General features: G+C 46.0%; 2 protein-coding genes across 4 annotated transcripts; both read right to left on the minus strand.

Moving 5' to 3' along the window:
- Positions 1-23538: 23538 nt before the first annotated feature.
- On the minus strand, positions 23539-78491 carry CHMP4B (charged multivesicular body protein 4B). Its single transcript, XM_045444857.1, has 5 exons — positions 78148-78491; positions 29130-29307; positions 26816-26930; positions 25609-25735; positions 23539-24406 (listed from the first exon to the last, which is right to left on the minus strand). Exons 1-5 carry the CDS (start codon positions 78335-78337, stop codon positions 24342-24344), a joined length of 675 nt encoding a protein of 224 aa, XP_045300813.1. The 5' UTR covers positions 78338-78491; the 3' UTR covers positions 23539-24341.
- Positions 78492-88874: 10383 nt separating this feature from the next.
- On the minus strand, positions 88875-135291 carry ZNF341 (zinc finger protein 341). Of its 3 annotated transcripts, XM_045444858.1 has the most exons (15): positions 135187-135291; positions 129392-129502; positions 127341-127537; positions 124067-124216; positions 120356-120607; positions 116373-116568; positions 114919-115009; positions 112784-112977; positions 112357-112547; positions 107540-107748; positions 100102-100198; positions 97190-97322; positions 94119-94230; positions 93792-93862; positions 88875-91440 (listed from the first exon to the last, which is right to left on the minus strand). In XM_045444858.1, exons 1-15 carry the CDS (start codon positions 135215-135217, stop codon positions 90911-90913), a joined length of 2565 nt encoding a protein of 854 aa, XP_045300814.1. In that variant the 5' UTR covers positions 135218-135291; the 3' UTR covers positions 88875-90910. The 3 variants fall into 3 exon arrangements, with proteins under 3 accessions (XP_045300814.1, XP_045300816.1, XP_045300815.1); XM_045444860.1 differs by lacking the exon at positions 127341-127537; XM_045444859.1 differs by lacking the exon at positions 120356-120607.
- Positions 135292-135927: the final 636 nt, after the last annotated feature.

The following is a 135927-nucleotide window of genomic DNA, read 5'->3' on the forward strand; positions in this document are numbered from 1 at the left end:
AGGTTTTAAACATAAGATGGAACTAAAATCCTAAACAATAACAAAGGGGTCAGTAAAAGGGCATTCAGAAGGAAAGCAATGCATTCTGAGATTTTTTCTTTTTCTTTCTTTCTTTCTTTCTTTCTTTCTTTCTTTCTTTCTTTCTTTCATGTTTATTTATTTTTGAGAGAGAGAGAGAGAGACAGAGAGTGAACAGGGGAGGAGCAGAGAGATAGGGAGACACAGAATCCGAAGCAGGCTCCAGGCTCCAAGCTATCAATACAGAGCCCGATGCAGGGCTCAAACCCACAAACTGCAAGATCATGGCTAGAGCTGAAGTTGGACACTCAACCAACTGAGGCACCCAGGCGCCCCTCTTTTTTTTTTAATGTTTACTTATTTTTGAGAGAGAGAGTGTGAGCAGGGGAGGGGCAGAAAGAGCGGGAAACAGAATCCAAACCAGGTTCCGCATTATCAGTGCAGAGCCCAGCACGGGGCTCAAACTCACGAACCATAAGATTGTGACCTGAGCCAAAGTTGAATGCTTCACCAACTGAGCCGTCCAGGCGCCCTGAGATTTTTTTCTTAACAACTTTAGATATTGTTAGAAATCTATACAGTTAAATATAAGTAGGAAATTCAAGTATAGCTTCTGTGATGTTTAAATTGATTGAAATTAAAGATGGCCACAAATCCTTTTGTCACTCATTCCAAAGTGGTGTCCCACACCACTTTGATCTGGGCTGGCCTCATGATCTGTTTTGTCCAAAAGAATGGAGTGATGCTGTGTATCTTCCAAGTCTGGCCTTAAGATACCTACAGCTTATGACTTCAGCTATTGGAACGTTCCTTCTTGAAATCCAGCCACCACACTGTGAGGAAGTTCAAGCAGCCATGTGGAAAGGCTGAAGAGGAGAACCAAGGCACCCCACAAACAGCCCCAACTAAACTACCCCAGCTAGCAGCCAGCACAAATTGCCAGTGGTGTTAGGGAGCCTTTTTTTAGACCCTTTAGCTCTCTCAATGCCACAATCACATGAAGCAGAACAAATAATAAATAAAGTTTGTTTTAAGCCATTCAGGTGGGACAGTTGGTCATGTTGCAGAAGATACCTGAAACAGAATAAACATAATATTTGTAACTTCCAAACAAATAGATGAAATTAGTTAAAGAAAATGTGATCAATCCAATGGTGCCTGGCTGGTTCAGTCAGAAGAGCATGCGACTCTTGATCTTGGGGTTGTGAATTTGAACCCACATTGGGTGTAGACATTATTGAAAAATAAATAAATAAACAAAAGCTAAGAAAGAAAGAAAGAAAGAAAGAAAGAAAGAAAGAAAGAGAAAGAAAGAAAGAGGAAAAGGAAAAGGAAAAGGAAAACTTGATCAACCCAAAAGGAAGCTCCAAAGAAGAAAAAATTAAGAAGCAAAGAAGAGGCGTAACCTGCGTGGCTCAGTCAGTTAACCGTCTGACTCTTGATTTCAGTTCAGGTCATGATCTCATGATTTGTGAGTTCAAGCCCCACATCAGGCTCTGTGCTGACAGTGCAGAGCCTGCTTGGGATTCTCTGTCCCTCTCTCTGCCCCTCCCGTCTGTGCTCTCTTTCTCTCTCTCTCTCAAAATAAATAAAAACTTCAAAAAATAAAATAAAAGAAGCAAAGAGAAACTTCTCACAGTCCCATGTGACCTCTCACAAATGGTCTTTCTGGAAAAGCAATGAAGTTCTGGGTCTTTCTCTGATTTGAGCTGGACCTTGACACTCCTGGTTTTCAGAGAGGCAAGGCCTGGCTGTGGAGATGGCATGTGAGGAGTGAGCAAGTATGTGTCCTTTGTCTGTGCTTCCTGGGCTCCCAGCTGCTGGCCACAGTTCTGACTGAGCCACTGAAACCCTCTGGTCTAATTAAAAAATAAAACCAGGGGAGCCTGGGTGGCTCAGTCGGTTAAGCGTCCGACTTCAGCTCAGGTCACGATCTCGCGGTCCGTGAGTTCGAGCCCTGCGTCGGGCTCTGGGCTGATGGCTCAGAGCCTGGAGCCTGCTTCCGATTCTGTGTCTCCCTCTCTCTCTGCCCCTCCCCGTTCATGCTCTGTCTCTCTCTGTCTCAAAAATAAATAAAAACGTTAAAAAAATTAAAATAAATAAATAAATAAATAAATAAATAAAACCAAAGAAAGAAAAGAAACTTTTTATCACACTTTTCTAATGGCGGAAAATAGTTTCAGGCATAAAAAAGCATTCAGCTGGCTACGTCCCAGGCGTCAAAAATTAACAGCCACTACATTTTATTCTGAGGAATTAATGGAAAATTTTACATGGTGGTGTAAAATGTAGGGGACAAGATGAAGGACACAATTCTTCACTGAAGCGCTCGCTCACTCCCTCACTGCAGCAAAGACACTGCTTTGGCCACCTGCTCTGAGCGGGAGCTGTAGGCTCACAGGAGACCAAGTGGGTTATGTGGGGGCCTGAAGGGGCAGATGGGGGGAGACGAGGATCAGGCACTTACTTATTAGCTTCTTGGCCTTAGCCAAATCACTTCTCACAGCCTCTGTCTCCACCTCTGCAAAATGGGGGGAAAAGCTCACCCATCCCAGGGTGATTGTGTAATCTAGACATCAGTTTATCCCATCTTCTCTGGCTCTAGGGGCCCCCCAGGTGCACTCCCAGAGACACGGGCCCAAGCTCTTCTTGTTTCCACAAGAGTTCTTCCTAGATCACAGCAGTGAGCTAACCTTCTGCTGGGGGGGCGGGGGGGGCAGGCAGGGGAGCACAGGGTCTGTATCACTCATTCTACAGCAAACAACTGAAAATTCCCTTTTCAGACTGGAGCAAGCACCAGTCACTGTTGGGAATTGGGATGGAGGTGGCAGGGGGGATACAGGGAGGCGAGTTTTTTAATTTGTAATTTAAACATACTTGGGAAAAGCAGCCCATAATTGACTGCTATATAGTGTCTGTCCTTGTTTCTTATTTGAAATTTGTCTGAATCCAAATGTGTTGCCTCCCGAATATTTCCCCCCAATGTCCCACCTCCCACTCAGGGGGCCCAACGTTGGCCACAGCTGCTCCCCACCCCCTATCCCCAAGTCCCAGCTGTGCCAGCCAGGGTCCTGGGCGTAAGTCTAGCCTCTCCTCCGACTCCAATGTCTGACACCACTGATCCTACCTCTGGAATCTCATTCAAGTCTGTCCCCTGTTCTCCATGTCTGCTGCCCCGACCCGAGTAGAGGGGCCTGTCATCACTCACCTCCCCTCTGGTCCTTGCTCTGTTGCCAGAGTGAGTTTTTTGTTGTTTTGTTTTGAGAGAGTGAGTGGGGGAGGGGCAGGAGAGGGAGAGAGAGAACCTTTGTTTTTTAAATTTTTTTTTTTAAGTTTGTTTATTTATTTATTTTGAGAGAGACAGAGACAGGGACAGTGTGAGTGGAGGAGGGGGAGAGAGAGAGGAAGACAGAGAATCCCAAGCAGGCTCTGCACGGGGCTCGAACCCACGAAACCGTGAGATCATGACCTGGGCTGAAACCAAGAGTCAGATGCTTAACCGACTGAGCCACCCAGGCGCCCCAGCTGGGGTGAGCTTCCTAAACACAACATCCAAACCCATCCCTCCCGCTGCTCCAACCCTTCAGTAGCTCCAACAGCTTCAGGACAACATTCGTACTCCTCACCTGGCATTAACACCCCCCCAGGACCTGGGCCACCTGGGTCTTTCCAATCTCATCACCCATCACTCACCCCTGGGAGCCAAGAGCTGCACAAGAGCCCTGTGTGTCCCAGCTAGTTCCTGCCACCGTGCCTTTGCCTAGGCTGTACCCTCTCCCTGGTATGCCCTTCCCTCTCTCCACTTCTCTACCTTGTGTCTTCATTCCCAGCACCCACACCTACCGCATCTCTAGATCCTTCACACATCAGCTCTGTCACAGCTTCCAGCCTGGCCTGACCAATCAGCAATTCTATTCAAAAACACGGAATGAGCACCTGGTGTATGCTGGTGACGCGGCACTCACTGAGTCAGACTGCGAGAAAGCAGAGCACTGGAAAAGGCCGGGGGGGGGGGGGGGGGGGGAGTGGGGGGGGGGCGCCCTTTCCAACCACGGCCCAGCCCAGCCTCCTGAAGTCTCCTCCCAGTGGCTCCTAGGCTGGGAGCGTTTCCAGTTCTTCGGAGCACTGCCCGGAGGAAAGCTCTCCACGAAGCCGAAGATTTATTTATTTAGTTGTAAAGTGAAAGCCAGGCTGGGGTAGGGCATAAAGAGGACAGAAAAACTAATAAAGACGCAGGCAGAGAATGGGACCTTCTGGCCCCAGGGTCCCTGAGCCAGCAGTGACCCTCAACTCCAACAAAGGTGCTTCCCACAAACACACAGTGAGTGCCTGCTGTTTACTGGCATTGTGCCAGAGGCTGAGATACAGCCGCAAAGATGATAAAGGCCTTGCTGTCAGCCAGAGAAACACGCGTCCTAGGCAGGGAGGCCAGAGGGGCTGGTGCTGAGGTAGTAGGAACCCTGGGGGCCAGGAGAGCCCAGTGGAAGGCCGTGACCCAGCCTGCTTGGTGTGGGGCGTGGTGAAAGAGGGCCGGCAGAGATGGCTTCCGGGGAAAGAGGGCCTGGAAGAGGGAAGTGTGTGAAGATGCTCCCCAGCCATGCCTTGTGCCCCTGGGTGGGCACAGGTCTGCGGTCCTCAGGGGCCCCAGCACGGGACAACCTCTGTGGCTCTGCCCCTTCCGTCCCTCGGCTCCCACCCCTGGCAGCCTACCTCAGACCTCCTGCTGCCCCTTGAGTCTTTGTCCCAGCAAACAGCTCTGGCCAGCCTCCTCCTCTGGAATCCACCTGACCTGCCCACCCATATCTGGTCCAGGGCAGACAGGCCAGGGTGACTGTGCAAGCAGAGCCCACAACGTGGCAGAGACTCCCATCTGCCCTTTCGGTGGGCCCCGTCTCTGCAAATGCTCCCTTCGGAGGTCCCTCTCCTCCCTCACAAGGAGGAGACAATAACCCCCCTCCCCCAACCGCACCCCCAGGGTGGACAACTTCCAGTCCAGCACTCTCTGTGTCTCATGGTTCTCTGCTTCTGGAGACAGGGCAAGGGGATAGGGGCTGGGGGTTACAGTTGGGAATAACAGAAATTGCTGGACTATCTTTTATAAGCCCTAAAGGGTGCGTCTGGCCCCAGTTTTAACAGAGCTCTTTAGAATATGGGGTACTTGGGGCTCCTGGCTGGCTCAGTCAGTAGAGCATGTGACTCTTGATCTCGGGGTTGTGAGTTCAAGCCCACATCGTGCACAGAGCTTACTTTAAAAAAATGTGGGATACTTGGGGCGCCTGGGTGGCGCAGTCGGTTAAGCGTCCGACTTCAGCCAGGTCACGATCTCCCGGTCCGGGAGTTCGAGCCCCGCGTCGGGCTCTGGGCTGATGGCTCAGAGCCTGGAGCCTGTTTCCGATTCTGTGTCTCCCTCTCTCTCTGCCCCTCCCCCGTTCATGCTCTGTCTCTCTCTGTCCCAAAAATAAATAAACGTTGAAAAAAAAAAAAATTTTAAAAAATGTGGGATACTTGATGTTTTTGCCGATAGTTTTGGCCTTGGTCATCATTACTGGGGCAACAAGAAACTGTTCCATTCCACCTTCTTGTATGTGTGTAAAATGTTCACGGCCCCCTTATCTGCAGTTGTGAAGAACTGGAAACAAGCTCAGCGCTCAACAGCAAGTCAGGATTACAAACCCCAAAAGAGCAGGGACATCTGCCTTATTCACTGTTATACCCCCAGTGCCTAATGGGGTGCCTGACATAGTAGGTGTTCAGGAAACAGTTGTGGGGAAAAAAGAAAGGGGCAAAAGGAGGAAAGAAAGGATGGAGAGAGAGAAAGAAGTAACTTTGAAAGAGTCTTCTAGAATTCCAGAAAGCAAACCCTCTCTCTTTCAGCCAGGTGCAGAAGATGCACTTTTGGGGGGCTGTTTCTGTTCATTTTTAAAACTTCCATCAAATGACTCCAAAATTCAATTCCCTCTTGAATGTTTTTCTTTTTTCATTTTCATCATCCCCCATCTTTTTCACACTCACTGTTGAGGTTCCCGTTTGGAACAGTTGATTGAATTGTGGCTCTGGGGACTCGCAACAGTCATTTTAGACACTTAGAGTTCCAATCACGCCGCCGCCACACCAGCCCCCCCTTTAGCGCCAGAGAAACCGTCTCTTATGAGAGCCGATTATATCTTTACAGCCCAGAACGCCACGCTCTAAAACGTGAGCTGTAAAAATTCTCTGTGACTAATGTATGTCCAAAGAAAATATAAAAATGCCTATTTAATGGGAGAAGGCTGATTGGAAAAATCCACGTGCTGGTGAAGTTCCGTGGCTGACATCATATAAGGCCTGAGCCTGGAAAAGGCTGTGCGCTCACCTGTGGAGGAGCCAAACTGTCCAATCCCTCAGGGTTCATGTAGGCTCCCCAGTTCTCCTGAGGCAGGGAGTGGCAGCCTGGGGAGACAGACAGAGGGATGCACATCAATTGGGCCTTTCCTGTGTGGCACCGTGCTAGGCCCAGTCTCATGGAATCCTGAGAACAACTTCATGAAGTGAGATTTATTACCACCCTTTTGCAGAAGGGGCTTCCTGTGGGATCTCAAAGAATGAAGAGGGGTTAGCTGGGGGAAGAAGGAAGCCCTGGAAAGGAATTCCATGAAGAGGGAACAGCACGTGCAAAGGCAGGAAGCAATAAACAGAATAAAAGCCGTTTGGTGTTGCTGAAGCATGAAGTGCCAGCAGGAAGAGAGAAAGGATAAGGCTGGAGGAGTGAGCAGGAGTCAAGTCACACAGTTTGGTAGACCTTGCTGAGTGGGAAAGGGACTGGGAGGCGCTAGCCGGAAGTCAGGAGATGAAGGATGGAGGGATGTGTCATGAAGACAAAGTCAGCAGGAAGGGGAGACTGATTGGATGCCCATGGAGGCTGAGGGGAGGAGAGGACCCAAAGATGAATGGTAGAGTCCAGTCTCCAGGGCTGATGGTGGGGCTGCCTCTGCCTCGGGTACCCATGGGAGACACAGGTCAGCGGAAAGATGCCACACTGCACCTTGGATGCCTGGTTTCATGGTGCTTACAGGGCGTGAGCCCAGGATGAGAGGGTCTGCCTCAGAAGTGGCAGTTGTCAGTTTCGTGATGACCCCTAAAGCCACAGAGCACAGGGGCTCACCTAGGACAGTGAGGGCAGGAGGCAAATGAGCAGCCATGGACTTCATCTGTCCTAATGTCACACATAATGAAGCCCTGCCAGTTCCAAACGACACAAGTTCAGTTTGGCCTACACAGTGTTGTAAAAAGCTTTGAGCCAATGTTTAAAAATCATGCTCACTTGGGGTGCCTGGGTGGCTCAGTTGGTTAAGCGTCTTGCTCTTGGTTTTGGCTGGGGTCGTGATCTCATGGTGCATGGGTTCGAGCTCCGCTTGAAACCTGCTTGGGATTCTCTCTCTCTCCATCTCTCTGTCCCTCCTTCACTCCCTCTCTCTTTCTCAAAACCAATAAGTAAAAACTTTAAAAAATGTTAAAAATTATGCTCACTTAAAAATACAAATCTCTGGCTTCTCTTGGAAGATCAGAAGATCTGACAACATGGATTAGAGAAGAACTATTGCTAAGAAGTAGCTAAGAAGTGGTTGCCTCTCCGACAGGCACATGCATCCATTTCCCACAGTCCCTACCGCTCCCAACTGTCTCACAAAACCAAGGCTACGTAGTTCTGTTGTCAATTATCATTGCACTTGCACTATGTCCCATGCCCCTGTCATATAAAGTGTAGTTGCCTAGAGTCAGAGTTGCTGTTTTTCAAGCAAAACAGGAAAGTGTATATCTTTGTGGATGCCAAGACAATTCCCTTGCCTTTAATATGCAAAACAAGTCTGTGTCAAATCTTACCCCAGGTCAGCCCTTTTCTCTCATTCATGAGATCCACTGGCAATCCCTGATCTAGAGGGACACATGAGACCGAGAGAGAGAGAGAGAGAGAGAGAGAGAGAAAGAGAGAGAGAGATCAGACATGGAAAGTGACATAGGATGTGCCAGAGGAGAGGCTTTTAAGTACGGAGTGATCAGCAGCATTTAAGTTGGAGGTGGGTCAGATGAGGCACGAAGTGTTTGTGACATACGTACGGCCACACACGCACCTGCAGACAAAGAATGCACACAGACGCATGCACATAGACACATGTGTTCATACACACAGGCAGGCACACGGATACATGCTCTCAGGCACAAAGACATGTGTGTCTGCACTAACACAGGCAAACGGGCACACGTGTGTTCACAGAGCTGCCCGAATCCGCGCACCCTCCCAGGGATCCATGCTCACACCTAATGAAGCCCTGCCAGTTCCAAACCAGCAACTCGTAACTAAATAAATATGATAAACAGTCCCCCTCCAGATGGCTCTGCGCGCACACCCACTCCTCTCGCTCGGAGGGATGGCACATTCTATGCCGATAAATCCTCCTGTTTGAAAACATTTGCCTTCTTAATTGGCCCGTTTACGGGTAAAATATGTTTCTGGGTAGTGTTCTGCCAGAATGGGGACGTCAAGATGCCCACTCACCCGGGGCTCAGCCTGGAGACAGGACTCAGGGCTGCTGGCTCCAGAGAGGTCCCGCTTGACCCATCCACAGAGATGAGACCCACTGGGGAAGGATCTCAGTGCTGCCAGGGCAGGCTCCCCGCTGGCTTTTTCCTCCCTGTGCCTCAATTTTTTTTCTCCAGGTACACAGTGTATGCGTCACTGTCTAAGGTCCCTGGAAGAATCCTGCTCACACTCCCTTCTCTCTGACAGCATGCCTGTGAGGTGTGATAAACCAGGATAACCCCTATAGTGACTTGAATGGTGGCCCCCTAGAAGATCTGTCCCATCCAAATCCCTGGAACATTTGAAAGTGACCTTATTTAGAAAAAGGATCTTTGCAGATGTAATTAAACTAAAAATGTTTTTTTTAATTTTTGTAATGTTTATTTTTGAGAGAGAGAGAGAGTGCGTGAGCAAGCACGGGGGAGGGGCAGAGAGAGGAAAACACAGAATCCAAAGCAGCTCCAGGCTCTGTCTGAGTTGTCAGCACAGAGTCCGACATGGGGCTCAAACTCATGGACCACGAGATCATGACTGGAGCTGAAGTCAGATGTTTAACCAACTGAGCCAGCCAGGTGCCCCTAATTTTTTTTTAATGTTCATTTATTTTTGAGACAGAGAAAGAGACAGAGCACGAGTGGGAGAGGGGCAGAGAGAGAGAGAGGGAGATACAGAATCTGAAGCAGGCTCCAGACTCTAAGTTGTCAGCACAGAGCCTGATGCGGGGCTTGAACTCAGAAACTGCAAGATCATGACCTGAGCCAAAATCGGAGGCTCAACCGAAGGAGCCACTCAGGCGCCCCAAAAACCTTAAGATGATATCATCCTGGATTACCCAGGTGGGCCCTAAATCCAGTGGCAAGTGTCCTTATAAGAGACAGGAGAAGACACACACACCGAAGACAATATGAAGGCAGACCAGAGGCTGGATTCTACACACCAAGGAATGCCAGGCTTGCTGGCAAATTCCGCAAAGATGCACTCTCCCCAGGAGGCCCTGCTGACATCTTGAGTTTGGACGTCTGGCCCGAAATGTGAGAGAATGAATTTCTATTGTTTCAAGGCACTTCATTTGTGGTAATTTGTTGCAGCAGCCTCAGGAAATTAACATACCCCCTCTTTTGTGTGAGGTATGACTGCACAGAGCTGGGACTCAAATTTTCATTTGCTCTTTACTCTGACATTTCACAGTTTCCAAAAGGAGACGCCCAGTAGACATGGGGAAACCGAGGCCCAGAAAGGCGCTGGGTGTCATGTGGTGGCAAAGCGAGGACCAGTACCCAGCACGCTCACCCTCCTCACGCTTCACCCCCAGCAGTATCCTCATCAGGAGCAGAATGGGCAGACGCACAGCAAAGGACAGCCTGAGGTGCAGCTCCCCCTCAGGATCCCATTCTGAGACCCACTGAGGAAGCACAAGAAAGAGAACCCCTTGGGGGTCCCGTTTTCTTCTCTAAGATGGGCCCAGGGCGCCTGGGTGCCTCAGTCGGTTAGGCATCTGACTTCAGCTCAGGTCATGATCTCCCAGTTCGTGAGTTCGAGTCCCACATTGGTTAAGCCCCACTTCTCTCCCCCTCTCTCTCTGCCCCTCACCCACTTGCAGCCCCCCTTAAAATAAATTAAAAATAATAAATAAAACTTAAAAAAATAAAATAAGATGGGCCCAGGATGAGAAAATCATGAAAATCCCTCATAGCCACTTTCCACTGGGCACTCAGGATGTACCAGGTGTCATGGCAACCTGTCCTCCCACGTGCGCACCCCCACCCGGGGAGATGGGTGACAACATCTCTTCTCCCGCTGCGCAGGTGGGAGAGTGAGGCCTGAGAGACAAAGCCACACACTGGGCCACACAGCTGGTCACCAGCAGAGCGAGGATTTGAATTCAGATCTGTCTGCTTCAAATGCCACTTCAAATGCTACCTCACAGGTAAGAGCAGGGCACCGTCTAGGGACAGGGGAGCAGCCAGGCCACCAGGAGCAGAGTGAGGCCCTGACTCCTCTTTCCTCTCTCACCCATAAAGAGCTGGTCTGTGACTCAGTGGCCCCAGCATGCCCAGGTCAGAGTGGGTAGACAGTGTGAATCACCCACTGTGTGACCTTGGCCACCTCACTCCCCACTCTGAGCCTCCCTTTTCTCATCTGTAAAATGACGGATATAATAACAGCCACTCCTAAGGGTTATTGTGAGAACTGATGGAAGTAAAACCCAGAAAGTCGTTGGTAACTTGCTGAGCATCCAGTAAGTGCTTAATAAATGCTGGCTGGCATTAAAGCGAGCTTAGAGGCCAGTGAGAGACAGCATATAGCCTCTGGCCATGGAAGGTCACTTTATGACCAAAGTGACGCCAGGGTGTCAGGCTGTGGCCCTGCCTGTGTGCTCACCACTAGCATTCCTCCCCAAAGGACACCCGTCCTCTGCTTGTGACTCAGCCCAACTGTTGTTCTGAGAGCTGAGAGGTGCCCGAGAGAGATGTGTGTGGCCAGGGATGGGGAGAAAGCAGAGAAGGGAATGCTAGTAGGGCAGGCTTCCCCCGGTGACACCCAGCCCACCTTTCCTGGAAGTATTCAGTAGGTGCTCAGTAGGCAGCCTCAGTGACATCCTCTGCCCTCTTTACGGGAACATCTCTGGATTTATAACCAGTGTGACTACTAAGGGTTCAGTCCGGCTGATACGAACAGAAACCAGATTAACATCAGCCAAGAGGGGATGGTTAAGGTTCAAAGTAGGAAGAAAAGGAAAAGTGGCAAGTTTGTTACCAAACTAGGTCCATTGAAGTCTCCTTATTCTGCAGAGACGTGGGGTCTGGGATCAGGGCTCTGGGCCCCTATGCAAACTAAACAACTACTCTTTTTTTTTTTTTTTTTTTTTTTTTTTTAAGATTTTATTTTTTAAGTAATCTCTATACCCAGTGTGGGGCTCGAACTCACAACCCCAAGATCAAGAGTCACATGCTCCACTGACTGAGCCAGCCGGGCACCCCCAAACAACTACTCTTTTATTATGTAATGAGCTTGCCTATAAGATCTCATTTGACTAAATGATTCTGTTACCAAAAAAAATTTGAAAAGCCCTGTCCTGATCCAACTATCCTTTTCATCAATTAATTCATTTATTCAACTAGCGAGTATTGAGTCCACTACATGCGGTCACAGGGTGGTGCTGAGCACAGCACTGCAACAGCTGCTGCTTTCCTGGAACCTAGGGTTTTGGAGGGAGAAACAGACATTGTACAAGTAATTGTAAAGTCTCTCCAGTGATAGGAGAGCTGGCTAGGCAGGACAGCGATGAGAATACATAACTGAGGAGCCTAGGGTGGGGGAAGCAAGCCAGACAGAAGGGCCTTGTGCTTGCTCTTAAAGACAACAGGCAGGCATGAAGTGACAATGTTGAGCCTGGACATTAAAAGGTCTCCCTGTCTGCTGAGTGGAAAATGGTTTGTAGGGAGTCAGGGAGACAACAGGGAAACCAATGAGGAGGTTGTGACAAGCGAGTGTAGCTGGTGGCCTGGACCAGAGACAGGGCAAGCTTCATGGGTGTGTGACCTGCATAAGGCCCTCATTCAGAAGGGTCACTTGGTTTATTTTTTATTTTTTTTTTTAAGTTTATTTATTTATTATTTTGAGAAAGATAGAGAGTGAGTGGAGGAGGGGCAGAGAGAGAGGGAGCCAGAGAATTCCAAGCAGGTTCCACACTGTTAGCCCAGAGCCTGATGGGGGCTCGAACTCACGAACCACAAGATCATGACCTGAGCTGAAACCAAGAGTCGCTTAACTGACTGAGCCGCTCAAACACTCTGGGCCACTTGGTTTAATACCCTGTTGTCACTGTCTTGAAATTCTTAATAATTTTTGAACAAGGGGCCCGTGTTTTCATTTAGCCCTGGTGCCCACAAACTATGTAGCAGGTCCCGACCAAAGCAGGGACAGGATCTTCCTTAAACACTCAAAGTCATAAACAGATCTTTTTCTACTGGTGTGCTGGAGCTGGCACGTACCAGCTCTGAGAGCCAATTGTTCAATTTTGAGGAATCGTGTTGTCCTGTTGGTATCTTGAAATCGGCCATGGTGTGAATTGGCACCATGGAAATCAGGAAACAGTACAAGTCTGGGTCTTTTTTTTCTTGAAGACATTTCCTCATCAGTGTTTCCGAGGGCCAGTCTGAGGCTCACCTTGACAGTGTGTTAAAAATACAGTTTCTGGGTCCCCCTCCCCAGGCCTACTGGGTCCTGGGGACCCACCGGCTGGGTGATTCTGGGGGCTGCCTGAGGCTGGAGAGTCAGGGCAGGAAGGCCCTACACAATGAGGGATTGGAAGAAGAAATTGGCAGAAGTGTGGGGGTGGCAGCTCACCAAGGGAGCAGAACAGCATACTGGGGCCTGTGCCCTTGGGGACCCAGCTCCAGGCCAACCACTAAAGTCCCCAGACTGGGAGGGACCCACCCTCACCCTTCCCTGTGGGGCTCAAACCCAAGTGGACAGTGTTGCCCTCCCTTGTGGAGGTCTGGAGAGGGGGGAGGGGGAAGGGCAGGGACCCCCGACAGAGAGACTTCCCAGAGGACGAGGGAAAAGCCCACACCATCAGCACCTCCCCCTCCAACAGACCCGAGCAGCGTGGGCGTGGGCGCTCAGGAAATAAGGACATTGTTACCATTGTTGTTGTCCTAATGGCCCCACCTCAAGGCTGACCTGTCCCCCTTCTCCTACCTCTCCTCTCGCCCCCCAGGCCCTGGAAAGAGCTGGAACACACCACACATCCCTCTCCCAGCAGCCTCTCGGCGGGAGGATCCCCGCTGGGCAGGTGGGGGGAAATGGTAGGGTGGGGAGGGATTCTAAGCACACATACCCTTGTCCCCGCCCAGGCTCCCGCCGGCGCTCGCCTCTCGCTCGCTCCAGGGGAGCAGACCACCCGGGAAGAGCCCGTCCTCCTCGGCGCTTCCAGAGCCTAGGGTCTCACTCCCTGGGAGATGGCGCCACCTACAGGCCCCCGAGAGCATTGCTGCGTCGGCCCCTCAAACGGGCGAGGATCTCACACCCTAGGCTGGGGCGTGCTCACTGGAGCACAGCATCACACGGCTTCCCATTGTCCCCGCACCTGGAAGGAGCCGTGGCAGCGTTTCCCAAGTTTGGAAAATGTCACCTGGAGATTTTGCATGCACATTTGCCCCCTCAGTCTGACTTAACTCTTCAGTTCCTTCAATGAACATTTATGGGAAACTTATTCTTTCTAGGCTTCAGTTTCCTCATCTGCAGAATGGGTTTGAAGGTGTTGCACTAGAAGAGATTATCTCAAAGGCTAGGTGGGATTCGCAGACTTTAATGAGAAAGAGAATCATGTGGAAGCATGTTTAAAATGCAAGTTCCGGGGCCCCACCCTGCAAGCAATTCTGATCTAGGCAGGAATCTGCATGTTGAATCAATCCTTGGGAAATTCTGATGCAGACGTTCTGTCAACCTCAGGACAAGAACAGGTCTTCAAGGAGGCTGGAAAATCAGGCAGGGACCTGCCAGATCAGGGCTTGAGAGTGGAAGCTGTGATTCTGTCCAGAGGGCAGTAGAAGTCACGGAGCTTTTATAACAGGAGTGACAGCTCTTTAGAAAGATTACTCTGGCTCCAGCTACCAGGAAGGATCCGGACCTGGGGAGGCAAGGTGAGTGGCAGAGAGATCACGGAGTTCACTGCAGAAGTTGCTTAGTTGAGATTTAGGTGTCCTGGACCAGGTGGTGGTAATGGACAGGAAGGAGAAGGGACAGATTTCAAAGGTAAATCCTTTAACTTCCTTGAAATACAGGAAGAAAACACTGACATTTCTGATTATCTGATTTATCACAGGCTTTTATTTTTTAATTATTATTTAAAAAATGTTTTTAACATTTATTCATTTTTCAGAGACAGAGCATGAGCGAGGGAAGAGCAGAGAGAGGGAGACGCAGAATCTGAAGCAGGCTTTAAGCTCTGACCTATCAGCACAGAGCCAGATGCGGGGCCCAAACCCACGAACCAGGAGATCATGACCTGAGCTGAAGTCGGACATTTAACCGACTGAGCCACCCAGGTGCCCCTAATTATTATTTTTTTAATGCTTATTTTTGAGAGAGAGAGCGTGCACACAAGCAGGGGAGAGGCAGAGAGAGAGGGGGACAGAGGATCTGAGATGGGCTCTGCACTAACAGCAGTGAACTGTCCCATGTGGGACTCGAACTTACAAACCGTGACCTGAGCCAAAGTCAGACGCTCAACCAATTGAGCCACCCAGGCACCCCTTATCTTAGCCTTTTAAAACCTTAAGGTGTTGGGGCACCTGGGTAGCTCAAATGGTTGAGCGTCCAACTCTTGCTCTCCTCTGCTCAGGTCATGATCTCACAGTTAGTGGGATGGAGCCCTGCATGGGACTCTGCGCTGACAGCACAGAACTCCTGCTTGGGATTTTCTCTCTGCCCCTCCCTCGCTCCCTTTCTCTCTATCTCTCTCAAAATAAATAAAAAATAAAATCAAACCTCAAGGGGTTCTGTATGCATTATGTATACAATATATTATTATAGAGGTACACATATATACTATATAAATATACATATTTATATTACATATAATATATCGAGAGAAGGAAAATATATGTACATATATGTATATCTATAGAGAAAGATTGATAGATAGGTAGATGATAGATGTAACATGTACTCAAAAGAATTCTCTGGATGGAGTTTGGAGACCAGATGAGTTAATTCAATTTCTGGCACATGGCCCATGTAAACACTCTCTGTTGGCTATCATGACAGATTATGTCTTCCAAAAATAGGCCCAATGATACCTCCTGTCCTCCAGGGTCTTTTAGAACTTGCCATGCTCTCATCAAGAGGTCGAGTCTATTCCCCTCCCCTTGAACCTGGGTGGGTTTGCAACTCATAACCGGTAAAATGCAGCGAAGTGCCTCTGCATGCCCTCTAAGGCAAGGCCCTAAAAGTAATGCACCTTCCCAGAAGCTGGTTGGGGCAATCCCTTTTAGAGCCCTGAGCTTGGACTACATTGAGGCTCCCATACTGTGAGGAAGCCCAAGCCACATGGAGAGGGCCTGTGCTCCTGCTGACAGTCCCAGAGGAGGTCCCCGCCAATAACCAGCATCAACCACCACATATACCAAAGAACTGAAGAGGTCTCCACATGATTCCAGCCATTGAAGTAATCGCCAGCCTTCAGGTCTTTGCAGCTGAGGCCCCAGTTATTGAGGAACAGAGACAAGTGGTTTCCACTGGGCCCTTTCCAAATTTCTGACCACAGAATCTGTGAGCATAATGAAATAGTTGCTTTTCACAACTAAGTTTCAGAGTGGTTTGTCATGTAACAACAGGTAGAACTGCCATCATTACATACCATGGTATCTTTGTCCACACCTTCTGTGAGGGAACCAAGTGTCCCCCGCATAGCCGACCAAGCTGAGGATGGAGAGGAGGAGAGAGGTAGTAATTACCGGTGAGATGCTCTGGAGGAAAATGGGTAGGGTCTCAGGGTGGGAGGGCAAGCCAGGCCCTGAGGGGTCCCACCTTCGAAAGCCTCTAGGAAGGAGCTAGGAGCCTGACTCCACTGCGTGGTTCTGACACCACCACTCCATTCCTGGTCACACTGGATGATTCTAGATCCTGTTGCCTGTGGCCCTTTTGCTCTCAGAGGAAGATTCCTGAGAGAGTTGGCCTCCTCTTTGGACCCGACCATTTGGTCACATTCAGAGTTGGCACCTTCTGAGGGAGACAGGGAGGAGATCCTGTGAACTCCCCGCTCCCATACCACTGTGGCAGGGAAGCAAGGGCTGCAGGGCCTGGGAATTGGCTCTACTGCTCCCCAGTTCTGTGGCCTTGGCCAAGTCACTTCATCCCAATGAGCTTAGGTTTTATTAGCTGTAAAATAGGGCAATATTTGGCCCTGTCCTGAAATTGTTCTTGGGTGGATAAAATAAAATGAAACAGATTAAACCCTTGTTCTTCGTAAATAACCTCCTTAATATTTGCCATTCTTTTAAGGCTGTTGTTCTTACTGAAAACCAACAAGTCCAGGCAAGTAACATCACTGAGCAAGAGAACACATTTCTGCTCTGAAAGGGGAGACCTTTCCCCTCTTCTCCAGCCCAGAGTTGCCCTGTGCAAATTTGGGCCCGGTTTAGCCAGAGGCTCATGGAAGCCTAGCCTGGGATTGGTGCAGAACCTTGGCTGTGAAACCCAAAGCTCTGGGCTTCTATCCCAGCTCTACCTGACTCCTCTGTTGTCTGAGCAAGGCCAGGACACAGCCTAGCAGGAAGGAAGGAAGCTGCTTCTCCAGGACAGGGTATCCAGGGCAGACAGGAAGAGACCTGGGTAGGGAGACAAGGGAGTTGAGTTCATGTCTTAATTCTGCAGTTTTTGCTATGGGATTTGAAGTACCTGGCACCTTTGTTTCCCCACCTATAATTCATTTCATAAATACTTAACTGAAGGTCTACTGATTTTGTTCTTGACCAGCTCAGACCCACACGGAAGACCAGGGTGGCCTCCAGGACTTTGAACATGCCTTTGAAAACTATCCTAACTCCCTGTCTTTCACACCATTTCCCTTGCTGAGTCCTCAATGCCCCTCAGTCTTGGCTAAGGCAGTGCTTCCTCTCACAAGCCCTCCTGGGGCAGGTACCCTCTTCTCAATGGGTTTCACTACATTGATTACCCAGCCTGTGGTGGCAATGATGTTGAAGAGGATGATGGCCTGATTTTCCCACCAAACCATGAACTGGCACAAAGATGCCCAAATACAGTTGTGGAATGGCTTTCACAAAACAGAAAATTAATCTGCTTCTTTCTGTCATTGATTAGCAGTGGGACCCAAAGTTTCCCTACAGCCTCAGTTTTCGCATCTAGTAAGTGGGACTGGCTCCTAATACCTGTGCTTCCCACCTCTATCTCACAGAGCTCTCTAAACCTTGCTGTGTGCTTTACAGGTCATGACCTCACAGCAGTTATGAGGCAACCTAGTGGGTTGAAGTGTCCCCTAAAATTCATGTCCACCTGGAACCTCACAATGGGACCTTATTTGTTTTGTTTTGTTTACTTTTTATTTTTTGTATTGAATTACTGCTGCTTTCAGGCCATTTGATACATTTTTCATTTCTTTTTTTAAAATATCATTTACTGTCAAATTGGCTTCCATACAACACCCAGTTCTCATCCCAACTGCCCTCCTCAATGCCCATCACCCACTTTCTCCTCTCCCCCTTCCCCCATCAACCTTCAGTTTGTTCTCTGTATTTAAGAGTCTCTCATGGTTTGCCTCCCTCCCTCTCTGTAACTATTTTTCCCCCTTCCTTTCCCCCATGGTCTTCTGTTAAGTTTCTCAAGAGCCGCATATGAGTGAAAACATATATTTGTCTTTCTCTGACTGACTTATTTCACTTAGCATAATACCTTCCAGTTCCATCTACGTTGCTGCAAATGGCAGGATTTCATTCTTTTTCATTGCCAAGTTATATTCCATTGTGTATATAAACCACATCTTCTTTATCCATTCATCAGTTGATGGACATAATTTGGCTACTGTTGAAAGCCTTGCTATAAACATTGGGGTACATGTTTGGGGTGCCTGGGTGGCTCAGTCGGTTGAGGGTCTGACTTCGGCTCAGGACATGATCTCGCGGCTCGTGAGTTCGAACCCCGCATCGGGCTCTGTGCTGACAGCTCAGAAGCTGGAGCCTGCTTCAGATTCTGTGTCTCCCCCTCTCCGCTCCAACCCATTCTCATTCTGTCTCTCTCTCAAAAATAAATAAACATTTAAAACAAATTTTTTTTAAACATTGGGGTACATGTGCCCCTATGCATCAGCAGTCCTGTATCCCTTGTGTAAATTCCTAGTAGTGCTATTGCTGGGTCGTAGGGTAGTTCTATTTTTAATTTTTTGAGGAACCTTCACACTGTTTTCCAGAGCAGCTGCACCAGTTTGCAATACCACCAACAGTCCAAGAGGGTTCCCGTTTTTCCACATCCTGCCAGCATCTATCGTTTCCTGATTTGTTCATTTTAGCCACTCTGACTGGCGTGAGGTGGTATCTGAGTGTGGTTTTGATTTGTATTTCCCTGAGGATGAGCATCGTTTCATGTGTCTGTTGGTGATCTGGATGTCTTCTTTGGAAAAGTGTCCATTCATGTCTTCTGCCCATTTCTTCACTGGATTGTTTTTTCGGGTGTGGAGTTTGGTGAGTTCTTTATAGATTTTGGATACTAGCCCTTTATCCGATATGTCATTTGCAAATATCTTTTCTGTCAGCTGCCTTTTAGTTTTGTTGATTGTTTCTTCTGCAGTGCAGGGAACTTATTTGTAAAAGACAAAAGATTTATACGATCTGAAGAGAAACCAGAGTATTACAATGGGAACTTATTTGGAAATAGGGTCTGTGCAGATGTAATTCAAGTAAGGATCAAGATGAGATCATATTGAATTAGGGGGGACCTAACAATGATGAGTGTCCCATAAGAGATAGAAAAGGATACACAGAAACATGCAGAAGAAAGCCATGGACTTCAGACCTCTTAAACTGCGAGAGAATAGATTTATATTGTTTTAAGGCAGCTGGTTTGTGGTCATTTGTTATGGCAGCACTAGAAGACCAAAACAGACAGGTGTGTTATTACCTGCACATTATAGATGAGGAAACAGGCTAAGGCAATGAAGTCACCTCCCTAGGCCCACAGAATCCTTGTGCTACAGAGGCAGGATCTGAACCTTATATGCCAGACCCCAGAGCCCTGTGCCCTTGGCATCTACGTCTTGGCCTGCTGCTGCCCACACACCAGCCCACTGTCTAGTCTGCGCTTGATAGACACAGGACTGTACCCGTGGTAACTGCTGTTTCTGAAATTGCCACATTTGGGGAGCCTGGATGACTCAGTTGGTTAAGCACCTGACTCTTGATTTTGACTCGTTCATCATAAGTGAGTTAGAGCCCCAAGTCAGGATTCTCTCTGTCCCTCCTCCACTCGTGCACACTTTCCCTCTCTCTCTCTCAAAAGTAAACAAATAAACTTTAAAATTGCCACCCTCACTTCACTGAGGGAAATGGAAGGCAGCCTAAAAAGCTTCTTCTCTACTGCTCCTCTTGTCCCGAAACTATTGCCTGAGCAACTCATTTTTTTTCTTTCTTTCCCCTCCCCTCCTTCCTATCTGCCCTCCTTCCTCCCTCCTTCCCCTGCCTCATTTCTAAGTTTATTTATTGAGAGAGAGAGAGAGAGAGAGAGAGAGAGAGAGAGAGAGAGTCTGTGTGAGCATGCACACAAGCAGGGCAGGGACAGAGAGAGAGGGAGAAAATGAGAATCCCAAGCAGTCTCCGCGCTGTCAGCACAGAGCTTGAGGCCTGAGCTAAGAGTCAGGACACTTAACCAACTGAGCCACCCAGGCGTCCCCCTGCCTGATTTTTGAGGGCTGTGTAGATCCCTCAATCTCATGCTCAAGATCTCAGTCGAGCCCCAACCTATCCCTCCAGTTCTACCGCTTCTCAAGCAAGCCCTTCCTCCAGTCAAATCCTCCTGAGGCAGCCCTCACTTCACTGCCTTCTTGTTTCCCCCCATAAGGTTCCCTTGGTCTAGAATGCCCCATCCATCAAAGGCACACATAAAAAATCCACTCCTGGGACACCTGGGTGGCTCAGTTAAGCGTCCTGATTCAGCTCAGGTCACTGAATCCCACGGTTTGCGGGATTGTGGGATCAAGCCCTGTGTTGGGCTCTGTACTGACAGCACAGAGCCCCCTTGGGAGTCTCTCTCCCCCTCTCTGCTCCTCACCCATGTGTGCAGGCACTCTCTCTTTCTTAAAGTAAATTAAAAAATTTACTCCTTCTTCAAGCCCAAGCTCAATTTCCACCTCCTCCTGGCACACCCAGTCAATAGCACATTCCCCTCTGACCATACACATGCTTTCACGCAAACATCCTTGAGGCCCGATCTGTGCCAAGCAGATCTAGGGGCCAGGAAGTGTGATGACCTCACTGTTTGGTGAGAGAGTGGGGAATCCTAACAAGAGGAGGAAGTGGGAAGCAGAGGATGAAGCAGCAAAGCCTGCGGGAATGAGGAAAGCTGTGCCCAGGAAAGGAAGGCCAAGGGACCAGAGCCCACGTAAAGGCTGGGAAGCAGACAGCACATATTCTAGGAGACAGAAAATTCTGCATAACAATATGGGGAAGTCATGGGGAGAGGTGAAAATGGGGGCCAGGTCACAGAAAGTTCATGTGAACCATTCTGATGTCTTGATCCCGTCCACCCTACATCAGAATCACCCAAGGAGTTTGTTAAAATGTAAATTCTCGGATCCCTACCCAGATCAGGGATGGGGCCCAATACACTTGAATTTTTCACAAGCTCTCTGGGTAATTCCAATACACAGAAGAGGAGAGAGTAGAGGTAAATTGAAGGGTTTGAAAGGAATACATCATGATCTGATTCGCTTTTTAGAAGAAATTGATGGTGCTAATCTCACATCTGCCTTTTGGTGTCTGCCTGTGTGGTAGATACTTGGTGCCACCTAATTCAGCAACCATCCCTCCTTCTTTCTTCCTAACAGAGAATAATGGGCTCACAGGAGGCTCCACCCCCAGCCCAACGGGAGGATCCGGATTGGACCCTTTTGTCCAGTCCCAGATTCCTTTTATACACTTTCCCAGACTCCTTTACGACAAGAAATGACCATGCAACAGTTGTGGCTCAGGAGATAGAAGGATAGTTTGTGTGGAGTCATCTGGGAAAGGTTTGCCTCCTGTTAACATGGGCAGACACAAAAGAAAATCTGGCTAGTGCTGATCCTCCTTCTAGATCCTGAGTGTGTGATGAAAGGCCATCTAATGATCAAGAGGTAGCAAGCCCGATAAGGAAAAGCTAATGTATGGAGGGTGGCAGAGCAGAAGGACACAACGATCCTGGTTCTTGAGGACGTGGTTGAGGCACTACCTCCAACCCAGACTCCCCCAGTGCCCTTCCACCCAACCCTCCACCAACCCAAGACTTCTTGTCCTGAGACTACTAGAATCCAGCTCTCTTGAGGGCAGCGACTTTGTTGCATGCACTCTCCCTGCCTTGAACAGTGCCTGGCACACAGTAGGTGCTAAGTATTTGTTGAGTAAGTTTTGAATGGTAAGTAGATGACTTTAAGGTTTACACCAGTCATCTGAGTCATCTGTTAGCTTGTAGCCAATGAATCTTGACATAGTAGGACTGAGAACCTCCTGAGAGCAGGAGAGACTAAGCATGACTGAACACTACCCCACAGGCCTGCCACAGCCCACATCTAAGAGGAATAAGCAGCTCTTTCTCAGAGGAGCTCCAAACACTGTCCTGGACCTGGGTTCAGGCCTGCCAGAGCTGGAGGGTTGGGTCTGTGAGTTCCCCTCATCCAGACCTGGGGTCAGAAGCCCCTGAGGCAACTAATGAGAAGCTTAAGAATATCCACTCTGGATTTCCCACACCAAAGGACATCCAGGAGCTACACCAACTGCAGGGTGAGAAGGTGGAAGCTGGCAGCAAGTGTTGCCACTAGATTCTTCTTGAAATGGAAAGAACGAACTTCTGAGAATAGCCAGACCCACCCTCCATACAAGTCATGAATTTTCAAGCCACTGTGGTCAAGTCTCAATCCTAAGTGTGGCAGCCAGGGAAGATGAGAAATGAGGAGGCAGGCACAGGGCATCAGCAACTTCACAAATAGGACCTCTGATGATCTAGTCCCGGCCCCTTGTTTCACAGATGGGAAAATGAGATCCAGGGAAGTGGGCAACTTGCCCCACTGTACCCAGTGAGCAATGGCAGTGTTTGTGAACTCAGGTTGATTTTAATCTTAAGAGGTTTAGGGACGGGCATTAGAGAAGGGATCCTCTCAAATTCTGCCAATTGGCATTCAGAATTAAGAACAAATATGCATAGGTCCAATTTTTTTAAAGTTTTTTTTTTTTTTTTTTAATTTTTTTTTTTTCAACGTTTATTTATTTTTGGGACAGAGAGAGACAGAGCATGAACCGGGGAGGGGCAGAGAGAGAGGGAGACACAGAATCGGAAACAGGCTCCAGGCTCTGAGCCATCAGCCCAGAGCCCGACGCGGGGCTCGAACTCACGGACCGCGAGATCGTGACCTGGCTGAAGTCGGACGCTTAACCAACTGCGCCACCCAGGCGCCCCTAAAGTTTATTTTTGAGAAAGAGAGAGAGCGAGAGGGGGAGGGGCAGAGGAAGAGGGAGAAAGAGAATCCCAAGCAGGCTCTGCACTGTCAGCATGAAGCCCAATGTGGGGTTCAAACTCATGAGCTGTGAGATCACAACCTGAGCCAAAATCAAGAGTCAGATGTTTAACCGACTAAGGCACCCAGACGCCCCAGGTCCGCTTTTCTGAAGAAGAAGGTCCACAGTGTTTGTCAGATTCTCTAGGGGGTATAAGACTAAAGAAAGGTAGAGAGAATGGAAGAGGCCAGGCCAGGGTCACATGGTGAGTCACTGCAAACCTGAGACTACCACTTGTGTCCTAGATTCTTAGTCACTGCCCTACGCTTTCTCTCCATGGGAAAGGCCATTTTCTTCAGTGCACCAATGTACCAGATTGGTTCAATAAACCAATGCACCAGGTAGGACTAGTCAGTGGGAAGACCATGGTTTCCAAAAGGTGGAGGCTCTGCTGTCCTGCTGGCATTGCTCATGGACACTAACAGAGAAGAACTAGGAAAGAACATGGAACTACACGAGAACCATTCACTCCTGAGCTGTGCCCAGACGATCCCTGAGCAAGATGAAGGCCACGGATCCATGGCATCCAGAACGTAAATGCATTTCCAGTAAGACGTACTCTGTTCTTTGGTTCTGATTGTTGATGCACGTCATGCTCAAGTCTTGTATATGCTTCCACAGGCTCCACTGGATACCGTGCTAGCCTTGAAAGAGTCAACTCCCAAAGCAAATGACAGATTGATTGAACACAACAGCAAAGTATGAAAATTAATTGAGATATTTAATAGACAGTGCAAACCATAATTTCATCTGAATATAAATGTATGCACATGTTTCCAATGAGTTATCTATCAGTTATCACAAACAGCAACAAGGACCTTAGAGCTATGTTAGAAAAATGTATATAGCTGGAATTTAACTCTACAATCTCACTTGCTCTCAAGAACACCATTCATTTCAAATCAGTGTCACAAACTCCAAAAAACCAGGGGAGTACGAGTGAGGGGTGGGCAGAGTGGTAAACACAGGGGCCAGTATACAGGTGATGGACAGAAATACAGCTCTCAAGGAACCCAAATCAGATGCATTATTACAGCTAAGGACAAGGAAAAGCCTATGGCTTTAAAAAACGACTCTTCTGCCAGTACCATACAAGTCTCACAGAGATGTGCGACGAGTCAACTGACTTAAAAGGACAGAGGCTACATTTTCAGATCATTTCAACTGCACACGGTCGACCCTTTCCATTGAGGTTCAGCAGTGGAGTTAGCGTAGTCCAGAAGCTCAATGTTGGATTTGCAAATACAGTTTATTTTACAGAAATTCAACATTATAAACAGCAGGCACCTCCCACCCACCCCCCGCCCCCCACCCCCCTCCCCATCCCGCTGGGTGCAGACCATGCTATGCAGAGAGTGAGCAGTGATGTGGCCCTACTGCTTTGGAGGGAGATTCAGGAGCGATGGAACCTGCCTGCACCATGTCCTGCCTGCCCCACACGCGCACATGCCTGCCCGCTGCACAGGCCACCAGAGTCTGTCTGGGCCCAGCCCGCATTGGACCAGTTAAATGGATCCAGCCCAGTTCTCCAATTCCTTCATGTCGTCCTCTTCTTCTTCCTTCTTCTTGGCTGTGTAAAGAGAGAAAGGGCTACTTAGAAGCTGGTTACAGTGCTCTCAACACATTCTGGCTGGGTGCCAGGGCTGTGCCACATCATGTCTACAAAACAGCCCTGCCCTCACACCCAGCCTTGTGGCCAAGCTATCAGCAGACTGTTTCTCTGTGCCTGAAAGCTGCAGCATAAAACTCCTGATAACAGGCATACCAGCTCCCAGCACCTCCCCTCCACCAGCACTGAGGCCAGGCAAAACAAGAAGGATTCTACACTGAGAGTCTGTCAGAATTCAGGTGAGGCTTCCATCCAGAGCATTCAAGGAAGAACCCCAGAGGAGATCTAATCCTTGCCAGCACTCCCCCTCCATATTAAGTGGCTGAACCACCTCTCCACACCCACTAGTGCCCCTTAAACAGTGTGTGGATGCGGACCCCCTTTGCCTGAACCCACCACAGGCTGCTGACTCAACTTGAGGGACCATTTCTTCTCTGTATGTGGGAGGTAAGAGGACAACAGCCTGGTTACACTGCTCCCTGGGTTCTCCCTCCATGACAAATCAAACTGCTATATCTTTTCTAGAAGTCTGGTGTGGAATATTTCTACCAAGGGTGAAAAATGGAGGAGGGAGGGGGAAGAAGGAGCAGGCAGAAGAAAACGAAGGTTTTATAGAACCAGGTCTCTAAAAAAAGCCAAAGAAGTTTCCTTCCCACAGTGGCTGCCTCTGAGGCCCTAAGTTTTTATAGGTGTGCACAGAACAGGCTATTAGACGGAGTAAGAGCTGTCCTGGAATTAAACTCTCACATCTTCTTCCAGTGCCTAGAGCTTTGTCTTGTTTGGTGACATAGGAAAAATCATTCTGGAATAATAGTTCTCAACTGGGGGTGACCCCCACATACTCTGCAGGAGACATATGGCAGTATGGAGACATTTCTGGTTGTCACACCTTGGAGAGGACAGAGCCCAGGGGTGCTGCATAAACATCCACAGTGCATAAAACAACCCCCTTCCCCCAACCCAAAGAATTACCTGACTGTGTTAATAGTGCCGAGGTTAAAAAACCCTGTTCTAGAGAAAAACTAGGAAAACACAGGTGACGTTGTCTCTATGGCCGTCAGAACAGATTTTATGTGGTTCTCAATCCTGGGCAAACTCAGGACCCAAACTGACACCACCACATGGCATCAGGGATATGTCATGACTGGGTAAGAAGTACTCACTGGGTTTTGATGGTAAGGTTATAGAGGGAACATTTGGTAGAGGGACTGTTTCGGGTCCACTGATTTCCAGCAAATTCTTGTCTAGCTCCTCCTGTTCTAGTTCTTCTAATTCTGCCATGAGCTCATCCTGGTAAAAGGAAACACAAGAGTGAGAGAGATGTCCCTGGGAATCCTAGCCCCTGCAGCAGTACCTCTTTCCTGATGGCTCAGGGGACACACACCCCTTCGAAGGTCAGAAGAGAGATGAACTCCAGGTCCACACTCTGTGATTCAAACCCTAAACATGGTTCTACTGGTGAAGCTAACACACCAGCAAGCAGTTATGGAGTCTATATCCAGGGTCCTGCACTAGCTGTCAGCATTTTGAGGGAAGGGATTATACACTTGATCTTAGCCAAAAGGCCGAGAAGCGATTCAGAGAAGGGATCGTGTATTTTCATTCCTATTTCTTTATCTCAGAACTGGGCACACTCCATGAATGTTCAGGAATACTTGCTGAATTGAAAATGACTTGACTAGTCCATCAAATTTTAGTCTGATAACATGAAAACCCTGGTGCTGGGAGCCACAGGTGAAAGCCAAAGGCTGTACTGTCAGCTACACCGCGGGAATCAGCATGAAGAGGTCCAGTGGAGAGGACCTCACCTTCAGTGGCCTCAAATCTAACACAGAACGAAATACCTTCAACAGGGCCTGTTATTGGATTTTAGAAAGCTAAGAGACCCAAGATCCCAATTGCTACAGCAGAAACCAGCAGGTGGCCGAGTTCCAGATGGATCCCTCAGGGGTCAGATATAAATGCTCCTTCCTTGGCTTCATCTTTACCTCAAATCAGAGTTGCCTGAGGGCAAATCCTGTACCAGGGAATGGTCACCTCAGTTGCCACAGCTCTGAGCCTAGGGTCCACCACGAAAGGTGTAAGATAATTATTTACTGAAACCAATTACTGACCTGAAGCCTGCTGAGGAGTCCCTATGAAGGTTCCTCTACTCAACCTAAACTTCTGCACCAAAGAGTGAAAGCATCTCTAAAAATCCAGAATTAGGGAGAGTTAATACCATGCCCTGTTTATGTCCAAGTCTCTGGAGGGATGAGAACTGGTGATTTCCAAACCACATACACCCTACTGGAGAGCCTTCAACAGCACATCAAAAGGTGGCTTGGGTGTCATTTGTGGAACTTGTGAGAACTGCATGAAACCACTCACCTCATCAAACTCTTCTCCAAATCCTACAGGTTTTGAAATAGCTGTTGAAATCTCCTCTGCAAGTTCTTGCTGGTCAGCAATATCTTGCATTAACTCATCAACTTTATCGATGTCCCTTCAAACGAGATGGACAGACATAATATTAGACATTCAGTCTGTGTGAAGAGGGCCTACGAGGCAGGAAGAGAAACCCCACTGCACACAATCTGCTTCCTAGCGCTACCCTCTATACCCGCTACAATTATTCCCTGTGAGGAATTACTTCTTTGTCTTTATTGTCTTCCTCCCCCTTTTAAAAGAGAGAAGCACAGAATCAAGAGGATGGAAGTATTCTTAGACATCATCTACTCCCAACACCCTAAGGAAATAAGGCTTAGCAAAGGTAGATGCCACATTCACGATCTCTCATGTAAGCTAGTAATAAACATGTCAAATGAGACTACAGGACTTTAACTCCTGGGCCAATAAGCTCTTCTTCAAGCTCAAGGGCAACTCTAACACCGCACAGGGGGAGATAAAATCACAAATCATAAAATATAGCTGTGTCACTTGACAGTTCCTCCCCATCTACTCAAATCCACTTATGAGCCTCCACCGGGCTCCAAAAGAAAGGCAAACATATAGAATTATTTTCTATATACTATCAATCTTATAAATAAACAATCAATATAATAAACACACACATATTTCAAAGTATGCATAGTGGTTCACTGGGACGTGCTCTCTGCTGGGCATCTTGGAGAACATAGAAATTTTTTTTAATGTTTTATTTATTTTTGAGAGAGAGACAGAGCATGAGTTGGGGAGGGGCAGAGAGGGAGGAAGACACAGAATCCAAAGTAGGCTCCAGGCTCTGAGCTGTCAGCACAGAGCCTGATGTGGGGCTTGAACTCACAAACCGTGAGATCATGACCTGAGCCAAAGTCAGACGCTTAACTGACTGAGCCACCCAGGTGCCCCAATACTTCACTTATTTAAAGGCTACTTTTCCTGCAACCCCACATTTCTAGAGCAGAGATCAGCAGACTTTTTCCATAAAGGACCAAAGAGCAAGTATCTCAGAATTTGTGGGCCATACAAACTCTGTCACAAACCTGCTGTATACCACAAAAGCAGCCAAATAGACAGTATGTAACTTAATGGGCACAACTGTGTTCCAATAAAACTTTATTTACTAAAATAGGTGGCAGGCCCATAGGAGGCATCTTGCCAAACCCTGTTCTAGAACATGGCTAAGTACCCCAAGGAAGTAAAAAAGGGCTTCAAGTACCCAAATATATGATCCAAGTCCAAGCACTGCAACAAATGCAGAATTTTGTTCATGGGAGAGGCTCTCATTTGGAGTCTAGTGTTACTCTGGCCTTTAATTACAACTATAACAAGGGTGGCTATCTAGTTTCTTAGGCCACTGTATGTGAGAAGTAGCCACATAAGGGAAGGATTGCTCAGGTCAAGAACATCGTTTTTACAGATATATTTTTTTAAATTTTTTTTTTTTCAACATTTATTTATTTTTGGGACAGAGAGAGACAGAGCATGAACGGGGGAGGGGCAGAGAGAGAGGGAGACACAGAATCGGAAACAGGCTCCAGGCTCTGAGCCATCAGCCCAGAGCCTGACGCGGGGGGACCGCGAGATCATGACCTGGCTGAAGTCGGACGCTTAACCGACTGCGCCACCCAGGCGCCCCCAGATATATTTTTTAAAGTAATCTCTAGACCTAACATGGGGCTCAAGCTCACAACCCAGAGATCAAGAGTTGCATGCTCAACTGAGCCCAAGAACATTGTTAATATGACAGCCAAAGACAGAGCAAGGGGGGAGCCAGAAAATTCCATCGAAGGCAGATGTAAAAACAGAGAGAACCAAAGTCCTCAGAAGCACCAATCTTTTCAGGATCCCTACAGCATCAGGAAAAAGCCCTGGACAGCGATTCTAATCCCAGTTCTATCCAAGCTCACATATAACCCGGGGCAAGTCACTTCCCCTCTCTGGGACACAGCGTCCCCCTTGATAATCAGAGGCCTGGGCAAGAGGACTTTCTAAGGACCTTTCCAGCAAGAAACTCTGCTCATCACAGTTAACTCTGAATTACTCAGAAATACAGTTTCATTCCATGTGATCTGCTTCTATAGGCAACAGGATACAGGATCCATTTTAGGAGTTCCAAAAAAGAATGCAAATTAATACAAATTCAGATGTTTGAATGGGTAAGTCAAGGGGTTGCCTAAGGCCTTGTCCTGGGATTGAGGCATTCCAGGGCCAGCACTGCCCTGCCACATGGTGCCCACCCCACCAGTGGGTGACCACGTACATGTTGTCGTGTGCAGCCTTCATGGCCTTGGCAGCATAGCCCATGTTCTTGAGCACCTCCGTGTTGGTATTGGCGTTCTCCAGGGCCTCTCGCTGAAACTCAATGGTTGATAGTGTGCCGTCGATCTGCGCCAGCTGCTTTTCGTACCTCTTCTTGCGCTTCAGTGCCTGGAGGGCAGCTGCATGGGGGGAGAAAACAGGGTTTCAGAGAGCCCAGATCAGAATATCTTCGAGTTCACTTGAGTCTTCTCCCTAATTATAGTAGATGCACCTCAGTTGCTGCTTTCACTATAACACAGGGTTAATAATCTCTTCTATGCAAAGAGCACATTCAATTTTCTAAAAAAAACTATACAAAATTCACATACTTCAAAATGCAGCAAAGCACACAAGCAAAAGTTCACACTGTGTAACCACACCCCCACAAATCAAAGAATGGAGAGGCACCCAGATGGAGGCTGCGTTTTGAGGCCATACTGCCTTAGGTTCAAACCCCAGCTCACAGACTTAGGTGAGCTACTGTGCCTCCCTGATAGGTTCACTGTGAGGAGTAAATGAGATAATATATGTAAACACCTAGCACAACATTAAACAGAACGGACACCCAGAAAACACCACTTCTAATTATTATAAAGCAGCTTTTAAAGTATCATTTTATGCTAACTAAATTATAAAAACAATAAATAATTACTATACTAAATACTGGATCAGTTGGGGTTAAAATGCTCTCTCACGCATAGCTGACAACTGTAAATTGATACACTGCTTCTGAAAAGCAACATGGCAACATATAACAATAGCCATAATGATGTTCCTGCCCTATGACCCAGTAATTTCCTTCTGGAAATGTATTCAACAAAAGCAAAAATCCTCATGCCTAAAGATGGTTACTATAGCATTCTCTATCACAGAAAACAAAACACAACTAAAATAAAAAGACCGAACTCCCTATCAGGGACAAATCTAGAGTCTGACCATTTGGTCAAGTCAATGTCATCATCTGTCTATGCCTCCTGGCATGTCTATGCTTCTGTCTACGCATCTGTCTATGCTTCCTGGATCATTGGTTCCTGGATCCAGTCAGGGTTAGCAATTTGACCAGGTGCATTTGCGGCAGAGCAAGAGCCAAAAGCACATCTCCCTACTCTCAACCCGGGTTTTGTTCCCCTTACTGTCTCCCTGCTTTCCACCAGAAAGTATCTTTAGTATACATCTTAGATGGTTATCAAAGCCAGAAAGAAGGCTCACCACAGACTTAAACATAAGAAATGGGCTGGGTCCGGGAAGCTGCCCAGCCCTACCTTGGCCTGGACAGTGCTAGCCTTAGACACATACGGACACACATATTATGCACCCACACACACACTCCCCATGTCCCTGAGTTCCAGACCACAACCATCTCTGGCGGGCTCTCAGAGACATGCAACTGCCCTCCCTACAGGGCTGTGGTTTCTCCACATGTCACATGAATAGGTTCCATGCTCCTTTCACTCATGCTCCCTGTTAGCCTAGGATTACATCCTTAAAACCATTTGCCAAGGGAAAATGCCCTTGGCCTGCACATAAGCAGTCCATACTTCCTCTAAAAGCAGCAAACAAAACCACCAGGAAAATTCCTCCAGCCAAAGCATAAAGCAGGCTAATGAAAAACGGCAAAAAATCTGAAGAACAATGAAATGTGCCTACTTAAAAGCTGACAAATGGGGCGCCTGGGTGGCTCAGTCGTTTAAACGTCTGACTTCAGCTCAGGTCATGATCTCACGGTTCATGAGTTTGAGCCCTGTGTCGGGGTCTGTGCTGACAGCTCAGAGCCTGGAGCCTGCTTTGGATTCTGTGTCTCCCTCTCTCTCTGCCCCTCCCCCCCATGTGCATGCCCTCCCTCTCAAAAATAAACATTAAAAACAAAATGCTGACAAGCCATTCAACCTATTTCCCTTGATTCCTGTGTGAATGGCCTATGACTTCAAGTCATACCCAGGTGTCCCCAAGACTCCTCTGAATGAACCCCTTCAGCTGCTAATACTAAGTCATACATGCTATAAAAGTACCTCACAAAACGGCAACTCTTTAAGGTAGAAATGACCACCCTCTGGGGCACCTGGGTGGCTCAGTGGATTGAGCGTCCAACTTCGGCTCAGGGCTCAGGTCACGATCTTGCAGTTTGTGAGTTCAAGCTCCACGTCAGGCTCTGCGCTGAGCCGTCAGCACAGAGCCTGGAGCCTGCTTCAGATTCTGTCTCCCCTTCTCTCTATCCCTCCCATACTCATGCTCTGTCTCTCTCTGTTTCTCAATAATAAATAAACGTTAAAAAAAAAAAAAGACCACCCTTTTTAGCCGACGAGGAAACTAAGGTTCAAACTCAGGTTACCTGGTAGTAAGTGACATAAGAGATTAAGGCAAGTGCGGAACTCCAAAGTCCATGCTTTGCCATTCTGTTGCACCTCGCATTTAATGAAAAAGGTAGGATCCTGCCCTGGAGGAGTCATCTAGTCCGGCAAAGAGTGTCAAGGAGACCGTGGAAACACAGAAGAGGGAGTGCAAATCCAACCACACCATTCCTTTGCTTAAAAACCCTCAACATCTACCTGTACCCAGAAGACAAAGCCTCCATGTGATTTAATGTAGCCGGTAAGATCCTGCAAGGGACTGGGGTTCTCACCACAGGTCAGGTTCTGGGAGCCCTTTGCCACTGAACATCACGACAGAGGGAAGATCTCCTGGTATGTAAGTGCTCAGGGCCCGGAGCTGTTTCCTTGTGTTTTCCTTAGTGCCATGCTGCCTTTCCACAGAAACTCGGACACATTCTAATCAACAAATGATTCTCAAACCTTCTCAGACCACAGATGCCTCTTTCCCAGGTCCACCTCAGCCATCCCCATCACCCATGGAATACCCCAGCCTATAAAAACTTGTCTGCCATGTTCATGAGTAAAGTGAACAAGGTTGTCTGACTGGCTGCTGTGTGGTAAGTAAACAAGATGGTTGTGGCAGTGCTGGCCACCTTCTTACTTAACAAAGAGATTGGAGCTGAGAAAGGTGAAGCGACTCATCCAAGTCACACTGCTATTTTGCGTGGAGGGGAGGGTTCAACCACTGGTCTGCATAAACCCCAAGGCCTCTGCTCTGCCCACACAGGCTCAGAATGATGGCAAGTGACACTGGGACAGTTCTTAAGCATGAACAATGAGATGACACATCTGCCTTGCTTTTCGGTGCTCTGAGTATAGCAGAGGCCTTGATTTTATACAGTCAGCTACATTCTGATTTTTTTGTTTTGTTTTCAGTTTAAAAACAAATTTCTTCTTCTTCTTCTTTTTTTTTAATGAACTCTTGTATTGAGGGCTGACTTTCAACAGATGGCAGCGAGGGAGCTGTTGTGCTACATACAAAACCCCAACCCAGAAAGAAGCAGGTGGTCCATGAATGGTTTAGCACCAACTTCCCCATACATTCTGATTTTTTTTTTTTAATTTTTTACGTTTATTTATTTTTGAGAGACAGAGCATGAGCAGTGGAGGAGCAGAGAGAGAGGGAGACACAGAATCCGAAGCAGGCTCCAGGCTCTGAGCTGTCAGCACAGAACCTGATGCTGGGCTCAAATCCACAAACTGTGAGATTGTGACTGAGCCGAAGTTGGACACTTAATTAACCAACTGAGCCACCCAGGCGCCCCACATTCTGATTTTTAAAATCAAATTTATTCTTTCCCTATTAACATCACAGATTTAGAACTGCTTTAACTTTTTTTCTACTATATTTTCAATTGGCATTGACTTCTTACATGCTAATCTTACATTTCTCTGATCTCCACCCTACTTCTAAACTTCTCTAAGCGATAAATGATATGGAAGCAAATACCCAAACATACCAGGGAGGTAAGCAAGGGTCCCCCCATGAATGAAATGTTTATATTTTTCATGTTTACAGACCAGCACAGTGGCTAGTACATAGTAAGTGTTTCATACATATTAAACCGAATCTCTAATTTCATCTGTATTTAAATTTTTCATGTATTTTATGCAAGGTTCTTCATGTGTGATGCACCCACATTTTATCACTTGTGTACTTCTGACTCAAAGGAGAAATGATAACGTCTCATCGAAACACTGGCTAAAATGACCATTTGGCAGGATTCTTTCCCTATATTCCTCCTGCAGGAACTTCTATAATCACATGCCCTACCCTCTCTTCTCACGGAAAAGTGTGTCCTGAGACTGGAAAAAAGGCCTGAGCAGAGCCTTGCTCTCCAGGGTTCCCATTCTGCCTGCAGGGTTCACACAGTCTCTTCCTCTCCATGTAGCAAACTCTCCAGGATGGTGTCTGGCAGGACATTTGATTTATATATCCCAATCTAATCCTGTGTGTACCTCTCAACCAGTTAAAAATTTCAAAGAGAAGGGGTACTTAATTCATTTTCTCCCTTCATACATAGTTCATGAGTAAAGTAATCTTGAAATTAGACATGGGGTCACCATTTGGGCTACAAGATATATAAACATAAATATTCACAGCACTTAAACTACTCTGTATCTTAGAAACAGTGTGGCACAGTGGTGAAGTATAACTTAGGCCAAATTAAAGGAGCAAAGTGCCACTTTTCCTGCACAGTTACACTTAAAAGTAAAATATCATCCATCCCAACCTTATTTCTGACCACAGAAACTTACTTTTTTTTTTCTCCTTTTTTCCCAAATGTTTATTTACTTGGAGAGAGAGAGAGAAAGAGAGTGTGTGCCTGCATGAGCAGGTGAGGGGCAGAGAGAGAGGGAGAGAGAGAATCCCAAACATGCTCCACAATGTCAGCACAGAGCCCAATGTGGGGCTCAATCTCACGAACAGTGAGATCATGACCTGAGCCAAAACCAGGAGTTGGAGGCTTAACCAACTGAGCCACCCAGGTGCCCCCAGAAATTTACTTCTATAAGTAGCCAAAGTTTAAAGGGCCAAACCCCATGTTTTACATAAATATATGCTGGCTCTTAATGTCTTACTTTATATGTCTCTAAATTCCTAACGGTTGGGTTAAAAAACAAAAACAAGAACAGTACTGGGTTCTCATTACAAGAAAAAACAAACAACTGTGTGAGGTGATGGATATTAAACTTATCGTGGTAACCATTTCACAATACACACATACATCAAATCATTATGTTGTATACCTAAAACTGATACAATGTTAAGTCAATTATATCTCAATAAAATGGGGGGTAAAGGGGAAAAAAAGTACTGGGTTAACAAGGAGTTTATCTAAACCAAATAAAGAGGTGTCCAAAGAAATCCCTTTTCTGCCAAAGAACCCTAGCGTCATTCATAAGTACAGCAGCTTTAACGACTAAAATCTAGGGGCACCTGACTGGCTCAGTTGGTGGAGAATGTGACTCTTGATCTCAAGATCGAGAGTTCAAGCCCCACAATGGATGTGGAGCCTACTTAAAATAAAACAAAATTTTAAGAACAACACAACAAACAACTAAAATCTAACTCAGGCCAATAGAAGTTAAAGAGGTTGCTTTTAGATGGAAAAAAATAGTCCTTGGAATCTCCATATTTAATTATGCCTTTGCCGGTTCCAAGAGAGTAATTACAGCAGCAATTACAGAATCTAATAACCAGCTTTATTGGCTCTGAAAGCTGAAGCAAAAACAACTCCAACCATGTTGAAATAAACATTGGTCTCCAGACAGTTGCTTCATTAGACACTCTAAACAGCTATTTGGAGGAAAAATACAGAAGAGATACCCTATGAAAGAGAGCAGTTGAAAATGCATTCACCCAGGACTGGAAACTCCTTCTGTAAGGCACCTGCTGGTGACAGTACAGAAACCATTTTCGGAGAACACATCAATTCAATACAACTAGATAGGATGCTCCTTTCTCTTAGGCAAAGGCAGATCTGACTTCTCTTTGAAGAGTTGCTAAGGAGGGCAAGTTTGCCTGCTCTGATCTGGGGGCATTCAATATAGGGGCCATGAGCCCAGGGCATCTCCACAGATGCTAAAAAGTCGTAACTGTATGCTTAGTGACTAATACAGAGAGATTTAGGCAATGGCTGGAAGGAGGGCCTACTAATAACCTCTCACTGAATGAATGAATGATGGTGTCTACAGTCCTTTCAAAGACCCAAGATTCCACATCTGAATTCATCAAGCAAAAGATACATGGACTAGGAGGGAAGGAGGAGAGTGCAGTTCCTTTCCCACTCTCAGCATGAACTACACAGCAAACACAAACATACTCCAGAGGACACCTACACACAGATGCAACACTAAGTGGGAATTCTGAAGAACACTCAGCAGTCTGATCATGGCAGGGCTACTGGCAGGCAGGCAGCTAAGTGAAGCTGAGGGAGCCCTGCTTTGCCTGCCTCCAGCCATCATTCAGATGCTCCCTGCTCATCATGCCCATGAGTAAAGCCTCAGTTGTTCAGGATACCCTCAGCCAAGAAAACCACATCTGGCCTTTAAGCCACTAGTCATGGCTGGGGTTACCTGTCATCTACCCTGTGTATGTGGGCAAGAAAAGACCCAAAGTCAAAACAACCCAGTTGATCACCAATGTCAAAGAAAGCCATCCTCCTGCAGGGATGGTTATCAGTAAGCATCCCGCACCCCATGGCATCAGATGTCCCACCAAACCCGACCAAATGAGTTCCAACTTTGGCATCAAAAGGGGGAAGGCTGCATGCTTGAAGAACTCACAGAAATACTTATGTCCAACCTGTCTCATTAGAGAACTGAGAAAAAATGATGCCCAGAAAAGGTGACACAGCTTGTCAGGATCATATAGGGAATTAAAGAAAGAACCAGAACCCAGGTCTGCAGCCAGGGCTCTTTCTACCACCTTGACTCTCTTATCTCCAAATCAAGTTGCTACAAGTAAACCAGCAGTTTCCCCACCATAAGGAAAACAATCTCCTAATGGTCTTCCATCCAATTTCCAAATTCTGCCCTTTGCAAACCTCATTTAAAAGCTCATGCTGGGGGCACCTGCCTGGCTCAGTCGGTAGAGCACACAACTCGATCTCAGGGTTGTGAGTGTGAACCCCATCTCGGGTGTAGAGATTAAAAATAAAATCTTGAAAAATAAATAAAGCTACCAATATTCTCTCCTAAGTCCCCAGTTAGAAGAAAAAGAAAAATTAATGGAAAAAAGGTGTAACATCTTCCTGGTTCCAGAATATTTCCCCTACATGGATGCTGTGGATCCTGTCCACAGCTGCAGAAAAAGGGGCCTGGATGGGCTCTCATTTTTCTACCCTGTATCGAAGTGGCAGGAATAGCAATAGCCTGGGTCTACAGGGGCTACAGAAAGGTCTCAGAAACCCAAATGTGCCTTTAAGCCCAAACAGAGGCTGTTTTGTGTTCATCATCATCACTCAATATCTCAGGCTCACCTGTGAAAAAGAGGGCCACATCCTGCAAAAGCCTTGGAATGTTGTATTTATTAAGCCCACACGGCTAGAGTACAGGCGAGAGGTACAGGCAGCATTTTTCAGAGCAGCCTCCTTCTCTGTGATGTATCTCCCCATTCCCCTAATTTGCTCTCCGTGGCCTGGAGCTAATGCACTCCATTTAGAGATGGTAAAATAAGTACTTGTGCATGACCAGGAAAGTGGAGTCTGAAACCCTGCTGACTTCATCAGCAAACACACAGGGAGTACAGTACTCACTGCAAGGAAAAATCCTAGAGAGACAGAAAGAAGCCCCTTATCTGCTTAACAGGACAAAGATAAAAGAAATAAGTCCCCCAATCAACAATCTAACAGAGTATCAAATTGTTCCAAATCATTTAAACAGCACATAGAAAATATGTTCTGCAAAAGTCAGATAAAGGCAGGATAAGACACCTTCAAACAAGCTTAGGAAATGCTGGGTCATGTCAAGTTAACATGGTCATTTAGAGAGTCTAGCAGTTCAGCTGTAAGTTTCAGTTCCATTATCAAGTAAACTCTGAGCAAATTACTGAATTTCACTAATCCTCAGATAATAATATTCATCTCATAGAATCACTGTGAGGATTAAAATGAGATATGTTTGTGAAGCACTTGGCACAGGGCCAGACATGCCAAGTGCTTAATAAGTGGTCATTGGTATTATTCTTAACTGCAGGAATTCTCAGAGCCTGTTTTAACAGAAAGAGAACCACCACGATCACCACCTACTCCCCCCCTCCAAAAAAAAGGATAGCTTGGGGAAAAAAAAATTTAAAACCACCTTGATTACTTAGCCAACATAAGCTTCATCATCCTTGGTCCTGGTTGATGTGTAGTGGCAAGGGGCACAAAGAAAAGACTGTGAGGCTTGGTGGCAGAATCCTGGCTCTGACGCTGGACTGCAGTAAGTAATTTCACCTCTCAAGTTATTTCACCTCTTCATCAAATGGAAAATGGATAACACTACCCCAAAGATGAATGAGAAAGATAATCTCTCTGAAAATACTCAATAAATGCGAGCATTCTCCATCTTGCTCATTTCTTTAAATTTCTGCCTCTCTCTCCTTGCCTATGCCTGACATTCTCTCGGGGGAATCTCTGTATCTTCTTTTCTCTATCCTGTTCCTCCCCTTAGCCCAGTGCGTCTCTCCAAGAAAGGGTTGCAGCTGTGGATCAGTGAGCAAAATATAATAGAGAGCAGCAGCTAACATTTATAAGTGGCTTCCTGGGTGCCAGGCACCATGACTGGTGCTTTACATGTTCACTGGATCCTCCCAAGAACCCTATAAAGTAGGTACTGTTATTGCCCCATTGACCGATATGAAAATTGAGGTTCAAAGAGTTTAACACCTGCCAAGTCATATGGTTACACAGTGAGAGGCCTGAGATCAATGCCAGGCTGCCTATCTGCAAAGTGTGTTCTTACTCCATGGAGAACATCTATCTACCCTGCACTGAGAAGGCAGGTGGCCTGCTTTTGCCTGAGCCTGGGGATCTGAGAGCCTCCTGTGCCTTCCCCACACAACAGATTCCACAAGCTAGTAGCCTGGCACCAAAGGCATCCAGAGGCAGCTCAGTCTGCCCAGAAACACTTGACTAATTGGTAATCCATGAGGGTAGGCAGTAAAAGCCTTTGGCTGAAAAGACAATTTTTTTTTTTCCTACTGGATTTTAAATTGGTTAAAGGTACATGTGCTAAAGTCCAACCATTTTATTAGCTCCTCTGCATTTAGGTTGGCAATTCTACATAAATGGGGAGATTGTAATGAGTAGTTTTTCTGTTTTAAAGAATATCTGCTTCGGGGTGCCTGGGTGGCTCAGTTGATTGAGCGTCTGACTTCGGCTTAGGCCATGATCTCACAGTTTATGAGTTTGAGCCCAACATCAGGCTCTCTTGCAACATGGAGCCTGCTTTGGATCCTCTGTCTCCCTCTATCTCTGCCCCTCCCCTATTCACATGTGCTCTCTCTCTCTCTCTCAAAAATAAATAAACATTAAAAAAAAAAAAGAATATCTTTTCCCTCATGCCTGCCCTGTGTCTTCCCTAGACCACAAGCTCCTAAAGAGTGGAACCTACACTTCTGTGCCCCTAATAGCACTGACACAAGGAAAAGAGATGGGGGTACTTCATCATGCCCAACTTTGCCCTGTCATTTCTTCTGAGGCCAGTGGGCTCTGCCCTCTGTCCTCTCACCCCATAATATCCTCTAGATCTTTTCCCCAGAACCTAAAATGACCTTCCCTCTATATTCTAGAAGACTCAGGGACCATAGCTATAAGAACTTGGTAAAGTTTCTCAAACTTCTGTCACTTGCTTATGTTTTTTTTCCTGTATTAACTCCCAGTGGAGTGCCTAGAACTTTATTTGTATTTATTTTATTTTATTTTTTAAAGTAATTTCTTTTTTTAATTTTTTAAAACGTGTATTTATATTTGAGAGACAGAGAGAAACAGAGCATGAGCAGGGGAGGGGCAGTAATTTCTATACCCAACATGGGGCTCAAACTCACAACCCCAAGGCACCCCATGATGCTTAGAACTTTAAATTTTTCTCTTTTTTTATGTTTATTTATTTTTGAGAGGCAGAGTGTGAGCGGGGGAGGGGCAGAGAGAGAGGGAGACACAGAATCCAAAGCAGGCTCCAGGCTCTGAGCTGTCAGCACAGAGCCCAACACAGGGCTCAAACCCATGAACCGTGAGATCATGACCTGAGTTGAAGTCGGCCGCTTAACCAACTGAGCCACCTAGGCGCCCCAATGCCTAGAAATTTAAAACCAGAGTCCAGGGGCCTGTTTAAGTGACAGTGAGCCTAGGACCTCCCCTTGTGACTACATCTGAGGGGAAGTAGCAGAGACTCAGAGTAAGCAATAGACTGTTCCAGACTAGGTCAGTGGGAGTAGCCTAGGCCATAAGCAAGAAGAAAAGATGGCCAAGGGAAGTCCACCCAGGGTAGCAGTGCAAAGGCCTGTGAGGCTGCTCCCTTTTGTTCCAAAAAGGGCAGCTGATGGCTTTTCAGGGTCTGCTGCAGCTGGGTTCAATTCAGGCAGGAAGAAGCCCCATTTCAGTTCCCAGACACAGCAAACATCCAGAGAGTAACTCTTGTGACTGGGTAACTCAGGGCCAGATGGGGGTACTAGGATCCCAGGAAGGAAAGTGATCTGCCTTTAGTTATTGAGGGCCACAGTCAGGCAGCCTGTGCTTTGGGATCCTAGGTCAAGGTTCTTTTCTGTATGCTGGTCAGGGCACAGAATTTTATTTAAGCAGCTGTCAGAAATGGAAACTGAGTACCAATGCAGCCCACAGATATGTCTTAGTTGTCCCATGTCTTAATACATAAATTTGAATGTTACATATTTCACACAAATATCCAGATTTTTGGCTTCCTTTCGATACTGCAATTTTTCTGGCAACAATCCAACATAACTAAGTAGCAGCTATCCTTTTAGAAAGGGCACACACTCTCTAGTTCACCTCGGTGCTCACCACTTTCCACTAACATATACATGGCCATGTTATTCATATACATGTCCTGACTACCCCATAACACTAGACATTCATCTTAGGTCTGGAAGAAACAGTTACGAGTTATCTGGAACAATCCCTTACCTTCAGGCAGTTAAGGTTATTCCTAATCTAAAGACAGGCAACCAAAGGTTCAACAACTTGTTCAAAGTCACAAAGTTAGAGGTAATGGCTAAAAAGAATCCAAGCCAGGTACCCTGTCCCCTGGGACAGTGCTCCTTCCACTACTCTTGAGAAGACTTATGTCTAGACAGAACCTGGAACATGGGTACTGTGATCATGGATCTAGCTTCTAGATCTAAATCTGCCATGATCAAATTATGTCCCTGAGCAATGCCCCTTTTAGGGCTCAGACTCTTCATCAAGGACATAAGAAGAATGGATTAAATGCTTCTTCTAAGGTGTTCCTCCAGCTCTAACAATATATGAACCTATATAGTTCTGAAATTTCTAGTAATTGATTAAAACAAATAAAAAGGTTTCTTCTGATTGACCCTGTGTGATCTTGAAACTGTAATTAACATCAATATTCTCCATTTCCTGAGTATTTTGCATAATGAAGTTTTCTCTGTCCAATAAAATTAGCAGTATTTCTTTCAACTGGTTTCACAAACTGTGCTAGAAAAATCAGAGACTCCTTCTGGCATCTGAACTCAGCTGCTCCAGCTGGGGAGAGGAAGTCAGCATTCATATTCAACAACTGGCCACAAATGTCATTCATACACATCATTCAGGAAGAAGAGGTAATTACAGTTAGAATGTAAAGCCAGAAGCCCTCACTCTCCATTTCTTTGTAAGTTCTGGCACTGCTGACATCCTTTCTCTGAAATGGCTCTCTCCTGTCAGTCTTAGAAGATACCCTAGAGGGGCACCTGGGTGACTCAGTCAGTTAAGCGTCTGACTCTTGATTTTGGCTCAGGTCATGATCCCATGGGTCATGAGTTCAAGCCCCATGTTGGGCTCTGTGATGACAGTGTGAAGCCTGCTTGAGATTCTCTCTCTCTTCCTTTTCTCTCTGCCCCTTAATCCTCTCTCTCTCTCAAAATAAATATAAATAAACTTAAAAAAAAAAAAGATACCCTAGAGGGTCTCTGGCTCCCATAATCATTTATTCTTGGGTTTTTCTGGATCCTTTCTCTCCTCTTCTCAATTCCAAATGGGTGGATGGACCTCGAACCTTGATCCTGAGTTCTTTATACACACACTTGAGCTAACACCTGTTCACAGCCTTGTATTTTACTCCTTCATTTAATCCTCACAATAAGGAATTAGTCTTAGTCCATTTATAGATAAGGAGATTTAAGCTGGAGAGATTAAGTAACTTGTTAACCTCTCAATGCTTGTGAATAACTGGCAGAGTCAGGATCCAAATCCATATTCCTTCTGCTTCCAGCCAAGATAAAATGGTAGGGACTACCTAAAACTTAACCTCCTACTTAAGAAAAATGAAACGATTTTCAAGACACAGGGTATCAGGTAAAAAAAGGTCAGTGATCCCTGAGATGGGAAATAAACTAGGTGACAACTCCCCTAGTTTATTGCTTTGAGAGTTTCCTAGGCCTCTGTGCAGGGAGAGAAACCAGACAGAGTCTGGCAGGCTTCCAGACTTGACGAGATAGAGCTAAGAGTCTAGAAAGACCAAAGTGGCTAGAGTTCACAGGAGACACAGTACCAGAGAAGACAAAGCTGGAAGGGGGAGAGAGGGGAGAAGGGAGAGAGAAAGAGAACACAAAACACAAACTCTTGGAGATCTGTAGAGAGCCCTCTCAAGTATTCAGCAAAATACTGATCAGTGATCAGGCAAAGAACCACTCAAAAGGATTAGAGAGAACAGTATCAGGTGCTCACATGGGGCTGGTTATAGTACCTGCTCCTCAGCCATACTGGAAAACCTCACAATTCATGGGGCTTTGGGTAGAGTATTCAGAAAGGTCTTGTCTTGGGGCTCCTGGGTGGCTCAGTTGGTTAAGCTTCTGACTCTTGACTTCGGCTCAGGTAATGATCTCAAGGCTCATGAGTTTGAGTCTCACGTTGGGCTCCACACTGACAGTGCATAACCTGTCTAGGATTCTCTCTCTCCCCTTCTCTCTGCCCCTCCCCCGCTCCCTCTTTTTCTCTCTCTCTCTCAAAATAAACTTTAAATTTTTTTTTTTTTTGGTCAAGGTTTATTTATTTTTGGGACAGAGAGAGACAGAGCACGAACGGGGGAGGGGCAGAGAGAGGGAGACACAGAATCGGAAACAGGCTCCAGGCTCTGAGCCATCAGCCCAGAGCCCGACGCGGGGCTCGAACTCCCGGACCGCGAGATCGTGACCTGGCTGAAGTCGGACGCTTAACCGACTGCGCCACCCAGGCGCCCCAAAATAAACTTTAAAAAAAGAAAAAAATATGGGGCGCATGGGTGGCTCAGTTGGTTAAGCATCCAACTTCAGCTCAGGTCATGATCTTGTGGTTTGTGGGTTCGAGTCCCACGTAGGGCTCTGCGCTGACAGCTCAGAGCCTAGAGCCTGCTTCAGATTCTGTGTCTTCCTCAATCTCTCTCTGCCCCTCCCCTGCTTGTGCTCTCTTTCAAAAATAAATAAACATTTAAGAAAAAAAAAAAAAGAAGAAGAAGAAGGGTCTGTCTTGTCTGAGTGGTGGGAAATAAATAGCCCTGCTTTGGTCCCACCAAATAAATTTTAAAAGCAAGACCCAAAAACACAAATTGTTACCAACAAAATGAACTATGCCCAAACAAAGCTTAAGAATATTTACAGTGTGGTGCCTGGGTGGCTCACTCAGTTGAGCATCCTACTTCGGCTCAGGTCATGATCTCATGGTTCCTGGGTTCGAGCCCCATGTCAGGCTCTGCACTGACAGTGCAGACAGAGCCTGCTTGGGATTCTCTCTCCCTCTCTTTCTCTTTGCCCTTCCTCCACGCTCTCTCAAAAATAAACAAACATTAAAAGAAAAGAGTCTCTTAAAAAGAAAGATATTTTTTTAAAAAAAGAATATTTATAGGAATACAGAAATATCCAATACCCAGTAAGGTAAAATTTCCATTTGACATCTGATAAAATTAGCCAGAAGGAAAATGATACCAGACGAAAATACAGCCCTATACAGAGGTATGAGGAGCACCAGAAAGAATAAATACATAAACATATACAGCTTTCTAATTAATTAATTTAAAAAGATTATATTGGGGCGCCTGGGTGGCGCAGTCGGTTAAGCGTCCGACTTCAGCCAGGTCACGATCTCGCGGTCCGTGAGTTCGAGCCCCGCGTCCGGCTCTGGGCTGATGGCTCAGAGCCTGGAGCCTGTTTCCGATTCTGTGTCTCCCTCTCTCTCTGCCCCTCCCCCGTTCGTGCTCTGTCTCTCTCTGTCCCAAAAAATAAATAAAGGTTGAAAAAAAAAAAATTTAAAAAGATTATATTAAGTAATCTCTACACCCAATGTGGGGCTCAAACCCACAACCCTGAGATCAGGAGTCGCACATTACACTGACTGAGCCAGCCAGGAACCCCACTTTTTAATTATTTAAATCTCTTTAAACAGAAAAACCAATAATGTAGTAAGGGGTTTATAACATATGTAAAACATATGACAGCAGTAGCACATAAGCCGGGGGAAGTGAGACTGTACCACTGTATGGTTCAGGTACTGTATGTAAGGCGATAGTATCACTTGAAAATAGAATATATAAGTCAAAGATGTATATTACAAACTCTAAAGTAAATATTAAAAATAACAAAGAATTACAGCTAATAAGCCAACAAAGGAGATAAATGGAATCAAGAGAAAAAAATGGTAGCAAAGAACAGATGAGACCAATTTTTAAAAAGAGCAAGATGGGGCGCCTGGGTGGAGCAGTCGGTTAAGCGTCCGACTTCAGCCAGGTCACGATCTCGCGGTCCGTGAGTTCGAGCCCCGCGTCGGGCTCTGGGCTGATGGCTCAGAGCCTGGAGCCTGTTTCCGATTCTGTGTCTCCCTCTCTCTCTGCCCCTCCCCCGTTCATGCTCTGTCTCTCTCTGTCCCAAAAATAAATAAACGTTGAAAAAAAAAAATTAAAAAAAAAAATAATAAAAAAAAATAAAAAGAGCAAGATGACGGATTTATATTTAGCCATATCAATAATCACATAAAATGTAACCATCTAAATACCTCAATTAACAGGCAGAAGTTGGGGCACCTGGGTGGCTCAGTCAGCTGAGCGTCTGACTCTTGATTTCAGCTCAGGTCATGATCCCAGGGTTTTGGGATTGAGCCCCATGTTGGGCTCCATGCTCAGTGTGAATTAGATTCTCTCTCTCCCTCTGCTCTTTCCCTCATTCTCTCTCTCTCTCTCTCTCTCTCTCAAATAAACAATGGGCGGTGGGGCAGTGGGCACCTGAGTGGCTCAGTCAACTGAGCATCTGACTTCAGCTCAGGTCATGATCTCATAGTTTATGAGTTGGAGCCCCACATCAGGTTCCCTGCTGTCAGCACAGAGCCCACTTCCAATCTTCTTGCCCTCCCCCACTCACACGCAAAAATAAACATTAAAAATAAATAAGTAAATTAAAAAAATTAAACAATAGGGTGCCTGGGTGGCTCAGTCAGTTAAGCATTGACTTCGGCTCAGGTCATGGTCTCGCAGTTCATGGGTTTGAGACCTACGTTGGGCTGTTTGCTGTCAGCATAGAGCCTGCTTCAGATCCTATGTCTCACTGTCTCTCTGCCCTTCCCCTGCTTGCGCACGCACACATGCACACTCTCTCTCTCAAAAATAAGCATTTAAAAAATAAACAATAAAAAGAAGTTTAATGTAAAAAAAAAAAAGCAGAAGTTACTGATTAGATTCAAATCCAACTACATGCTGCCAACAAAAAACACACTTCAAACATCAAGACAAATAAGTTAAAAGTAAAAGGATGGATCCCCAAAAAATTAAAAATAGAACTACTCTACAATCCAGCAACAGCACTACTAAGTATTTATCCAAGGGATACAGGTATGCTGTTTCAAGGGGCACATGTACCCCAATGTTTATAGCAGCACTATTGACAATAGCCAAAGTATGAAAAGAACCCAAATGTCCATCGATGGGTGAATGGATAAAGAAGATGTGGTATATATGTACAATGGAGTGTTATTTGGTAACCAAAAGGAATGAAATCTTGTCATTTGCAACAACATGGGTGGAACTAGAGGGCATTACGCTAAGTGAAATTAGTCAGAAAAAGACAAATTTCATATGACTTCACTCATATGTGGAATTTAAGATACAAAACAGATGAACATAAGGGAAGGGAAGCAAAAATAATATAAAAACACGGAGGAGAACAAAACATAATAGACTCTTAAATATAGAGAACAGAGGGTTGCTGGAGGGGTTGTGGGTGGGGGATGGGCTAAATGGGCAAGGGGCATTAAGACACTTGTTGGGATGAGCCCTGGGTGTTATATGCAGGGGATGAATCACTGGATTCTGCTCCTGAAATCATTATTGCACTACATGTTACAATGTAACCAAGGTTACACTACACAAAAGAAGGCTGGAATGGATATATTAATTAATATACCAAAGTAGATTTCAGAGCAAAGAATATTACCAGGAACAAAGAAGGTCATCTCATAATCATAAAGAGTTCAATTATCAGGAGGATATAACAATTAGAAACATTTATAGACCTAATTATAGAATTTTAAAATACATGAAGCAAAAATGGATAGAATTACAAGGAGAAACAAATCCACAATTACAGTCAGATTTCAATACCCTTCTTTGACAACTGATAGAATAGACAGGAAATCAGTGAGGATACAGAAGTCTCGAACAGCTCAAAATCAATAAACTTGACCTAACTGACATCTATAGAAAATTTCACCACCAACAGCAGAATACTCATTCTCTTCATGTGAACATGGAACATTTACCAACATGGACCTCATTCTGGGCCACAATACAAAGCTCAATAGATTTAAAAGGATTCAAGTCGGGGCGCCTGGGTGGCGCAGTCGGTTAAGCGTCCGACTTCAGCCAGGTCACGATCTCGCGGTCCGTGAGTTCGAGCCCCGCGTCGGGCTCTGGGCTGATGGCTCGGAGCCTGGAGCCTGTTTCCGATTCTGTGTCTCCCTCTCTCTCTGTCCCTCCCCCGTTCATGCTCTGTCTCTCTCTGTCCCAAAAATAAATAAACGTTGAAAAAAAAAATGTTTTTAAAAAAAAGGATTCAAGTCATAAAAAGTATGTTCTCTAACCATAATAAAATTAAATTAGAAGTCACAAACAGAAGATCTCAGGAAAATTCCCAAAATACTTGAAAACTAACATACTGCTAAATAACCCATAGGTCAAAAAAGAAATAGAATGAGAAATTAGAAAGTATTTTGAGGGGTGCCTGGGTGGCTCAGTCAGTTAAGCTTCCATCTCTTGATTTTGGCTCAGGTCATGATCTCATGGTTCTTAGGCTTGAGCCTTGTGTTGGGCTCTGGACTTACAGCACAGAACCTACTTGGGATTCTCTCTCTCTCTGCCTCTCCTTGGCTTGCACGTGCACTCTCTCTCTCAAAATAAATAAATAAAATTTTTTTAAAAAGTATTTTGAATGGAATGAAAATGAAAATATAACACATCAAGATTTGTGGGATGTCACTTAAAGCAATCCTTAGGGGAAATTTTATAGCACTAAATGCTTATATTAGAAAAGAAGAAAGACCTCAAATCAGTGACCTCAGCTTCCACCTTAGAGAAACCAGAAAAAGAATAAAGCCTAAATTATGCAGAAGAAAGGAAATGAGGATCAAAATGAAAATCAATAAACTAGAAAACAGATGTATGTTAACTAGACTTATGGTGATCATTTTGCAATATATACATATCAAATCAAATATGTTGTATACTTGAAACTAATATTATGTCAATTATACCAATAAAGCATAACAAAATAAAAAATAAAATAGAAAACAGAAACAATGAAATAAAAATAGAAATCAATGAAATAAAAATCTTGTTCTTGGGGCACCTGAATGGTTCAGTCTGTTTAGTGCCCAACTTCAGCTCAGGTCATCAACTTGCAGCTTGTGAGTTCCAGCCCCTCATTGGGCTCTGCGCTGACAGCTCAGAGCCTGGGGCCTGCTTCGGATTCTGTGTCTTCCTCCTCTCTACCCCTTCCCCACTTGTGCTCTGTCTGTCTCTCTCTCTCTCAAAAATAAATAAACCCTAAAAAAAAAATAAAAAAAAAAACAAACAAAAAAAACCCTGTCTCTTTGATCAATAAAATTGAACTTCTAGCCAGAATGATCAGGAAAAAAAAGTTGCCAATGTCAGGAATGATGTGACATCGCTACTGATTCCACAGATGCTAAAAGGGAAAGGGAATATTATGCACAACTTCATGCTAATAAATTTGAAAACTCAGATTGACAAATTCCTTGAACAACCCAAATCCATGCTCCTTCTACCATCAGGAATTATACTTTGCTTGTAATACTTTGTTACCAGAAACAAAAAAAGACACAGCCCCAAAGCTGAAGGAGTTCACAAACCAGCAAAGAGATGGACAATATGATATAATGACAGAGGTAAGCACAGGGCACTATGGTAGCCCAGGGGAGGGGAACCTAACCTTTGTAGTTATCACACACTTTAAAGGATGATAAGAAAGGGGCACCTGGCTGGCTCAGTCAGCAGAGCATCCGACTCTTGATCCCAAGGTCATGAGTTCAAGCTCCATGTTGGGTGTGAAGCCTACTTAAAAAAATAGATAAATAAAATAAAAAAAAATAAAGGATGATAAAAGATAGGCAAGAGAAACATATCCCAGGCAGGAGGAACAGAAAGGCATTGGGGGGAAGGGTAGGAGTAAGGAAAGATAAAAGCTCAAGAGAGAAACTCAAGAACAAACTTGTATGTCTTATTAAGGAGCTGCTAGACTTTATCCCAGGATTAGAGGGAAGCCATTGAAAGATTCTAAGCAGGGCAAGCATGTGATAAGATTTGCATTTCAGAAAGATCTCTCTGGCTGCTGTGAAGAGAAAGGACTGGTGACAACTGCAATAATCCAGAGAGTTTGGATTTCAAGGGCCTGAACTAAGGCCACAGTGGAGGGACTGACCAGGAGAGGATGAGAGGTATCAAGAGAGAAGACCTTGGCCTGTATCATCTGTTTGAATGTGTAGGGGAAGGAAATGAGAAAATGCACAGTCAGGAAGAACCCCCAAGTTCTGGTTGGAGCAACAAGGTGGTGGAGATGCCATTTCTCAGAGAGACTAGTAACCGACTCAGGGGAGAAAAGACGAGGTGCCCCGAGAAGGCACTTTTAAAATTACATACCAGGGCGCCTGGGTGGCTCAGTCGGTTAAGTGTCAAACTCTTGATTTCAGCTCAGGTTCGTGGGTTTGAGCCCTGTGTCAGGCTCCATGTTGGCAGTGTGGGGCCTGCTTGGGATTCTTTCTCTTCTCTCTGCCCCTCCCCTGCTCACTCTCTCTCACTCTCAAAAATAAATAAACTTAAAAGAATGTCAAAAGCTTTAAAAAATAAATAAAATAATGTATCACTTACATGACTATGTAATCAAAACAAACAAAAAAGTAACCTAAATAAAACAGCCAATTTCTGCCCCATCCCCAGACATGAAAAGACAGTTGTATCTATTTTTTTATTAAAAAAAATTTTTTTTAATTTATGTTTATTCTTGAGAGAGAGAGACAGAACACAAGCAGGGGAGGGTCAGAGAGAGAGGGAGGGAGACACAGAATCTGAAGCAGGCTCCAGGCTCTGAGCTATCAAGCACAGAGCCCGACGTGAGGCTCGAACCCACAAACCATGAGATCATGACTTCAGCCAAAGTCAGATGCTTAACCAACTGAGCCACTTAGGTACCCTAAGACAGTTGTATTTAAAACAGCAAACATGTATTAAGAACAACTTAACTATGCCTGGCACTTGAGCTGTGGCCTGGTCCCACGAGTGGAGTAAGGACACTGATCACACTCCTCCCACCCACCAGGTCTCAGGCTGTATGCTCTTAGCCTGCCTTACTGGAGGTGATCAGGTTCTTGGCTGGGACATAGGAAAAGCAGAGCCTGCCCTTGGTTTCCGTTCCCAGGCTAGGATGAAATGTTTCTTTTCCAACTGGCTTTTCTTCCCCTGCTTCCAGCTGAATTCAAGCCAACAAAAGCCCCCTCTGCCTGAACAAGCAAGAAAGCACCCTGGCAACTGAGATGACAAGAGAGGTCTGGGGGTTGAAGTCGATTGTGGGGAAGTGGGGAGGGGGAAATGCCAGCAGAAAAGCACTACGAAGTATTTGTCCAAAGCAAGAGGGAAAACCAAACTAGTGTTTTCTCTTAGAATCGGAGAGGCATGATGAAGTGGGTAGAGACAAATTACCCTCCTTGCCCAAATGGCAGCTTCCAAAGAATGGAGGGCAAGAGGAGCCACAGTAAGCTGGTGTCTTTCTGGGAAAGAAGGTTTTGCCTGGGTCCACAATAAATAGGGGCACAGAATCTCAGTGTCCTGGAACCCTAATGCATATCTCTATTTTCACACTTTAAGAATGGGAATTCGGGGTGCCTGGGTGGTTCAGTGAGTTAAGCATCTGACTCTTGATCTCGGCTCAGGTCATGATCTCACAGTTCTTGAGTTCAAGCCCCACATCGGGCTCTGCACTGATGGTGCAGAGCCTGCTTAGGATTCCGTCTCTCCCTCTCTCTGCCCCTCCTCTGCTTGTGCTCTCTCTCTCAAAATAAATAAATAAATTAAAAAAAAAAAAAAAAAAGAATGGGAACTCTGGGAGGAAGGGACTTGTCTATCTCAGTATTCTCAGTACATAGTAGGTGTTCCATGAGGGATGGTTGGCTGGAGAAACACACTTCTGGAGAATAAGTCTAACCTTGTTTGCACAGAGGAGGAAACTAAGACCCAGGGAGGTATAAGCAGAGTGTGTATTCAGTGAACCCTGGTGGAAGGTGGTCCTAGGACCAGAACACAGGTCTCCAGTTCTTTCCCACATGCCCCCACAAGCCCTGTTGGGGCTGAGAAAGAATGAATGGGCAGGAGCAATGAGCTCTACCAGGCAGGAGGAGAAAACTGCAGGGGCAATTGTTTCCAGAGGACCACCCTCCTCAAACACCAAGCCTCTACAAACAAACCTGCCTCCCTGGCCATGAAGCGGAATAGGCTTATGATCCAAGCTGGGTCACAGAACAGCTCCTCCCCTCCACTGCTGTGATTAGCCTAGTCACGAGTACTAACCCAAGCAGCCAATCAGATTCCTCTTCTGGAATTTGCTAGGAGATTCCAGAGGAGAGAAATGAGAGTGAAGGGAGTTAGTGGCACATTCCCTGCCAAGATCCAAAGCTCTAAGCCAGAGCAGTTGGCAGCCCTGGCCCAGGCTCATGAGGAAGTCAGTAAGAATGAGTCAACATGCTGAAAGAGAGACCAGCTCCACCCTGCCCTTTCCCACAGTCATATGTGTCAATAAGTCCTCCTTCCGCAGAGTAAGCCGGTATGAGTTGGCATTTTATCACCTCCAACTAAAACCAAACTGGCAATACCAGAAATGAGATAGTACAGAAAAACAGCAGAGAAGCTGGAGCAGGATTCTCAACCGGGGTCCAGGATCCCTACCACAACCTGCAAAATTTCACATGCACTGTACGTGTAGTTCTGGGAGGAAACGGCACTTACTGGATTTTGAAAAGGGTCCATGATGTCCCAAAGAATTAAAAACGAAGGAGCTTGAGAAAAGGGAGACAGACACTCCCAAAGCCAGGGCCTCCAGTTGAGGATCCATCAGGAGTTCTTGAATGGTCTACCAAATTTGGAGGTCTATACTTCCTTACTGTTTCCATCCCCTAGCTCTGCTGCCCCCAACTTCCTTCATGCCTGCTTTTACCCCTGCAGTAGCCTCTGCACAAATATTCCTGCCTCCAAGAAAGCAACTGAACTGATATTTTCTTCTTGCTACTCTCTACTTTCTGCAACTTTTGTGCTGGGTTGTTTACCCCAGTAATTAGGTAAGAACCTCCCTCTTCCTTTTTCTTCCCAGTCATAGATCCTGTCACATGGTGGAGAGACATACAGCAGAGGTTCTGAGGATCTCAGGGCCAAAAGAAGAGAGGAACAAAAGGGCATCTCTAGAGGACAGAGTCATTTCTTCTTCTACATGCACCTTGCCAGTCGACCTGGGCCAGGGCGATTAGGTGGGAGTTTGGCTAAAGTCCTGTTTACACACACATATGCACTTCCACACCTCTGGGGGAACTTACCTCTTATTTCTACATTCACCCTCCCTGAGGAGCTAGGTGATTAACAATTCTACCTCCTCTCCCATAGCCATTTACCACCCCTCCCAATTCTGGCAGACCTGGATCAAGGCTGAAACATGGAAAACAGCTTCAGCCCCTCCCTCCATAAAGGTATGAAAAGCCTCTATGCCCACAAATCTTCAGCCTAAGCCCTAAACCTTCAGCACACCAAGGGAAGGCCCCTTCCTACAACTGAAGCAATCAGGACCCAAGAGCAAGAGGACTGTGTCCAGGGCAGAACCCTGTGTTGAGTGTGTGTTTTGGGGGGCAGAGGGATTATGTTGTGTAGTTGCTCACAAGGTTGTGACTTGGGCTCTATGAGCTGGGGGAAGGCAGGGGGAAGAGAGAGTGTATGTGGATGGGGGTAGGAGGTGCCCCCTCCCCACCTGTCACCAATGGTCTTTCTTTCTTTCTTCTTCTTCTTCTTCTTTTTTTTTTTTTAACCAGTGGTCCTTCCAAACACAAACTTTAACACTCCACTCCCCTGCCTAGAAAACCCTGTACTGGCTTTCATTCTCTGCAGCCTCCTCAGGCTTCCAGTTCTCCTCAAATGCCCATCTCACTCTTCATCTGGTTTGCTCCCACCGGTCTTGCAGGGCTGTCCAGGCAGCAGCTTCTCAATCCTCCCACTCTCCCCAGGCCAAGTGAGGACACTTCTCCTGGATCCTGAATCACTCCTTGCTGAAAGCTGCCTCAAAACACCAAACTGTACTACTGTAACTGACATCCCCTTGGTGCAATGAAGCTTCTGGGGACAGTCTGGCTTAGATAAGCTGTTCGAGCCCACATGTCACTTGAATGAATGAGGAATAAGCAATGCCTATGGTCTGGTCAGTCACTTAAAAACTGCCCAAGAACCTGCCATTGTTGCTTCTACGCCTAAGAGTTCATTTGAACCAAGTCTGGCTACTAAAAAAGTTTTTAAACTATCTCAATGGACTAGTAACCCCAACAGCCTGAGATCCTCATAACACTGGGAGATAGCTCTAATGAGACTTTTATCTTTGCCAGTCCTCACTATTTATGAAATCACAAGACACCCACAGATCTACCTCCCAGGGTCAAGGAGAAAACAAATAATGAATCTGTTCCCGGCTCCAACCTCCAGGGAATTTAATAATAATGGCAGTTCTCTGTTTCTGTTCTTTGCAAAGCTTCTGAGCAGACATGCTAATAATGGCTGGGAAGACCCTCTTCCTAATCTACTCCATTTCTTTTTTTTAAATTTTCAAATGTTCTCATTTATTTTTGAGAGAGAGAGCATGAGCAAGGGAGGAGCAGAGAGAGAGGGAGACACAGAATCCAAAGTAGGCTCCAGGCTTATAGCTGTCAGCACAGAGCCAACATGGGGTTCAAACTCATGAACTGCAAGATCATGACCTGAGCTGAAGTCGGATGCTCAACTGACCAAGCCACCCAGGCACCTCTACTCCTCCTTTAATACCTTTTATTATTTTCTGATTCAGGTCAAATCTCATTGTAATTAATTTCCTGGGGATAGTCAAATTCTTATGCTGAAATGAAATCCATTTTTGTCAACAAATGCTATAAACAACTGGGCCACAGTCAGGTAATCCTGAGGTACCATGAGGTGGGAATCAGGCAGATTTGGTCCATATCCTGGCTCTGTCGTCTATAATTTGGATAATCTTGGATGAGCCTTGAGCTTTAACTTACTCATTTATAAAATGGTGATAGGGGCGCCTGCGTGGCTCAGTCGGTTAAGCATCCGACTTCGGCTCAGGTCATGATCTCACAGTCCGTGAGTTCGAGCCCCACGTCGGGCTCTGTGCTGACAGCTCAGAGCCTGGAGCCTACTTCACATTCTGTGTCTCCCTCTCTCTCTGCCCCTTCCCTGCTCATGCTCTGTCTGTCTCAAAAATAAATAAACATTAAAAAAAATTAAAAAATAAAAAATAAAATGGTGATAAGACAATAAAATAATTCTGGTATTAACTATAATGCCTATCACCTAAAAAAGGTTCAGCAAACATTAACTGAATCAGAATCTATATGAAAAAAAAAATCCCATTTCGGAAAGTACAGTAATAGTCATTCCCAAAAGGTTTTCCCAAGACTTTTAATTGGGAAGACATAGGCAAATCACTTAACCTAAGACTCAGTTTCCGTATATATAAAATAAGGATAATAACATCTGTATCTCACTGAACCACTACAAGGAAAACAAGGCAGCACATGCAAAGTAGTTGTATAGTACAATACCTAATAGTAGATGCTCAATAAATCTTCATCCCCTTCTCCTTCAATAGCAAAAGAATGGAAATAGAGGCTTAGAAAGCTAAGTAACTTCCCCCAAATTGCAGTCAGTTAAGTGATAGAGCCTAAACCAGTTTGCAAATCCAGTTTGTCTGACTTCAGAGCCCTTATTATGATTATTACTCCTATTTTACAGAAGAGGCCAAATAGTTAATCTTGATGGCAGACATCAAGTAACATATATATTACACATATACATGTAAAAACCAGATTTTACTACACACACACCCACGCGCACACACACGCACACACACCCAATCATGAATTTGCTATCTGGTCTTTCCACTAAACACTGTAGCTTATAACCATATATGTGAAAATAATAAAACTGGAGAACTAACTCCAAACTGCACAGAATTATCAGAAGTCAAAATAATGACGGGATGATAATTTCTATTCCCTTGAACAATACACAACAGTGATAGATTATAATTGGATTATTTAGAAAAGAATGTAAAGAAAGGAATGTTAGAAAGCAGGCTTCCTACCGAGGAAAGCAATACCTCAGGGGTCCCCAAGTAGTCAAATAGAAAACAAAAAGAAAAGGAGGATAAGTGCTGAAGATTCTCCAGCCAATTAAAGCACTTAATCCTGGCCACAGCAGCCTCCACATCCCCTTGCTATGAGGATCCCAGGGCACCCCCTCAGACTACTGACAGCCTCAGTCTTCCCTAGAGGAGACACTCTCACCTCTCCCTCCTCCAGCATTTTGCTTCTCCTGGTCCACTGTTGGGGGAAACCATCCAGTGCTCCTGTCACTCTATTCACCCTCCACCTCACCACTACCCCCTCCTAGCCATGCTTCTTTCGAAATCCTGCTGAGCACTCTTCCAGAACATCTTTGTACTCACTAGACGTGAGACCTGGTTCTGGTTCCAGCCCTGACCAAATCAAAGTCTTAGTTTCCTCATCCGTAAAATGGAGATGGGGAACGGACCCAAATGATCTAAGACTTACGATTCTAAGACACAGTAATTCATCAAACCTGAACAAGGTTCAGCCGAGCTAAGTCATGTGCCCTTCTTTCTTTCCTATCTACACATACACTAAGGTAAAGCTCTGCAATGTTCAGATGTCCTAGGCTACTATCTTATTAACCCTATCTTAGGCACTGGTCTTCACTGCCTTGAAAGAATCTTTCTTTAAAGAAAGGGACCACCTTGCATCTACTTAGACATGGGCTTCTTCCCTCCTACCAACCACAGAGCCATATGCCTTTATTAGCATTTAAAACAAAACAAAAACTTGTTTCTCACACATGAAAACAGATCAGAAAAGTCACTCTTGAGTCTTTCACTTAAGACACAGAAAATTCGATGTTTTAAATGATTTGAACAAAAGGGTTAGAGAAATTCAGCCTAAATTAACTCACAAAAGATTTGTCGTCTGGGGCACCTGGGTGACTCAGACAGTTAAGCGCCTGACTCTTTTTCTTTTTTAATTTTTTTAACGTTTATTTATTTTTGGCACAGAGAGAGACAAAGCATGAGCAGGGGAGGGGCAGAGAGAGAGGGAGACACAGAATCTGAAGCAGGCTCCAGGCTCTGAGCTGTCAGTGCAGAGCGGGATGCAGGGCTCAAACTCGTCAACTGCAAGATCATGACCTGAGCTGAAGTTGGACGCTCAACCCACTGAGCCACCCAGGCGCCCCAAGCGTCAGACTCTTAATTTAGGCTCAGGTCATAATCTCATGGTTGTGGGATTGAGCCCTGCATTGGGGCAGACAAAGAAGGGGAGAAGTGCCTTGTTTTTGCTCTCTTCCATATTGTCCATGTTGTCTCCAGCAGAGGTGGAAAGGCTGAGCAAACACCATAGATGCAGATTTTCAGCTAGGCTTATACCTCTCCAAAGTACCCAATATGGTCTGAAAATGCAAAGAACTGGCTGAGAAGGGAATAAAAGTCCAAAATCTGGCTCCTTTCCTATATTTATGAATAGTGAGAAGGCTGGGGAAAATTCTCTGGCTATGTAAATATATATACTCTCCTCTCCCAGCCAGAAGCAGCCTCTTTCCTTCAAGCCGCTTCTCACAGCCCTTCTCAGTCTCCATTGGATCCTAGTCATAATCCCTGATGGGCTGTGAACCTAAGACAGAGGCCAACAATTACTCATTTCTGAACCCCCAGCAACACCTAGCACAGCACTCTCCACTACTAGGTGTTTGGGAAACATGCTGAATGAGTAACAGAAGGATAATATAATGCCTCTGAGATACTTAAGGGGACTGGAGTAAACAAATAAAGTCCTTAGCTGCTATAAAAATCACCAAGACTACTGAAGTGCTAGAAATGTTCTATGTCTTGATCTGGGTGGTGATTACATGGGTATATACATCTGTTAAAAAAAAAAAACAAACATTGAGCTATACCCTTAAGACTTGTCTGCTTCACTATAAACAAATTACACATTAATAAAAAAAAAAAAAAAAAAAAAAAGAAAAAATCAAGAAGAACCAAAAATTGTCATTTGTATACCAACTTTTTCCTAGGTCTTTTTATAGACTTCCTAATCTTCCCCAGAGTCCTGTAAAAGGGGTTAAAAGTAGGAATATTCTAATCCCTTGGATAGGTTCTTAGAAGGCAGGGAAAGACAGCCTGGTTACACAAAGAGTTAGGAAGGTAGCTACAAGACCCTGACGTTTATAAGCCTCCACCCAGGCTGTGCCATCCTGCCAAACCACCAACAGCCAGTTATAACTAAAAAAAAAAAACCACCCCCTAAAATAGCAACTGTTTGCTCCTTCTCTCCCGTCAGCTGGCCTTCTGCATGGCAACTTTAATTTTATTTTCAAAGCCATTCTGGCAACAGGCCACCCCAGAGTCTGTTGAGAAGCAGTGAGGCAGCAGAACTAATCAGAAACAGCTAAGAGCCATGGGTTCTAGTCCCAGGTTTGTCTTCATGAGCTGTGTCACTTTAAAAAAAATTTTTTTTAAATGTTTAATTTTGAGACAGAGACAGAGACAGAGCAGGAGTGGACAGAGAGAGAAGGAGACAGACTCCGAAGCCAGGCTCCAGGCTCTGCACTGTGAGCACAGAGCCCGATGCAGGGTTCAAACCCATGAACTGTGAGATCATGACCTGAGCTGAGGTCGGCCACTTAACCAACTGAGCCACCCAGACACTCCTGAGCTGTGTCACTTTTTATTTATCTTTAATGTTTATTTATTTATTTTGAGGGGGGACAGAGAGAGAGAATCTCAAGCGCGCTCTGCGCTAACAGTGCAGAGCCCAATATGGGGCTCAAACTCACGAACAGTGAGATCGTGACCTGGGCCAATAGCAAGAGTTGGTCGCTTAACCAACTGAGCCACTCAGGCACCCTGAGCTACCTAACCTCTCTGGGCCTGGAATCTCCCTCTATACGGGCAAGATGAGCTCTAAACTTGTGTGATTTTTCCAGAGCTGCTTAGGACACATGAAAGTACTATGAAAGTTAATAAAAGGGAGAGAATGGTCTTTAATGGGCACTAGTAGGGCCTTGAGGTTTTAAAGGCCTTCATTTAGAACCAGGTGAGTAAATGTCTTCCATATTTTTAAAAGGCTTAGCTGTTCAGGGCAGTGCTAGGACCTCAGGTCTTTGCAGAGAAGCCCACTACTCTCCCCAAGATATACAGCATCATCTTTAGTCACCATCCTGAAAAGCAGATTTTTTTTTTAAATGTTTTTATTTATTTTTGAGACAGAGAGAGACAGCATGAACAGGGAGGGTCAGAGAGAGAGGGAGGCACAGAATCCGAAGCAGGCTCCAGGCTCTGAGCTGTCAGCACAGAGCCCGACGCAGGGCTCGAACTCATGAATCTTGAGATCATGACCTGGGCCGAAGTCGGACGCTCAACCGACTGAGCCACCCCGGCACCCCTAAAAAGCAGATTTAAATAAAATGACTCAAGTCAGGCCAGCCTTGACCAGCTGGTTCTTTTCTCCACTCCCTTCACAAAGGAGACAACTCCTTTGTATCCTGTGGCCCCAATCCTGTGGGTTGGTGAGGAGGTCAAGTCCTATTACAAGGAAGCATCCTCAGTATGTTTAACCGGTCACTGCTGGGTTTTTGTCCAGCAGGGCTTAAGCCTGCTCAGCCCCAGAAAAAATGTGTGCTTCTGAGGCTCAGACACCAGAAGAGATGCCTTCTGGCAACTGCGCTGCTCACCTGGACAGAGGCTCACGGGAGCAGCTAAAAACGATTATTCAGCTCTGGCGTCTGAACCAGGGAATCACAATTAAAAACAAAACAAAACAAAACAAAAAAAACGTCCATCACATTCTACAAAACAGTCTGTGGCTGCCCTCAACATCTACACTGAGCAGGGCTGTACCCAAGCTGCTAACAGACAAAACAAACACTAAGCTGCTCCATCTTTTTATGCAGCAAAATTGCTTAGAGCAACACCTGGTTCTCTGGAGAGTTACTGTAATACAGCACTTGTTGACTCAGACAATGTTAGAGCAGGAAGAATCTCAGCATTCATTTAATCCATCCTTTTCATTTTATTGTTCTCAACAATAGCTGATTCTCAACAAATTGTTGCTTCTCAACAAAGGCCCAGAGTAGAGAAGGCACTTGCCCAAAGATACTAGCTGACAGAAGCAGAACTAGAACTGGGGTGGTCTCTAAGTCCTAGGGCTTTGCTTGACCATCCTGGGTAATGGAGGGAGCACCTAGAAAAGAGGGGGAAAAAAACAGGAGGCTGGGAGCTCAGGAAAGAGTGAATAAAAGGGTGAGTTCTCAGATTTTTGTGACTAGGATAGCAGAGACCAGGCTGAACTTGAAATGTATGGACCTCAGAAACAGAAGTCCTTCTCATCAGCCAAGGGAGGTAAACTCTCCCCATCTCCCTCTCTCATGGATCAAAGATAAACATGAAGGGAAAATTAAATAATCTCAAAGATCACAATTAATTGAGTAAGCCGGCCAGGGAGTCGGGAGCAAAATGCACAACATGAGGTAGTTAAGGACATGATTAATAAATGAGGCTTGGTCAAACTAGTTTAAGTAGGGAAGATCTGCCTATCTTCAGCATATAACCTGAGATACTCTCAAGTGGAGAAAAGTTACTGTTCTGTCTCTACCCAGCTGCCCAGGATGTTCCAGGCTTCAGATAAAGCAGAAGGGGAATCAGGAAAAAGTAACCAAAGAAAGAGTAATGACCCCCCTTATAAGGGAACCACTCTCTACCCACCTCAATCCCTCTGGTAATAATGGGTAGAAAGCCTACCAATGGGTAACTTCAGCAGGGTGCTGCAGCAAGATGGCTGCTGGTCCCCACAAACTGTTCAACAGACAGAGTGTCTATTCAGTATGTGCCTCACTGAATTCAACCTAACAGATTCCTCAGCTTAGTATCCAGGGCCTCCTCAGGGAGGCTGCAGCCTATCTTTCCAACTGTCACTCTGTCTGAGCCACCACTACCCCCCACCCTTCCCCTATCATCTCCCCTCCCCTCCCACATACACACAGAGTACCTTGGTTCCACAATTCCTTCAGCACAGAATGGCCTTACCCCCTTCCTCTGTCCCAAATCTTCATCTGTGTCCTACTATCCCTTCACATGGAGTCTTTCACAGTGGGCACTTAAAATGTTGGCCAAATTGGGTAGAAGGTAATCTAACAACTTTTTTCCTTATCCCACCATCATCTGACATAAACAAACAACCCCATCTTGGGATGCCAACCAGAGTCCCAGTTCCTAATCCCGAGAGTAGCCGGCTCTCTTTCAGGGACCATTTGTGTGGCCTCACCTCTCTGCCTCTTACCTCTGAAATAAGAGTAATATTTCTTGTCAGAGAAGCTGAGTGCTTCGAGATGAGAGGCTTTGGAAACACATATTCTCAAGTTCAAGGCCATTATTTTAAATTCCCCTCAGACCAATGCACCATTTACCAACTAATGCTAAGAACTTAAAGCTTGTTTCCAGCCAAATGCCTCTTCTTTTATCACAAATGCCCTAGTGTATGGCTGTTGAGAGAGCTGCACTGAGGACTCTGGGTAGCCCAGTGGCTTTGTATTTCCACAGACTATGGAGATTTTTCTCTTGAGTGTAAAAATAGTTCATGGTTTCAAGAAAAGCCCCGAGTTTCAGGTCTGCTGTTCTCTCAAATCTCATGGTATAATACATTAACTGGTTCCCAACCTATGGGTTGTGAGCTCATAGGGTTCATAGTCACCACTACACTACACTGCTCTGTGAAATGTGCCTGCCCAGCACTGTCTGTGCCCTAAATGGTGAATATATCACACAATAATAAAAGCAACTGTCACTTGACCACCTACTGCCATTCATGTGACAATCCTAGGATGGAAACACAGACAGTGGGTATTCAATAAATATTGGTTGAAGGTAATTATTTATCTTCTCAATTAATGGGTACTAAAGTACAACTACACATTATCACATGACCATCCCTGATTTTTTCTGGAATTTGAAAAGCGTCCTCCAACCTGAAGACTGAAAACCTCTGGGTTGGTTAAAGAGTCCTGAGTAGGGAGACATTCTGATCTAGGTCCCAATCCAAGCCAGACTCCCAGAAAGCAGAGCCAGGAGGCTGTGTCCTATCTCTAGACCTTGGTGTCCTCAGCAGAACAACAAAAGGGTAGGATTAAAAGTACCCTTAATGGATCCTTTCAGCTCTGCTCTTTAAAACCTCTCACCCTTAGGCCACTCTCTGGAGCAGTGGTTCTCAAACCTAGGAGCTTCTGTCCCCCAGGGGACATTTAGCAGTGTTTAGAGAGTGTTTTTTTGTTGTCACAACGGGAGGAGGAATGCTATGGATATCTAGCAAGTAGAAGTCAAGGATGCTGCTAAACATCCTGCAATGCACAGGACAGCCCCCTCCGCACCAAATTCTCTGGTCCAAAATGTCAATAGTCCCAAGGTTGAGAAACACTGCTCTAGAGACCACTGAGAAACTGAGCTTGCTGTGGTAAAAGAATGGAAACCAGGCTGGGAAATGCACAATGCTAATGCTGTAACAGACTGTGAATGAATGCAGTGAGCAAAGGCTCTCAAACCATTCTAGACACATATAAACAGTCTCTTGGTTTTCTCTCTGGCACTAGTCCCACTTTGGATAACATAATCCAGTCATTCTGAGGACCCCCAACCTTGCCCTCCCCCTCCTCCTCAACCTGACCCACACCTGTTATTGACACATTGCCTTGCTAAAGCTGGCAAGAGAATCTGAAATTAAGCATTAACAGCAGGGAGCCAGGGGGCACCTGGGTGGCTCCATTGGTTAAGAATCGGCTTTCCTCAGGTCATGATCTCATGGTCCCTGAGTTACAGCCTTGCGTTGGGCTCTTATGTTCACAGCTCAGAGCCTGAAGCCTGCTTTGGATTCTGTGTCTCCCCCACCCCCGTCCCTCCCCCACTCATGCTCTTGTCTCTTTCTCTCTCAAAAATAAACAAACATTAAAAAAAAAAAAAAAAAAAAAGCAGGGAGCCAGAACAGTGCATGGTATAGTAGGAAAGCACCAGACTGGAGCTCTAGCCTTGACTCAGTCCCTACGGAAATCACTTAATTGCTTTGAGCCCTGGTTTCCTCCTCTGCAAAATGGGATTAAAATCACAACCTGTCCTATCTTATAAAGCTTCTCTTTCAAAACCAGATCATGTATGTGAAAGTACTTTGGAAGCCACAAAACCCTATACAAATGTGAAGTATTTCCCTGTAGAATAACCTACACTGTACTTACACTATGTAAAGAATAGTATAAAAATGTATTTCCAGGGGCACCTGGGTGGCTCAGTCAGTTAAGTGTCCAACTTCACCCCAGGTCATGATCTCACAGTTCGTGAGTTCGAGCCCCGCATCGGGCTCTGTGCTGACAGCTAGAGCCCGGGGCCTGCTTCAGATTCTGTGTCTCCCTTTCTCTCTGCCCCTTCCCCGCTTGTGCTATGTCTGTCTATCTGTCTGTCTGTCTCTCTCTCAAAAACAAATAAACGTTTTAAAAAATGTATGATCAAAGACAGGATTTTGTCCATTGATAAAATTATGAGCACTGAAGGCTATAGAGTCCTGGCCCTATCGGACACCAAAAATACCAAAACCCACGGTGATGCAGCCCACATTAGGATCCCCCAAGACTTCTGGATTGGACCAGTGACTCTGTACTCTGAATGTCAGCTTTCTCATCTCTAATGGGGGTGTGGGATGTAATATCACTTACATGGGTGGTTAGAAAAAAATCAAACACGATCAAGTCTGTAAAGTGTATGACATTTCCCAAAGACAGGGGAATGTCTTCATTTTCTGAAGATATTTCTAGTTCTGAAAATAATCTTTTTACTTTGAAAAAGTTTTTTAGAATGATGAAAATAACTTAAGAAAAGGTGTTTCCATACTGCTCTGTCCTTTACACCTCCAAAATTACCTCTAAAATCTAAACATGAGGGGGCACCTGCGTGGCTCAGGCTTAGTCCGTTAAGTGGCAGACTCTTGATTTTGGCTCAAGTCATAATCTCGAAGTTCATGGGTTCCAGCCCTGCATTGGGCTCTATGCTTACACTGTGGAGCCTGCTCTGGATCCTCTGTCTCCCTCTCTCTGCAACCCCCCTCAAAAATAGTAAGTAAATGTTAAAAAAATATATTTTTAAACAATAAATAAATAAAATCTAAACATGAGAAAGGCTGTCTGCCGCCACCAGCTCTGCAGCCCTGTCTGCTAAACGCAACAAGCTGGATGCCAGGCTGATACTAGCTCCCTCCTTGGACATGCCATAGAAGGCTATCAGAGCCCATTACAACTCAAAACCCACCAAATTTTCTAACTTCAAACTTGCCAAGAAATCTGCAACCATTCACTGACCTTGTACAAGATTCTAAAAGGAGAAAATGCTCTGGAGAGGTGGAAGCAACTGGTATACTTGAAGGAGAATTAAGAAACTAGCAATTATTTGAGCTTTAAAAATTTTTTTAAATTAAAAATTTTTGTTTGTTTGTTTTAGAGAGAGAGCACGCGTAGGGGAGAGGGGTAAAGGGAAAGAGAGAATCTTAAGCAGGCTCCACACTCAGCGGGGAGCCAGACAAGGGTCTCCTTCCCATAACCTTGGGATCATGACCTGAGCCAAAATCAAGACTCAGATGCTCAACAACTGAGCCACCCAGGAGCCCGCAATTATTTAAGTTTTAAATATCATCCTTGTTAGTTAACGTTTCAAAGTCTAATCAACTCTGGGGACACAGGCTGATCAAAGCCTTCACCCTAATGGGGAGTCTTTCTGATGGCCTTGTTGAATACCAACTCCTCCTCAAAACTCTGCAGAGAATAGCAGCCAGGCTACACATGTACAAGTCTAATTTTTGCTCTTACAACTATCAGGTCTTTTAAAGCTTATAAACAAGAAACTTACAGTTCCTGTTTATGCATACAGTAAATCATTCCTCAAGTTTATTCCTACTTTCTTTTGTAAGAAATAAGACAACTGTAAAGCGAATTTGCAGTAATTATTAGAATAAGCTGTACTTTAAATTTAGTATTCTAAAAGTAATTCTTTTATGACTAAGCTAAGTTAAACATATATCCACTCTTATGTCCCCTTAAAGGGGATTCCGATTCAAATAAAGTGCTTTTAAAAGCACCACATATATTTCCATGTTCCTGGGTTTTCTTTCTCAGAAACTTTTTATATTAATTCAAAGTTTCAAGCACTTACACATTTTGAGTTCTTTCCTACTGTAATATTCTATTATTCTCCAAAAACTATTTGATAAAAATATAGATTCAATCAACACACACATACACACATAGAGACTGTTTCAGTTACCGCCACTGCATATCTTGTACTCTGAATTCTGAATATGCTTCTAGAACAGATCACACTGTACCCTGATTATATCTGATTATTTGTTTGTCACTCTAGCTAGATTGTAAAGCATCACAGAAGGCAATGCCTTCACTTGCATTTACCCAATAAACTAGGACAGTATCTGGCACACAGCTCAAGTTAATATATACTTAGCAAATGGGTTTGTGAATGAAGAAAAAGTTTCTAGCTACTCTTATTTTTTAAACTGAAGTATAACCATACAATATTAGTTTCACGTGTACAACACAGCGATTTAACATTTGTATCATTATGACATTTACATATATTGCAAACTGATCACCATAATAAGTCTAGTTTCCATGTGTCGTAAGTTAAAACGGTATTACTGACTGTATTTCCTATGCTGTACATTATACCTCATGACTTATTTCATAACTAGAAATTTGTACCTCCTGATCCCCTAACCCATTTTACTGCCTGCCCAAACCCCATCCCCTCCGGCAACCACCATTCTGTTCTCTGTATCTAGGAGTCTGGGTTTTTTGTAATCCACTTTTAAGTGAAATCATGTAATATTTGTCTTTCTCGGACTTATTTCACTTAGCATTATACCCTCAAGGTCCATCCATATTGTTATAAACATTTCATTCTTTTGTATGACTGAGCAGTATTCCAAATACACTCACAACTTCTTTAATCTATTCATCAATTGACAGATACTTGGGTTGTTTCCACATTTTAGCTATTGTAAATAATGCTGCAATAAACATTGGAAATGCATATACCTTTTCAAATTAGTATTTTTGTTTTCAACAGATAGGTACCAGAAGTGGAAGTGCTAGATGGGGTAGTTCTATATTTAATTTTCTGAGGAATTTCCATACTGTTTTCCATAGTGTTTGTACCAATTTACATTCCCACCAATAGTGTACAACAAGGTTCCCTTTTCTTCACATCCTTACCAACAAATGTTATATCTTGTCTTTTTTATAACAGTCATTATGACAGGTATGAGGTGATATATCATTATGGTTTTGATTTGCATTGCCCTGATGATAAGTGATGTTGAGCATCCTTTTAAGTGCCTATTGCTACCTATATATCTTCTTTGGAAAACATGTATATTCAGATACTCCGTCCATTTTTTTAATCAAATTTTTTAAATTGTTATTGTGGTATGAGTTCTTTATATATTTTGAATATTAACCCCTTATCAGATACATGATTTGCAAATATCTTTTCCGATTCAGTAGGTTGCCTTTTCATTTTGTTAATGGCTTCCTTCACTGTACAGATGCGTTTTACTTTGATGTAGTCTCATTTGTTTATTTTTGCTTTTGTTGTCCTTGCCTTTGGAGTCAGATCCAAAAAAAACATTGCTAAGACCAATGTCAAGGAGCTTACCACCTATGTTTCCTTCTAGAAGTTTTACGGTTTATTTTTAAAATTTCTTCTTTACATTTATTTGTTTTTTTTTTTTTTTTTTTTTTTTTAATTTTTTTTTTCAACGTTTTATTTATTTTTGGGACAGAGAGAGACAGAGCATGAACGGGGGAGGGGCAGAGAGAGAGGGAGACACAGAATCGGAAACAGGCTCCAGGCTCTGAGCCATCAGCCCAGAGCCCGACGCGGGGCTCGAACTCACGGACCGCGAGATCGTGACCTGGCTGAAGTCGGACGCTTAACCGACTGCGCCACCCAGGCGCCCCTACATTTATTTGTTTTTGAGAGACAGAGAGAGACACAGCACAAGTGGGGGAGGGGCAGAGAGAGAATGACTCACAGAAACTGAAGCAGGCTCCAGGCTCTGAGCTGTCAGCACAGAGCCTGACACAGGGCTCAAATTCACAAACCGTGAGATCATGACCTGAGCCGAAGTTGGATGCTTTACTGACTGGGCCATCCAGGCTCCCCTAGGAGTTTTATGGTTTCAAGTCTTACGTTCAAGTCTTTAACCCATTGAGTTAATTTTTGTATATGGCATAAACAGTGGTACAATTTCATTCTTTTGTTATGTAGCGGTCCAGTTTTCCCAAACCCATTTATTGAAGACACCATTCCTTCTTCCATTGTATACTCTTGCCTCCTTTGTCATAAATTAATTGACCATATATGTGTGGGTTTATTTCAGGACTCTTTATTCTGTTCCATTGACTTGTGTGTCTTTTAGGCCATACTACACTGTTTTCATCACTACAGCTTTGTAGTATAGTTTGAAATCAGGAAGTGTGATGCCTCTGGCTTTGTTCTTTCTCAAGACTGCTCTGGCTATTCAGGTCTTTTGTGGGTCCACATAAATTCTAGAATTATTTGTTCTAGTTCTGTGAAAAATGCCATTGCATTAAATATGTAGATTGCTTTGGGTAGTACAGACATTTACACAATATTAATTCTTCCAATCCACTAGCATGAATATCTTCCTATTTATTTGTATCTTAATTTCTTTCATCAATTTCTTATAGTTTTCAGGTCTTTCACCTTCTTAGTTAAATTTATTCCTAAGTATTTTATTCTGGGTTTTTTTTTTTTTTGTTTTTTTTTTTTTTTTGGCTCTTTTCAGTTTATTGCACAAAGGACTTAAACTAGTCCAAGTTAAAAGCAGACCCCAAATCATCATCTTTACAAGAAGCTATAAGGTTTTTAAACAATGTAACAAAGGACAGAAAGGAAATTCTACCCATTGCGAGGAAATCCTCACTTAAGCTTCAGTGAGCCAAAGGCACTTAAAGCCCATGAACCTTCAGCTGGTTGTCCTTAGCCCGTCCAATCTCTAAGAGGGAGGAACTGGCATATATTCTTTTTTTTAAATTTTTTTTTAACGTTTATTTATTTTTGAGACAGAGAGAGACACAGCATGAACGGGGGAGGGGCAGAGAGAGAGGGAGACACAGAATCAGAAGCAGGCTCCAGGCTCTGAGCCATCAGCCCAGAGCCCAACGCAGGGCTCGAACTCACGGACGGTGAGATCGTGACCTGAGCTGAAGTCGGACACCTAACCGACTGAGCCACCCAGGCGCCCCTGGCATATATTCTTACACTGGTCACCCTGTAGCTAAATTACTTCTCCATATTCTGGATGCTCAATTAAAGTACTATGACAGGCAAATTTCTTCTTAAACACCTTCACTAGTTTTTGTCGTAATCATCAACAATGCTTTAGACAGTAGTCAAGGTCTTCCTGCCATTTCTTTGTTGAATTCTTATATATATAATCCTCAGTGTCAGCAGGAGGCAGATCATCACCCTTACTTGCATCAGCAAAGGGGTCAAAAGAGTGGAGGTTCTGGACAGTGGAAATAAATATGATTTCTTTTCTTTGGTGGAAAAGGCCTATAGGAGAAGGGGTGGGGAAAAGGTGGGGGGAGGTGATAGAGCATCGGGGAAGCAAGCGGGTTCAAGGGGGAGGCAGCTGAGTCCCTCGTGGCGGCCCAGTCACCAGGGCTATTTTATTCTTTTTGATGCAATTGTTAAGTGGGGCTGTTTTCTTGTTTTCTCTTTCTGATAGTTCCTTATTAGAGTATAGAAATACAACAGATTTTTGTATATTAATTTTGTACCCCACAACTTTATTTATTAATTTATTAGCTCTGAGAGTTTTTTGGTGGAATCTTTAAGGTTTTCTATATATAGTATCATGTCATCTGCAAATAGTGATAGTTTTCTTCTTCCTTTCCAATCTGGATGACTTCTAGCTACCTTCTTTTAAAAGGGACTATCTGAAATGAAATGCAAATGTTTACCTATAAAGCACTAAGACCAAAAAGATTTGGGATCTCAGCATCAAGGTCCCTAAACAGACCATCTCATCCATCTCAAAAGCCTTAGTTTCCTTAAAATATACTACTCTATACTCAACACAGCTAGATAAAAGGAGAGGTTCTTCTGCAACTTCCAGTCACAACTCTAGATCTGAGGTGGTGTCAAATACCAAACATGAGTGTCTACACCCAATCCCCACCCCAGTCGACCCACCCCACTCCAACCTATAGCTGCCTACTTGTTTAAGGACTAACACAAAAGATCACATTGTCATCTCAACCCTAAACTGGAGAACTGCTCCTTTCTTCAAATCTCTACCACATATGCCATTTAGGGTGCTCCTGTGGCTGGCCCTTACAGACACTACCGCACTTTAATTATTCCTGTCTACCAAGAGTATGGGCTTTCTGAGAGCAGGATCATTCGACAGGCCTCACACTTGATGAATTGGATGAATGTCTGAACTTCTGCTTTGGGACTTGTAGAGCCTTCAGCTCTAAGCAAACTCAACTGCCCTGATTGTTCAATGAGAGAAAACTTTCCTCAGCAGGTTGTGCCAAGTCCCAGGCCTAGCACCCCAAGCAACCTGGTGCTTGATTCACTATCACTCCAAATCCAGAAAAATATCATTTTATGGAATCAAACAGGGCAGGTTCATGATGGAATTCCCTGCACTGATCCTCTCCCACCATTTATATACTTCATTATCCCATATAACTCCTTTCCCCCTGGCTGAGAAGTTCTCTGAATCTTTTTTTACTTTATCCATAAGTTCCTGAAAGGTACGCTTAGGATGGCTGTAAGATTCCAGTGAAAAAACATATGGGTTATTTAGTTGTGGTAACTTTTTTTCTCTGGAAGAGCCACAGATCTGTTTAACAGATCTGTAGGATCCATTGGGCCAAGCTGTGTCTTTTTCACTGCCTGGAAATCCACACAGCATCTCAGACGGCTCCTAACATAGAACTGACTCTCAGAGAACATCTGTCCCTCCTGATGCAGAAAACTGGTGGATCAGAACACTACCAATGCCATAGAAACAGAACAGGAAACAGCCAGAAAGCCACTGAACCAAGAAATCACAACTCTCTGAAAAATCATTTCTGCTAGAAAAAAAAAAAACTTAAAAAAAAATTCATTTCCTAGCCACCCCCCAACCCCCAAGTGGAATTAATTCCTCTTCACTTGGGGTTTTTATAGCACTCTATACAAGCCTCACTGGGTAAAAATTCTTTACCAACTGGTCCCCCCACTAGGCAGTAGTGCTTCCTAAGGATGGGAACTGCGCCCAACTTGTCACCAGGGTTGCCAGTGCCTAACAATCAGTGGGTCCTCATGACTGACAGCTTGCCTAAATACTTCTCAATTACCCAGATGACTGACTTCTTTCATGAAGAAGGCCATTACCCCATTAGCAGGATATGTGCTTCAAGTTTTTCAAAGGTGGGGGAGCCAGATTCTACTGAACCAACCACATTCTGTGGCCTCACTGGGTTTGGAGGTAGCTGAAGGCATCTGGAAACTGATTGAGTTGGATAAGAGTTCAATCTCTGAGCAGCAACAGAAGTGAGCAAACTGACCAAGAAGACAGCATCCCTGAGTATCCAGGAATGAATATTGACATGGGCATATAAAAAATGCCCACTATTGTCATTTAACCCCCACAACAGAGAGGTGTCTCTCAAACTTTAATGTGCATACAAACCACCTGGGGATCTCCTAAATATGCAGGTTCTGCTTCTGTAGGGCTGGCAGGGACTGAGAATCTGTATTTCTAACACATTCCCAAATACTCCCATGGACTACACTTTGAGTAGCAAAGTTGTAAAGGAAATATTAAATACTGTTTTTGCAGCTGAAAAAGCTGATGCTCAGAGATATAAGGAAACTTGCTGCATATCACAAAACCAGCAAGTGGCAGAGGTGGAATATAAGTCAGGTCTTCTGATCCTAAGCCCATCACCTTTTCCACCGTACCATGCCATTAACCTTTTGACCTAAACAGCCACAACCACGGAGATGTATAGTTTTCCTGCATCCCTCAAATAAGCCCTCCAGCCAGTTTTGCCTTGTATGGAAGAGGGAAGAGGTAGAACTACAAATATCAGCTATGGGAGAATCAAGACGGCTAGATGCTTTTGTCAGGAATTTCAATCATCCAGAGGCACTTGGGTGGCTCAGTCAGTTAAGTATCCTAAACATCTGACTTTGGCTCAGGTCATGATCTCATGGTTCGTGAGTTTGAGCCCTGTGTCAGGCTCTGTGCTGACAGCTCGGAGTTTGGAGCCTGCTTTGGACTTTGACTTTCTCTTTCTCTCTCTCTCAAATATAAAACATTAAAAAAAAAAAAAAAAGAATTTAAATCATTCAACCCTTCAGTTAAGACTCCTTAAAGGCCAAACTTTAGTGGTTCCTAGATGTTCATTCTTTTTTTTTTTTTAATTTTTTTTTTTAACGTTTATTTATTTTTGAGACAGAGAGAGACAGAGCATGAACGGGGGAGGGGCAGAGAGAGGGAGACACAGAATCTGAAATAGGCTCCAGGCTCTGAGCTGTCAGCACAGAGCCCGACACGGGGCTCGAACTCACGGACCGCGAGATCATGACCTGAGCCGAAGTTGGCTGCTTAACCGACTGAGCCACCCAGGCGCCCCAAGATGTTCATTCTTTTATTAATGAAAGGTCACCAGAAACATAATTTGCTTAAAAACAAAAAACCAAAAACCTGTTTCAGTGATATGGAAATTTAGTCACTGAAACCTGTTTCAGTGATATGGCCATTTAGTACACAGAATCAAATTAATTCCTAGACAAATGGCTAGCCCTGCATGTTCTGGCCTATGCTGCTCAGACCTTGGCTGGAATATTCAGAAATTCAGCTCTGCTCACTCCACAATTTAAAGGAAACACTGATAAAGGGGAGCACATCCAGAGGAGGGTAACAGGGAAAGAACAGAAATACCTGGCAACAGCCAACGGAACAGAGATCTGTCCTAGAGAAGTGCAGGCTTGAAACATTAAGCACTATCTTCCCTGATTTATCTTACTGAAGGAGGATTAGACCTGTTCTCTTTGGCCCCAAGAGGCAGAATTAGCAATTAGCTTTCCCAATGGAAGAAACGCTGTTCACAATCCTCTACTGTCAGAGCCAGGGTTTGCCCCCAGGCCTTGTACCACATTCTTTTTACGAGCCCAAACTGCTTCCCTACAGAGCTACCACCTCAACCTGTACTGCAAGTAGGCACTACAGGAAGAAAGATCTCAGTTCCAAAGAAAGGTGATTTTATAGTCAGAGCTATCCAAAGACAGACGATGCTGTAGTATGGGAGGATAGAGCACCTAATACAAATCCTGTCAGCAAAGAGGTTCAATCGGAGGTTAATCGCTTGGCAGGAATACTGCAAAGGGAATTTGGGCACCGGATGGGTGGCTGGGTGAAATGAACCTGCCAACCCTCAGAGATGAATTAATCTATTCCTGCTGTATTGTCCTCTAATACTTCATTTGTACACTTACCATGCTTTGCCTTTTATCAGTTACTTGTACATGTATGTGTCTTCCTCACTGAAGTGTGAGCCCTTGTAGGGAGAAAGTAGTGTCTTATCCATCTTTATATCCTTTTTTTGCCCAAGACTATACATGGGAAACCAAGGACACATTGACATCTCTCCTATGTTCCAGGCACTCTGCTAGGCACTTTACATGTATCAACTTATTCCATATCCTCACAAGAATCCTAAGAAGTAAGTATTATTTTTCCCCTTTTTATAGATGGGGATATTGAAACTCAGAGAGGATAAGTAACTGCCAAGGTACTGCTGGTGAGTGGTGAGGCCAGTATGCAAACAGAGAAATCTTTTGCCTAAACCATCATGCTGCCTTCCTCCCGGAAGGAACTCCATAAGCATCTGCTGGTTTGAGCCAAACACCTTAAAAACAGGCTATATTATATCCAGGTAGGTCTGTTCTTGTTTCCTGTTGCTAAGTTCAACTTTTCCTTCTAAATATAACCATCTATCCTCAAAATGACCATTCTAAAGTTGTATTGTTTGAAGATCCTCTCACTCTTTTAAAGACAATGGCACAGCATAAAAAATTCTGGGCAAGAGGCCCAAATTTTCATAAACCTTTCCTACCCAAAGGAATTCCTCAAGACTCCAAGAGCTTCCCTTCTCCCATTCAGCCCTGGTTCCACCTCAGGGCTCTGGACCACTGGAAACAAATCAGGTCCTGGCTTTCTGCCTCAGGGATATAGGGCTCCCATACATCTTCACAAGCTATTTTCCAAGATCTTGCTCTCTGCACACAAACCCAACCATGGACAACACTAAATTTCCCTGAGCAAAATAGTCAAGCTCAAAGGTCCTCACATGTAGCTAAACTTCCAAACAAAATCTATCTTGAATTTCAAAGCACATTATAAACCTCCTGGCAGGCACTTAAAAATATTTAATCTCCCTGCCAAATGGGGCAAAAAAAGATTTTTGTCATTTGAATCAAAGGCACCAGCATGTTTGGACAGCCAACACATAAGGCCTCTCTGACACTCCATCTGTCTTAAGCAGTAAACCAAACCCAATCTGGCCAGCCATTTCTTCAAACAAGAAACTTAAGCGTCACCAAGGGAAATTCCCACTGCTCAGTTCCCTGGGTGAGTTTTGGATTTTCCATCCCAGGGCCTCTGGAAAAGGAGATCCTGCTGACACATGCACCAATAAGATGCTGTACTTTTCTACCTGATATCCTGAGTCTAGAGAACCAAAAGGCCACATTCACTATAAATGTAACTTATTAAGATGTCTTCCCACATGCTAACATTTTAAAGCAATTCTATTAAACATGAGAGAGTCACCCTGGCTCCAGCAATGAACAGGACTTAATGATGATGTATTTCCTGTGAGCACACAGCCTCTCTACATCCATCAGACATTTTCGACTAAACCTAAATTAACCTGTAAATGAACTGATTTGCATCCATAAATCCAATAGACATGTATTGGTGTAGGGTGTTTAAGGTACCCAGTCTCATACCCATTTCTTAATCTTATACAGTTCTTGTTAAACTAAAATATGATCCTTTCTACAAGTTGTTTTCATCTTTATTAAAACAGGACAAAAGGCAAATCTGAACCACCTAGGGTAGATACTTCATAACTCATTACAATGCCTTAAGAAGAAAAAAAAATCTTTGATATTTGATCATCTGTCTTAGGGATAAAACTAACAGGGTACTGTGGAAAGGAACCAAAAAAAAACCCTAAGTTTGAGTGATTTTTGTCAGTTCACCTAGACTGATTTCCATCCACTTCTCAGTGAAAGGACTTTTCCATTTTGACAATCAAACCAAAGAAATCTGAGCAGCAAGGGGCACCTGCGTGGCCCAGTCAGTTAAGCGGCCAGCTCTTGGTTTCAGCTCAGGGTCATGATCTCGCAGTTTGTGAGTTTGAGCCCTGTGTCGGGCTCCACACTGACAGTGTAGAGCTTACTTGGGATTCTCTCCCTCTCTCTGCTCCTCCCCTGCTCCCATACTATCTCTCTCTCTCAAAATAAATAAGTAAACTTAAAAAAGAAAGAAAGAAAGAAACAAACAAACAAACAAACAAACAAACCTGAGCAGCAAAACCTTTACCAGAAAAGTATACTTTCATACCCACAATGTGTCACACTTTTTTATATACTATCTTTTTTTTTTTTTAATTTTTTTTTTCAACGTTTATTTATTTTTGGGACAGAGAGAGACAGAGCATGAACGGGGGAGGGGCAGAGAGAGAGGGAGACACAGAATCGGAAACAGGCTCCAGGCTCCGAGCCATCAGCCCCAGAGCCCGACGCGGGGCTCGAACTCACGGACCGTGAGATCGTGACCTGGCTGAAGTCGGACGCTTAACCGACTGCGCCACCCAGGCGCCCCTTTATATACTATCTTAGCTCATCTTCACCAAAGGTTATGTGAGATGAATATTATTTCTACTTTATACAAAAGGAAAGATGATGATATTTAAGTCCCTTGAATGGCAGGGACCATGTCTGGTTTCTCTATATTTCCAGCACTGAGCATGGGGCCTAGGACACAGTTTAAGAGCCTACCACATGCTTAAGAATGAATATGTGGGGTGCCTGGGTAGCTCAGTTGGTTGAGGGTCCAACTCTTGATTTCAGCTCAAGTCATGATCCCAGGGTTATGAGATTGAGTCCTGCATTGGGCTCTTGAATCAAGTGTGGAACTGCTTAAGATTCTCTCTTTCCTTCTGTCTCCACTCCCCCCCAATAAATTAAATAAAATAATTTAATATAAAAAGAATGAATACATGACTAAAGGAAAGGAAAAGAAATTTGGAAAAAATATGCAATCCAAATTTTGCTCCAGGCCCCTAACTAAAACTACTTCTTAGAACACATCTGTGCACTGCAAATAATCTACTTGAGCTTCAGAGATTTGTTTTATTTATTTTTAATTTTAATTTAATTTTATTTGAGAGAGGGGGCGGGGAGAGGGAGAGAGAGAAACCCAAGCACGTTCCACACCCAGCATGGAGCCCAATGCTGGGCTCGATCTCACAACCCTGAGATCACAACCTGAGCTGAAATCAAGAGTCAGACGTTTAACTGACTGAGCCACCCAGGCACCCCTTCAGAGATTTGTTTTAAAGGACAATTTATCATCTTTCCAATGTGTATGCCACAAGGACCTGGCTGGGCTGGGCAACAGGGCCGGGCGTGGTCCTATCTCACTTCTTTTCCCCCGACTCAGCACCACACCTTACCCAGGTGGGTGTTTAATGAGCTGAGTGATGACAAAGGTAATGATGATGCCTTCAGCCATCATGGGAGTAAACAGAACACAAGATGCCCACAGCCACCAGAAGAACTGGTCTCTGAATCAAGGTACATCCTCTCTTGAGCCTCATTTTCTTCTCTGTACAATGGGAATAACAGAACATAGTCAACAGATGGTTTCCATTAATTTAATAGATACATACTGAACATTAACCATATGTCAGACCCTATGCTAGGGGACACAGTGATGAACATAAGCATCCAACCTACCTCAAGGAGTTCATAATCTCACAATGGATGCTGTGAGACTCAGGAAAAAAGAAGTTTTACAAACTTCAAAGGACTACACAATTATGAAGTATTGCTCCTCCTCTGTGTTTCTCAGCTTGATTAACGGCATCACCATCCACCCAATTGTCCAAGCTGTAAACCTGGGAATCATCCTCAACTCCTCCCTGCTTCATCCTGCCCCCAAGTCCCATAAATCACCAAGCCTCTTTTGATTCTCCTTCAGAAAAGTCTGACATGCATTACTTCTCATCTAGTTTTCCAACGCTTCTACTCTAGGCCCTTTGTTCCCACCTGAATAATTACAAGTCTCCTTATAATAATGATAATGGCAAGCATTTATTGATCACTTACCATATGGCAGGCATATGCTAAGAGCCTTGCACGCATAACACAATTTAACCCAATAAGGTAGATATTAGCACTCCTATTCACAGAGGAGAAATCTAAGGTTCAGAGTAACCAGCCCAAGGCACCAGCTAGCAAATGATAAATCTACGGCTCAAATCATGTCTATGAGATTTTCTATCCTTATGTCTTAATGGATTCCTGCCTCCAGCCCCTTCCTGGTTGGTCTACACTCCTTACTTACTTTTACACTGCTGCTGGTATACTCTTTGGAAACCTAAGCTGATCTGTCTCTTCTGCATTAAGACAGCCAGTGGCTCCTTAGCATTTCCAGGTTGAGGTCTGAGGCTATAGGCCAGTCTGCAGTTACTTATCTGCTGTCTCACCCCATATCACTCTCACTGCTCCCAAACTCCCTGCTGACCGTCTCACACTTCCCTCATCTCTGAAGCCCCCTTGCCCTTTCCCTTCCAGACAGGAACCTCCTCCTATGCAGCCTCAGACCCATGTTCACACATTTCAGCACCGACTGGTATGTTTCTCTCCCTTCTCTACCCCTTCCTCTCTTCCTCCTCCTACTCCTTTTCCTCCTCCACTCTCTCACTCTCTCTTTTACACACACACACACAAACTACAACAAAAACACACCCACTACCAATCCTGAATTCCTGGAAGGCACGCACAGTGTATTTCCATCTGATTGTGCAGATCCCACCACAGTAGCAAGCCAATAAGTGACTAACTGGATGGTATGTGGTGGTGTTAATACCTCACAGCACTATCCCAATAGGCAGATAAGACCTTGATGCTAAAAGACCTCTGGTCTAAAAGACCAGAAGATGCTAAAAAAGAAAGGCAACTTATAGTAGTTCCTGTCCTCTCAGACAAACTCAAAGAGACAGACTGGGGGCACCTAGGTGGCTCAGTCAGTTAAGTGTCTGACTCTTGATTTTGGCTCAGGTCATGATCTCGAGGTTTGTGGGTTCAAGCCCCACATCAGGCTCTGCACTGACCATGAGAAGCTTGCTTGGGATTCTCTCTCTCTCTCTCTCTCTGTCCCTCCCTTCCTCAAAATAAATAAATAAACTTAAAAAAAAAAAAGAAAAGGAAGAAGACAGACTGTTTTCAGCAAAATTATTACAACGAACTGAGATTGGTCCTCCACAGTCTGCTGGTACCCTCTCTAAGCCTCTTGAAAGAAAATTCAATCACCTCTAAAACTGCAAAAACTAAACTAGCTCCAGACCAAAAGACCTCAGAAGAATCTCCCTCTCAGATGGGAGATGAGGTAAAGTGATACCCTCTCCTCCACCACCCTGCAACAGGCAAAGCGTTCCAAAATGCAGACTGCTAAAAACAAAGACTCTAATGAACAATAGAGGATCCTGACTGAGGGAGAGTCATCAGAGAAAAAAAGCTAGAGGCAGCAAAATCTAACCCCGTTCTCTATCTCCAGGGCTACCTACAACTGGCATCCAGGCCACAAATGGACGACAGCAACTATCTCAGGCCTCCTTGCTCCCACTTTCACCCCTGACCTGTCTACTTTCCAAAGAGCAGCTAGATGGTGTTTTTAAAACTCTATCAATGATAAGGACACACATACCCTGCAACATCTTGCCACACACTTGAAATAAAATCCAAACTCTACCAGGAAGTCCAAGGTCCACTCAATCCCCATCTTCCTAGTTCATACCACTCTCCCCTTCAATTGCTACATTCCAGACCCAGAAGTCTTCTGTTTCTTAAAACAGGCCAACCTCCAGGCCTTTTCTTATGCTGTTTTCCCTGAGTGGAAAGCTCCTCCTCTAGCTTTTTACAGAGCTGGTTTCTTAAGGCTCAGTTCAAACTTGACTTTTAAAAAAAAATTTTTTTTCAACGTTTATTTATTTTTGGGACAGAGAGAAACAGAGCATGAACGGGGGAGGGGCAGAGAGAGAGGGAGACACAGAATCGGAAACAGGCTCCAGGCTCCGAGCCATCAGCCCAGAGCCTGACGCGGGGCTCGAACTCATGGACCGCAAGATCGTGACCTGGCTGAAGTCGGACGCTTAACCGACTGCGCCACCCAGGCGCCCCACAAACTTGACTTTTTAAAAAAGGTCTTCCCCTGGCACCTCTTTTCCCATTCCATTGCACCCTATTAGATCATCTTTTTTTAAGCACCCACCACCACTAGACAATATTTTTTTCACTTATTTTCCCATTTCTGTCTTCTCATTAGGGTGGAAGCTGTGCTTTGTTCATCCTGTGAATATGCAGCAAAGAAAAGCACTCAAAAAAATTTTTCCAGAGTATTTGTTGACTATCAGCAGAGAAGCACCCTCAGGATAAGCTATTCTGTTCTTCTGTTAGAACGAAGAAAACTACTATTTAGCCCCTACTATGTGCTGTAAAGTCACTGTAAAGAAATGATCTTCTTTCAGAGAGGTAAAGTAACTAGCTCAAGGTCACGCAGCTAGTAACTAGCAGACTTCTAAATTAAATACTTGTTTGTGCAGTTCCTCAATCCCTCTCACCTTTGCTTCCCTCTGGGGGCGGGAGGAGGCGTTGTCACCCTATAGTTCAATCTCATATTGCCATAACAACAAAATGATCAAATATCTCTAAACTGCTTTACAGTTACTAAAGCACTGTCACGTTCACCTTAAGAAGAATACAAAGCACTTGCCCAGAAAGCCATACAACAACAGAAGTATATTAAAAGCATGCCTCGAGGTTCACTATCCCCACCCTGACCCCCAGTAGAGGGGACTGGAAAGGAGTCACGGCCAATGGAGGAATGGAGTCCCTATTTCTGGTTCAGAGGGATGGGGAAGGGATGGGGAAAGGATGGGGGAAGCCATGGGGAAGCCGTGAGTCACCCTTGAAAGCTTCTGCTGCTACCAGAAACTGATAAGCCCTGGCTATGAGACAGCAAGCAGTGAATCACAGATCTGGAAGGCACTTGCTGATGGACGGGGAAAATGAGGCCTCAAGAAGGAAAGCAACTTACTCAAGTTCACTCAGCAAGTGAACAGAGACGGTACCAGGGGTCTCCACTCTCCCACTCCCCTTTTCTTTCCATCAAGGAGGTCTCTCAAGGCGAATTGTGAGTGGGAAATGGGGGAAGGGCTGGGGCAGCTCCTAGACCCCCCACAGAGGGTCAGGAGAAGGCAGGGCGAGGACAAGGAAGGGTACATGAGTTAGGATGGGGGGCAGAAATGAGCCAATAAGGAAGAGACAGCAGTGTCTCGAAGGTGGGTGAGGGCAGGCCTGAGAGAGGAGGAAAAGGCGGAAGAGAACAGAATATAGGGCGGGCGGAGGGAAGTGCTGAGAAACCAGGCTCCGAAGGGGCCTGGCGGGGTAGGGAGAGCCTGAGGGGAAAGGCAGGAATGAGAGTCTGATGGTGGAGGCGTCCAAGGCCCCAAGGGACACTCAAGGGAGCCAGAGGGGAGGGGTCCGGAAAGGCCCAGAAGGGAGTTTGACCGGGGAGAGTTCCAGGGTCCGGGAAGACCCCGGGGCGTGTCTGACGACGGTGGAGTCCGGGCCCGGAGAGCCTGAGAGGAGCCTGAGGAGAGTCCGAAGGGACTGGGCCGACTCACCGCGCTTGTTTTTGGTGCCGTGCTTCTTGGCGGCGGTCAGCTCCTGCTCGATCTTCGTCTCCAGGAATTCCTGCTTCTTACTTAGCATCTCCTCCGTGTCCCGTAGCCGCTGGATGGCATCCTGAGGGGTCGGGCCGCCCTTGCCGGCCTTACCCCCTCCGGCCCCGAACAGCTTGCCGAACACCGACATGGTTGCTGCTCGCCGCGCCGGCCTGCGCCGCCCGCTCCGGCTCGGCTCGGCTCGGCTCCAGCGCCCGCTCCTGGCCCCGCCGCTCCCTGCCGCCACAGGCCTCTCCGCCGCCTCCGCCCCGCAGCTGGGCTCGGCCGCGCCACCTCCCACAGGCCCCCACGCCCGGGGCCGGCCAGCGTCAGAGCAATACGTCGCTGACTACAACTCCCGGAGGGCAACGCGCCGGCCGTGCCTCAAATCTAATGGAAGGAAGCGCACTGCATGCCGGGAAACTATAGTCTTCCGGCTTGAGGCGCTCCGCGGCGCGTCTTTTTGGTCCAGCTAGAGTCAAAGGGCGAGGTGGCATGCTGGGAAATGTAGTCTCCTTGGAGCCCGTTCTGTAGAGGTAGAAGGACTAGAAGAGAAATAACAATATTTTTCAAAACGTTAATTAGCATTATGTACATTCTGTGATCCAGGAATTGTGCAAAGTGCTTCACACACATTATCACATTTAATTCTCACAAGCCTAATGATAGATAATACTGTTCCTATTTTGTAGGTGAGTAACCAAGACTCAGAGAAACTGAGTGGCTGACTAGCTTAATTGACTAGTCCTGTCTTTGTATACTTTGTTCCCTCTACCTAGAATGCCTTTCTACTCTTTATTCGCCTAGCAGGTTCTTGGAAACCTAGTAGAAACTAACAGCCTTGGCACTGGAGTTAGACTGCAAAGGTTCAAAACGCACCTTGCAACTTAGGCAAGTTACTTCCCCTACTCTGTGTGTCTTCCTGTCTGAAACTGTAAACTAGAAATGATAATAACAAGACCACCTCCGAGTTTATATGAGATAGGTAATGTAAAGTGCTTATTTAGCATGGCCTAGCTAGGTGCTCAAAAAGTTATTCCTTATTCTTGGTCATCATTATACACACTAATAATTAAACCAGGAAGAGACCCAGAACTTTCAAAAGTAGTAGAAGTATTGAAGAGTTTTTTGTCCGTGCATTATACAGATCACTGTGGTTATGGGGCCACATTTCATTGTTTTCCCTTGTCCTTTGCTGTCAAGAATCACTTCTCCCTTGGGGCACCTGGGTGGCTCAGTCAGTTAAGTGTTCAACTCCGTTTTGGCTCAGGTCATGGTCTCCCAGTGTGTGAGCCCCACGTCGGGTTCTGCGCTGGCAACTAGGAGCCTGCTTGAGATTCTCTCTCTCCCTCTCTCTGACCCTCCCTGCTCATGGTCTCTCTCTCTTTCTCTCTCTCTCTCTCCCTCAAAAAAAAAAAAAAAATCACTCTCCATCCATTAGCAGTGAGGCAGCATCTAGTAGCCAATACCTACCCTAAGCCAGCATTCTAATTTGCTGCTTCCAATCTTTTATTTGGAAGTCTTGTTACTTGTCACTTAGCCTTGTATGAAATCAAAGGGTAAACCAGTTCTGAGTGAGGGTCTGAAGTGCTCTCCAATAAAGAAAAACATAGCTTCTCAAAGTGCTTTTTTTATCCCTTTCTGGATCTTCCAAATATGTGAAGTTGTTTTGAAGAGAGTTTCAAATAAATGAAAGTTTAACTGAAAATTTTCTCCATTATTTCACATACAAGTCTTGTCTCCTTCCCAGACTATGATCTACATGTAGATAAAAACCTACCTCACATTAAAAAGAATTTTTTTTTAATACCTCAGATGTTGTTGTTCTTATTGTAATCAGCCACAGTCCCAGCCTACATACACAGGGAACCATTTCCAGAGGATGAGAAAGTTTATTTCACCCAACTTTCCAGGTTGGAAGGAATTTTTCAAATGTGAGAGACATGCCAGAACTGTCAAGAATCACAGCTGCATAAATTATGAAACATAAGTCACACTTGTGCTTGTTTTGTAATTGAGATATTGCAAGGTTTTATCAAAATACAAAAATATCGATAAGGAGGCTTCATCAGCGCCTCCTCGTGGCTACAGCAACCCCTCCATACTTAAGCAATTTATTTCCTCCCCTCTTATCTAAGTCATGCTGCAATCAGGCATACAGGTAGCAAAAGACTTGCTGGCTTTGAGCCATGACTCAATGAATATATGAGCAGGAGACACTATAGGCCTTGCCACCATCAATGTCTTATATTGCTGTGGGATAACCTGAGGGTGATAGCAGAAGCCCTCGTGTCATAACTGGAGCCTAGAAAAACATCTTAGGGATATAGAAACAGAACATTTCGATTTTATCTTGAGTACCAACCCCAGTCAATTGGTGTAGGGTGCTCAGATTGCTGGATTGAGAAGAATTCTCAGGCTGCATCAGGACTCCCTGAAAAATGTGCTGAGATCTATTTGTGATGTCTACCTGGAGTGTGGGATAGGAAGTGGTGATATTTGGGCAAGGTAGCTGCGATCCTGGCTGAGAATCCAACTGCCTTGGTAGAAATTCATAGGGTGGGCTGACTCAACACAGGAGAGCCCGGGGGTTTCCTGGAATTCATTTTTTCTGGTCTCTTGGGCAAATGCACAGCCTTTTCAAGCCATGACTGACTGGTGCTAAAAATTATGTGAAAGGGGTGTCTGGGTGGCTCAGTTGTTTAAGCATCTGTTGATATTGGCTCAGGTCGTAATCTCATCGATGGTGAGTTCAAGCCCCACGTCGGGTTCTGTGTTGACAGCACAGAGACTACTTGGGATATTCTCTCTCTCTCTCTCTCTCTCTCTCTCTCTCTCTCTCTCTCTCCTTCTCTCTGCCCTTCCCTCTCTCTTTCTCTCTCTCTTTCTCTCTCTAAATAAATAAATAAGTTTTAAAAATTATGTGAAAAGAGTGACCTATCATTACATGCAACAACCTGGATGATTTGCAGATATTAGGCTGAGTGACAGAAATCAGACTCAAGTCTGTATGATTCAATTTATACAGAGTTCAAAACCAGGCAAAACTAATCTATGGCGATAGGTGTTAGAATAGTGGTTACCTTCAGGTATGGTACAGACCAGGCAGAATGATATTTGTGGGGTGCTGGACAGGTTCTATATCAAGATCCAGTGGTGTTCACCTGCCTGTATACAAATTAACCTGTCTTCATAATGAAGATAACTGCCCTTCACATATCTTATGTACTTTACTAAATATATTGCCATTTTTAAAACTTGTCTGGTAAGAGCAGCAATAGAAGCATACAGTTTTTATTAATTTGCAAAGTACTCTCACTTACAAAATCTCATCTGCATCCACCAAAGCCCCAAGAAATAAGCATTACTATACCATCTACTGCTTACTGTTTATTTATTTTTTTAATGTTTATTACTTTTTTTTTTTTTTGAGACAGAGAGAGACAGAGCATGAACGGGGGAGGGTCAGAGAGAGGGAGACACAGAATCTGCAGCAGGCTCCAGGCTCTGAGCTGTCAGCACAGAGCCTGACACGGGGCTCGAACCCACCAACTTCAAGATCATGACCTGAGCTGAAGTCTGCTGCTTAACTAAGCCACCCAGGCACCCCTAGAATTTGCTGATTTTTAACTGTAAAAAACAAACAGAGTACATCCAACACCCTTTCCTGATTAAAAAAAAAAAAAAAAAACACTCAACAAAGTAGGAATAGAAAAGAGCTGCTCAATCTGATAAAGAACATCTACGAAATGGGGCGCCAGGGTGGCTCAGTTGGTGGAGCATCTGACTCTTGATTTTGGCTCAGGTCATGATTCCAGGGTCGTGGGATCGAGCCCTGAGTTGGGATTCTCTCTCTTTCCCTCTGCCCCTCTCCCCCACTCAACACGTTTTCTCTCTCTCTCTTTCTCTCTCTCTCTCAATAAATAAATAAATAAATAAAAGTGAAAAGACATCCTACGAAATGGGAGAAAGTAATGGCAAATCCTATACCTGACAAGGGGTTAACATTCAGAGTATAGATTTTTAATTTTAATTTTTATTTTTACTTATTTATTTTAAACATTTATTTTCTTTTGTTTTAAATTTTTTACGTTTATTTATTTCTGAGACAGAAAGAGAGAGACAGAGCATGAGCAGGGAAGGGGCAGAGAGAGAGAGGGAGACACAGATTCCAAAGCAGGCTTCAGGCTCTGAGCTGTCAGCACAGAGCCCGACGCGGGGCTCGAACTCACGGACCGCAAGATCATGACCTAAGCCAAAGTCGGACACTTAACCGACTGAGCCACCCAGGTGCCCCAACATTTGTTTATTTTCGAGAGACAGAGATAGAGCACAAGCGGGGGGGGGGGGGGGGAACAGAGAGAGAGAGAGGGAGACACAGAATCTAGATTTTTTATTTTTAAAAAAATGTTTATTTAGTTTGAGAGAGCGTGGTGGGGGGGGGGGGCGGGGAGGGACAGAGAGAGAGGGAGAAGAGAATTCCAAGCAGGCTCCACTCTGTCAGTGCAGAGCCCAAAGTGGGGCTCTAACCCGTGAACTGCGAGATCGTGACCTGAACCAAAATCAAGAGTTGGCCGCTCAACTGACTGAGCCACCCAGGTGCCCGCAGAATATACTTATATTTAAAAACCCTCTTACAACTCAAAAAACAAAAAGACAAGGGGCGCCTGGGTGGCTCAGCCGGTTAAGTGTCTGACTCTTGATTTTGGCTCAGGTCATGATCTCATGATCTGTGAGATCAAGCCCCCTGTCAAGCTCTGCCCTGACAGTGCGGAGCCTGCTTGGGATTCTCTCTCCCTTTCCCTCTCTCTCTCTCTGCCCCTCCCCTGCTTTCTCTCTCTCTGTCTCAAAATACACGTTTAAAAGAAGTATTTTTTTAAGACAAACAACCCGATCAAAAGGCACTAAATTGTATATGTTAAAATAGTTAAATTGGTGAATTTTGTTATGTGAATTTTATTTTCAAAAAAAGTGTGCTGAAGTCATGACAGGAAAACATGTTTTGCTGCCCACCACACAAACCCAGATTAGAACTGAGGCTCTGCCATTCAGCCATGTGGCAAGGTGTGCCATCCGACTCGGTTTCCCAACTGTGAGAGACACTATCTTCCTTACCGGGCCATTTTGAGGATTCAATAAGAACATAGGTAAAGGGCCTGGCACAGAATATGCACCCAATACACATTTATAAAATAAACAATAATAGTAACAACAGGAATAATAATTAATTACTGACATCTATGGGCCCTCACTTTGAGTCAGATGGCTGACAAAGAATATCTCATTAATTATCTGACTATAGCCCTATGAGGTAGGTACAGATTATAGCCGAGGAAACAGAAGTTTAGAGAGTTTGAATGACTTGCCCACAGTCATACTGATGAAGTTTTGTGGTGATGAGAGGGGGGGCGGGATTCATGGGGTTTGGAGCCGATGGCCAAGAAAGAATTCTTGAAGACATCTTTGGTGCAAAAATGGTGATTTTATTAACGCACGGGGACAGGACCCATGGGCAGGAAGAGCTGCACTGGGGTTGTGATGGGTAACTCATTATATACCCTCAGGTTGGGAGGGGGTCAGGGAAAGAGGATGTCTCTAAGGAATTTTGGAAGCAAGGTTTCCAGGGGCTAGCTGTTGCTAGGGAAACACCATTTATCACCCTTTAATAAAACCTCAGTCATGAGACCCCTCAAATGCATATGGGGGGCCATAAGCTTGGAGCATGATTGCCAGCATATATCCTGGGGCAGTTGAGATAAAGGAAGTAGACTGACTGGATCCTCGAGGTTGGGACAATGTTAAGCCAAGGTTCTCTTTTGCCCCTAGCAAAATGTCATGTCGAAGGCAGCTGAGCTCCTAGAGGGAGATCACTCTGCTGGTTTCAAGGACTTGTCAATGGGCTATAGGCTGTAAGGGAATTTAATTTTTCATTTGCCTTAGTTTCCCACATTACCATAGCAATCACTTAAACCCCTTTCCTTTGTTCTTGGGTAGCCGGGAGTGTCTGAGGAATATCACAAGATCCCACCTGGGGCAGGGGGTGGGAGGTGTTGCTAGCTTGTGCTTTGCCCCTTAACTTGCCTCATGCTCTCTCATCAATACCATTATTAAGTGACGTGGCTGGCATTTGAACTCCCAGCAAACAATCGGAAATCTTTATTGAGTACTTCATGCTAAGCAAGACACTGAGCTGAGCGTTTACATCCATTACCTCATCTAGCCTGCACACCTGCATGAAGTGGGCATTATCATTGTCCCCATTTTATATTATTAAGTACTGGGGAAACAGAAGTTGAAGAGCTTGCCCAAGGTCACACAGCTTGTGGGGGCAAAGCTGAGAGTCTTACTATAACAACAACCTCCTTAACCTCTCTATTCTACACTGCCTTCATCCAAATGAATGAATGGATAGAGATGCACAAATAAACACAAATAAATGAAGTGTGATGAGCCCGGGAGCAGGTATGAATGACCTCTCTGGGAACAGGGCAAAGTTAGCAGTAGGGGTAGGAGAGACCCAGCAGAACCTGAGAGAGGCAAGTGGGGAGCGGGGGTGGAGACTGCTCTGGAAGGGCCCCTGCCCTTGAGTTAATGGTAGGTTCCAGGGCCTGCCTACTCCATACCTCTTCATCCAAGCATGTGTAGGCCATGCAACAGGCTCTGTGCCCTAGAGAGTCAAGGGCTTCCTTCTGAAAGGCTTTTCAGGCCACCCCATACAATGCTGCAACATGCGCCCCACCCCACACTCACATTCTACTCTCCTCCGCTTTTTCTTTCTTTTCTATAGTACTTATCACCTTCTAACGTATTATATCATTTGCTTTTTTGCTGTTTATCACGGATCATTATTTGTTTGGCTCATAATGTGTTGTCAATGCCTAGAAGTATGCCTAGCATATAGTAGGCACTTAATAAAAACATTTGTGAAATGAATACATGAGTGGGCTGAGGGAGCAGTGACTTGGGGGGCAGGAGAACTAGATTTGGATTTAGCCTTGCTGTGAGACCTTGGACAAGACCCCTTCCCTCTCTGTGCCTCACTTTATTCTCCAGGATTCTACAAAGGGCTCAAGGCCCTGAAGTTGGGCCTCAGCCCCTGGCCTCAGGATTCTGTGCCTGACCACCCATAAGCCATCCTTGGTGAGCAGGGGTTCACCCCCAACCCTGGGGTGGAACCTGCTGGGTTTTCTGCTCCCACCCTACAGGACCTGAGAATCCGTGGGAGCATTTGCTGGCAGCTTTGGGGGGTTGGGAACACCTGCAGCTGCCACCTCCACTCCAGCCTTCCCAAGGGAGACAGAACTGGTCCAACTGGTTCTGCTGGGTCACACCAGATACCTGCTGTGTCAACTGAGATTTCCAAACCACTGTCATTTGTCCCAGATGGTCTCGGCTTCCTCTTAAAACAAAGGAAAATGGGGCTTTACAGTGCATTGGGTTAGCCTACATGGCAGATGCTTACTGAGGGACACTTACCCTTGGCCTCCATGGAACAGGAGGAGGGGTGGTAGAGTGGGTCTTGTTTCCTCAAAGTGCTGTTGTTGGTTTATTCAATAAATATTGATCGAGCAATTCCTGAGCAGTTCTAGGCACCATAGATGTATCAGCGAACAAAACAGAGAAAAGTCCTTGTCCTTGTAGAATTTTTGGTTTTTAATGAGGGGAACGGACAATAAAGAAATGTCTAGGGGCACCTGCCTGGCTCAGTCAGTGGAGCACGCGACTCTTGATCTCAGGGGTGTGAGTTTGAGCCCCCATGTTGAGTTGTAGACATTACTTAAAAATAAAATCTTAAAAAAAAAAAGAGAGAAATATCTAATACAGTGTCAAGGATGATGGATAAAAAAGAAAAGTAAGGGACTAAAGTGTGATGGGGGTAGGGTGGGGGCTATTTTAGACAGATTGGCCAGGGAAAGCCTGAGGAAATAACTTTTGGACAAAGGTAAATAGAGGGAGGGGGCCAGCCATAGGAAAATCTGGGGTAAGGGCATTCTAGACAGAGGGAACAGCAAGGACAAAGGCCCTGAGGCAGGAACTAATTTACATGATGGAAAAGCAGCAAGAGGGCAAGTATGGCTGGAGTAGAATGAGAGAAGAAAAGAGTGGTAGGAGACACGGGCCGTATCATGTAGAATCTTGAAATCTACCAGGAAAACTTTAGATTTCATTCTGGGAGATATTGGAAGCCACTAGAGTTTTAAACAGGAAACTGGCATAATCTGATTGAGGCTCTAGGAAGATCCCTTGGGCTGCTGTCAAGAGAATGGATCATGGTGTAGAGAGAGAGAAAGCAGGGAGATCAAAGAGAAGGCTGATGCAATCATTCATGCAAAAGAGGCTTGCAGCCTGGACAGGGTAGCAATGGCAGAGATGAAAAGTGGTTGGAGCTTTGGAGGAGTGATTTAAAAAAAAAAGCCCCAAATACTGGCCTATCAGAGCTGGTGAGAGCTTTAGCGATCCTAAGACAAGGTAGGAACTTTGGTGTCTGTCAGCCCTGGGTTTGAAGACCAGCTCCACACATTCTAGCTGAGTCTTTGGGCAGGTTGTTACACCTCTCTGAGTGAGTCTCGGTTTCCCCATATATAAACTGGGCATTATAAGAGAGCTTGCTTCCAAGGGGTGTCTTGAGGACTCAGTGACATGTAAATAAGACACAGAGCACAAGGTTGGGCGCTTAGTGGACAGTAAAGTTAGCTATGACTCAATTCCCCACGTTTATTGAAAAAGAAACTGAGGCCAGCTAGCTTAGAGGCAAACAGAGGACTAGAAGTGGAAGGGAGAAAACAAAGCACTATTTATAGGGTTCTTCAAGTCGTATACCTCAGGTCCAGACAGTAAGATGATTGAGGAGGTCAGGAACATAAAAAATATCATGTGACCCTCTCTGGCCATCTTGTTCTCCTACTCTTGAAAGACATGGGAAATTAGAATTATGTGTCTACTCTAAACAAGTCAACACAAGTATGGCAAGTAGCAACTGACATCCAGCTGCAACATCAGGGAGACAGTAGAGAAAAACAGGAACTATGGCATCCAGAATGTATGTACCCATTTAAAGGGGCTGCTAGCTCAGCTCCACCTGACTGCTGTCTCCCTGCCTAATTTTTTTTTAAATATTTGTTTATTTTTGGGAGAGTGCAAGCAAGGGAGGGGCAGAGAAAGGGGGACAAAGGATCCGAAGAGGGCTCTGCACTGACAGGCTGACAGCAGTGAGCCTGATGTGGGGCTCGAACTCAAGAAATGTGACATCATGACCTGAGCCGAAGTAAGGCGCTCAACCAACTGACCCACCCACGTGTCCCCAGACATCCTAATTTTCAACAGAAGTCAGAATCCAGATTTTTATATGAAATCTCCCAATTTTTAAAAAATATTTTCTTTTCACATTTTTAAAATTTATCTATTTATTTTGAGAGAGCAAGCGCAAGTGGGGAGAAGGGCAGAGACAGAGGGGGACAGAGGATCCGAAGTGGGCTCCGTGCTGACAGCAGTGAGCCCGATGCGGGGATCAGACTCACGAACCCTGAGATCATAGCCTGTGCTAAAGTCAGATGCTTAACCCACTGAGCCACCCTGGTGCCCCTTCCCTCTGAATTCTAATAACCTTGTTGGGTAGGTACTATTATTCTCCTCATTTGACATATGAGGCCACTGAGGTTCAGAGAAGTGAAGTGACTTGCCACAGTCACACAGTTGGGAAGGGGCAGAGTCAGGATTCAAACCTAGCTCTGCTTAATGTCAAAATCTGTGGGACTCTGGATGCTCAGGACAGACCCTCTTTACACTTCATTCTCCCAGCATCTTGGAGGTCTATGAGGGACTCTGGGGTCCTGGAGCAGCTCTGTTGTCAACTTAGCAAGGCCTTTGAGCAAGGGCCTTCCCCTTTCTAGGCCTCAGTCATCCCATCTGCCTACCTAGGAGGGATTTAGTTATTATGGTCCAAGCTTCCTCCCTTGCAGTCCAACTGTGCATCTATTAAATATTAGGACTTGGGGCGCCCGGGTGGCTCAGTCAGTTAAGCAGCCAACTTCGGCTCAGGTCACGATCTCACCGTCCGTGAGTTCGAGCCCCGCGTTGGACTCTGTGCTGACCGCTCAGAGCCTGGAGCCTGTTTCAGATTCTGTGTCTCCCTCTCTCTCTGACCCTCCCCCGTTCATGCTCTGTCTCTCTCTGTCTCAAAAATAAATAAACGTTAAAAAAAAAAAAATTAAAAATAAATAAATATTAGGACTTGCTATTTTCCTTGTTCTTTTTTTTAATGTTTATTTATTTACTTTGAGAAAGAGAGAGAGAGCGAGAGAGCAGGGGAGGGGCTGAGAGAGAGCAGGGAGAGAGAATCCCAAACAGGCTCCACGCTGATAATGACATGAGACTCGAACCCACTAATTGTGAGATCATGACCTGAGCGGAAACCAAGAGTTAGATGCATAGCCGACTGAGCCACCCAGGTGCCCCAATATGTCCCTTGGTCTGTGGCCTGGCTCTGCCACTTACTGTTGTGTGATTTGGAGCTGCTTAACCTCCCTGTGCCTTTTGCCTCATCTCGGCCATAAAATGGAATTAGAAGTAGCACCCACCTCAAAGTGCTTAGGACACGTCAGGCATGGCACAGGTACCTAGTCAACATTAGTCTTCACGATTATTGGTAAATGTTCACGCGTGTGTATACTGATAGGCAGAGACAGAAATATAACTTAAACAGTTGTATTAGGATGGAGATGTGCTTTTTTAACATTTTATTTAATGTCACGATTGTTAAAAATGTTTAATGTCTCCCATGACTCCTCCACTTTGTAGAGAATAAAATCCAAATTCTTTAACCAAGAGTATCTCTGATTCGACGTCAACTCCTATTTCAATAGAGCAAAGTGGCTAACAACACATGGAGGCAGGCCATTCCTGCCTGAATCCCAGCTCTGTGACTGACTAGCTGTGTGAACTTGGGCGAGGAGCTCTGTGTCTGTTTCCTCATTTGTAAAATAAGTTACAATTTCCACCCGATGGGGCTGAAGTGCTGTGTATCCATCATGTGGAAGTGTCCATCAGGTGGAAGCTTGAAGCATATTAGCAACTGTCATGATCTACCTACTACCGCTAAATCTCTGGTCACCCTGGACCTTGCATTAGCCCCAGAATTATACCTCGAAGGCTTTGCTCATGGCTCGCTCTCCCTGGCATGCCTTCCCCCCTTTATCCATCCATCAAAACATTCTGTGTCAAGGACCAGCTCAAATGTGACCTCCCCCGGACAGATCTTCAGTCCTCGCCAGTCCTTCCTCTGGCCCTGAAGGCTGGGTGGGCTTACAGTTCTCACTGCCTCAGCTGTGTGCCCCTTCCTCACTTGCTGTTCCTCCTGCATCACACCCTTCCTGAGGGGAAGATGGGCTTGCTCTCAGCTCCAGCTCACAGCCCCAGCACAAATGTCTGAGGGACGTACCAGCCTTCAAGGAAACTGAGTCATCAAACTGAGCCTGACAGGCCTGCCACGCCCCACCCTATCCCTTCTCCAGCCCGTTTCCTCTCCTGTAACTGACCAGGAGGTCCAGCAGGGTGGCCCAGCAGGGTGGTTGCGGATATAAATGAGGAAACACTGGTCAAGGTCCCCTTTCTCTTCCCTGCCTCCCTGATTCACTCCTCCTCTGGACTAGCTGGGGAGGCGGAGAGAGTGCTGGTGGTGGGGGCAACTACGGATTCTAGAGGCCTGCTTGAGATGGACTTCTGGCTCTGATCAGAGCTTCTGATGCAGTAGCGTTTGGGGCAAGGCCCAGGATCCTGCATTTTCAAAAGTGAGTTAAAACCTCTTCCATGGCCATGCTCTGAAATAACCATTCCGGGAGCACCAAACCTCTCCATGGCTAACAGGGCAGCACAGCTGTGTGCAAGGGGCCATGGGACCTCTCAGCCCCCACACACTTTGGAGGAGGGAGTGCTGCCACCCAGGGGCAGAAACTCCCAAGGCTCGGGCCTGAACCATTGGGTACACATTTTGATAAAAACATTTAATGAGCACTTTTCAAGGGCCAAGCATTATGCCAAGTCCTCTGCACGTTTCATCATACTGGACCCCACGACAGCCCTATGGAGTTGAACTGTCATACCCACCCCCCACTGTACAGGTGAGAAATACAGGGCTCAGAGAGGTAAAGTGACTTACCCAAGGTCACACAGCAAGTGAGCAGCAGTGCTTAGATGTGAAGCCAAAACTGGCTGATAGCTGCACTCTAACCATGACACTTGAGTGCCGCCTAAATGCCTACATCACAGAGTCACCTGGGGATATCGTAAGGGACTGTGTATGAAAAGGTCCAGCAGATCAGGGCTCTAACAATCTCAGGCCTCCAGAAGAGCAGCTTGACTAAAGGCCACACCAAGACAGCCTGGAGGAGGGGCAGGCAGGACCACCCTGTCTTCTCTCTTAGGTGGGCCGACACCAGCCTGGACCAGCCAGACCCTGGGGTTGCTCAGCTCGGCCATCTCTCTTCTCTCCACTGCCCTGACCAGGAAGCTGTAGGCAGCCCTGCCTCAGATTCCAGAATGCTTCAGGGCTCTCCAGCAGAATTGGGGCCATGGCAGGCTGGCCACAGGCCAGGGTTTATACATGACACTCCAAAAGGATTTCAGCTCATGGCTCACTTCCGTTGGAAAGAATCTCTAGCTGGCCCCTGACGTCTGGACCCAAAGGTGAGCATGGGGCCAGGCTCTGGGAGCAAACCCCGTGGGTCCATCACTCTGAGGCCTGGATGTACACAGGCACAGCGAGCATGGCACACGGGCCCTCAGTCCCTGCCTGCAGCTCCGCCAGCGCCAGGTTGGAGCCCAGGCTCTCGGCATGCCCAGGCACTACCAGCTCAGGCTCGCCACCCACCGTGCCACCCACTACGATGGACAGCACTGCATCTGGCTCTGAGAAGGGCGGCTTGCCTGGGGCAGCCTCCGGCACAGGCCCAGCCCCTGTGTCTTTCAGTTCCTCCAGCCCCAGCGGGTCAGGCAGGGGGGTCACCACCTTGCGCCCACCACTGCTGCCGCTGCGGGGGGCCGCCCTCCTCCGGGAGGGCCGCCGGGCTTGCAGGTCCTTGTCCTTTTGGGGGCCAAGGCGGCAGCGGTGATCCTTGAGGTATTTGTGTCGGGAAAAGCCCTTGGCACAGCCAGCACAGCGGAACTTGTAGTTGCCCGTGTGGGCGCGCTGGTGCTCCGCGAGGTGGGCCCGGCGGCTGAAGGACTTGCTGCACAGGGCGCACTTGTGGAGCTTCATGCCTGGGGTGGGGGGAGGGGGGCAAAGTCAGAGAGAGGCACTCAGACCCCTTACTTTGCAACCGCACCTCTGCACTTGGAATAAAACCCAGTCTCGGCTTGTCCTCTGAGCACGTGCGTGATCTGGGCCCTGCTCCCTGCCAGTCTCATCTCCCCACTTCTCCCAGCTGAGCGTGTGTGCGATCTGGGCCCCTGCTCTCCTGTCAGTCTCATGTCCCCCCTTCTTCCAGCCACTGACTCGCGGCCAGCCACACATGCCGTCCTCAGGGCACTAAGCTGACTCCTGCCTCTGGGCCTTTGCACTTGCTGTTTCCCTCTGCCTGGAATAGGAATAAGGTTCAGCCCCCAAACCTTAGCTAACTTAGCCAGGTCACCATCATCTCTTTCCTCTCTGGTCTGTCTGTCTCACCCTGGCCCCCTCAGACCATCCCCACAGGGCAGCTAGAAATGGCTTCATGAAATACACAAAGGATTGTGACATTCTCTGCTCTGAACTTTCCAGTGATTTGCCAAGTTCCCCACAAAGCCCTGTGCAGTCTGACCACTCCCTTCACCTCTCAGCCCCATTCCCTCCTTCCCCCCACTTGTTCTCTGAGCTCCACACTCCCACTCACCTCTCCTGGTCTTAAACACCCCCAGTCCCTTCTCTGCCTCAAGATTTTGTACTTGCTCCCTCCTTCTGGAAGCTATTTCCTGGCTTTTCTCATCCCTTAAGACAGCTCTCATGTCACCTCCTCCAGGAGACTGTCCCTGATACCTGCCTCATATCTTTCTCTGCCCCCTCACTGTTTATTCCTGTCTTTGTAGTCTGCATACTTCTCTGTAACATACTTATTTGTTTGTTGTTCATTTTCAATCTTTGCCACTGAATGCTAAGCTTCCCCAGGAGGGCAGGGTGGGGATCTGCCCATCTGATTCCCCCATGTCACCTCCAGAGTCTGACATGTGATAAGCTCTCAACAGTCACTCACTCAATGAATCACTGGTGCCTCCGTATCCACCATGAAGGCAAGTCCAGCCCACACTCAGCCTGAGCCATGCTCTCCTCAGCCTCCCTCAGATGAAGGCTCAGAGAGGGGCAGAGACTTGCATGAGGCAACACGGCAGGACAGTGGTAGTGCTAAAAATCAAACTCAGGCCATCTGTGTGCAAAGTGCTCAACTCTACGCTCTCAGTTTTCAAACTATCTTTAGCAACTAAATCCTTTCTTTAAACCCATGATTCTTAACCAGGGGCAATTTTACCATCCAGGAGACTTTTGTCCCCTGGAGACATTTGTGGTTGTCCTAACTGTGGGGAAGAAGCCACTGACATCTAGAGGGTAGAGGCTAGTATATTGCTAAGCATCCTATAATGCACATGGCAGCCCCCTCATATAGCATCAGCCAGTACAAAATATCAATAGTGCCAAGAAACCATGTTCTAGCCCAAACGGTATGTGGAAAGACAGCCAAGCTGCTCTGGGGATGCAGCAGCACCCAAGGAAGAGCCATGGAGCCCCTGGGAAACTGAGGAGCGGGGTGAAGACCCTTGCTCCACACCCCACCTGCCCCGCTCTGCTGAGGATACCAAGGAGCCTTCCTGGCCGTGTCTTGGAGCCAGGTGGAATCTGATCTCGCTCCACACCTGATCCACACCTCTATCACACCGGGCACCTCTCTGATTTATGAGCTATCTCCTCTTAGGTCAGCTTCCCCTCAGCCCAGGGGAGTGTATCTGACTCACCTCTGTAGGACCCTGAGGTCCCTAATGCAGGCCTGGTTCATGGCTCACACGAGCAAAAGTCTGTTGGCTGGAATATACCAGGCAGGGGCGCCTGGGTGGCGCAGTCGGTTAAGCGTCCGACTTCAGCCAGGTCACGATCTCGGGGTCCATGAGTTCGAGCCCCGCGTCAGGCTCTGGGCTGATGGCTCAGAGCCTGGAGCCTGTTTCCGATTCTGTGTCTCCCTGTCTCTCTGCCCTTCCTCCGTTCATGCTCTGTCTCTCTCTGTCCCAAAAATAAATGAACGTTGGAATATACCAGGCAGTGATTAAAAGCCACACGGGAGGGGCGCCTGGGTGGCTCAGTCGGTTAAGCGGCCGACTTCGGCTCAGGTCATGATCTCACGGTCCGTGAGTTCGAGCCCCGCGTCGGACTCTGTGCTGACAGCTCGGAGCCTGGAGCCTGTTTCAGATTCTGTGTCTCCCTCTCTCTGACCCTCCCCTGTTCATGCTCTGTCTCTCCCTGTCTCAAAAATAAATAAAACGTTAAAAAAAAAAAAAGGCACATGGGATGTGCCTGCTGTTTCCAGAGGGCCTGCCCCAGGGACTTTGAGCTGAACCAGACCCTGTTGATAGGTCCAGGAGTCACTTACCAGAGTGGGAGAGGATATGAGCCTTCAGTTTGTCCGGCCGATTGAACTCTTTACTGCAGCCCGTGTGTGTCCTAGAACCCAAAACCACTGGTCAGAGGGATCTCACCAAACTCAGGACTCTCTTGCTGGCCTCTGTGCTAGTGCAGGGCATGAGGGACTTCCTGTTTACCCAAAGGGCCAGGCTGGGAAGCAGAGTGGGGAATAGGCAGGCAGGCCAGGCCCACAGCAGGAAAAAGGAGAGAGGGCCTTCAGAAACTCATCCCTGACGTTTTTGTGTCCCACTGCTGGGTAAAGCTGCCCCTCCCACTCATGCCAGTTTCTACTCACGAGAAGGGGCATTTATATTTCTTGAATGGCTCATGGATCAACATGTGTCTCTTCAGTTTGTCCTTACGGTTGAACGCAGACTCGCACACTGAGCATTTGTAGGGCTTCTCACCTGTAGAAGACACAGATGGAGGCGGGGGAGGGAGTCCCATGAGATGGAGTCTGAATATGGGGCACACTAGAGGGTAGCAGCTCCTCTAAAGAAGTGGCCTGGGAGAAAACAGCCTTTCCCATTCCTCATGACTTTGTTTTTCCAAGGAGAAGAAGGGAGTTATTTCAGAGAGGGCGGTCAGAAAAGGCTTGGGGCGCCTGGGTGGCTCAGTAAGTTAAATGTCCGATTTTGGCTCAGGTCATGATCTCATGGTTTGTGGGTTTGAGCCCCACGTTGGGCTCTGTGCTGACAGCTCAGAGCCTGGAGCCTGCTTTAGATTTTGTGTCTTCCTCTCTGTCTGCCCCTCCCCTGCTCATGCTCTATCTCTGTCTCTCAAAAATAAATAAATAAACATTGAAGTTTAAAAAAAAAAAAAGAAAAGAAAAGGCCTTTCTGATGAGACAAGAAGGGAGACGTGAGGCAGGCGGGGAGCAAGCCATGATGGAAACCAGAGTCAGGGTCCCAGGCTGAAGGAAAGGTGGGAGTGTGTGGTATGTCTGAAGACAGGGGAGGCCAGTATGGCTGGAACAGAGTAGGGGAGAGAGAATGAGGCAGAAGGGGAGGTTAGCGAGACAGCCTGGCCCAACAGGGAGGGCCTGGAAGGCCTGGGTTTTTACTCTGAGCAAGAGGAGAAGCCACCAGAGTGGCTGAGCAGAGGGAGGACCGATCTGACTTAAGAGTTTCACAGTCTCCTTCTAGCTGCACGCAGAAAATACAGTGAAGGGGTGGGGGTGGAGGCATGGGAAGCAGCCAGTACAGGCAACGTCAGGAAAGCAGAATCGGCAGCCTTTGCCAATGGATTGACTGTGGGGTGTGAGGGGAAGGGTGTCAAGGACGAGTCTAAGGTGGGCCTGAGTGACAGGTGAATGGTTGTGGCATTTACTGAAAGGGGCCCACTGAGGCAGAGAGGGGAATTATACCTTATCTACTGGAATCGTTGTAATGAACTATGAGGTAAGTACTGGATGAGAAAACTGAAGGTCACGGTCTGCACCTAGTGTTTGGGGGAACTAAGACGCTGGCCCAGCAGTGTATGCAGAGTCCACCCAAGTGGCTCCTCATTGGCTGCAAAAGAATCTGGGCGGGGTGGGGGGGGGTGCGCAGGAGGGGAGGAAAGCAGCTCTCACCTGACAGCTCTCATCAGGGCTTACAACCTGTCCTGTGGAAAAGGACTGTTACTAGGCTGTCTGGATTGCCTGCCATTATTTCCTCTCTATTCTCCCTCTGGAATGAATAAAGTACTTTTGAAAAATGCCAACCCGGTGATTAAGGAAATTCTGGTCCTTATAATGGAATGCTCTGCAGTCATTAAAAAGATTAGTGTCCATCTGTGTTTCCTGATCTGGAAAGATCTCCTGGCCATACTGCTAAGTAAGGAAAGAAATTTGTAGAACAGCTTAAGACAAAAAATGAAAAGAAATGTAATCCTCATACTCCCAAACGGCCCTAGCCATAGGTGTTTGTATACACACAGAATATGCAGGGAGAAAGTTGAGGGAGGGTACACACCAAACTACCGGTAACAATTACGATTTGAAGGGAGAACTTAACATTTTACTTTATGTACTTCTATACTGCTTCATTTATTTTATTTTGTTTTGTTTGAGAGAGAGAGACACAGAGAGAGAGAGCGTGTGCACGCAAGTAGTGGAAGGGCAGGGAGAAAGGGGGATAAAGGATCCGAAGCAGGCTGTGCGCTGACAGCAGAGAGTCCGATCCAGGGCTTGAACTCACGAACCGTAAAATCATGACATGAGCTGACGTCAGATGCTTAACCGATCAAGCCACCCAGGTGCCCTTAATACTGCTTCATTTTTAAAATAAGCATATACTTTTGAACAAAAATTTTTTAATATTTATTTATTAATTCTGAGAGAGAGAGAGAGAGAGAGAGAGAACACAGTGGGGAGGGGCAGAGAGAGATGCAGAGAGAATCCCAAGCCGGCTCTAACCCAGCAGGGTAGAGCCCAATATGGGGCTCGATCTCATGAACCTCGAGATCATGACCCAACCCTAAATCAAGAGTCAGATGCTTAACCCAATGAGCCACCCAGGTGCCCCTTGCATAATAATTTTTAAAACTATAAACAGAGTAATTTGGTAATATCTACAAAAATTACCAATGCATACACTTTTTAAGATTTATTATTTAAAAAAAAAAGTTTTTATTTATTTATTTACTTACTTATTTATTTTAAATGTTTATTTTTGAGAGAGAGAGGAAGAGAGCACAAGTTGGGGAGGGACAGAGAGATGGGGGAGACACTGAATCTGAAGCTCTGAGCTTCAGCAACTAGCCTGAATCTGAAGCTGACAGGCTCCAAGCTGTCAGCAACCAGCCTGATGCGGGGCTCGAACTCACGAACCATGAGATCATGATGTGAGCTGAAGTCGAACGCTTAACCGACTGAGCCACTGCACTGACAGCCATGAGTCCTGCTTGGAATTCTCTCTCTTTACCTCTCTCTCTGTCTCTCCCTTGTGCTCTCTCTCAAAAATAATAAATATATAAACTTAATAAAAAAACTTAAAAGAAAAGAAAATGTCAATGTGTCTCAACTGGGGAGCCAAGGAGAGGGGGTTGGGTGGGAATTCTGTAGTGAGAACAGGACCCCCACCCTAGGGGCTCAGAATGGCCTGAGTGAGCTGTTGGGGGCAGAGCCAAGAGTCTTCCCCACCAGCCTACAGAGATTCAGCTCTACCTTAGTGTTGGTGGGAACCCTTTGTTCACTTGCGAGGGCAGGTGGGTAGGGGGCCAGAAAGGAGATGGGAAGGGGGATGAAGAGAGAGTGGGGGACGGACAAGACGGGGAGGGAGAAGAAGGCTGGAGAAAGACAGGGGCAAAGGCTAGAGGGGGGTGGGAAAGGGAAGAGAGAGGGAGGGGGGCTGGGCAGGAGTTGATGGGGGGCAGGGCACTCACCTGAGTGGATGTGAGCATGCAGTTTGAGGTAGTGCTCTCGCCGGAAGAACTTCTTGCACACCTGGCACTTGAACCTGCCCCCACTGCCGTGGGTGGGCAGATGACGCCGTAGGTAGCGCTCACAAGGAAACACCTGGCAGAAGAGACGAGTTGGCATTAGGTCTGACTCACTAACCCTCACCACCTCCTGAGCTCAAGGGACCCCTCATTCCCAGCAGTTGTGGAAACCATTCTCCCACCAGGATCAGGGCCCAGTGTCAGGCTTAGAACCTCATGACTCCCACTACTCACCCACAATGCATGTTCTGAGCTTCTGCCATGCTATTTTTTCTACCCAGAGGGCCTTTCTCTCTTAGCCTGACAAATTTTTATTTATCCTTCAAGACCCAACTCAGGTGTCACTGCTTCTGTGAAGCCCTCTCTGACTTTTCAATGCCGTGCCAGGCAAAACAAATCCTGCCCTTGAATGTTCATCTATATTTATTTGTTTACCATCTGTTTATCTGTTTATTTGTGTTTAAAACATTTTTTTTTAACATTTATTCATTTTTGAGAGTGAGAGAGACAGAGCATGAGCGGGGGAGGGGCAGAGAGAGACGGAGACACAGAATCCGAAGCAGGCTCCAGCCTCAGAGCTGTCAACACAGGGCCTGACATGGGGCTTGAACTCATGGACTGTGAGATCATGACCTGAGCTGAAGTCGGATGCTTAACCGACTGAGCCACCTAGGCGCCCCTGTTTATTTACTGTTTTTTAAGAAAACTCTATCCCCAATGTGGGGCTCAAACTCATGACCCCCAGATCAAGAGTTGCATGCTCTACTGCCTGAGCCAGCCAAGCATCCCTGTTCATCTACATTTTTTAAAATGCTTATTTATTTTGAGTGAGAGAGAGAGAGAGAGCGAGAAAGAGCGTGTGCACGCACACATGGGTGCATGAGTGGGGGAGGGGCAGGGAGAGAGGGAGAAAGAGAGAATCCCGAGCAGGCTCTGCACTCAGCACACAGCCTGACATGGGGCTTGAATCCACTAACTGTGAGATCATGACCTGAGCCAAAATCAAGAGCCGGATGCTTAACTGACTGAACCACCCAGGCGCCTCCATCTACATTTTTAAAGTCACCATCTAACCCATCTAACCCTGAATTATAACCCTTGGCTTTTATGAGATCTCTAAGAGGGCAGAGGAACTTTCATTTCCCAGCACAGGGCCTGTATGAAATGACTTATATGCAAAAGAAAAAATAAAAAGATGAATAAATAACTGAAGAAATGAATGAAAAGGTAAGGAAGAGCCAGAAACCATGGAAGCCAAAATCTCCTTCCTCTCCAGCCATAGGAAGGATATTCATTCATTTTTTTTATTCGTTACAGAGAAGTAGTCAAGGTTACAGACTCAACTACTTAGTAGCCCCACCATTCCCTAGCTAGGTGATCTTTCTGTAACTTGGTTTCCCCATCTGTAAAATGGGAATAGTAATAGTATGCCTCCTAGAGTTAAATGACTCAATTCAGATAAAATGCTCAGGACAGCATGTGGCACATGGTTCTTTTTCAATTCATGATACTTTTATTTGGAACACAAATTCCAAAGCCCCGAATTAGGCTATATACATAATCAGAAACATCTACAATGAGGCTGAAGTGAAACGAGGGCTGTCCTGGGAAATCTGCTGTGTAAGGCTGTAAGAAAATGAGTAGAATAAAGAAACCAGTTAAAATTTTATTTATTTATTTAAGTTCATTTATTTTGAGAGAGAGAGAAAGTACAGAGAGAGAGAGAGGGAGAGAGAGAATCCCAAGCAAGCTCCCCGCCATCAGCGTAGAGCCCAATGTGGGGCTTGAAGCCACGAACTGTGAGATTATGACCTGAGCCAAAGTCAACAGTTGGATGCTCAACTGACTGAGCCACCCAGACACCCCAACAGAAACCAGTTAAACACACTAGGGGGATGCAATCAGCAAAATCCAGACTTTGGGAAACTCCACAAGACCAATGGCCCAGTTTCTTCAACAAATAAATTAAAAGGGGGGGACAAAAAGGAGCACTTGTGGGAGAAACTGTTAATAGAAATTTTGGTTGTATCAACCAATTGGAGTATGTGAGTCTGATTCAAACAAATAAACCTTATAAAAATTATGATGCTTCAGGGTGCCTAGGTGGCTCAGTCAGTTAAGTGTCCGACTCTTGATTTTGGCTCAGGTCATGATCTCATGATTTTGTGAGTTTGAGCCCCACATCGGGCTCTGCACTGACAGTTCGGAGCCTGCTTGAGATTCTCTCTGTCTCCGCCCCTCCCCCACTAGGACCCTATCTCTCTCAAAATAAATACATAAACTTAAAAAAAAAAAAAGATCTCTCTCTCCTTCTCTCTCTCTGCCCCTCCCCAACCCTGTGCACAGGCAGGTGCATGCACTCTCTCAAAAATAAATAAATAAACATTTTCTAAAAATTATGATGTTTCTGAGACACTCAGAAATCAGAACACTGCCTGGCTAGCTGATGACACTAAAGGACAGGCTTCAGTGATGGCTTTCACATTCAGTGAAAAGAAGAACCAATGATAACAAGAATAATACATCAGGAAGCTGGAGGCCGCTGTCCTGATGCTGGGCCTGGGCCCAGAAGAGGCCTCACCCCACATTAGCGCAGCCTGGCCCGGCCTGGCCCAGCAGCAGCTCCAGGATGGCCATGTGTGCCGTCTAATGGCTAAGATGGGCCAGGCAGGGCCCCTACTCTTCAAAGGTGAAGCGCCTATGGAGACAAGTCCATGGAGACAAGTCTGCGGAGACAAGCCTAGGCTTTGCTGCATGTACTGAGGCGGGAGGGGAGAAGGAGACAGTGAGGTGTTTGCTCTACCACCTCTCAGCCCCAACTGCTGTCCCAGCTGGGAAAGGGCAGTGGTACCCACCTTTTGGCAGTGCGGGCAGGGGAAGTTGTGAGTGGCGGTCTGCAGGTGGTGCTCCAGCGCCTCGGGAGTAGAGTATTTGTTGACACATTTGACACACCTACACGGAAAGGAGCATGAGAGGTGACAGAGCAGTGTGTGGAGGCTGGGCTGGCCCCACAGACACAGGAACCAGCTATTCTCCTCCTCCCAGGGCCAACACTAGGAGGCAAAATTCTACATTTAATTCATTCTTTTTTTTTTTTTTTTTTTTTAAATAGGCTCCACACCCAACTCATGACCTTGAGATCAAGAGTTGCATGCTTGGGGCGCCTTAAAGAAAAAAAAAAAAAGAAAGAGTTGCATGCTCTACTGACTGAGCCAGCCAGGCACCCTACGAGTCCTTAAAAATGAAAATCAACAATCAATCAATCAGTCAATCAATAAATAAGACCATGTCACATCCTTGCTTAGGGCCTACAAGGCTCTAGTGGCTTGACCACTCCTACCTGTCAGACTTCATCTTCCTCCACTGCCCACCTCACACTGCCCCAGCCACCTTGGCCTCCTTAATATTTGTTGAACACACCAAACTCTTTCCTACCTCAGGGCCATTTCACCTGCTGTTCCTGACAGCTGGAACACTCTTCCCCAAGTATTCCCTTGGGCAGCACCTTCTTCTCCTTCAGGTCTCACCTCAAATGTCACCTCCTTAGAGATGCCTTCCTTGACCATCCTGTCTCAAGCTGTCCCCTATGGCCCACCCCTGGGCACCCCCCAACTACATCACCCAGTTTTGTTTTCTTCTTAGCACTTACTATTTATAATTATTACTTACTTGTTTGCTTACTTGATTAGTATCTGTCTCTTTCACCAGCAATTGGGCTCTAGAGGCAGGGACCATATCTGTCCCATTCATAACCTGCTTGAAGCACCAGTGACAATCTGTTATATATGAAAGAGTCAGACAGACAAGGGTCCAGGCCTTGCACCTTCTTATTTCTGACCCTCAGTTTCCTCATCCATAAAATGGGGTAGGAATCCCAAATGGGCCTGCTTCTTGTTTATTCTTAAGATTGTCACAAGAATCAAAGGACACAACCGTGCCAAACAGCTCGTAAATCAAAACAGCATTATAAGTGTGGTCTCTACTCTTTTTTTAACACACTTTATTTTTTAAAGGTGTATTTATTTTTGAGAGAGAGAGTGCAAGTGGGGGAGGGGCAGAGACAGGGACAGAGGATCTAGTTGGCTCCACACTGACAGCAGGAGCCTAATATGGAGCCCAAACTCATGAACCGTGCGATCATGACCTGAGTCAAAGTTGGACGCTCAACCGACTAAGCCACCCAGGTGCCTCCGCAGTCTCTACTCTTAATATCACTGGTTAACAAGCCTTCAAAACAGCAGTTTCAGGTCATAAGCCACTCTGAAGAAAAGACCCCTCCAGTCTCCTGACTATAAAAACATTTGCCGGCAATGGGCCCATTTATGATGAGGTTCCAGTGAGGAATGCTCACAGGTAGGTGAGCAATTTGTGCCAAAAACAGAAACACGGGCCTGGACATCGGTACACCAGGGCCACCACGGGAAACCCACAGGCAGGCTGCATCTGTGGCAGGCCCAGGGGACCCCTTCAGACCACACTCTGAAAACCACAGGCTAAATGCCTCCAGATGGCAAGAAAGAAAGAGCAAGTCAGCTGGGAGCAGAGCTACTGGGGGGACAGAGACCTTGCAAACTGGTGAGATGGGAGAGGAACTTCATGGGCTTTAGCAATAAGGAGACACAGGTTTGTGTGGGAGGTATTTTAGCAATAAGCTCAAAATGCAATAAGCAATAATGCTTAGCAATAAGCATTAAAATTAAAACTCCCTGCCAGAAATGCCACCCTAAGTCATCCAAGGTAACATCCCCAGAGTGGGGGCAAACCAACGTCATGTGCCTGCTGATACGATGCGCTGAGGACTGAGCAGCACTTTGTGTGATGCCACTCCTGCATCTAACCTGAGGTCAAATCCGACAAACCCAAACCGAGGACATTCTACAAAATAACCAGCCTACACTCTTTAAAAATACCACAGTCTTAAAAGACAAAGACAGAGTGAGCAACTGTTCCAGCTTAAAGGAGGATAAAAAGACACAATAATTGAATGCAACGTGTGATCCTAGATGGGATCCCAGGCCAGAAAAAACATATTTTTCTTTGTCTATAAGGGATGTTATTGAAATAATAGGAGATTGTTGAATAAGGTCTATAGATTCGGCAACAGAACTGTATTGATTTAACTTTCTGATTTTGAGGGGCGCCTGGGTGGCGCAGTCGGTTAAGCGTCCGACTTCAGCCAGGTCACGATCTCGCGGTCCGTGAGTTCGAGCCCCGCGTCGGGCTCTGGGCTGATGGCTCAGAGCCTGGAGCCTGTTTCCGATTCTGTGTCTCCCTCTCTCTGACCCTCCCCCGTTCATGCTCTGTCTCTCTCTGTCCCAAAAATAAATAAACGTTGAAAAAAAAAAAAAATTAAAAAAAAAAAAAACTTTCTGATTTTGAGAACTACACAGCGCTTATGTAAGAGGGTGCCCTTATTTCTAGAAAATGTACACTAAAGACAAAGGGTAGAAGAGCATCATGCCAGCAAATAATCTTCAAATAGCTCAAAATATAATAAAGCAAATGTGGTAGAGTTAACAGTTGGGAAATCTGGGTGAAGGATATTTTTTTTCTGGAAGTCTGAAATTATGTCAAAGTAAGTTCCTGAAAATGACTGTCTGTGGTATGGGGAAGGGGGTGAGGATAGATGGGGAATCCCTTTTCATCCTATGCCCATTTTTAGTTCATAAATATTGCACTGTATGCACATAATTATTTTTTGAAGTCGGTAATCAATCTTTTTTAAAGCCCTCATTGATCTTTTTTAAAAGAAATTTTACTATTAAATACTATTTTTTTAATTAAAAAATTTTTTTTAATGTTTAGTTTTGAGAGAGAGAGAGACAGCAGGTGAGTGGGGGAGGAGCAGAGAGAGAGAGGGAGACACAGAATCTGAGCTGTCAGCACAGAGCCTGATGCGGGACTCAAACCCACGAACCGCAAGGTGAAGTCAGATGCTTAACCAACTGAGCCACCCAGGCGCCCCTATTTTTTTTTTTTTTTTTAAGTAATCTCTCCAGTCAACATGGGGCTCAAACTCATGACTCTGAGATCAAGAGTCAGGCACTCTTCCGACTGAGCCAGCTAGGCGCCCCTCCTCCATTGATCTTTGACCTGCAAAAGCACTTTTAGAAACTTATTATTTTTTTTAATGTTTATTTATTTTGAGAGAGAGGGGTAGAGAACCAGCAGGGGAGGGGCAGAGAGAGGAGGAGACAGAGAATCCCAAGCAGGCTCCACACTGTGTGTGCGGAGCCCAATGCAGGGTCCCAACTCATGAACTGTGAAATCATGACCTGAGCAGAAATCAAGAGTCAGACACTTAACTGACTGAGCTACCCTGGCATCCGTAGGAACTTATTTACAAGTGAGCAAACATGTATGTCCAAAGTTGTTCTCTGTAGTGTTGTTTGTAATAATGACAAACTGGAAAAAAACCCAACTATCCTGCAATAAAGGACCAGTTACATAAATTTGGCATGTACAACCGAATACCAAGGAGCCATTTAAAAGGATGAGGCAGGGGCACCTCAGTGGCTCAGTCGGTTAAGTGTCCACCTCTTTTATTTATTTATTAAAAAAATTTTTTTTTATGTTTTATTTTATTTTAGAGGGAGAGAGAGAGAGAGAGAGAGAGAGAGACAGAGACAGAGTGCAAGCAGGGGAGGGGCAGAGAGAGAGGGAGACACAGAATCTGAAGCAGGCTCTGAGCTGTCAGCACAGAGGCTGATGTGGGGCTCGAACTCACCAACCGTGAGATCATGACCCGAGCCAAAGTCGGACGCTTAACCAACTAAGCCACCCAGGGGCCCAAGTGTCCAACTCTTAAACTTGGTTCAGACCTTGATCTCAGGGTCATGGGTTCAAGCCCTGCATTGGGCTTTGCGCTGAGCATGGAGCCTCTTAAAAATAAAAAATAAAAAAAAAATAAAGAGATGAGGCAGGTCTGTTTGTGCCGAGAAGCAAAGATATCCGTATTATGGTTGTGATAACACACACCATGTGTATATACAGTGATCACATCACGTTTCAGTTTGTCAGAAGTTGTGGGACAGGAAGACGGCACGGTGAATTTTCACCGAAGTCAGTAACTGTGTTTGGGATGACCTGACTCACATACAGCCTGTGACAGTTCTACCTCTAAATGTGCTTAGTACTGACACAGATCAAATAACATGTATCAAGAAGTTAAAAGGGATTATCTTTGCATGGCAGGGGGTTTTGTTTTTTTGAGTTTTTTTTGTGCAATTAAAAAAAATCTTTTTCTCTGCATTGAATGTGGATAACTTTTGTAAATAGAAAAAAAAAAATCAATAGGTGCACCTGGGTGGTTGGTTAAGCGTCCGACTTTGGCTCAGGTCATGATCTCACGGCTTGTGAGTTTGAGCCCCACTTCGGGCTCTGTGTTGACAGCCCAGAGTCTGCTTGGGATTCTCTCTCTCCTTCTCTCTCTGCCCCTCCCCTGCTCACACACACTCTCTCTCAAAAATAAATAAATAAACTTTAAAAAATGCCCTCTCTTTGCTATAAAAAATAATAATAAAAAATTTTTACAAAGAAAAAAAAACAATAAATCTTACTTTTAAAAGGAAAAAATCAATATATAGCACATATATAGTGGCACACATAAAATTCAGTTGAGGGGCTTGGGGTTTGGGAAGGCACCATAGGCAGGCCAAGGCAATGTGGTCCAAAGGGAGCAGAGCAGAGAGACCAATGTGGCCTGGGACCCTGAAAATAGTATGAAGCCACTCTACTTGCCCAAACATTACTGTGAAACAGAAATAAATTCTCACTTCACTTATGCCACAGTTATTTGGAGTCTCTATTGCATGCAACCAAACCTATATCTAAATTGTACAAATAATGATAATTGCAGCAATGACATTTATTGAGCACCTACTCTGTTCCAGGTATCATGTCTAAGAGCCTCATAGTCGTCTTAACTAGTCCTCATAAATAATCCCACACAGTAGGCACTATAGTGATCCCCATCTCACAGATGAGGACACAGAGGGTCAGAGTGGCCAAATACCTTGCCAAGGTCATCTACTGGGCATGTAGTCAAGCTGGGATTTGAGCACAGACAGGTGGCTCCGGAGCCCTTATCATTATTACTCAAGACACCACACCATTCTCGGGCCATCCAGATGGTGGCCTGCCACGGCAGGCCTTAACTTTTGGGCCGGAGTTTCAATGGCTACAAAGGGTTAGTGGCACTGTAACCCTTGTAAGAGAACCTAGGAGAAGAAATTGACTGTAGACACAGAGCCATTAGTACTGGGCTCAACCCAAGACCAGAGCTGTGAGGCTTCCAAGGTTCCAGACAAGAGTTTGAATCTCAGCTCTGTGCTGACATTGTTACTCTGGTGGGCAAGTCATTTCTCCCTGAGACTGTGTGTCCTTATCTTCAAAATGGGGAGAACACCACTGCTATGAACTGAACTGTGACCCTCCAAAAATTGTTATGTTGAAGCCCTGACCCTCAATGTGATGGTATTTACAGATAGGACCTTTGGGGGTGATTATGTTTAGATGAGATCATGAGGGTGGGGTCCTCGTCATTGACAGAGTGCCCTTATAAGAAGACCATGTGTCTGTGGTATCGTGTTATGGCAGCCGGAGCTGACTAATATGACCACTAACCTCCCAGGATTGCAGGGATCAATATCCCTAAGACAGAGCCTGGCCCCTAGTAGATGTTCCCTTCCTTTTATTTGGCTTCTCACTCCAGAGAGCCACACGGCCACAGGAACTCACAGATAATCAACAAACTGATAGGGCAAAAGCAAAATAAAATGCCCCTTGAGTATAAAAGGGAATTACCCATCACTAACTAGAAATCTCCACCCCTTAACTGGCCAAAGCTTTGTCTGGTTTCCTGCCTCTCTGGCTCCACTTCCCAATCGCCCCCAGGCAAGCTGCCCTACACCCATTTCAGTCCCAGTGCTCCCGCTAATTTCTCAAAACTTTTGTGATTTCTGCAAGGCCCTTCATATCCTGGCCCTAATTTCTAAACATCCCCTGGGCTACATCTAAACATCCTCTCTCACTTTAACTCTACACAACAATCATTCTAAACCACTTGCTGTTTTATTTTATATCTCCACACTTGCTGTTCCTCCTGCTAGGAATGCACTCTACCCTACTGTCTACTTGGCAAACTCCTATTCGTCCTTCAAAACTCGGTTCAGATATCACCGCTTCAGGGATACCTTCCCTGCGCTACATCCCACTGTGGTACTTCTCTATCTCATATCTACATGTATGTTAGCATTTTATCAGAGTATATGGTAAGCACATTTACACACTCATCCCCCTAAGAAGCCTGTGCATTCTAAACTCAAGGGCTGTATTTACTTATCTCTGAACCCGAGAAGTATCTCCCAGGAGTTATGCCTCACTAACAGAGGTTATCAGCCAAATCCCTATAGGTACAAGTTTGTACAGAGAAGCAAAACCATTCCAACATGAAAATATTCACTGAGAACTGGGAGAAGTGCCCAGACAAATACCCCTCTTTGCTTATCACTAACATCTATTCCCATGTACTACATGCCAGGTTTTATGAGGCAGCTGCTACCAGAAGTCACAGGGCAAATGCACAGCAAAATGACTGCAGGGCAAAATTGTGGGATTTCCCAAAGTCATGAAAGTGATGTTGGGTGTATGCAGATAACTAAAGAGAGTCTGGAAAAGGGACCAGAAAACCACCAAGAGAAACTCAGTGAGGATGGTCACAGGACTGCTAGCTCCGATGAGAATGATCTGAAGATCCAAGGATGAAACGCATGTGGCCAGACCCCTATGACTGCAACAGAAGACTAAAATGCTGTAAAGGATTGTCAGAAAGAATTACCCCAAACGAGATCTACACTTGGTTCATTCCCTGTCCACCCTAAGAATCAGCATAGAGCTGCAACTTTAACCCGCATTTTATAGATTATAAAAACAAATGCATCTTGTTTTTATGATTTTGGCTTTCCAACATGTGCTTTCTCATTCCGTTGCATTCGACGAATCTGGGTATCATTCTGACTGTAACCTAAATTTTGTACATTATTAGACAAACTAATACTTTCACAATATTTTTAGTTTAGAGGGGAAAAAATCCACACTTTTCCCCCCATGAAGGAAAAAATATTGGTTTCTCCTTTTTAAGATTATTTTTTAGGATAAACATCTGCCAAGTTGAAGAATGACAGGAGGGCCAGCATCTGTTCCCACGGGTCCTTAGCAGTCAGAACCACCGAGGCCACTGGCCCTCAGGGTCCCCACAGGGAGACGGGGTACGGGCAGTGGGAGGGCACGTACTTGTAGATGGCGCTGTCCTTCTTGGGGCTGTGCTGTGGCAGGAGGCTGTGGGAGTACTGGTGCACGCCCAGGTCGTACAGCGAGGGGAAGTCCTTGCCACAGAGGTGGCAGCGGTAGCTCAGCTCCTCCTGGTGGCTCTTGATGTGCTCCAGAAATGTGTCGAGCTTCGGGAAGGTCTGCGCACAGCTTTTGACCACACACTTGTACACCTTGGGGGAAGATACAGGGCAGGGGAGGCAGGCTGTTCCCCCACTCTCCTGCTGCCGGAGCCCTGTTTTATTTTGATTGTAGTCCTCTCTCTGTAGCCAGTCATAAGGGCCCCATTACCCTTCCCTCAGGCTCTGTGTGACCTTGCTAGATTTAGAAAAATTACCCCAAACCTGGAAATACAGTAAAAGGACGACATCGTGTCCTCCCATTGTTGTACTAGAGTGGTGGCTCTCCGACTTGAGTCCATCACAGTGACAGATTGCTGGGTGCCACCCCCAGAGCATCCGATTCAGCAGGTCTGAGTGGCCTGAATACGTGGCATTCCTAACATGTGCCCAGGAAACGCTGAAGCTGCTGCTCTGGGAACCTCACTCTGAGCAGTGCTATCTAACAAGCCTGCCTATGGCCCTCTCGCTCTCCGGGGGATGGGTCTCGTTTTGACTATTTACTATTGATTAGGATCCAGACTCTATAGTTAAATTTTTACTTGTAGAAAACAGATTCGATGTAAATGATTTTTGTCAAGCAGAAAGGGTAACCCCAAAGGTCATGGGCTTTACTGCCGTCTAGGACATTAACCAGATTTGCATCTACCTTAGCAATCTTTTCTGAATATTCCCTTTTTTCACTGACATAATTATACACAGGTATAAATACCAAAGTCTCATATCCTCTTTTGAACTGGCTTTGTCATCCTTCCAGTTTCCTTATTAACGAGTTCTGTAAAATTCTGGCTTATGTTCACTATGTCATTCACTTGAAAATTATATTTTTAAACTTTGAAAAGTATACCTTCTTTTAACGTTTATTTATTTATTTTTGAGGGAGGGAGGGAAGGAGGAAGGGAGAGGGAGAGAGAGAGAGAGAAAGAGAGAGAGAGAGCGCGACCGAGCACACAAGCGTGAGCTGGGGAGGGGTAGAGAGGGAGAGAAAGAATCTCAAGCAGGTTCCTTGCTGCCAGCGCAGAGCTTGATGTGGGGCTCGAACCCATGAACTGTGAGCTCATGACCTGAGCCAAAATCAAGAGTTGGACGGACTGAGCCACCCAGGTGCCCCCAAAATTATACTTTGACAAATATATTCCTGACTGCCTACACAATCCCACATGTTCCTTCTTCCTAACAAAGTGAATCCTGATTTGTTCAGAGTGGCAACATGCCCAGTTAAAACACTTGATCTCCCTGGCTCCCTTTCATCTAGTGTCAGCCATCTGCATCCTTTCTTGCCAGTGATATGCAGGCAGTGGTCTTTAGGGAAGGGATTACTTCCAGAACAAAAAAGGCAAAGGCTTCCTAGGAGAAATCCCCTCTGCTTTTCTCAATTGTCCTGACTGGAATCCAGATGTGATGACTGGAGATACAGCAGCCACTACGCAACCTTGAGGAGAGAAGTCACATGCTAAGAATGGTAGGGCTGAAAACTAGGGGAAGCCTGAGTCTATGATGACATATCTGACCTGCTATATAAGCCCAACATTGACTACTTACAGCTTTTTATAACATGAGGGAAGTAAAACCTTAACTAGTAAGCTAGTTGTCTTATTATTTGCAAGTAATAATGAATTCCTAAGTGACTGAGTGCATGCACTAGCTCCAACTAATGAGAGATCTACAGAGGGCTTCTAGGAAATTTTCTTGCCCCTAAAAAAGGCACAGAGAAGCGAGCCCCTTTTTGCTCATGGGTAACACTGTATCTGGACTGCTGCCTAGAAAGAGTGACTACCATCCCACAACCACAGATAAGCCATCAGTAGAGAACAAGGTCATACCCTGAGATGGCAGAGACAAGAGTGGGAAGGACACAGAGTCCCTGCTGTTGGATTGAGTCAACTGTTTCAGGCCTGGAGCTGCCCAATCTTGTATTTTTTTGTTATGTGCAATGATAAACCTCTCAATTGTGTTAGCAGTCTGAGTCAAAGTTTCCTATGATTTGCCCCATGGGTATCCTAACTTAATTTCATCAACCCCCCTGCTGGGAATCAATCCTAAGGTATAAGCCAGAGATTTGGATGAATATTTGATTACAGTGTTGCTCACTGTAGTTTTGTTTACAATAGCAAAATACAGTTAATATCCAAAATGTTAAAACAATGGGATTTTTAAAAGTACAACTGTTAAAAATTATGTTTTTTAAAATTAGCAACGTGAGAAAATTCTCAGAAGATAAAATTAGGTTAAAAAATAGAAAGCACAAATCTCAAGAGAATTTATGCTTATTAAAAAAAAAAAATCTCGTGGCACCTAGGTGGCTCAGTCAGTTGAGCGTCTGACTTTGGCTCAGGTCATGATCTCGTGGTTCATGAGTTTGAGTTCTGCATCTAGCTTTATGCTGACAGCTCAGAGCCTGGAGCCTGCTTCAGAGTCTCTGTACCCCCGTCTCTCTGCCCCTTCCTTGTGCATGCTCTCTCTCTCTCTCTCTCAAAAATAAACAAATGCTAAAAAAAAAAAAAATTAAAAAAAAAATCTCAAAAGGCCCTGTATGGATGATTCCATTTGTACAACGTTCTCAAAATGACAAACTCACGAAGATAGAGAACTGATTAGTGGCTTCCAGAAGTTAAAGATGTTAGGGAAGAGGAGAGTAGGTGTAACTAATGAGCGGTGGCACAAGGAAGGTCTTTGTGGTGATGGAATAGTTCCGTACCGTGATGGCAGTGGTGGTTACACAAACCTGCAAACCTGCACAGGTGGTAAAATGGCACAGAACCATACACATACTGCATACCAATGTCAGTTTCCTAGTTTCGGTATCATGTTGTCGTTATGTAACATGTAACCACCAAGGGAAACTGACTGAAGGGCATAAGGGACATCTCGGTACCATCTTTGCAACTTCCTATGAATCTATAATTCATCCAAAAGAAAAAGCTTAAAAAAAAAAAGCTATCAGAAAAAAAAGCACAATTCAAAATAAGATGTGTAGACCAATCCCAATTATAATAGCAATAATACCCCAGGAGCTCCACAAAATATGCTGGATTTTGTGCTGCATTCTTGGGATGGTGCATTGCAAGGTGGTTACTGACATAGGGTTTGGCTTTGAACCCTGACCCAGTCAGTTACTGGCAGTGTGACTCTGGATGGGTCATCACCCCTCTGGGCCTCAGTTTCTTCATCTGTGTATACTGAAAATGCCTATCTCTAAGGTTGTTATGAAGATTAAATAAAATATTGAATGTAAAGCACTTAGCAGGGTGCCCAGCATATAATAAATGAATTCTTTTAACCTATACATTCTTTAGATTTTTCTGAATTTTCTAATTCTACATTGGATACATGATACTTTTATAAGAAGAAAAAAATAACAACAAAACTTATTTTAAAAAATAAAGACTGGAATAGAGTTACTATATAATCTAGCAATTCCACACCTAGGTTGATACCCAAGAGAACTGAAAATGTATGTTTAGACAAAACTTGTACACAAATGTCCATGGAAGCGTTAGTCACAATAGCCAAAAAGCAGAAACAACCCAAATGTCCATTAACTGATGAAAAGATAAACAAAATGTGCTATGGCCATATAATGGAATATTATTCTACCATAAAAATGAAGTACCAATACATGCTAATACATGGGTGAACCTTAAAAACATGATGTCAAAAGGCCAAATATCATTTGATTCCATTTATATTAAATGTCCAGGGGCGCCTGGGTGGCGCAGTCGGTTAAGCGTCCGACTTCAGCCAGGTCACGATCTCGCGGTCCGTGAGTTCGAGCCCCGCGTCGGGCTCTGGGCTGATGGCTCAGAGCCTGGAGCCTGTTTCCGATTCTGTGTCTCCCTCTCTCTCTGCCCCTCCCCTGTTCATGCTCTGTCTCTCTCTGTCCCAAAAATAAATAAACGTTGAAAAAAAAAAATTTTTTTAAATGTCCAGAATAGGCGAATCCATAGAGACAAAGAATAGTTTTAGTGGTTGCCAGGGACTGGGGAAAGGGGGGAGTGGCAGCTAATGGGTATAGGGCTTCTTTTTGGGATGATGATAATATTCTGGAATTAGATAGTGGTGATGGATGCACAAATTTATCAATAAACTGAAAACCACTGAAGTGTACATTTCAAAAAAGGTGAATTTGGGTGGCTCAGTCAGTTAAGCGTCCAACTTTGGCTCTGGTCACGATCTAGTGGCTTGTGGGTTCCACCTCGTGTCGGGTTCTGTGCTGACGGCTCAGAGCCTGGAGCCTGCATCGGATTCTGTGTCTCCCTCTCTCTGTCCTTCCCCTGCTCACACTCTGTCTTTCTCTCAAAAATAAATAAACATTAAAATTAAAAAAAAAAAAAAAAGCCTGTGGTCCTATATCCCCATGGGTAGGTTTTTAGACATTAAAGTTTCTTGGGGTATTAAGAATTTTTCTCATGTCCAATTCCTCCATTATATGACCCCTAATAAGAGATGGGCTTCCTTCCTTGGCCTCACACCATAATGGCCCAGGGAACTAGCCCCACCCAGCGAGGGGAAGCTTGGCCTGCCTATCCCGGTGGTTAGATGGTAGCTCCCGGCAACTGAGGCCCACTCCCGTCCCTCTCTGGGCAGTGTTCAAGACCTCAGCAGCAGCCAGTGCTCACAACTAGGGTGGCTGTGGCCTCCCGCTGCCCACCACTCACCTACCTGCTCATTCTTATGCTGGGTCATGTGGGACTTGAGCTGGAAGTAGGTGCTGAACTTGCTGGGGCAGAACTGGCACAGGTAGGAGCTATCGATGAGGACCACCTGCTTGGCCTCCAGCTTGTCCCCCTCATCCTCACCTGCTGTGGGCAAGGCCTGGGGCTGTGGGGCACCCGACAGGGTCTGGCCCAAACCTGTGGAGCAAACCAGGGAAGGAAGTCACTGACAAGTGCAGAAGAAGAGTCAGGACAGACAGTCTGCCACGCATACTTGCCATCCCTCCTTTCATGTGATGCCCCATTTTATACATAAAGTAGACTGAAGCCCAGAGAGGTCAAGGAGATTGCCCAAGGTCACACAGCTAGGAATAAAACCCATGAAGCTTCCAAAGATAGGTATGGGAACGATGGTATTCCCCACTTCCACCTACCTGTGTTTTCCTCGTCCTCCTGCCTGCTGGGGTTGAGGGCCATGACCTGTACAGTTACAGAGTTGCGAGAGACAGTGCCACCACTACGCCCTGGGGGCCACACCTTATGAGTCTGCATGTGTTTCTTGACATTAGACTTCTGGGCAAAGGCACGGCCACATGCAATGCATTGGAAGGGCTTCTCACCGGTGTGGCTGTAGGAAACAAAGCTTGTCAGCACCTTACGTAGGAATCGGGATGTGACCTCAACATAGGAGCTCACAGCCCCCAACAAGGCCCACACAGAGATGCTGTCGGCCATCATTCTTGACACCATGAAGTCAAGCCCTCTTGCTGAGGCAGGCAGGCCAGAGACAGAAAGATCCCGGGCTCTTGGTGACATTACTGAGTTACTGAGTCAACCAGCCCTGGAGCTGACCTTCTCTGTGGCCATCTCATACCGTGAAAGAAAACATTTCCTAACTGGTTAAGCCCATCCAAGTAGGGATTTATGGTTATTATTATTTAAATGTTTATTTATTTTTGAGAGGGAGAGAAAGAAAGAGAAGGCGAGCAGGGGCGGGGGCGGGGGGCAGTGAGAGACTGGGACAGAGGATCTGAAGCAGACTCTGTGCTGACAGCAGAGAGCCCGATTCGGGGCTTGAACTCACCAACTGTGAGATCATGACCTGAGCCGAAGTCAGATGCTTAACCAACTGAGCCACCCAGGCGCCCCTAAATAGGGATTTATTATTTGAAGGAGAAATAGCATAGTCACAGCACAGCATTTGTATCATTATTTAGCATTTTCCTTCAAATCAACCCACTTTTTTAAAACTCAAAATAATTTAAAAATTGAGCTTCCTGTTGTTATTGTATATGGAAAACCACTTGTCATAAATACAAAGTAACCAAAAAAATGCAACAATTTAAAAAACAGTATTGTTAAGACCCAAAGCTGCACTGTCCAGTAAGGTTGACACAAGCCACACAGGATGATTTAAATTTAAAAGAAAAAATTCCATTTCTTAGTCATACTGGCCACATTTCAAGTGCTCAACAGCCATACGTGGTTATTGGCTACTCTACTGGGTACAGTGCCAATTTGGGCATTTCCATCACTGCAGAAAGTTCTATTGAACACACTAGTGTGGACGAGTGGGTCTCAACCGCGTTTGATTTTGCCCTTCAGAGGACATTCAGCAATGTCTGGGGACATTTCAGGTTGTTACAGGTGAGGTGTGAGTGGTGTCGCTGGCATCTAATTCATGTTAGAGGTCAGGGATGCAGCTAAACGCTCTGCCAGGCACAGGTTAGCCCCTCACAGAAAAGAATGATGTGATGTAAAACGTCAACAGTGCCAAGGCCGAGACGCCCTAGTCTAGTGAGAAGCTGCTGCCTGCCATGACTGGAATCTGAGCCTGTGCACGTGCACACGCATCCACGTACTCTCTCCTTCTCTCTCTCTTTGCTATAAAACACGAGCAAGTATAGGAGAGGCATTCAGGACAGACTAGCACCAGACTGAGGCTTTCTCCTTTGACTCTCTAAGGACTGAAAGAAACCAAAAAGCGAATACTTGAATAATTTCCTGTATCCTTCAGAACTCCCAACACCATATCCACAAACCACCTAAAATCATCTCAGGTACCAATGCAACTCGTTCTGTGAGAAACACCAAATAAGTTCACCCCTCCACTTCACAGATGGAAAAACCCGGGCCCAGAGGGGCTCCCTGTGTGTTCTTGGGACAGGAGGGATCACGGTTTGTCCCGAGTGAGCAGAACTCATAGTCCTATTCGCAGATCATGGCAGCTCTTGAGGTCGGTCCTTTCTGCAGAGGTGAGGACTGAGGCACCCCTCACACTTGTGAAGGTCCTACAGTTCAAGTACATTTCTCCCCTTACCTCGCCCCACTCGGACTGTCCCCACTAGAGCGGACGGGCCCTACAGCTTTCACAGATCCCCCCTGCTGCTCCCAACAGCAGAGGGAAAACCATCCTGACTTGGCCCAATGGTCTGAGAACCACGACAGGATGGATGGGGCCTTGGTCACCACCCTGGCCAAGGGGCCTGGGCGGGGAGCCTTGCTTCTACTGTGGATGCCCTCCCACCGCCCCCGCCAGAGCCACCTGGCCCACCACACCCGGTGGTACCTGCGGATGTGCTGCTGAAGGTCGAAGTTTTTGGTGAACGACTTGTCACAGTATGAGCACTTGAGTTTCTGAGCCTTTGGCTTCCCTGCAGCTGAAAAACAAGGTGGGGGAAGGGGAAGGTGAGGCTGGGGGTACAACTGAGGGCAACAAGAGCAGCCTCCTGACACTCTACCCCTTGGGCCTGGGGCCAGAAAGCCCAGACTCTGGGAGGTCCAGATCCCCAAATGCACGGGATGGAGCACAGGTGAGCCTCTCACAGTGCCTGGAGGAGGAAAGCCCAGGACATGCTCTGGCTGGAAGAGAGAGAACAACCCCCAAAAGGCTCCCCTCTGCCCTAGGATAAAAGCCAACCTCTCTGCTGGGGCCTATAGGGCTATGCATCCTCTGCTTCCTGCTAACCTCATCGTTCTCTCCATCCAGCTGCGGTGGGCTCCTTCTAACCCTGAAAGACCTCAGGCATGGTCCCACCTCAGGGCTTTTACACCAGCTATTCCCCCTTGCCTGGTGTGCTCATCCCTCAGAGGGCCACAAAGCTGCTTCCTTCTCATCCCTAGATGGATAGGTAGCAGCATTTTCTAGTCTCTCCCCAGTATTCTCAGTCATAGAACCCTGTCAATCTCCTGCCTGGAGCAACCCATAAACGGTTATCCTGTTTTCCCTGTCTGTCTCTTCCATTTACTGTAACGGAGGTCAGAGAAATCATGGACCACAATGCTGGATCCTCAGTACCTGACGCTGACTCTGATACACAGATATTTACGAAAGGAAGGTTGGAGGTAGTTGACTGGAAAGCCCCTGAAAAATTCTTGATTTCTGTGTCCTCCCTCTCCACCACCACTTTCTGACACTGCTCCTGTCCCTTGCTAGCATCTCTGAACGGGCGACAGACATTGTTGCTTGCCTGCCTGATATCCACTGCCCCCCTTTGCTCCTCATAAATCCCCTGCATAATGGGAACATCAGTGTTCCTGGCTAAAAGTGACACTTCAGCTTCTTTTACAGCTAGACAGGGTCATGTGATTAAGTTGAGACCAATGAGATGTAAATAAAAGCATCATGCAGAAATTCTCGAAGCTGGGAGATGCCCCTTTTATCCTTCTTACTGCCTGGAATATGAAATTGATGACTGGAACTCCAGCAGCCATATTAGTCAATGAGGCACCCTGATAACAGAAGCTCTGCTCTAGTGACAGCAGAGCAGAAAGACAGAAATGTGGGGGCCTGATGACCATATAGGCACACAATTTCCAGACTGCCTGCCACTGGTCTCATTTTGCACAGGCAAAAAAATAAATAAATAAAACTCTATCATTTTAAAGTCACTCTAATTTGGATTTTCCATTACATGCAACCAAACTCAATCCTAACCATCATAAAAGGAAAGACCAGAACTAAGCAGCCTTATGGACAGGATAATGCTGAGGAAAGATGCCCATCACAGGCTGCAGGCCCACCTTCTGGGAGTCCACTGGCACCTTTGGCCCTTCGGGTCTTCAGCGTTGGTGGGGAGTCAAAGGTGGCCACCGTGCCCCCAGTGGCGCTGGTCATGGGGGCGGCAGGGTTTGGTCCTTTCGGTTTGAATCCCTGTTTGCCGGGGCTGTAAACCGGAGGGGTGGGGTATACTGGAGCCTCCACACACTGGTTTGGCACCTAGAAGGACAGCACAATTAGGGAGAGAGGCCTGGGAAGGATGGAGAAGAGCTGTACCAGCCAGGGGGACGCTCACTGTAGCCCTGGCTAATCTCAGCCACTTCCCGCCTACATCACCATCCTAATCCCTTAGAACTTCATGGAGCCAGTAGGCTAGAAGCAGCGTTGGAGCCAGGCCATCTGGGTTCAAATGATGCTGATTCTGCCACTTATTTTCTAAGTGACCTTGGGCAAGTCTTTCAACATCTCTGTCTCAGCTTGACATCTGTAAAATGGGGATAATCAGAGTGTTCCTCTCGCTGGGTTGTTGTGAGGTTAGATGAGTTAACATGTAAAAAGCTTAGAACGGTGCCTGACATATGGTAAAGACTCAATAAACATTAGCTGCTCTTATTGCCATTGCTACTGTTGCCAGCAGCAGTTTGTTAGCACAGGAGAACCAGGAAGTCAGGAGGGGCTGCGCCCTCATCAGCAATCCCCTCCCTAACTGACCCTGCCTGATGCCACACCAGCCAGCAGCTCTCAACTGAGAACTGACATACCAAATAAATTCTGAGCCACTCAAACCTAGTTAACACTAAGCTTACATCATGACACTGGGGCACTATGAAGAATTCATTAATTCAGTGATGTACTCCTCATTCATTGGTTTTTCCAGGCTGGCCTATCCAAAATTTCACTCCCTAGCCTTCTCTGCTTTATTTTTCTCTGTAGATTTACCGCTAGCAAATTATGTATTTTACTCACTCATCTATTACCTGCCTAGTTCCGTGAAGGCAGGGACTTTTGGTCTACTTTTATTTAGTCCTCAAAGCCTGGAGTAATCCTTGGCACAAAATAGGCATTCAATAAATATTTTTGAATCCATGAATTCATGTATGGATTATAACATAATGATATATAAGAAACACATACTTGTTCATTCAGATGACCAAAATATGTTTGTCACATATACTTGGTCTTCATCCACAGTTCCTGGAAATGCTTCAGAGCCATAAAAGTGAAATAGGTGTCTTCTTTTTTTTGTCTTATTATTAATGAAAGTGACTTTTTTTTTTTTTTTTTAACAAAAGTGACTTTTGGCCCTGACCCAAGGGTGGGGGGCTGGTTGCCAAGAGGACCAACCACATGACTGATGGGTTGGAACATTCAGTCCCAAACCCCAACCTCTGGGGAGTGAGGAAGGGCTGGAGGTTGAATCAGCCAATAGCCAATGACTTAACCGTGACTATGTAACAAAGCCTCATAAAAATCCCAAAGGACTGGGTTTGGACATCTTCCAGGCTGATGAACATAGGGAAGTGTGGAGGGAGTGGCACAACCAGAGAGGGCACAGAAGATCCACTTCCCTTTCCCCACACCTCACCCTATGTGTCTCTTCATTGAGATGTTGATTCATTATCTTTTATTACATCCTTTAACAAACTGGCAAATGTAAATGTTCCCCTGAGTCCCATGAGCTGCTCTAGCAAATTAACAGAACCTAAGGAGGAGGTCGCTGGAACCTCCAATCTGTAGCCTGTCCGTCAGAAGCACAGGTTGCTTGCAACGGGATAAAGTGAGGGTGAGGGCAGTCTTGCAGGACTGAACCCTTAACCTGTGGAATCTGCTGTGATCTCTGGGCTTATGACATCAGAATTGAGTTGAATTGTTAGACACTGCACTGGTGTCTGAGAATTGCTTGGCATTGGCTGGGGCGGGTGGAGGGGGACCCCACCCAGCTTTGGAATTGGGTCCAGGAACCAAAAGAGTTGACATCAGTAGATGTATGTATTGGGCATCTGATATGGTACCAGTAGGTGCTTCTGTTGGATCTTGTCTGTTGGCCCTTGGCACCATTCTTACACCCTTCCATGCCCTCCCCTGATACGTGCATTCCCAGACTCCCTTGCCAGCAAGGTTCTGAGCATAGATTAGGTTCTGCCCATGAGAAGCACCTGCATGAGATTTGGAAGGCAGAGGGGAAGTAGAAACTGCTTTCCCCAGGCAGCCGTGGTGGGAGACAAGGTTTGCAGTCCTGAGTGTTGGAGGGGCTGGCTGAACTCTACATTCCCTTCCTGGCCACCAGCCTCAAGGATGGCAGGGCAGCAACAGAATCCTAAAGCTTCCCCACCTCTGGGCGCAGCAGTAGCTTCCTGGCCCTCTGGGCCAAGCAACAACCGTGAACCTGAAAATCAGTGCCGCTCGCCCACTCTGCCTTTTGCTCCATCTAGCCCTTCTGAAGTCAGCTTTGTAAGCACCTTTTTGTATTAAATCCCTCTGCCAGAAATACCTAGAAGGGTTCCTACTTTCCTGACCAATACAGCACTCAGTAAATAGGTATCACATGGATGAATTCACCTTTCATTACTGAGAAATTATGTGACTGCCACTGGGTTTGCTCTCATTACCCTCAACAGCTCTACAAGGGGAGTTCCCATTTCAGAGGAGAGGAGACTGAAGTCAGAGGGCCCTATTTCAGATTTTCAGATACCTACTACAGGTGTACCACAGGCCAGGTACTCCGCTAGGTGCTAAGGCTGCCAAAACAAAGAAAACTCAGGCCCTGTGCTCAAAGAGCACCCTCATCTCCATGGGAAGGCTCCTCCGGGGCTGGCCCCCTTCACCTACCGGGCCACTATTTAGTCTCTCGGCAGCTCACTGACTCAAAAAAAAATTTTTTTTTAAGTCAACAAAAGGAAGTTTGCTCTATTCCCTCAGGCTAGGGCAAATCTCCTGCAGGCTCTCATCACATCACATGGTTAGTGGTAGAATTTTCCCATTGCTCTGGTTCTCTTCAGATATACATGCTCCCCGACACGGAATGTCTGTATGGCCAGACTGAGTATGAGTCAGCACTGGTGTCTGGGAAGGTCCTGAACTCTTAGCACCCTGAACTTTCAGCTCAGAGCTCTTCAGCAGGGAATCAGTGTGGTACATATGGTACACTGATTGCATAATGGCCTCAGTTCTTTACCCCTCCCAGGACCCATGCCCTTTGCAGTGTGATTTTGCAGCTTTTCCCATCAAGATGTGGCATGTTTCCTTACTGTTTAAATCTAAGCTGGCCTTGTGACCTATTTTGACCAACAGACGGGACACTGTATGAGCCTAAGCCTCAAGAGGTGCCCTCGAACATTTCTGCTTGTGTTCCTGCACCCCCACCACTGCAGTAAGAACATGCCTGGCTAACCCGCTGGAGGCTAACAGATGCGTTGGAGCAGAGCTGGGTCGGCCAACTTGTCCCACCCCAGCCATCCTAGAGCAGCTGACAGCTGCCATCTCCAGACACCTGGGAGAGCCCAGCCAAGATCAGCAGAGTTGCCAAAGCAAGCCACATAGATGCGAGAACAATAAACACAGTTTGCCATCTACCATTGAGGTTCTGTGGCTATTTCTTCCTCGGCCATAACTAAGCCACACATCTAGCTTGTTCAAAATGTAAGATTGATCACTGGTCAACTGATCATTGACCAATGATCACATCGATCACTTCTTGGAATCCTCTCCCTAAAACACAGGTGTTCTGACTGTTCTGAGGACTTCCTGAGGGCAGCTTGTATTTCTGTCACAACCCTCTGTCTGCTTCGTGCCACCTTCTCATGGTTCGCATTTCATGTTTATGGGCATGATGGCTTGATTAAATTAAATGGCTTGATTCTCTCCCATGATGTGTGATCTCTCCCTGATCTGATTTTGTCTCAGGCACAGCGTGTGGCACAGAGCTGGTGCTCAGGAAAAGTTCCGGTTACCCATGATGACCGTGACCAGTTCCTTCCCCTCCCCCCAAGCCCCGGCCTCTGCTCACCTCCAGGGGTGGGTAGGGCTGCATTCCCAATGCCTGGATCTCCACTGTGCCACTCCCAGCCAGGGGCTCCGTGGCACTGTACACCTCAACCACGCCATTTCCGCCAGGGTTGGGACGCCCGGGGGGGCCCAGGCTCTGGGGCGGGGGTGGTGGGGGCTGGGGTGGTGGGGGTGGGGGCAGTGGTGGAGGGGGTGGGGGAGGTGGCGGAGGCTGGGAGAGGTAGCTGGGTGCGGAATGCATGTTCAGGCTGCTCTGCAATCAGAAGAGAAAATTAAAGTGCCACACCCTCTTGATACCAGTGAGGAAGGACATCTGTCTTAGCCAGCCATGTGGAAAGAAGAGCCCCTCACAAGGCAGCTCAGAGGACAGGGCTGACAGGAGGCATGGAAACACTCATGGAAGAATACAGAGGAAGCGTCAGCCAGGCGCCGTTACCCCTCTTCTCAATGAAAGTCCACAAAAATGGCCCAGCTTGTACAGGACTGGGCCCATACAGCAGCCCCGGTGTTGCTGTTTTAGGAGGACTTGCTTGTAGGACCGGCTCTTGAACGGCATCTGAGAACCTGCCTCATAGAAGGCTGCCTATATCGGTGAGGCTGTTTTGCTCACTAGGGCACTGACCACTCTGTACCAGATCACCTAGATTGTTGTACGGGCAGTGTGATCTATGGTGAACACCTCCTTTCCTTCTAGGAGTGTGGACTTTTGGTCATGGTGGCGCCCACACGACCAATCCCCAACAAAAGTCCTGGCCCTTGAATTGCAGGTGTGCTTCTTGGGCGGAAGCATGCATACACATTGTTGCTCTTCACTGCTGAAGGAAAAAGCGTTTTGTGGGGCACCTGGCTGGCTCAGTTGGTAAGAGCATACAAGTCTTGAACTCGGGTTTGTAAGTTCGAACCCCACGTTGGGTGTGGAGATTACTAAGAAAGAAGTGTTTTGCGTAATTTCTCCCTATGTCCGCAAGAGGAAGAACAGTAGAAACCTAGGCCTGGATTCCTCCAGATTCCAGCTGATGTCTTTTCTCCTTGCTGATCCTGCTGTGTATCCTTTGTCAGGAATAAACCATGAGTACAACCATCCCAAGTCCTGGGAGTCTTTCTAGAGAGGCACTGAATGTGTAGGTAGCTGTAGACCCCTGAAACACAGCCACTGACTTCTAGAAACTTATTTCACAAAAATAATCAAGCAGCTGGGCAAAGATATCTGTACGTTGATGATTCTCCAGTAGTTTTTATAACAGCAAAAAATGGCAGTGACCTATATGGCCATTAGCAGAAGCCTGGTTAAATACAGGATGGTCCACACACATGATGGAGTCTTGTATGGGTATTAAAATGATGGTGGTCAGGGATGCCTGGCCGGCTCAGTTGATAGAGCATTCAATACTTTTTTTTTTTTTTTAATATATTTTTTTAAGGTGTATTTATTTGGGAGAGAGACAGAGTGTGAGTGGGGAGGGGCAGAGAGAGAGGGAGACACGAAATTGGAAGCAGGCTCTAGGCTCCGAGCTGTCAGCACAAAGACAGATGTGGGGCTTGAATTCATGAACCATGAGATCATGACCTGAGCCCAAGTTGGATACCCAACCAACTGAGCCACCCAGGTGCCCCTAGAGCATGCAGTTCTTGATCTGTGGGTCATGAGTTCAAGCCCCATGCTAGGCAAAGAGTTTACTTAAAAAAAAAAAAAAAAAAAAAAAAAAAAAAAAAAAATATATATATATATATATATATATATATATATATATATATATGATGGTGATCAGCATTTCATAAAGGGTACTCCTCTTAATTACAGTTCCCTGGGTTCCACAGTCAAACATGGTTTGGGAAAAACCTGGGATGACAAAAAACAAAAGTGTTTTGTTGCAGGAAAACAACAGGAACAGGGCAAGGGAAGAAGTAGAATGCCTCCACCCTAAGCTGGTATATAATAATATATAGTATATAGTATACAGTATGTAGTAATATAAAAAGCTGGCTTTTTTATATTAGAAAAATCCCAAGGAGCCACTCTTCTGAGGAGCATTTTGGGAAATACTGATATAGAATTGTAGGCATAGGGGCACCTGGGTGGCTCAATCAGTTGAGCGCCTGACTTCGGCTCAGGTCATGGTCTTGCGGTTCGTGAATTCAGGCCCCACGTCGGGCTCTGTGCTAACAAACAGCTCAGAGCCCGGAGACTCCTTCGGATTCTGTGTGTGTCTCTCTCCCCCCCTCCCCTGCTCATGCTCTGCCTCTCTCTGTCTCTAAAAAATAAATAAATGTTAAAAAGAAAAAAAAAAAAAAAAGAACTGTAGGCATAGATAATGACTTTAAGCAAAAGGCAAAATAAAAAAAGCAAGTTTCGGAACAGTGCGTATAACATGGTCCATTTACATGGATATGTATATTATAAATGCATCTATATAAAAAGCTGTTTCTATCTCTATTTGCATTCAAAGATCAGGAAAACCAGGCACCAAAAATCTAGTAGTGTTTTCTTTGGGTGGAGAGAGTATGGATGGTTGATTAATTGATTGACTTCCCAACTTTTATTCTTTGAGAGAGAGAGAGACAGACAGAAAGAGAGAGAGAAAGGGAGCACGTCCATATGCATGCAGGGGAGGGGCAGAAAGAGAATCTTAAGCAGATGCTACTGCGAGCACAGAGCCCCACTCGGGGCTCGATCTCACTACCCTGAGATTATGCCCTGAGCTGAAATCAAAGAGTTGGACGCTTAACCGACTGAGCCACCCAGGCACCCCATTATTTTTTGTCATTTTTTTAAAGATTTTATTTTGGGGGCGCCTAGGTGGCTCAGTCAGTTAAGTGACCGACTCTTGATTTCAGCTCAGGTCATGATCTCAATGTTCAGGAGACGGAGCCCCGCATCCTCTGTGCTGACAGCATGGAGCCTGCTTGGGATTCTCTCTCTCCCTCTCTCTCTGCCCTCCCCTGGCTCGCACTCTCTCTCTCTCTCAAAAGAAATAAATAAACATTTTTTTTTTAATGAAAAAAAAAAAGATTTAAGTAATCTCTACACCCAACAGGCTATTCACAACCCTGAGATTAAGAGTCATATGTTTTACTGACTGAGTCAGCCAGGTGTCTCCCAACTTTTATTCTGAAAACTTTCAAATCTACAGAAAGGTTGCAAAAAGAATAGAGTGATCAGGGACACCTGGCTGGCTCAGTCAGTAGAGCAGGCAAAAAAACAAAAAACAAAAGAGAACTATACATTATAGTCAGTTACCATGTCTCTCTAGTTTCCAGATTATGAGTAATTAAACTTTGTTTTTATTTTCCTATTGTGTATTTTCTATTGTTTCCCAATGGACATGAAATATTTCTGTTAAGAATAAAAATAGGAGGGGTGCCTGGCTGTCTTAGTCAGGAGATCACGTGATTCCTGATCTTGGGGTTGTGAGGTCACGAGTACAAGCCCCACACCGGGCATGGAGCCTACTTATTTAAAAAAAAAAAAAAAAAAAAGGAGTCAAAGTAGCCAGATAATGGCAATGAAACCCCAAAGTAATGTTCTGGATCCCGAATGAAATGACAGCTTCCCTACCCACAGCGGGGCAGGCCAAGGTGCTACTGACAGTCTCTCTTCAGCATGAGAGAGAGCTAAGGCCAACACCTCTTCTTTCTACAAGGTTCTGAATCCATAGCAGTTAACATGTAGTCCTGGAATCAAGACCCCCTGAGAAGCTGGCCCCGTCCTTACCTGCACGGGTGGGGGGCCCTGGGGCATGGGCTGGTCCAGAGACGTGAAGGCTGACATGGCAGACATGAGCACATCATCGCTCACCAAGATGTTCCCCTGCACCAGCGTCTGGATCAGCGGGGATGGGGGTACTGTAATGTACGTGGAGATCTGAGTAGTGTGAATGAGAAAGAGACAGAGAAGAGACACGTCTGAGGCTCTGGAAGGAAACAGTGCATGATGCAAAAGACTTGGGTTCTGGAATCCCATAGACCTGCATTTCATTTCCACCTCTGCTTCTCCCTGCTGTGTGGCCCTGGGCAAGTCACTCCACCTCTCTGAACTTCCGTTTCCTTATCTATGAAATGAGAATAAGTCATACCTCCCTGTAAGATAAATACTCCATGACCCAGCAATAATACTTCCTGGTATCTCTCCTAGAGAAACACTCACACATTTCACAGGGAGTCTATGAACAAGGGTATTCTATGCAGCCTTATGTCTAATAGCGAGTAACTGGAAACAACTTTGGTGTCCATCAAAGGGGAAATGGAGTAAAAAATACAATACAGTCATAAGACAGAATACTACACAGCAGATAAAAAGTACTGCATGAAAAATAAAATTACATAACAACATGCAGATTACGTATTCTTAATTTAAAAATTCTAAAACAATAGTACTATTGTACTATTAAAAGTACTATATAATTCCTGTGGGCACTTAAATAAGTATGTGAAAGTATCTCAAAAGGTCAAAGGGTGCCTGAATGGCTCAGTCAGTTAAGCATCTGATTCTTGATCTCAGCTCAGGTCATGATCTCACCGTTCGTGAGTCTGAGCCCCACACTGGGCTCTGCACTGACCTTGCAGAAACTGCTTGGGATTCGCTATCCGCCCCCCCATCTCTCCCCCACTCCCTCCCATGTGTGTGCACACACACACTCTCTCTCTCAAAACAAATAAATAAACTTAAAAAAGAAAAAAAGATCAAGAAGGATACCCTTCAATAGTTAGCTGGGGGGCAGAGAAAAGGAATAGTGCCAAAGGGACCTTGATTTGTAACATTCTAACTTTTAAAATGGAGATGGAAAATATGTATTACTTGCAAACACACAAATTGATAATAAAAATAATAATATGTTCTCGAGGGTACTGGTGAGGACGAAAGGCAGACCCTACAAGAGAGTGTCAAACGTACAGTGACTTCTCCTCAAAGTAGAAGTAAAGGGTTTTTATTTTATTTGTTGCTTTTCTTTACTGACAGGCTCTTGGCATCATCCTAGGTCACCTGTTTCTTTGGGACCTCTGGGGACACGGCAGCTGGCCCCCGGACCCCAGAGTCCCTCAACCACGTAAGGACAGCCTGGGTAGGTTAGATGATGCCCCATGTCATGGCCCGGAAAGGCAATGTAGATCCTGGCTCACAAGTATTTTTACAATGTCACATGCGTTAGTTACGCTGACAAAAAATGGGAAAAGATATCCATGTCCATCCAAGTCACTTAGCAGGGGATTCAAGTCTGCCTATGGGCCAACTGCTTAAGTTCTAAAGTTATTTCCTTGCCCAGGAGTAAAGGAATTTCCCGCTGTCCTTTTACTGGAAAAAAAAAAAAACGGTGGGGTGGGGAGAGGGAATATTTTCTGCTAACAAACTCATAATCAAGAAGTGGGAAGAATCATTATGTTTTGTGTTAGACGTCTGTGGCAACCTGAGAAGTTTCAGTCTGCAAGTCCTTTGAATCTGGGGGTGAATGCTTTTATTCTGATGGCAGGAATTATGTCTATACAATAGATAGAGATATGTTTTTTGTTTGGAGATAATGTTTTTTTTTTTTAAGATTTTTTTTTAATCTTTATTTTTGAGAGAGACAGAGACAGAGCGAGAGTGGGGGAGGGGCAGAGAGAGAGGGAGACACAGAATCTGAAGCAGGCTCCAGGCTCTGAGCTGTCACCACAGAGCCCAACATGGGGCTCAGACCCATGAACCGTGAGATGATGACCTGAGACGAAGTCGGACACTTCACTGACAGAGCCACCCAGGCGCCCCCGTTTGGAGATGATGTTTTAAAGGAATAAGGAGATAAGAGGAAGCCAGAAGGAAATTTGACCCCCTGACCTGGCATCCTGAGACATGTCCAGCCTCTTTTTAAAAAAAAATTTCTTTAATATTTATTTTTGAGAGAGACAGAGTGTGCGTGGGGGAGGGGCGGAGAGAGAGAGGGAGACACAGAATCTGAAGCAGGCTCCAGGCTAGCAGCAAAGAGACCGACGCGGGCTCGGACTCATGAACCGGTGAGGTCATGACCTGATGAGCCGAAGTCAGACACTTAACCGACTGAGCCACCAGGTGCCCCTGTCCAGCCTCTTTTCTGAGAATTCTCTAATCCCTTTAAGAGCCCCTGACCCAGGGTGTTCTGTTCTCCCCTGACCTCCAGACCTGTGTTATCTGTCTGCATCTTTACCACCTCCACTTAAAGGTCCAATGGGCATCTCAAATCCAGCATAACCAGCTGAACTCCTGACAGCCCCACCAAAATCTTGCTGTTTTCTCCACTTCAGTAAATGGCAATTCCACCTCTGCCATGGATCACCCTGGACTCCTCCTGATCTCATCTCTCACATCCAATGCATCCACAAACTCTAGTGGCTCCACCTTCAAAATACTTCCAAAACCTCCTCCCTTCTCTCCACCGCCACCGCCACCTACTGCCTGGATTGGTACAATGGCCCCCTAACGCGTTTCCTGGGTCTCTCTCTTGACTCTCATCAAAATCTATTCTCTGTACAGCAGCCGGAGTAATCTAGTTCAGGTGTAAACCAGACTATGTCCCTCTTGTGTTCAAAACCTTGCAAAGGCTCCCATCTCACTCAGGATAAAAGCCCGTAAGGCCGACATGCTCACGAGGATCCCCCTATTGCCTTGTCTGATCATATCTCCCACCCTCCTCCTCACTTATTCAGCTCCGGCCACTCTACCTCCTTGCTGTTCCTGGAATAAACCCAGCATACTCCCACCTCAGGGCCTTTGTACTTGCGGATAGCTCCTCCTGGAATACTCTTCCCCAAAGTAGCAGCATGACTCATTCCCTCACCTCCTTAGGTCTCTGCTCATAAGGCACCTCTTCCCAGAGCTCTTCCCCAAGTACCATATACAAAATGGCAAAACCTCCCGTCTCTCTGCGCTTAACATCCTGAAAAAAGTATGTGTCCAAAACAGTGCCCACACAGTGCCTGACACATAGTGGATGCTCAAAAAAAGACTTGAACAGATGAATGAACAAACGAACGAATACCTGGCGATTGGCAGGAGGTGGGGCCTGCTGGACTGCTGTGGGTGCTGCTGAAGGCGTGTAGATGCTATTGGTGGCCAGCGAGACTGTGGCCAGGGGTGGGGCATTCCCCTGGCACTGTTCCCGCTTGTGGGTCATAAATGCTGGCAGCGAGTTGAACTGCTTCTTACACTTCCCGCAGAGAAAGACATCCTCATCATCTAGGGGTCACATCCATACAGTAGCAGAGGGAGAGGAACAATGATAAAAAGCAAGATAAATGAGAGGGCATCACAATAAGAAACAGGACAAAACCTGCGGCTGGACCATAAGCATGGCAAACCTAACAGCAACCCATGACTCAGTGTGCGTGTAACAAATGTCAAGATTGTGCTTCCTGGGAGATTTCAAAACCACATAGGCACCTGCAGGAACATCCAGCCACAACTACCCAGGTATCAATCAGAAATCAAGAAATAGTAGAGTGGGTGCACTTCAAAGTTGAGATATTCGGAATCTTTATCCTGCCTGAGTTTGTTCACCAGTCCTCAAATGGCCTACATGACTTTCTATGTCTCCGCAGGCCCTGTTCTCTCTGCCAAGCTGCTTCTCTCAGAACAACTCATTCTGCAAGATTCTGCTCAAATGTCAGGAAGCCTTCCTAAAGCTAGTCACCACAGCTCCTCACATATCACACTTTTCCCAGCACCACCAGACTATGAGTCCCCTGAAAGGGAGGAAATAAGTCTTACTTACTACCAGAACTGCAATAATCCTGGCATATTTGTTGAATGAGTGGAAGACTAAATGAATGATTAGCTATAGAGGACACCACCCATTGAGGGTCTACCACAGGCCATGCACTGTGCCAAGCACTTGACATGTTATGGCCGGAATGTCTATTTGTCATTCAGTATTTACTCTTCCTTCTTAGACAGTAATACAAATTTTAGTGGGAAACATGACCATCTCATTAAAGACTATATTTCCCAGCCTTTGCAGCTAAACATGTCATGTGACCAAATTCTGACCAATAGGACAAGGGCAACGGTATACTGTCTATGCAACTTCCTTTCTTTTTTCTTTTTTTTTCTTTTTTTAAAAGTAGGCTTCATGCCCAGTGGGGGCCTGAACCCAGGACCCTGAGATCAAGACCTGAGCTGAGATCAAGAGTCGGGCACTTAAGTGACTGAGGCACCCAAGCGCCCCTATGCAACTTCCTTTTAAAAGGGAGTTCTTTCTTCCCTTTGTGTTGGCTACAATGTGGAAATGAAAGTGAAAAGCTGGAGCAGCCAACACAGACTGCAGATAGAGGGCAACAGAACCAAAAGAAAAAAGGGTCTGAGTCTCACCATCCCCACCCCAAATGCACATCAGGACTTCATGTAACAGAGAAATAAACTTTCATCTGTACAAACCACAAGAAACTCACGTTTCTTATTTACAACTGCTGAAAGTAAATCCCAAGTGTCCTCACAAGGCTTCTACGAGGCAAGGCTATTATCCTCATTTTACAGATGTGGAAACTGGGGCACAGAGAAGCTAACCTACTTGTGTCCAAGGTCATAGAGCCAGGAACTATAGGAATAAGGATTCAAACCCAGGTGGGCATCTCTCTGTGCCCAGAATGATTCCCAAGTATTCAAAACTGTTTGTGGAATGAATGAATGCACAGATTCACACAGGGCTTTAAAGTTCCTTACTTTCTCTCTCTGTCTCAGGGGCCTGGCCCATAAACTGGAGATTCATGCTCAGCCTGTTCTTTCCATAGAAGGGAGGCTGAGAAATAACTTCTGGGTCAAAGGTACAACCACTGCCAAGCTCCACTGCCTAGACCTTCCCTATGTCACAATCCCCACGTTCACTAAATGATTGAGAAAGCGTGTCCTCATTGCTAAGCAGAGAAAAGCATGAGCCTGAAAATCCAGGCTGGGAGAGGGGAGAGGGTTCAGATACCAGAGGACATCCTGGGGACCACAGTAGGCAATTCATTCCCATACCCTCTCAGGAGCCCCACCTGTTTTTCACAGGGAGTTACTCACCCTTCCCACTGGTGAACCTGAGCAGATACTCACCCAGTGGCTGGATAGTAGGAGGTGCACTGACACTCTGGCCTGTTGGATCAGGGACTGCTCCTTGGCCATCCAACAATGACTGGACCGCCAGGACAGTCTGATTGTCCATTCCTGAAAAACAACAACAACAAAACGGTGTCTCTGACTTCACTCTTACAAGCCAGACCCAATGCAAGGCCTCTGTGGCAAAGACAGTTGGCTGTGCCCCGATGCACATTCTCTCCTACTTCCACTGCAGTAGAACCCAAGGTTTTTGGCTGAAAATATGGCCCCACAATAAAGATCACACTTCCCAGCTGCTCTCACAGCTACAGAATGTCTAAATTCTGGACAATGGGATATAAGGAAAGGTGTTCTATGGCAGCATCTAGAAAGTTTTCTTAAAACTGCCTGGCACATGATGTCCTTCTCTTCCCCGTCCTCCATCCTGCTTCCTAGAACAAGAATACGATAGTGAATAATCTAGCCACCATCCCAGATCATGAGGACAAGGGTGATACCCTAGGGATTGCAGAGCAAAAAGCTGGAAACGATCCTGGGCCTCTGGGAACCTTGTAGGACACGGCCACCCTTGTAGCTCTGGACCGTCTTCCTCTGGACTCCCATATGAGAGAAATAAAGAAATAAACTACTAGCCTGTTTAAGCCACTACTAGATTGGGCTTCTCTCTTCCTCTTGGAGAGTCTGATCCTAAATGACATAGCCCCTCCACAAATCATGTTACCAAGTCCTCCCCACCCTATTCCACCCACCCCACAACAAATTTATTTGTGCACTTGGCCATCCTTGCTTCCCTTGTTTTCCAACATGTGCTTGTCTTTTCAGTTCCTCAGTAACCAGTGTAATCTGAACTGATGGTGGGGACACCCGTGAGAAGCCGAGTGCTTCCATGTTTTCCAATCCGTTGTCACTGCCGAGGTTCACGGTAGAACATTATCTAGTCATGTCCCCAGCTGGAGGACAGGTGTTCTCACATCGAAGTGGCCACCAAAGCACATTACCTCCCTCTCCAAAAAACCCAGAGGGTGCCTCCTTCTCTCTGTCCCCACAGCCAGTGCTCTGCTTCCAACCTCTCAGCTTTTACCTGGACACCTGCCCCAGCTTCTAAAGGCAATGCAAATTAGAACCATTAGTTCCTGCAGCCAAGGTGAATTCATATTTTCTCTTATCACAATGCTTTCTGTGTCTTTCCTAAGACCAGCTCTTCCCTCCAACCCCTCCTACTCCCTCAGAAACCACTCTCCACCAACTGGTCCCTTGTTTCACAGCATGCCAGCAACCTTTCCTTCCCATCAACAGCTACACACGCTCAGGTCTCTCTAGAATGCCCTCTCTTGAACCTATATTCCTATCTCTCCTTCCTTCAACATCAAGCATCCCTCCATCTCCTCTGCCCACCTCCCGATACTCCTCCACACACTTCGTGAGGCTCTGGCCCCCAGCATTCCACAAAAATCACCAAAGAAACCTGTCAACATTGGATGTTCCTTCCTTGAAACACTCCCTTCTCCTGCTCTACGATACCCCCCTCCTGGGTCTTCTCCCACCTTTGCTCACTCCTTCCCAGACTCCTTTGCTCTTTTCTGTCAGTCCCCTAAAGTTTCTATTTTGAAAGGTTCCTTCTGTCCGGATTCTCCTTTCCCTCTTACACTCTCCCTGGGGAGACTCACTCACCCCCCCATCTAGTTGTCCCCCAACTCTGGAGTCTCAAACCTGGGGTTTGCTCCCCTGGATGAGCTTCAGTAAATCCATTTTATGCAAGATTGTGAGTATATTAGCATTTGTATTCAAACCTGCACATGAGCATTCATAGCAGTTTTATTCATAATAGTAAAAAACTGGAAACTCAGATGTCCTTCAACGGGTGAATGGTTAAACACACTGGTATATCCCACTGTGGAATATGACTCAGCAATAAAAAGGAACACACTAGTGACATACACAATAACTTGGGTGACTCTCCAGGGAATTATAAGTGAAAAAAGCCAATCTCAAAGGTCATATCTATATGATTCTATTTACATAACATTCTTGAAAAGACAAAAATTTTAGAACTGAAGAACAGATCAGTGGTGGACAGACATCAGAGATGAGGGGAGAGGGAAAAGAGGTGGGTGTGGCTATAAATGGGCAACACCTGACAGTGAGGGAACTGTTCTGTATGTTGTGTTATAAAATAGTATTGCACAATGTTACCTTGAGGGAAACTAGTAAAGAGTACATGGAATCTCTCTATATTATTTCTTACAGCCACATGTGAATTTATGAAAAAAAAAAAAAAAGAATGATTTCAAAATAAAATATTTTATTTAAAAAATACTGCCTGGGAATGCCTGGGTGGCTCAGCTGGTTAAGCGTCCGACTTCAGCTCAGGTGGTGATCTCACAGTTTGGGAGTTGGAGCCGCACATTAGGCTCTGTGCTTTTCTGATCCTGTCTCCCTCTCTCTGTGCCTCCCCCACTCACGCACACTCTCTCTCAAAAACAAACAAATATTTTAAAAACATAAATATAAATATAAAAAATACTGCCTGTCAGGGTGCCTGGGTTGCTCAGTCAGTTGAGTGTCCGACTCCTGATTTCAGCTCAGAACATGATCCCAGGGTCATGGGATTGAGCCCCACATGGGGCTCCTCACTGAGTATGGAGCCTGCTTAAGATTCTCTCTCTCTCTCTCTCTCTCTCTCTCTCTGTCCCTCTTCCCTGCTTGCTCTTTCTCTGAAATAAAAAATAAAAAGTTTAAAAATAAATAAATAGGGGTCCCTGGGTGGCTCAGTTGGTTAAGCGTCTGACTTTGGCTCAGGTCATAATCTCACAGTTTGTGGGTTCGAGCCCCGCATTGGGCTCTGTGCTGACAGCTCAGAGCCTGGAGCCTGCTTCTTAGATTCTGTGTCTCCCTCTCTCTCTACCCCTCCCCTACTCACTCTCTCAAAAATAAATAAAGCTTAAAAAAATTTTTTAAATAAGTAAATGAATAATACTGCCTGCCAGACACTTGATCTTAGCCAAAAGGCTGAGAAGCGATTCAGAACTAAGGAGACAATTGAAAGATAGGTGATACCCAGAAGCTTACAGGGACACAAGATCTTTAAAGCAGTGAAAGTCCTCTGTGATGCCACTGTGATGACGGATATATGTTATTACACACTTGTCCACCAGAATGTGCACAACCAAGAGTGAACCTTAAGGGGCGCCTGGGTGGCTCAGTCAGTTAAGCGTCCAACTTCGGCTCAGGTCATGATCTCACGGTCCGTGGGTTCGAGCCCCACGTCAGGCTCTGTGCTGACAGCTCAGAGCCTGTTTCAGATTCTGTGTCTCCCTCTTTCTCTGACCCTCCCCTGTTCATGCTCTCTCTCTGTCTCAAAAATAAATAAATGTTAAACAAAAAAAAAATATTAAGAGGGAACCTTAAGACAAACCATGGACTTGGGTGATTACGATGGGTCAATGTGGATTCATCCTTGGCAGCAAATGTACCATTCTGGCGAATTACGTGGAGAATGGGGGAGGCTACTCATGTGTGAGATCAGAGGGTACAGAGGAAATCTCTGTACCTGCCTCTCAACTTAGTTGTGAACCTAAGACTGCTAAAAATGAAAAAGGTTTTTTAAATACTGCCCATCTAAAATGGAAATCAAGCTAAATGTGTCACTCTCACCCCTCAATTTTCCCTCTTCCAATAATCCTCATAAGCAAGAACAGGTACTACCATTCACCCAGCCACAGCCCCGGGGGCACCCCTTCGCTCTTTCCCCAAACTATTCTTCTCCTATGAGAAGTTCCCGGCCCTCTTCTCATTTCTAGTCCTTCAGCAAGTCTGGCCTATTTTGCTCCCACTACCTCTCTCAGATCCACTTTCTTCCATCTGAGAGGCTGTCCCCCCTGGGGCCCAGGCCACCATCGGTTCTCAGCAGGACAACTGCAGCTACTTCACTCACCTCCCAGCTGCCACTCTGGCCCCCTCCAGTGTGTTCTCAGAGCAGCCTGAGTGAACTTTATAAAACATACATCAGACTGTGTTGCTCCTCTGCTGAAAACCCTTTCTTGGTTCCACACTGATTCCAAGATAAAGTTCAGAAGTCTCATTTCTAGCTCCTCGTTCACACGAAGTTCTGTGAATCCTAGAAGACCTCTCTTCCTCCCAGGGCTTTGCAAATGCAGTTCCTACTGTCTGGGTCACCTCTGGATCCCCACAGTTCTGCTGTCCTTGCCCAAGCCCAGCATGTACCACACTGTTCTAGGAACTGATTTTTCTTCTAATTTCCTCATCACTCAGTACATGAACAAATTCAAACATCTAGGACGTCCATGGAACCTAAAGAGAAAGTAGGCCTCACCCCATTCTGTTGGTCTCCCAGATCCTGACACTGACCCTGGCCCTCCACATCCATCACCCACATCAGCACTAAATGCCAGCTAAGATAATCTTTTATGGCTTAACTTTTCTATAATTCTAGAATTACAATATTTGCTTGTTCTATAATTTCTTTATGCCTCCTCCCTGCCCCCCCACTGTGGGGCAGGAAATGTGTCTGGCTCAGTGAGTATTCTTGAAATAGAAACTCTCCAGATGGGGTGAGGGTTACCTACATTTTATGGTGAGAACTCTGATCCCCCAAGAAGTGAAGGGACATCATAGAGATCTCCTAAGGGGTTCAGTCTCAGCTACATACCACTAGTCGGGCCAACTTTCAGTCTGAACCCTAATTATGTGCGCACTGATCTTATCACACCTCTCCAAGAACATTCACACCTCTCCAGTCTGTATCCCCCCCTGTATCTACTCTGCACCAGGGCCCTGAAGCCAGTAAGGCTCCTTCCCACCCACCCATGTCCAAGAGTGCATATGGAGGCCTTCAGTGTTTTCTGTCTCCAAAACCCATAGTTCCCTGGGTCTGAGACCCACCTCCATGTTAGGAACCTGCAAAGCACAGGACCATCAGTTGGTGCCCAGGGTTTATAGGTTTCCGTCTGAGGGCACTGTGTTCCAGCCAAGCACACCATTGACACCCATATACTCATCGTTTCTTGGTCTGAGTTTATAAAATTCAGCACCCCAGCACAGCGCACAAAATAGGCACCTAGTGTTTGTTGTTTTGGGTCTGTGCGCACGAAGTCCTGGCCTTGCGCACAGGTAGCACCTATCCCTTCCAAGTCTGATTTTGAGACTATGTCAGGGAACGAGGCACAGTTGGCGCTCAAGGCAAGTTCTTCGTGGTCAGGACTCCTGGCTCGGCTGCTTCGGCCCCCACGCCCCTCCCGCCCTCGAACCATTGTCCCCCCGGGAGCGGCACCCTTCGTCGAGCTCTTCCAGGCCTTGCGGGTGCGCGGGCTCCCCGGCTGTTCCCTCCAGGAAATCCCTCCCGCGCCGGCCCGAGGCCCTCGCGAGTGGACGCTGTTCCTGTCCGAGGCCTCCCCCACGACCAAGGCCCCGGCCATGCCTCCCCGGCAGCTCTGCCCCATGCTCGCCCCCAGGGCGTTCCCTCCCCGCTCTTCCTGTCCCGTTGTCCCCCCAGCGCCGAGCCTCGGCTCCCGCGGCTGTTCTGCTCCGATGCCCCCGCCCCCCGCCACTGTGCCCCAGCTCTGCCGCTGTTCCGGTTCCGTTGCCCACCCCCCCCCGCCGGGCCTCGGCTCCCGCGGCTGTTCCCGTCCGTGCCCCTCCCGCCCCGCGGCTGTTCCGGTCCCGGCGCCCTCCGCCCCGCGGCCGCCGCGCGCCCTGGGCCGGGCGCTGCGAGGACGCGGCGGGAGGGGGTGCAACGCGGAACAGCCGCCTCCCCCGGCTCCGCCGCTGCTCACCCTCCAGGGCCTCGAAAATCGTCTGCGCCATCTTGGAGCCGCCGCCGTCTCCGGAGTCGCTGCGGGGCTACGTGAGCATTGTGGGAGCCGCGGCGGAATCAGGGCCGCCAGGGGGCGCTCGGGAGTCGCCGCCGAGCCCCCTGTCCTTGAAACTCAGCCATGGCCCCTTCCCCTGGGGCCGCCTTGGTAACCCAGTCACTGGGGCATGTGGACCCCCATCCCTGTCTTACTTGAACCCGCAACTCTGCACACGGACCGCATCCCAGACGCACACAGGGGACCTCCCAGTTGAGTATTAGATCCGTAATATTATCTGGACCTCCATCTCTGCCACAGTGGACTTGCCACCCCCACCCCTGCAAGTGAGACCCCCAATTTTGCAACATGGAACTTATATCCACCGCACAGAGTATCCCCCACCTAACCCGGCCCACCCAGCTCTGTCACTAGGACCTCCACCTAACACAAGACCCCTGCCTCAGCTGTGCAACACTGATTCCCACCCCTTCTCATTTGCCTCCAACCACAGTGAGCCCCATCTCTGCCTATTGGGAGCCACCTGTCTCATGAAGTGTCTCCCATCTCAGCTTGGTCTTCATCTCCCATCATCGCAGATATTCACCCATGACTGTTGCTTAAACCCCCATTTCCACCTTTTGGGAATGAGCAGACCTCCATCCTGCCTCCTAGAGATTCCATTCTGTCAGTAAACCTCCAATACCTACCTCAGGAACCTCCAGC

The sequence above is a fragment of the Leopardus geoffroyi genome, chromosome A3 (assembly GCF_018350155.1).
Source record: "Leopardus geoffroyi isolate Oge1 chromosome A3, O.geoffroyi_Oge1_pat1.0, whole genome shotgun sequence".
Lineage (NCBI taxonomy): Eukaryota > Metazoa > Chordata > Mammalia > Carnivora > Felidae > Leopardus > Leopardus geoffroyi.

Excerpts from the sequence above, each read along its gene's own strand:
- CHMP4B (XM_045444857.1), bottom strand. The coding sequence starts at position 78,337 with ATGTCGGTGTTCGGCAAGCTGTTCGGGGCCGGAGGGGGTAAGGCCGGC. Across the intron at positions 26,931-29,129 it reads AAGGCTGCACACGACAACAT|GGACATCGATAAAGTTGATG; the intron begins GTACGTGGTCAC and ends TCTCGTTTGAAG. Across the intron at positions 25,736-26,815 it reads TTGGAGAAGAGTTTGATGAG|GATGAGCTCATGGCAGAATT; the intron begins GTGAGTGGTTTC and ends TCCTTTTACCAG.
- ZNF341 (XM_045444858.1), bottom strand. The coding sequence starts at position 135,217 with ATGGCGCAGACGATTTTCGAGGCCCTGGAGG. Across the intron at positions 129,503-135,186 it reads GATTTTCGAGGCCCTGGAGG|GAATGGACAATCAGACTGTC; the intron begins GTGAGCAGCGGC and ends GTTGTTTTTCAG. Across the intron at positions 93,863-94,118 it reads AAATATAAATGCCCCTTCTC|GACACACACGGGCTGCAGTA; the intron begins GTGAGTAGAAAC and ends TTTGGGTTCTAG.